Source organism: Rattus norvegicus, chromosome 15 (genome assembly GCF_021556685.1).
Source record: "Rattus norvegicus strain SHRSP/BbbUtx chromosome 15, alternate assembly SHRSP_T2T, whole genome shotgun sequence".
Lineage (NCBI taxonomy): Eukaryota > Metazoa > Chordata > Mammalia > Rodentia > Muridae > Rattus > Rattus norvegicus.
In genome coordinates this window covers 28098048-28238639 of record NC_141548.1, presented here as the reverse complement: position 1 = coordinate 28238639, position 140592 = coordinate 28098048, and the positions used below count along the sequence as shown (strand labels likewise).

General features: G+C 44.5%; 7 protein-coding genes, 2 long non-coding RNA genes, 1 other non-coding gene and 2 pseudogenes across 24 annotated transcripts; 5 read left to right on the top strand and 7 right to left on the bottom strand.

Annotated features, from left to right (window-relative positions):
* Positions 1–404: 404 nt before the first annotated feature.
* Rnase11 (ribonuclease A family member 11) lies at positions 405–4936 on the top strand. Of its 3 annotated transcripts, none has more exons than XM_087586383.1 (2): positions 405–597; positions 3512–4936. In XM_087586383.1, exon 2 carries the CDS (start codon positions 3534–3536, stop codon positions 4104–4106), a length of 573 nt encoding a protein of 190 aa, XP_087442509.1. In that variant the 5' UTR covers positions 405–597; positions 3512–3533; the 3' UTR covers positions 4107–4936. The 3 variants fall into 3 exon arrangements, with proteins under 3 accessions (XP_087442509.1, XP_087442510.1, NP_001012494.1); XM_087586384.1 differs by lacking the exon at positions 405–597 and adding an exon at positions 2925–3011; NM_001012476.2 differs by lacking the exon at positions 405–597 and adding an exon at positions 2950–2999.
* Positions 4937–10064: 5128 nt separating this feature from the next.
* On the top strand, positions 10065–13623 carry Rnase9 (ribonuclease A family member 9). The gene is made up of 2 exons (NM_001008561.2): positions 10065–10159; positions 12463–13623. Exon 2 carries the CDS (start codon positions 12488–12490, stop codon positions 13034–13036), a length of 549 nt encoding a protein of 182 aa, NP_001008561.1. The 5' UTR covers positions 10065–10159; positions 12463–12487; the 3' UTR covers positions 13037–13623.
* A 127-nt stretch (positions 13624–13750) lies between these two features.
* LOC148000920 (proteasome subunit alpha type-7 pseudogene) lies at positions 13751–17959 on the bottom strand (annotated as a pseudogene). The gene is made up of 2 exons (XR_015638189.1): positions 17956–17959; positions 13751–15859 (listed from the first exon to the last, which is right to left on the bottom strand). The product of XR_015638189.1 is annotated as a proteasome subunit alpha type-7 pseudogene (transcript).
* A 4841-nt stretch (positions 17960–22800) lies between these two features.
* On the top strand, positions 22801–24121 carry Ahcy-ps6 (adenosylhomocysteinase, pseudogene 6; annotated as a pseudogene).
* Positions 24122–41503: 17382 nt separating this feature from the next.
* Positions 41504–43995, bottom strand: LOC148000919 (uncharacterized). The gene is made up of 2 exons (XR_015638737.1): positions 43837–43995; positions 41504–41766 (listed from the first exon to the last, which is right to left on the bottom strand). It is a non-coding gene; the product is annotated as an uncharacterized LOC148000919 (long non-coding RNA).
* A 527-nt stretch (positions 43996–44522) lies between these two features.
* Rnase10 (ribonuclease A family member 10) lies at positions 44523–46984 on the bottom strand. The gene is given in 2 exon segments (NM_001012467.2): positions 44523–45753; positions 46875–46984. A coding segment is annotated over 1 exon segment (639 nt). The 5' UTR covers positions 45749–45753; positions 46875–46984; the 3' UTR covers positions 44523–45109.
* A 22780-nt stretch (positions 46985–69764) lies between these two features.
* Positions 69765–95515, bottom strand: LOC148000918 (uncharacterized). Of its 2 annotated transcripts, XR_015638736.1 has the most exons (4): positions 95434–95515; positions 87661–87711; positions 73949–74054; positions 69765–70186 (listed from the first exon to the last, which is right to left on the bottom strand). It is a non-coding gene; the product is annotated as an uncharacterized LOC148000918 (long non-coding RNA). The 2 variants fall into 2 exon arrangements; XR_015638735.1 differs by lacking the exon at positions 95434–95515 and having other exon boundaries at positions 87661–91644.
* A 26-nt stretch (positions 95516–95541) lies between these two features.
* On the bottom strand, positions 95542–103206 carry Pnp (purine nucleoside phosphorylase). The gene is made up of 6 exons (NM_001399678.1): positions 103119–103206; positions 99454–99623; positions 97199–97302; positions 96852–97027; positions 96552–96742; positions 95542–96170 (listed from the first exon to the last, which is right to left on the bottom strand). The coding sequence occupies exons 1-6, from the start codon at positions 103127–103129 to the stop codon at positions 95953–95955; spliced, it is 870 nt and encodes a 289-aa protein (NP_001386607.1). The 5' UTR covers positions 103130–103206; the 3' UTR covers positions 95542–95952.
* Positions 103207–123132: 19926 nt separating this feature from the next.
* Positions 123133–126981, top strand: Pip4p1 (phosphatidylinositol-4,5-bisphosphate 4-phosphatase 1). 4 transcript variants are annotated; one of them, NM_001014233.2, is given in 7 exon segments: positions 123133–123397; positions 123623–123813; positions 124288–124394; positions 124643–124748; positions 124909–124961; positions 125056–125146; positions 126161–126981. In NM_001014233.2, coding segments are annotated over 7 exon segments (855 nt in total). In that variant the 5' UTR covers positions 123133–123234; the 3' UTR covers positions 126305–126981.
* Positions 126982–127049: 68 nt separating this feature from the next.
* Positions 127050–129157, bottom strand: Apex1 (apurinic/apyrimidinic endodeoxyribonuclease 1). 4 transcript variants are annotated; one of them, XM_087586615.1, is made up of 5 exons: positions 129103–129157; positions 128774–128926; positions 128423–128610; positions 127814–128006; positions 127050–127723 (listed from the first exon to the last, which is right to left on the bottom strand). In XM_087586615.1, the coding sequence occupies exons 2-5, from the start codon at positions 128799–128801 to the stop codon at positions 127206–127208; spliced, it is 927 nt and encodes a 308-aa protein (XP_087442741.1). In that variant the 5' UTR covers positions 128802–128926; positions 129103–129157; the 3' UTR covers positions 127050–127205. The 4 variants fall into 4 exon arrangements, with proteins under 4 accessions (XP_087442741.1, XP_087442739.1, XP_087442740.1 ...); XM_087586613.1 differs by having other exon boundaries at positions 128815–128926; XM_087586614.1 differs by having other exon boundaries at positions 129108–129157.
* An 87-nt stretch (positions 129158–129244) lies between these two features.
* On the top strand, positions 129245–136689 carry Osgep (O-sialoglycoprotein endopeptidase). Of its 5 annotated transcripts, none has more exons than XM_087585176.1 (11): positions 129245–129473; positions 132682–132801; positions 132905–133108; positions 134480–134575; positions 134880–134929; positions 135071–135149; positions 135502–135567; positions 135666–135756; positions 135941–136016; positions 136111–136209; positions 136476–136689. In XM_087585176.1, exons 3-11 carry the CDS (start codon positions 132941–132943, stop codon positions 136513–136515), a joined length of 765 nt encoding a protein of 254 aa, XP_087441302.1. In that variant the 5' UTR covers positions 129245–129473; positions 132682–132801; positions 132905–132940; the 3' UTR covers positions 136516–136689. The 5 variants fall into 5 exon arrangements, 4 of the variants coding, with proteins under 4 accessions (XP_087441302.1, NP_001093980.1, XP_087441301.1 ...); NM_001100510.1 differs by having other exon boundaries at positions 129270–129473; positions 132933–133108; XM_087585175.1 differs by lacking the exon at positions 129245–129473 and adding an exon at positions 129967–130121 and having other exon boundaries at positions 132933–133108.
* LOC120097204 (U6 spliceosomal RNA) lies at positions 133877–133980 on the bottom strand. Its single transcript, XR_015639248.1, has one exon. It is a non-coding gene; the product is annotated as a U6 spliceosomal RNA (small nuclear RNA).
* Positions 136690–140592: the final 3903 nt, after the last annotated feature.

Below are 140592 nucleotides of genomic sequence, written 5' to 3'. Positions count from 1 at the left end.
CCCCACGTTCAGCTACGAATGTGATAACCTACAGCTGGAGGGGAGAGGACGACAGAGAGAGCCTCCTAATCCTGGAGATTTCATCAAGTCTTGATAGTTTTCTGTTAGCATGCTTCTAGTAATTAGTTTTTCCATCTATAAAACTATGATAATCTTTGTGGGTTTCTTTCCCCCAAATCTGTTATCCTATAGTTTTATCTCTTAAGTAGTGCAGAAAGCAGCTTTGCTTAAGAAAAGGTATACGTTGGAAAAATAATGAGAAATGCAGATTATGGACAAGTGGGGGCCAGTCTATGGGGTCATTAATTCTGAGTGATGTAGTCTCAGTCTTGTACGTGGGAAGCAGGACTCAGAAAGTGAGTGGGCCAGAGCAGGGCGAACAGTTAAAGAGTGTGTTCGTCCTGATCTTTCTTCTCAGTTGATAGACTTCAGTTGTTGCACCAGTCATTTGGTCTTAACTCAAGCTCATATCGAAAGAGGAGGGGCACCTCTGTGGGCTGCTCATTCTGTTTTTTTTCAAGACGTTAAATTATGACCGACCAAGTAGGTTTCCAGAGAGGAGAGCAAGTGTCCCAAGTGAACCACAATTCAAGGCTTGTAAGTCAGAACCTGTCTCACGGCTTTGTCCACACAGCACAGCTTCTCCAGATGAATGTTTGTTTGTTTGTTTGTTTGTTTGTTTGTTTTTTTCCAACGTCTCTGTTGGAATCCCACCGTCCTTGTTGCCCTGGGAAGTTTTGAGCGCTTGAAAGTGAGCAGAGTGCTCGGCATCTGAACAGAAAGGGAGCAGGGCAGGTGTGGTGGGAAGAGTGTTATGGGACAGCAGCCTCGGTCAGGAGCAGGCAAAGCAGCCCTTGCTGCTGCTTTCTTGCCCCACTCCTAGGAGTCACTGCTTTTCCCTTTGCCTTATTCCCTTTCTGTCCCTTCCTCCCTCTAACTTCTCTGTCCTCCTTAAAAAACAACTCTTGCAGATAAATGACATCGATCTAGGAATCCGTTTCATGGCATTTTCATTCAACAGAGATCAAAGCCCAATTCAGATATTTAGACATCTGTACTTTGGTGTGTGTGTGTGTGTGTGTGTGTGTGTGTGTGTGTGTGTGTGTGTGTAATGAACATCTAATAATTTGCAGTCAAACATAGTAGCTATAATTCTGTTTCTCAAGAACGGGGAGTTCAGCAATGTTCTTCTGCATTTCCTTCCTAGTTCCCTAATGTCATTTCTCCAAGAGGGGTCAATGGCAAAGGATGCAGAGGTTCCAGAAAAATAACTAAGTTGTTTACAGATTCTTCCTCTGTTCAACATCTCCCAAGTCAATGCCTAGGGCACACAAGTTTCAAGGAACACAAGTAGACAGAGTTCCCAATTATCCACCAATTGTCGGGTATTATAGTACACACCTGTCATTTAGTGTTCAGGACGCTGAGGCAGGAGGCTCAATGTTGTTTCAGACCAGCTTGGGCAATTTGGCAAGTCCTAGGCCAGTCTGTTTTAAATAGTGAGATCCTGTCTTTAAAGACAAGGGAGGGGCTGGAGTGTGGCTCAGGACTTAAGGTCATGTACTGAGGCTCTTCCAGAGGACGAGATCAGTTCCCAACACCCATGCCAGACAGCTTACAATCCTCTAACTCTAGGTCTAGGGAATCTGATGTTCTCTTCTGCCTCTCAGGGTTCCTGCATTCACAATTACACACACACACACACACACACACACACACACACACACTTAAAAACAATAAAAATAACATTTTAATAACGCAAGTTATAAGAGATTCACAGAAATGAGAAATTTAGTAGACTTAAGTGAGATGGATCAAAGAAAAAAGTGCAATCTGGATTTGGCTTTGGGGGCTTTCAAGAGGCAGAAAACACCAAAGTTGGGGAGATGTGGGTCTGAGAGATGGCTCTGAGGTGAAGGGCACTTGTTGCTCTTTCAGAGGACTTGAGTTTGGGACTCATGTAACTCTAGCACCAGGGGATCTGACATTCTTTTCTGGGCTCTTGGGCACCATGCACACATGACATATATAGGCACACAGCCATGAAGAGAAAATAAAATCAGGGAAACAAAGGGCGGATGGAGGCTTCTGGTGTGTTTAGACAAGAAAGGGTTACCCTGATTGATCAGGGCAGCTTTGTCTAGCAAGATCTCTGAGTCCTGGCTGGGATGAGAACAAGAAAGGGTTTGGATTGTGGTCTTCAGGGGCAGGCTTCCTCTGTTCCCAGGGGCAAGGAGAGAAGTGTCAAGAAGTCCAAGGAAGTGTCTTTCAGGTGATGCATTACAGGATGGGGTGGGGGCACAGGATGGGATTACAAAGGAGGTAATGCAGAACACACATGGATAGGAGAAACTTAAAGGGGAGAGGAAAAGAGGAGAAAAATCATTCTAGAGTGTGAAGAGAGACTTATCAACACAAATAACCATCTTTTCTGGGACTCGCACTATAGAATGACCAGCACTGGCAGCACTCAAGGTTCTTCACGCTGGTTAACCATGCTATGCTGTTGACAGATCGGACGTGATGTTCGTGCAGGTCGGTGCCTGGAGCTGTGTCTTCTGGCAGTAGTCAGAAAGGATGTTTCAGGATCAGGGAGTTGTCAGCCTTACACCAGTGTGGGCCATACCGGTCACCTAACCGAACAGTGAAAAGACCAGACACAGCGCAACATAAAGAAAGATGTGCTCTCAGAGAGCAAAACAATAAAACACTTTGGGATTAAGGAAATGGTGATGAAGACGTCACAGAAGGAAGAAGAAGCGGGGTGCTTCCTGGTCCCAGGTTTAGACTACCACACACACACTCTGTCCAGTTCCCCTTGAGTGTCTTGGCCTCTTGATTCCTCCTTAAGCCCACACAAGTCTCTCTACCACTTTCTTGCCCCTCCTTCCTCGGTTAGACCCAATAGCAGAAACTCTGAGTATGAGATACCGTCTCACTTCCAGCCCCGAAAGAAGCTGGAATCTTTCTCCGCAGCACCAACTTGGCCAAAGGAACCGGTAAAGAGAGAGGTTTGCGACTGCGAATGGATGGGTGGGGAAGTTGAGGAGAGGTAGAGAAAGGTCACTGTCTGTGCTTTGTTCTCATGGCACCAGGTGCCAGGTCCTGTGTGGGCAGAGACAGCACTGGTGAGCTGTTTTGCGTGAGATGACTTTGACCGACGTGGAGACCGTAAACCTCTTCAGCCAAGAGCAGAAAATAGAAAGACACTCGGTCCCGGCACATTAGACTTGGATCGTGGGTTTTTATGTTTTTTGTTTGTTTGTTTGTTGTTTTGTTTTTTTTTTCCTCCAGATTGGTAAACTGAGGTTAAATGAGATAGAATCAAGTGATTGTAAGTGGAGATTTTAACATTGCTGCCGAGGTTCCTCAATTGACTGTGATCTTGTTATCTCACATTTCAATTGCTCCTGTAGGGGTCTTATGTTTAGAGGTCGCTACTAAGAATAGCTACCATTGCAAGAAGGAAAGCATCTCGAGTGTATTCTCCTTCCTTTTATCTTTACTACAGACAAGACCACGGTGCTTATGAGATGGCAGCCTTTCTGCTGCTGCTTGTCCTTGGACTGCTTCTTGTAGAGCCTTCCGAAAGCAAAACGAAGGGGGCCAGGGAACAATTTTCCCAGGAAGAGACTCGATCTGCTGCAAAACAGACTCCTGAGGAATCAACAAACTCAACCCTGTCAGATGAAAACATCAGCCTCGGCATATCCAGGCACGTGATGTCTGCCCCACCCCGAACATCCAGAAGGCTGTCTTTTGTCATCCCCAAGAGAAATACTGTGAGGAATGGCAGGGACTGTGTAAATAGCCCGAGTGTGTGGAGAACAGATGTGGAGGTGAATGAGTCTTGCCAGTTGGGCAATAACTTTATACATAGCTCCATGGATGTGAGCCACGGAATTCCCAAGGCCACCAGCGGGAAGTGCGAACGAACACCTAACCTAAGATACTGTGATAGCTTAGGACTGGAGTGTACCATGTGCAAGGTCCTTGCAGGCCACCAGTGCCCCAGGTACCATGAGCACAGGATAACCTCATTAAAGAGAATCTTGACGGTGCTGACAAGCCATTCTCTGATGAGCTGGTTAGTTACTGGCTGCTAAGTTGGAAATCACAGGCTTTGGGACTAAAGAAGGACAGGTTCATGGTCATTGTTACTTCTACCCTTCTGCTTCATACATCTTTGCTCTGGTACCCGGTGAACACTTTGTACTAACCCGAGGAGTGAAACGAAATAGCCCAATACAATACAAGCTCATTAAGATTTGTAACTGATCCTAGAACACACACTCATATTCTCGCTCTGGCTCTGGCTCTCGCTCTCGCTCCCTCAAACTGAATTCCTTCCTAGTTTAGCTATAAAGCTGCCCCAAAGCTGAGGTTGTCCAAGCGGACAAAGGTAAGGAGAGTGAATGAGGGTGAGGTATGCATTCAGTCCTGCTCTTCCAAGGAGGGTGAGCATGTGTGTGCACCTGAGACTGCCTGCCTCCCACCCAGCTGGGGGTTGCCTGTCCTCCCGGAGATGTCTCAGCATCCACAGTTCCAGCATTGTACAACCTGCATTCACCCGCCACTGTTCCTATCTCAGGACTGCTGCAGAGAGGAAATGGAGCTCTTGTCACAGCCAGGCAACGTCTTGCTACTCTAGAGCTGTTCCCGAGGAGGGGGCAAACCATGGGAAATACGGAAAGTAGTGTTGGAGGTGTCAAGTTTACAACACTTTTCAAGCAGGGTTATCTTCAATCTCGATGCTCTCTGTACCAGTCGTAAGCCCTCAGAGTCAACAGTGCGTGAAGCACAGACTTTTACTGCGATGTTACTCATTGTTGTGCAAATGTATGCGCCCCGTTTGCCCTCTGATGTCTTTCCCTCACCGCAGAACAACTAACTCCCTTTTTAAACATCCTTATTTGAAATAAACGCGTGCAAATGAGTGCTATGTTGCTAAATGCCTTCTCTTGCAGCACGTGGTTCGTGGCGTGTTGATATTCCTGATATTTTTATACTGATACAGAATTCTCGTTCTATTGAAAATACGAGATGCTGGCAGTTAACCAATATAGATCATCATAACCACATTTGACGTTTGGGGTCTTTCGAGATGGATTCTCTGTCTTGTCAGCATAGTGGCTGCATAACCGGTGCTTGAGTTCACTGCTACTTTGGTTAAGCTGATAAGCAATCAGAGCTCAATTAGCACTTGGCAGGGAGAGGAAAGTGACGTAGGGAAATGCCTGGGTCCTGAAGGATAACTGAAGATACAGGTTGGATGTGTTGGTGAGTCCATTCTAGGGTCACTTTCATGTGGCAGGTCTGGTACTACACTACACTCACTCTCCAAACAGAAGAGTTGGTTTTCCATCAGCACACCGTTCAAAACGGTCCCTTCTTGGTTCATATTTAGCTCATATACGAGTAACTTCTCTTTTTCACCATTCATTTATAGCGAAGGGGCAAGTCAGCCCCAGAAATAACTATTTTTTGTGTCGTTTCGGTCCTAAATGCAAGAGGCATAGATTTGGCTACCAGAGAAGGCAATGAGAGTAACGGAAGTGAGCTAATGCTGGCTTTGAAAGTGTGTTAGTTCCTTTTCTCGATGTGTTAACGAAATGCCCTGACCAAAGCCGCTGAGGGGGAAAGGTTTTATTTTAACCCAAGTTAGATGAGTGGAGGTGTCTAAAGCTTGGAGCAGCCCCCAGGAGCAGGAAACAGAGAGCGATAATTGTACACCTTTTAGAGCTCAACTTGCTTTTCCCTCCTTGACTACTCAGGATTCTTTACCCAGTGGTGCCAGCAGTTAAGATGGCTTTTCCCTCATTGATCAATGTAATCAAGATCATTTCCACAGGCATGCACAGAGGCCATCGCCCAGGTGAGTCAGTGAACAGTTCCACATCTAGACATTTCTCCTTCCAGACAGAACGTGTGACCATGTGTGCTGCCTGAAGTACGATCCACTGTGAAGACTTTTCTTTGCTGGTGTCTTGCAGGGCTGTCCCTGGAAGGGGTTGTAATGCTGCAGCTGTCCACTCTGGGTGATGTCTGCACAACATGCAGATCAGGCCCTCAGGTTCTCTTTCTCTGTCCATTGTTGATAGTGCACACCCTATGAGGTGATCATGCTTCTACTGCCGTTACAATGCCTTCTGCTCAGAGAACCACTCTCTTTTTCTCCCCTCCGAACCATCTGACTTGCCCCAGTAACATTGATCCTAGACTCTGGTCCTCCAGAACTGTGGAAAAAAAATCAATGTGTTTTTTTGTTTGTTTGTTTTTAAGACAAAGTTTCTCTGTGTAGCCCTGGCTATCCTGGAGCTCACTCTGTAGACATGGTTGGCTTCAAAGTCAGAGATTTGCCTCCCTCTGCCTCCCAAGTGCTGGCATTAAAGGAATGTGCCACCACCACCACCTGGCCCAGTGTATGTTGTATGTTGTTTTAAGGCAACACATTGTGGAAATCTGTTACAGTAGTCATAGAAACAAATAGAAGGATCATGAAAAATAAAGATTTTACAGTGAATATGTGAAGAGGAGTAATGTTTGCACATTAATCTTATAGTATAGACATATTAGGTTCAAAGAAGGAAAGAAATATTGTGGGTTTGAGTGACTGTATAATCTGGGCAAGAAAACAAAAATAAAAACAGTGGTAAAATAATAATAATAGAGAAGAATTGGGCAAGATTAATATGGGAATAGTTAAAGAAAACCTGTGCGCAATTTTCTGACTGACGCAGTGTCGTTTCCCTCCACTATTAAGTTGGCTCTTAATTTCTGTGACTGTTTCGGTATGTACATTTAGAAGGAAGCACCCCAGGATGGGCAAAACTATATTTTATTTACTTGAAGGAATCATAACCGGTCATTTACTTATTAAAGAATTTGTTTGTATCATTGGGCACTCATGGATATTTAAAATCAGAGTGGGATCTATACTTATTTAAAACCTTCTGTAGTTTCAGTTTTAGCTTCTAGGGCTCCTTTCAGTCAATCCTAGTGACTTCTTATGACTCTACCTACACCCTTGCCTATGAGGTCATCCACATAGCTATCAAGTCGTTGTAGGCGTTCCTCTGCATCATGTTGTGGCCTTAACTCTAAGGATTCCTTGTAAGCTTCATGGGTGCTCAGGCTCATTTTGCTGAGTTCTGATGCACAGACGTTTTGCGTCCACACTGCAACAGCACACAGTAAGCAGATGTGCATTTCATCGAGTCACTCGGTCCAGCCCGTCCACAGCCTGTCAATTGCAGTCTCTTCTGTGGGAATATCTTTGATTGGTTCATGATTGAAGATGCGATTATGCAGTTGTAGACTCTTTAGACTGATTTCTTTCATTTAGCTACATTTAATATCCACTTGTGGACTGTAGCTCGTTATGCCTAGTCAGTTAATAGTATTCTGCCTAAGCATGAATTCTCTTCACTGCTGGTCAGTCTCTCAACCCTCCATCCCCCGGCTTTGGACACTGTTTTTCTTGTACCCAAATACTCTTAGTATTTAGGACATTATCAAACCTGGACACAAGAAGGAGCTAAACACTTCTGAAATAGAATATTTTCATAACCATAAGTATCTCTCGTGCTGTTTTTATGTAGACAAAACTTGTCTCCTTTATCTTATTGGTTGTAGTTTTATTTTCAAGTTACACACACACATACACACACATACACACACACACACACATACTTAAACATATAAACATGCATGCATGGGCACACAGATAAACATACCTATATGCACACATGCACACACAAGTGACACATATATACACACAAACACATATACATATATACACACATATAGTGTCTGCCTTTTCTCTAATTAAGAAGTAAGTAATACGCAGTATGCACGGTTGCAAGCTTATGCTGGTCTTGAGTTTCCCTCCTGCTATGCATTGGCTGTCAGAATATTTGTTGGTTTTGCCCTTTACTTTCGATGTGATGTTATGTATCCAGAGAGGTATGGTTCCTCCTTGAATGTGGAACACTGTCTACCATAAGTCTTATGTAGGAAGGGTATTTCTTACCTCAAATTATGAAAAAGGGGCTGGAGAGATGGCTCAGCGGTTAAGACTGACTGCTCTTCCAGAGGTCCTGAGTTCAACTCCCAGCAATCACATGGTGGCTCGCAACCATCTGTAAAGAGATCTGATGCCCTCTTCTGGTGTGTCTGAAGACAGCTACAGTGTACTTATGTAGAATAAATGAATAAATAAAAAAAAACTTTAAAAAATTATGAAAAAGATTTTGTTTTGTTCTCAAAAAAACAATTTTTATCTTTGAAAATTACTTGCTAAGCTATGTAAGTAGAGGCATTCATATGGCATCTTGTGTGTGTGGTGTGTGTGTGTGTGTGTGTGTGTGCATTAGTGTGTGTGTGTGCATGCATGCAGGTGCGCAGTTTATGTAAGTATATCTGTGTCTGTATGGGATATATATGTGTGTGAGGTGTGAAGATCTATAGCATTTTGTCTTCATCTACCCCGTATTTAACCAAAACCCAAATTTGTCAGAATTTTAACTTCACACATTATGTTTTTCATCTTTATTCCATCTCTGACTTCAGAGGGGAAATAAAATACAAAGCAAAACATAGCTAGGGTTGAGTAAGAAGTCCGCTGTGCCTGGGACCACAATGAGTCGCAGGAAAAATGGAGCCTGTTTCTACACATCGCAACCTTCTAAAGACTTTATAGAGCCTCCCTTAGACTTTAAATAGCCAGACAAAGCACTAGTGGAAACTAATTTGCAGAAAACATGACACATGGGAAGAGATTCTGCCGTCTTTGTGCTGGAGTGGCTTCATTGTTCCAAAGTGAGATATGAAAATACTCTGCCTTTGAATTTGGAAAGTTGACTTTCAATTAATGAGAATTTTTTAGCTTCTTGTAAGTTTATTCTGCCTGTCTCATAAGTTCGAGCACTTAAGCATTCACCTTAGAGGAAGAATTGAGTAACAACATTTACTAGCCACTCTGGATTCAGTTTGTTCAGATTTTCTTCATTCGGGGTGGTCCTCACTTAGGCTATAAGGTGCATATCTAAGACAAAAAAACATTGCCTCAAAATATTTGTGAAAAAATCCATTTGGTTCGATTACAACCTGGAATTGCCTCAAGAAATGTAACCAAGAGTGCGTGGGATCTTAAAAGTGGATTGTAGTCTTAAAGTCTTTTTTGAGTTACAAAATTTATAGCTGTGAAACCAAGATTATGAAATTAGCAAGGGGGCTGGAGAGATGGCTCAGCGGTTAAGAGCACCGACTGCTCTTCCAGAGGTCCTGAGTTCAATTCCCAGCAACCACATGATGGCTCACAGCCATCTGTAAAGAGATCTGATGCCCACTGTCTGAAGACAGTGACAGTGTACTCACAAATATAAGATAAAACAAATAAATCTTAAAGAAATTAGCAAGAAATAATTCATTCATAAATAACACTTTACTAAGATCTCTTTCTTTCCTCTTACGTAATCTACATGTTCACTGAATAAGATGGTGAGGTGAGGGAGACAGGGCTGGTAAGAGGACTCAGTGGGTCAGGATGCTCTTTGCCAAGCCTGAGGACCTCACTTCAGTTCCGGGAATCTACATGTTGGAAAGAGAGAGGCCAACTCCCACAAGTCATCCTCTGACCTTGACCCGTCACCATGGATCACATACACCCATACCTCCCGGCAGACACAATTAAAATGTAATAATAATTAAAGACTAGGAGGTTGACAGAGTTCAGTCTGATTTCTCCACCCACACAAATGCCCATGGTCCTCACTGGTTTGCTGCTCAGTTCGAGCAGCTCTTTTGTCAACAGTTAAAGTTCTGCTAGGGTTTTCCCCACAGTCTTGCTTTTGTTTCCTCAAGAAAGGCATGGCTGACTAGTCAGAAATCCCCACGTCACCAATTCACTCAGGTGACGGAGGCAAGGCCAATCAGGAGAGCAATTTTCCTTGATGAAAGAAGGTTGGGGAGGGCTGCACAGTGGGAACACTGGGACCCTAGAAGAGGGTACAAAAGTGACAATGCCTGGCCCTGGCATTCCACAGAGTGCCCACAGAGGAGCACATTTGGTCTACAAAGAAGTGGAGAGGAGGCGGCAGCAAGAGTCTGGTGAAGAGTTTTAACCTCCTTTTCCTGTGCCCCGGGACATCCCACTTCTGTGAGTCACTACAGGCTCTCTGGTGTTTAAGATAACTCGATAAGGATTTCTCTCCCTGTTATCTAGACACTCCCAGGTTTGCAACTTATAGAAATTGTAATGCGATATATTTGTGGAAGGCCATTTTGTTGCTGAGTTCCCACTAGGTAAACGGGACTGGACTCCATTGATCGTGTGTGTGTTGACTTTGCTCACTCTAGCCCAAAGGGCTGCAGAGGCTCTGTGTTTCCCCCTGCAGAGTTTTGAGTTCAGCTCTCTGGCTGTCACAGTGTGATATTGATGGAGGTATGACAAATTATGTGGGGGAGGGTATATGAACAAGTTCCCATGGAAGGACCAACCATTCAACACCACCAGTTGGAAATAAGACTTTTATTCCTCCCTCTGTACCTCAGACTTCAGCTTTCCTAGTCTCTCCATTCCCACTGTGTGTCCCCCATCTTCTGACCTTCTCTATACATTTCGATGGCCTTTCCTGTCTTCTTTTCTTTTCTTTCCTTTTCTTTTCTTTTCTTTTTTTTTTTCCAGAGCTGGGGACTGAACCCAGGGCCTTGCGCTTGCTAGGCAAGCGCTCTACCACTGAGCTAAATCCCCAACCCCCTTTCCTGTCTTCTTACCTTCTTTCACATGGGCTAGCGTTTCTTGGTTGCTAACAGCTGCCATTTCAGAGTGAGAAGATGCTAATAGTAAAAAGGTAAACAGAACCTCTACTCTTTGACCGTTCCGATGTTAGCAATATACATCTTTGTTGTAGCTTACGGTAAGAAGTGTACAACTTCTTAGGCTACTCTCTGGGTTACTGTTTTAAGACTTAAATTCACTTCAACAATGTACTTACGAGCTGCTCAGATTCACTCTCTCTTCCTAACTCAGAGCGATTTCTTCTCACTGGAGATGGATACCTCTGGTGTTGAGTTCTAAGTTCAGCAACCCAAACACCCTTTCTCTAAAGAATAGATAACCAAGGGTACAAATGACGTAGGAGACCGTAGGCAAATGCTGTCCCTGACGTGCACTCCAAGTAGAGAGAACATCCTTGCTTTCCACTGAGAGAAAGATCTCAACAGATTAATGGGAAATAGTCATATTTGGCATAGGAATACGCAAGACAAATGGCCTGGAAGTTCTATACAAAAGATGGTTCTCTAGACTAGCTCGTAGACTAGGCTTCATTTCTTATTTAGCACATTGGAAGAGTCTCTGGACAGATGAGGAGGAAACTCCTTGGTTTCTTATAGAAAGTGCGTCACAATTAGCCAGGCAGGTTTCATGATATGTGTCACTAAGATGCACACGATATTTCCCTTTAAAATGATCGGACCTTATGTCATTGGCTTAGCACTGAATTGATAAGCAAAAACATTGGCAGCAAAACTTGTAAAGGCACATACATAGAAACAGCAGACTGGGGTGTGTGTGTGTGTGAAGAGGTCCAAGTGATACGATAACCGGATTCTCTACTATGGAGATTCGCATAACTAGAGAGTGATGCGAACTGGTGTGAGTATAGGGAGGAAAAATGCAATCAAAACAGGAACGAAAAAGTTTACCTCAGGGGCAGGAGAAAGCACCAAGAAAACAGTAGACGGTACATGAAGGACTTTGGAGAAGAGTGGTATGATGTGGTGAAACATGGAGAGGGGGCTTAAGACAGACAGAGCAGGTGGCATCAAAGCAGAAATAGTCAGCAAAGGAGCCAGCTCAGTGTATGTCTACTGTGCCGCTGCTGGCCTTCCCTGGCCTCTTCTTCAAGACATTTGTGGCCAGATGTGAGTAGGAAGAGAGTGAAGGCCTGAGATGGACAGTACTACTCATCAGAGCAAGATCAACAAGGGGAGGCTGGATCATTTCTGGGCAAATTATTAATTTCTGGAACTGGGTGAAATGTGTTTGTTCTGGACAACCAGAGCAGGAGAAGATCCTCCAGGGGGCCACTCTCTTCTTTCATTGTGGGTGTGGTCAGCCTGCTCTACAACCCTCTCCCACCCTTTTACTGATTTCCATTCCACCTCTACTTCCTCCCACCTCTCTTCACTTCTTCCCACTCCCCTTCCCTAGTTCTGTCTCTCTCTTTCAGATTCCCCTCCTTTATCTGCTACTGAGTACTAACACACTTATTTTAGAGTCAACATTAGGGAGATCTTCAAATGAATTCTGAAATCTCAAGTCTAACAATTTTTCAATGGGCTCCATACTCAAGAGTGCCAAACGGTGAGAGTTAGTACACGTGGTCTGTGTGTGGAAATAGAAACATTTCCTCCCAATAGAATGTCTCAATTCTCATGCAACTTTTGTTTCTGCAGGCAAAAAAAAATTAATAATAAAAAAATGAAGTCTCTGGTCATCAAGTGCACATGGCCTTTGCCATTGCTGTTGTTGCTGCCACTGAAGCTGCAGGGGAACTACTGGGATGAAAAGGAATATGATCTAGAGCCAGGACTACGTGAATTCTTTAGGGAAATTGCGAGTACAGGGCCTACCAAACCACCTACCAAAGAAAGAATCATAGAAATGATCACTGTTGGCGAACGACCTTTGCAGGATTATGATTACTGCAACTCTGAACTCAGGGCCAAGCAGATTCACGATAAGGGGCGCTGCTACCCAGAGCGCTACATTGTAGGAATGTCTTACGAAGAGCTGTCAAAAGCCTGTTACGGTCAACGAGTGCAGTGTAAGAATGGCGTGAAATTTTGCAGAAGAAGCATGGATCTAACAGACGGAGTGCGGTGTGTTTTAGAAAGTGGAGAGCGGATGGTAGACTGCATGTACACAACCATCTACATGACCGGTTATCCAGTCGTCACGTGTCAATGGGACAAAGAATCCCAAGAGTTTATTCCTAACTATATACATAATATGTCACTGCCTGAGTAGCAGGAAAGCATTGTACACCAGAAATATGTCTCTCCCCACCCTCAACATTCTAGGTTTCTCTGAGCAGTTCTATGTGGGAGTAGCTCACCCTTTAGAGACTGATGCTGTTAATCAAAACTGAGAATGGCAGGTTTGTTCCATTCACTCTGATCATGCACCTGCCTCCTTCTCTGTCCCCAAAGCACCAAATGTCGGCCTGGGCTCTGATCACGACACTCTAACAGGTGTTTCTATATAGGTCACAGAATGAGCCATGACGATAAGTCTCCAGCAGACAGATGCCAAGCACGAAGAGAAGCAGGAGGCTGGGTGTGTGAGTTCAGGTTAATGCCTTCAGCACTTTGGAAGCTAAGCAGAAGTTCCTAAGTTTGAGGCTTGCATGTGCTACCAGACAAAACATAGGCATAATCAAGCAAGCAAACAAACACGCTTTGGAATAGCCATCTGGAGGTCATCTAAACCTTTTTTCATGTGATTTTTCTGGTTCAGTGTGAAAAGATAAAGTGCCTTTAATCTGTGACTGTCTCTGGGGTGCCTATGGGGGTTTCTAGGGCTGGATGGCTTTTTACATAAACAACTTCAACTTCTTTCAGACTTGAATGCCGTGCATCTTTCCAGTGTTTCGTTTATGTGTAGCTCACCTTTTCACGTTCTTTACGTTTAACACAACACATGGTTTCGCAAAGGAAATCCAGGCAATGAGCCTCTCGAGATAACAATCTTTATTAAGTACACAGGGAAAGCCAACTCCCCAGAGCTCTTTCTAGAAGCCCCACACCTTGCTGGAGCTCAGACATAAGTCTTCACAAAGACATTCCCATTTATTGGTAAATTAAAGCCTGGGTCTGGCTTCTTTTCATTTTCTAAAGAGAAAAGGTACAGGGGAGCCTTGCTTCCAAAAGCCTTAACCTGGAGGCTTTTGACTGTGGTGTTGAACAAGGAAAGATCCTCATGAGTTCTTTTGAACCTTTGTGACACGGCTACACGACGACACAGCCTTGACAGCGAGCTGCAAAAATTCTACATGTGTCTGGCTTGTTCTGTGCTGTGAATCATTTCATCTGGACCATGATGATGTCATGGATTCTTTGAAATGTTCAATGTTTACACAATCGTATTTATAGGAGTATAGCGTAAGCACTACTGAGGCATAGAAAGAGTCATGTAGCTCCCACTCCAGAATTGCCAATCTTAGCCAAATACCTTAAAAACACCTATAAAAATGGCACCAGGAATGGCGGTGCATGCCTTTAACCCCAGCACTCAGGAGGCAGAGGGCGGATTGATCTCAGCAAGTCAGATGCCAGCCTCATCTACATAGAAAACTCCAGAATACCTAGGACTTCATAGACTGTTCAGTTTCAAAACACAAATTAGAAAAAGAAATATAGTTATGGTTACATGGATTTTTCTTTCTTTCTTTTTTTTTTTTTTTTTTCAGAGCTGAGGACTGAACCTAGGGCCTTGTGCTTGCTAGGCAAGCGCTCTACCACTGAGCTAAATCCCCAACCCCCTGGATTTTTCTTATTAATTTATACAATATGAGAAATTCAGAAGCTGGCCTCAACTCACTGGATGCTAATGTGTTCTACAGCTGTTGCCAATGTGATAGTATCAGAGAATTGGGCTTTAAATATAATTGTGTAATGCCGGATCATTTCTCCTAGATAGCATTAAGACCACTATAAGGATACTTCATGTAGTTCTAGGTTTCTTCTTTTACACATTTATTATACGTCAGGCATCCTGCGTGCATACTTAGAAAAGCCAATCCTTTTCCTTACCCACAAAGTAGAGGAATCAGGCAATGTGATCCCTTTGACCGACAACCATTTCATTCACAATTTTACCAGGTCCCAGTCCACTGAAGGATATGACAAGTCGGTAGCACCAATAATTTTGCAGTTGCTACACAGTGAGGACTGACTTGTCTATAAATCTTCTTGGTGCTATTTTAATTATAATTTCTTTTTTCTTAAGAGTTAAAAAATGTAGTAGTTTATTAGACTCAGACAAATAGCCACAAGGGCCACAGCACCCGCTTCCCGGGATGGAAGTTCAAAGCTGCTCTGACCGGTGCCTTCTTCTTTAAGACGCTTTCTTTGGGTCTTCTTCTCATTTTCTTCTTTCTCCTTCTCAATTTCGGCAACATACTTCTCAATTTCTTCAGGATTTAGAATCTTGAGGGATTGATCCCATCTCACAACAGCAAGTTCAATGTTTTGCCACCTGACTGGACCACTTCCCGATGCACGTTGATCACTCACTAGTTTGATGGTCAGATCATCTGTTTCAATGGCATCATCGGTGTAGTTCTCCAGAAATTCGCACACTGACTTGGAGCCCTGGCCTATGTATGGCATTGGCCTTCCAAGCATAGTATCTGCCCGATGGGTCAGTCTGATGGAGTCTGGGGTTGCTATCAAAATCAGAACCACAATTAGGGCAGAGATATGAAATGGTCTGTGCCCATTGCTCTGTATAATGCTGCTTCACTCTGGCGATGTAGCGGATGATGTACTCCACAATCACTGGATCCTCCACGGTCAGCCGGTGGCTCTGACACTCTACCCTGGCTCTGTTGGTGACTATCCTTGCATTAGCAGTGAGACCTGCAAAGGTCATACAGACATTATTGTCCAAAGTGCAGATTTTTCGGACCATTCTTTCATCTTGTAGCTTGGTCACTGATTTCTTTTTCCCATACCGAGAACAACAATGCCCCTTCCTCAACCACCAATCACGGTGGAGCCCTTCTTGACCACTTCCTGCGCACACTCCCCTTGGAAGAGAAGACGGTGATGGCGCAGTCGTAGCTCACCACTGCAGATGCGCAAGCTCAGGCCGCCCGCTCGAAAGCGCACCCTTAATTTAATTGTAATTTCTTATGAAGTCACGATAAATAGTAAGCCTCACTACAGCATTATCTCTATCACAATCATTTTTCCATTATTATGTAAGCGACAGAGTATTTTCATGTACTCTCATCATTTCGTTTAAGACTAGGTTACAAAAAAAAAAAGTCAGGGATAAGATTTGTCTCATTAGGGGTTGGGGATTTAGCTTAGCGGTAGAGCGCTTGCCTAGCAAGCACAAGGCCCTGGGTTCGATCCCCAGCTCCGAAAAAAAGAAAAGGAAAAAAAAAAAAGATTTGTCTCAGTGGGAAAACATTTTCGGGGCAAGTATGGTGTTCCAGATTTGATATTCAAAGCACAAAAAAATTTACAACAACAAAGCCTGGGTGTGGCGGTGCTTGCCTTTAGTCAAAGTACTCAGGAGGGAGCGGCAGGTGGATCTGCGAGTGTTGAGCTGGTCTACTTAGTGGGTTGCATGCCGATGGCTCTACAAGGTGAGACCATCAAACAAAAAAGCTACAAAACCTCAAGTGGAAGCTTCCTTCCTCTGTTTTTGTTTAAAGATATTCACAGTCACTTCCCAATCAAACAACTCGCGATCAACAAAAGGACAGACAGTACAGTTTGTTGTAATACGATTTTTTTTTTTTTTTTTTTTTTTTTTAGGATATATCTCTTAAGGACTAAGAATGTAGATAGCTTGGTAGAGTACTAGAGGGAGGAGCTTGCACAAAACTCCGGGTTACATTCCCAGCACTGCATAAAACTGGGCATGGTGACATGTGCCTGTCATCCTAGCACACAACAGGTAGGAATAAGAGGATCATAAATTGATGGGTATTTTTAATTATATTATTACTTTGAGGCCTGCATGGGGTACATGAAACTAAAGCCCAATATATTAATTAATTTAAATAATAAAAATTAAAAACATCTTTCTGGTGGGTTAAGTTTATAATCTCAGGTCTACTTGGGAGGCTAAGGAGGATTGTGGTTAAGTCTGAGGCCAACCTGTCCAGTTTCAGGCTAGTCTTAGCTGCGTAGTTAGATCCCGTCTCACAATCAAAAAAAAAAAAACAAGAGATACAAACATTTCTCATCGATTTGAGATATACAAAACTTGACATTTAAGCGCAGTCAGTAAAGAAACATCACTCACTTGACAGTCATCCTTTGATGTGCGCTGACTTTGAGAGTACCTGTCGCCTCCCGATTTTACAGCTGGAAGATGACAGAAGCTGACAAACACTGTGAAGTTCCTCTTAATAGATCAAAGCCGGTATCTCTATCAGCATGGAGTCCTCCGGGAGGGCCTCCTGTCACATCCAAAGAATAAGTGGTGCCCAATATGAGGTTTGCAACTTGAGAATATCTGCCTCTTAATGCCAGGTTTCCAAAAGACTTACATGTTTTCTAAGAATTCTTTTATACGTCTAAGAGAACAAGGATGCTCACGATGTCAACACAGGGGCATGCTTATCTCCTCCTATTTTAATAACAGCAAACATTCAGACCACCAATGTCTCAGAGTCTCTCTTCCTGTTTTACTGAAACACACTGGTTTTAAATAGGTTCAGTTAAGCTGCCATTTAAATGTTTTGGTATTGCAGGCCGGGCGTTTATCAATTGAAACCAAGCTATTTTAGGTTTTTCTGCTATTTCCCATTCTGTTCTCAATCATTACCACTTAGTGGTATTCTAAGTATTCAGATGAATGAACGATAAATCTTTAAATCTTTATATGCATATTCTGATAAGTCAGGTGTTTTGTTTTGTTTTTTTCCACACATGCTCAGCAGGTTCACTTCAGTCTTAATAGGTTGTTGAAGATTTTTACGAGGGATACATTTGTCAAAATCTATTCTAAACTAATATGTGGGAGGAACATCTATGATTTAATTTTAGATAAATGGACACTGAACATATCTTCTATTCATACCTCACTTGTAGAATGCCTGTTCCTCACAGTTTAGAGGAGAGTGCAATAATAAAATGAGCTAGATGTAGATCTTAGACTGTGAACATAGTAGCTTTCCTTGGTGGCTAAGGTGTGAGCTTCAGTACCCATCTAAGCTACGCTTAGCCCATTAAACAGACAGTGCTAGTGAAAGCAGAAAAAAATAGATTAATTCATTGTCACTACATTGAGAAGATGAACAAATAAAGAGACAGGGTAGCCTACCATGTCCATCTTCAGAATTGTGACATGAGATTAGGGGTAAACAGAAAACAAAAGATTTGCATAACCAAGCAGTCCTGGTCATAATATGCCCCAATCACCGTCATTACATTGGCTCTAGTCTCTCTTGCAGTGTGGTATAAATCATCAGAACAGGGGGAAATCTTTGGCACCAGACTCCAGACTTTTTCTTCTTCTAGCATGAGACTTCCAAGGAAATTCCGATTTCCTGGGGCCTATCGACTCAGAAGTCTGATAGCTGAAGGCAGGGACACATGGTTCTCTTTAGAATCTCTTCTTTTGTTCCAGCACAGCTGCTTCAACAGTATACGTTTCCACACACAACATAGAGATTGTGGTGATCTCTCACAACAATATACTAGCAAACGTTTAAACTACAATGCTGAATTGTCAAAGAAATGGACGCCAAGACTGTTAATAACTTACCCGTTGGAAGTCTTTTCCTAGGACTTTTGAGACGATTTAGAGTGATAAAAAAAATTCAAGACGCGCATGAAGACCTTAGACAGGTAACTCTGTAGGTAGCTTCCGCTAAACTATAGTGAATCTAACAGGGGCTCTGCCAAAAAAAGAAAAAAAAAGTGTCTCAAATATCTAAAGAATTCAAAGCATCCTATTTGCAGAGATAAGAGACTCTAAAGTCTGAATCAGAAAACTCTTAGAAATGATCAACACTTTTAAGAAAGTATTAGGACACAAAACGAAATACAAAAACTGATAGCTTCCCCCAAACACTAGTAATGAACGTGCTAAGGAAAAATCAGAGGGCGAAATTCCACTTAAAACACCTTCAAAAACTATATAAGATAAACCTAACCTAGGAAGAGAAGACCTCTATAATACATTTAAAAATACTAAAGAACAAAATTGAAAGAAGACACTAGTAGATAGGAAGGCCTATTATGCTCATGGATTGTAGAATTAACATCATGAATATTCGTGTATTGCTAAAAAAATGTATAGATTCTTTGCAATCCTGTCCAAAGTTCCAATATTCCTCACAAAACTGGGAAAAGGAATCTTAAAACTCAGATGGAAATAAAAAAAGACCTTGATTAGCAAAACAGTCCTGAGCAGAAAGTAATGCTGGAATTATCAAAATACCTGTCTTCAACTTACATTACAGATCCTCCGTAGCAAAAACTGAATGAAATAGTCTAAGCCAAGACACACAAGTGCTGCATTCTCTGTCTCATATATTCATCCAACTTTGAATTCCTAGATTAGTATGTGTAACTTGGAGTTTCAGGAAAGACCAGGAGGCTAGAAAGAACTATTACAAGGAGAAGAGAAGACAGAGTGCTTCAGGGACTGGGGATGTTGGAACTCACGTGGTGTGAAAGTAGAGTGGGACTACTAGAGCTGAGACTAGGGCTGAGAAAGCTTATGTGACAGTAGGGATATGAGGTAGGAGGAGGGCAAAGGTGGGAGGGAAAGTTATCAACACTAAAGATGTAGGGAAAGTCCCCTGGAAAATTACTATATTTTAAATCAATTTAAAACCATAATTTTTAAGCTGGGCAGTGGTGGCACACACCATTAACTCCAGGGCTCAGGAGGCAGAGGTAGGTGGCTCTCTTAGATTGAGGTCAGCCTGGTCTACAGTGTGAGTTGCAGGACCATCAAGACTACACAGAGATACCATGTCACAAAACAAAAAGAAACAAAACAAACACAAAACCAAGATGCAGAAAAACCAAAACCAACCAAACAAAAACATAATTTTAAAGAGTTTGAAGACTAGAGAAATAGCACAGCGGTTAAGAGCACTGATTGCTCTTCAAGAGGACCCAAGTTCAAGTCCCAGAGCCCACATGATAGCTCACAGCTATCTGTAGCTGCAGTTCCAAGGGATACAACATCCTTTTCTAGTTTCCCTGGGTACCAGGCATGCATGTGGTGCATAGCCATATATTGAGGCTTACTTGGCTATGTGTAAGGGACAACATGCCATGGTTCTTGACCCTGGAACAGAGCTGGAAGGACATAGGTCTCCACAAGTGTCAGTGGTTGCTGTGGGCAAAAAGCTTGTTTGTATAATAACGAACATATTTTCATATTCCTCCTTGGAATTGAACATTAGCAACCATGATAATGAGAAACAGCAGGAGTCTAGGATTTGATGGTGTGTCTTGGTCTTTAGCAAAATTATAAACACTGTGACCTTCAGGACAAGCCTTAAAGCTGTGGGAAAGAACACTAAAAACTGGAGTTCAAAAATATGTAATTTCAGAACTGTATAAAATATAAGGATGCAATATGAATTGTATAAGGAGCATCACAGATCTAAGGGAACAGAGGCAGCTGCACTATGAGCCAACTTGTCAGAAAGATGCTAAGGAAGGAGATAAAGAGACTCAGGGAGGGGCAATCACAGGAGGGTAAGCATATTCTTGAGCAAGTTAGGTCTAACAGTGGTAGAAGTGCTAATTTCACCCAGCTAGCTTACTGTTTGTGCTTAGCAGAGGCAGGCAGAGCTTTGAATTTCTTGGCAATGTTTATAAAAAGTGTTTGCTGTTCCTCCTAAGAATCAAGGAGTTTGGGGTCAAGGGGTGATGGTTGATGGGATAATTAAAAGGGAACCCGGGGTCAAAACTGCATTGATATGTAAATTAAAGCTGGTCTTTTGGTGTGCAAGAAATGAACTTTTGAGAGAATTTTTAGAATAGCAAGGGACAACTGCTTGGAGAAATGTCTCGAGCGGAACATAGAGAAATGTGGAAAGCTGTCTCAAGCAGAATGTAGGGAGGCAGCTTGCAACCCCCAATTTTGAATTTGGGTCATCTGTTTCACCTCTCTCAGACACTCCTTCTCTCAGAACCCCTTTCCAAGCTGATGCATATGTGCAGGCAAAACACCCATACCCATAAAATAAAAATGTATAAGAAAACAATGAATGAATGAGAAAAGGGTGAATGAAAGTATCCTGCCTCTGTGTAGCCTAAGGTTATTAAATGATAATCCCTGTACCAGATGAGGAGTACCTCCCTGTGAGCTGCTAGCCACAGAGGCCCAGAAACACCCCAAATATCCCACGGTATTGCCAATGTCCTTGGTTGCTTATCAGACATAGATCTTAAGACCTTATTGACAAGGCACCCGATGTTTGGAATGCTGAAGACTGAAATCAATGGCTGTTTCTTCCCACTTGCTAAACTTTCATAATTTTAGAAGGTTCTATGCAAGCTGTTGGGAATGAAGAGCCATCAACTGATGTAGAACCCACCATCCACAATAGTGACCTGACTGGATAGCTCTGCCCATTGATACAGTAGTGGCATGACTATTTGTCTGATAACCAGCCTCTTTCTAATTGGATTTGAGGCCAGCAGTCTAGAAGGGAATTCAGGTCTGGCACTGTAAGCTTGGTCAAGAACATGATTGGGGAATCATAGGCTCTTGGGAAGAATTTATTACTGTTTTCATAAAGGGATATAGTGTCCAGCTGCCTTCTAAATTCTTATGTGTACACTACAGATTAGTACTGATCTCATCTCTCCTCAGGGAGGCAATTTTTTACAGTTGGACAGTGGGCAGATGTCTACTAAAGGAATGAACTGAATATAAAGTCTGTGAATTCAGAGCCACCAAGTGAGATCTTACCAACAAAATAAGCAACAATTTAAAAACCTCCCTTGGCTGGTCAAAGTGGTACCTGTCTTTAATTCTAGTACTTGGGAAGCAGAGGTAGGCAGATCTCTGCATTTCAGACCACCACAGTGAGGCCCTGTCTCGGAAAAAAATGAGTTAAATTTAGAAGACAACACTGTTTTGCTCTAACCAATCAATTTCCCATCTTTAAAATTAAAGTAAACTTGTGAGATTTTGCAGAAAATAATCTTAAATGAAAGAAAAGACCCTCAGCCTCCTGTTGTGCATACCTTTTACAGTGGCTCATTGCCACCAGCACATCTTCAATATTGTTCCATGTTTAGTATATAGAAAAATATTGACAGTAAACTGGTCTGAAGTTGTCCCTGGGCCTTCTGTCTCCAGCTGAGGGTCCAGAAGTGTCGATTAATGGTCCTTGCCTCCCTGGTAGAACCTGGAGTACCCTGAGGGATTAACACAAGTATGACCAAAGGATGGAATTGATGGTTCTAAGAAAAATACTGCAGGAGGCATAGCATACTCCGATCAGCACCGTTCATGCACACGCGGATCCTTTCCTCCTGACTATCTACAAGAAAAGAGAGACCTGCTTAGTTACTTCAAACAGTAGTCCAGAGACCATCAAAGGTATATGTCAACTTCAATATCCCCTAAGTATCAAAAGGAGGTGTGCCACCCTAAAATTGTTTTTGACTGCATGTGTGAGGTACACTTCGTGATCTCAGTATTCTGAAGATGGTGACGGGACCGTTAAAATTCAGGGTGTGTGCTGAAGCTATAGGGCTGTGGTAGAGCAGATTTTTTTTTTTTTACAGTATGAAGAAGACTCAGCACCAGAAACCCGGGCTACACAGCAAGAACTTACATCAAAAATTGCAAGTCAGGAGAACTGGAAGATGACAAACGGCACTCAGGTACTGCTGGACATAGTCTCAAGAAAACAACTTATGGGGGCACCAGCAATCAGAAATTCAACAAATAATCTAAACAGCTATGGTGAGGTGTGAGCACGCTGGTTAAGAGAGAAAGAGGCTGAGAAAAGCACTCTGGTAGGTTCTGACCACTGACAGAGCAGGACAGCCTCTATGAATCACGCTCCTAAGAAACGCAGAGCAGGCCCTGCGCTGCCCGGCCTCCTTCACTGAGTTCATCACTCCTAGCAGAAGTGCCACCAGCATGGCTGATAAACTGCCCTACAAACTTGTGGACATTGGACTGGCTGCCTGGGGACGGAAGGCCCTGGACATAGCCGAGAAGGAGATGCCAGTTTGATGCGCATGCGGGAGATGTACTCAGCCTCCAAGCCACGGAAGGGCGCTCGCATTGCTGGCTGCCTGCACATGACTGTGGAGACTGGTGTCCTCATTGAAACTGGTGTCTCGTGGCCCTGGATGCTGAGGTGCGGTAGTCCAGCTGCTATATTTCCACTCAGGACCATGTAGTGGCTGCCATTGCCAAGGCTGGCATTCCAGTGTTTGCCTAGCAAGGCGAGACAGATGAAGAGTATCTGTGGTGCATTGAGCAGACGTTGCACTTCAAGAATGGACTGCTCAACATGATTCTGGATGATGGCAGTGACCTTACTAACCTCATCCACACCAAATACCCACAGCTTCTGTCAGTCACCTGAAGTATCTCTGAGGAGACCACAACTGGAGTCCACAACCTCTACAAGAGGACGGCCAATGGAATACTGAAGGTGCCTGCCATTAATGTCAACAATTATGTCACCAAGGACAAGTTTGACAACCTCTATGGCTGCCAGGAATTCCTCAGAGACGGCATCCAACGGGCCACAGATATGATGATTGCAGGCAAAGTGGCAGTGGTTGTGGGCTGTGGTGATGTGGGCAAGGGTTGTGCCCAGGTCCTGAGGGGTTTCTGGATCTGAGTCATCATCACTGAGATTGACCCCATCAATCCACTGAAAGCTGCCATGGAGGGCTATGAGGTAACCAGCATGGACGAGGCCTGTAAGAAGGGAGCATCCTTGTCACCACCACAGGCTGTGTTGATATCATCCTTGGCTGGCGCTTTGAACAGATGAAGGAGTATGCCATTGTTTATAACGCTGGACGCTTCAATGTGGAGATTGATGTGAAGTGGCTCAATGAGAACGCTGTGGAGAAGGTGAATATCCAGCCCCAGATGGACCACTAGTGGATAAAGAATGGGTACCACATCATCTTGCTGGCTGAAGGCCATCTGGTCAACCTGGGCCGCCCCAGCTTCATGATGAGCAACTTCACGAACCAGGTGATGGCACAGATTGAGCTGTGGACACACCCAGATAAATACCCTGTGGGGGTTCACTTCCTGCCTAAGAAGCTGGATGAGGCAGCGGCTGAAACCCACCTGGGCAAGCAGAATGTGAAGTTGACCAGGCTGACTGAGAAGCAGGCTCAGTACCTGGACTGAGAAGCAGGCCCACTACCTGGGCATGTCCATTAACAGCCCCTTCAAGCCTGATCATTGCTGCTGCTGAGGGCTGGGACTGCCTTTCACCTTCCAGCTGCCATCCTTGTTCCGGGCCCTACCTCTCCTTCCCAAGAGCAAATGTCACCAACTTTGCAGTTGCTTTGCCAGTGTTTCACCCCCTCCTCTGCCCACCCTCATCTCCACTGTGGTTGGTCTTCCTGTCTTTGGCTTCTGTTGTATTCCTCATACTGTTCCCTGTGTGGCAGGGAGAACAGAGAGGTACCTGGGAGGCATCCACAGGAGACATGAGCTTAGAAGTCTTGGAAGTCCTAAGACTGGATGTTACTGGTGGTCACAAGTCCATGCACCTTACTATCCAGACTCTCACTTGGTCTTTAGATCTGTGTGCTTGGTTTACAGATCTGCTGGTTTTTCAGTCTAGGATCTGAGAAGGAGCTCTACCACAGGGTAGGAACCACTGGAGTTGGAAGGCTCCTGAGAGCTTGGCCTTTTTACTGTTGGGCCGTCTCTTAAACCTCCTAATACTGAGTTGATATACTATTTGGAATGTTCACAAAGGAAGATTAAAATACAGTTTCTAGTGAAAAAAATAAAGAAAAAAGAAACTCAGAGCAAGTTCCAAGGGGCAATATGTTGAAACCCTACAACCGAATGCTGCGAGATCACAGAAAATGAACTTTGGATCAGTGACCAGAGAACCTGTGAGAGCTGAAGTCTGCCTGGGAACTCTCACAGGGCATCGTAAGGGCTGCACAGGAATGGATGGGCCCAGCATTGACGGCTGCACCCTTGAATGATCCCAGTGTGTGCTGAGCGTCTCAGACTCTGCTGGTGCAGTGCTGCCCACACACCGAGACCTCAGTGATCGTCTGATCATCCTGAGGAAGACTCAGCATTAGAATGGACCTATTTCTATCTCCACTGACATCTCGTCATTCCTTAATAATCAAAGTAGCATTTGCAGCCCAGCTGCTCTCCTCTCTACTCTTCCCATGTCTGTTTTCCTCCACGCTTACTGTCTTCAATGCATTATAGTTAAAGCACTAAATGTACCGAATAATAACAACAGCAGCAACAACAACAACAACAACAACAACAACAACAACAACAACAACAGCAACAACAAACACTACACTAAGAGACAAAAGAGACAAACGGCAAGCCAGCGGCCCTTCCAAATAATCACTGATTTCTTATCAGAAACTTCAAAGGACACAGTGACTTTGAAGGGTGGATCTTAAGTTCAGAAAGTTCTTAAATGCCAATTAGACTATTGTACTGAAAAAAAATTTTCAAAATTGGGGGGGGGGTGGAGAAATGGCTCATCCATTAAGAGCACTCTCGGCTCTTGCAAAGGATTTAGGTTTGGTCCTAGGACAAGCATGGCGCCTCACAAGTCTGACTCCAGCTCCAAGGGACCTAACACAGCTCTACTGGCCTCCACAGGCATGCTGTACACATGCTACGCTTAGCATCATTCAGGAAAGACATGTGTGCACATCAAATGAAAACAAACGATATCTTTAAGAAAATATATAGACAGAAGAGGGAATTTCTTTTGCAATAGTCAAAATTGAAAAAGAAAGGAAAATAGTCCGTGACTGAAAAGGACAGACAAGATGGATTTGTGAGCACTAATACAGGTCTATAAAGTATACTTTAAGGAATTCTTTGATCTGAAGGGAGGGATTGTTGGAGAACCCTGCTATTAAGGTCACAGTCCCCCTGACTGGATGGGTTTCTGAGCTTGGTGCAAAATGTAAGAGTCTCTTTCTCAGCCAGGTTTCCCCGCCTCTGCCTGACTTTGTCTGCAGAGTGTCCCTAAACAGAGTTGGGTGGTCTTGTCTGGCCTTGTCTGAAAACAACATTTCTGTAGTTGCTCCTGGAAAATAAAAAGTTAGATGAGAAAACCGCTAAGCTGTATCCATATCATTTTAATTCCCTATTAAAACAGGAAGATCTGGGGCTGGGGATTTAGCTCAGTGGTAGAGCGCTTACCTAGGAAGCGCAAGGCCCTGGGTTTGGTCCCCAGCTCCGAAAAAAAGAACAAAAAACAAAACAAAACAAAACAAAACAAAAAACAAAAAACAAAAAAAAAAAAACAAAACAAAACAGGAAGATCTGAACCAGGTTTGGCAAGGTGTCCCAGCAGGTAAAGGTACTGTTTGTTTGTTTGTTCATTCATTTCTCTTCTAGTCCCAGGCGCTTCAGGGACTGCACCTTACCACACAGACGTGGTCAAGTTCAAGAACCGCACCACACACAACCAATCCTGAAAATGGCACAGAAACGGCATGTGGCGCTTAAATAGGTATGCCCCCCATAGACTCAAGTGTTTGAAATATTAGCCGTAGGGAGTGGCACTGCTAAGAGGAAGTGTGTCACTGTGGAGGCCGGCTCTGAGATCATATATACTGTCGAGTTCTACCCAGTGTGAACAGTCTCCTCCTTGCTGCCTGTAGACAAAGATGCAGAAGTCTCAACTGCTTCTCCAGTACCATGTCTGTCTGCCATGTTTCCCACCATAATGATATTGAACTAAACTGAAAGCCAGCCTCAGTTAAAAGTTTTCCTTTATAAGAGTTGCCTTGATCATGGTGTCTCTTCACAGCTCTGAAGCCCTACCTAACACACGGCGTCATGAAACCCCAGTCATTAAGGTATGAAATTTTTTAGAGGGTCAAGCCTGAGTTCCTGAGGAGCATGCACTTTGCCAAGAGGTGCAAGAAAGGCCTGAAGAAGAGCAGACAATTTATACTTGTGCAAAGGCCATTGCAGCCCTTGTGAAACCTAAGGTGGTTAAGTCTAAGATACCAAAGAACCAGAACACAGCCAAGAGTTGAAAACTCTGTAACCCAATTTTAATTGCAACCAAGCCCAAGGTTCAAACCAACACAGAGGTACAGCTCCATTTCAGGCCCAGGTCCAAAGGTGCCCAGCCCCTGTGAAGGCCCCATAGACAAGACTTCTGTCCGTATGAAGACAGAAGGACTGGTATGACACAGTTACATGCTATGTTCAGGTGATCAGGGCCCTAAGCTGTTTTTACAAATAAACTCAAGGGAAGATTTGTTATAAACAAACAAACAAACAAAGTGAGCTAGCTATGTCCAGAAATTGAGATTTATAGAATATCGGTGGGAAATGTGATACATTTTTATATTTGTGATTTTATATTTTATATTTTAGATTTTAGATTTTAGATTTGTGTCCTAGCCTTCCTCCTGTTCCTGTGATAAACCCCAAGCAAAACCAGCTCAGGAAGAAACGGTTTATCCAGTTTACAGCCTATCACCTAGGGAAGCAGAGAGGAAATTCAAGGTAGGAACTGGACAGAGGCCACGGAGGGGGTACTGGTTACTGGTTTGCTTCCCATGGCTTGTTCAGCTTGGTTTCTTGTATAACCCAGGACCACTTGTCAGGAATGGAACTGCCCATGGTGGGCTGGGCCTTCCTGCACCAACCATCAATCAAGAAAATTTCCCACACACATGCCCACAGGCCACCTGAGGGAGGCAATTTCTTAACTGAGATTCTGCTTTCTCAGATAACCCCAGACAATTACTAACCAGAATAATCTGAATTATCAGCTTTTAAAGGCAATCCAAAGGTCCTAGGTCTTGAAATGTGAAGAAAGGAGATGGAGAAAGTGTATCTAATTTTTAGTGTGATGGAATTCTGATTGCAATATTGACCTTGGAAAAATAATGTGAAATAACAGCAGAGAAATAAATATTGTGCTTCACTGTTCTCATTTCTTTTTCTTTCAAGTATTAAGGCAATGAATTTGAATTCAACTGTTTTATAAAACCATTTTCATCATTTAAATACTAGTTTTCACTTTAAAGAATAAAAGAATTGATATATAAAAGGTAATCCTATTCCATCATCCAGGAAGTTATATTGGTATTGGTCTTTCCAGCACAATTTCAGTCAATGAGTACCAGCATAAGAAATCATGACGCACACGGATACTGTTGCTGTCGGCGGGCTCACAGTTCCGGTTATGGGGCCGATGCACTGGCGCCACCTGCTGCTGAATATCAGAAACAGTTCAGCACCTGTTACCTTAGCGTTTCAAATGGACAGATGCATGCATGCACATACATCATATCAGCAACATTTTATTATTTGTATTTTAAAGAAAAACTTAAGCTAGGTGTGCCGGCTCATCCTTGCAATCCCATCAAGGTTCTGGGAAGATAAGAATGTTTGATTTTTCTCTCTCCTGTTTTTATTTGCAAAGCCCATACTATTTACTTACTGAATTGCCCGTATAATTTGAAATATGAAGTTCGAGTAAGGTATGGTGACTCACAGAACGCTGGAGGCAGAGGTAGGAAGTGATCACTCTACAAGTTATATGCCAACCTGGGCTACAAGGTGAGTTCCAGGCCACTTGGAACTATATAATGAGATTCTGTGTCAGAGAGAGGGAGGGAGAGGGGGGAGAGAAAATATACATATGATGAGAACTAGAATCAAGTTCAGTAGAGTATTTGCCTAGCAGGGTGAGGCCCTGTGTTTGATTTCCCAGCACCACAAAGTAATCAATAAATGAGATGTCAGAGGGACCAGAAAATAAACTTAATAACTTTTTATTTAAATATCCTGCATTACTTAGAGAGCTATTGTTTCGTGAGTCTAAAGTTTTTTTTTAAAAAAAATGCAGTGCACAGTTTTTGGCTAGAGCAACTGTCTTCCATAATCGGCCAACATGACAAGCAAGGAGGGAAAGAGGAGAATTTCTCAAAGCATGTTCCTTATGAGTTTGTAAAAACATGGAGTTATTCCTTTGGATATATATCCTCGAGAAGGGTGGTGGTTTTGACAGCAATAGAATGCCAGCCTGGGCTAGAAGGTGAGTTCACACTGTTCAGGGAGAAAAGCCCCATGAATTTAACTAGAGAAGTCCACGATCTCACTCGGTGAGCTGCTGGCATTTGTTGTAGACAAACGAGTGAAGGGGAAGAGTCTTGCCAAGATGGGGTGTGTGTGTGTGTGTGTGTGTGTGTGCGCGCGCAGGCGTGTGTGTGTGTGTGTGTGTATGTGTGTGTGTCAAGCACGTTAAACACTCTAAGAGTTGATACAGCTTTCTGAAATAAATGAAGAGAAATGATGAGGAAAAGTGGGAGGAGGAGAAGGGTAGCAGGTTCACTCAGTGGAAATACCAGCCTGCTGCTCCCACAAGCCCTGTGAGGACCAACAGAAAGAACCAGAGCCACTGAAACCCCTTTCCATTAACACACGGCTTCATAGAGCTACAGACAGAAGAGGGAGACCTGGACTGTGAAAGGGTTTTTCTTAAATTGAAAAGTGGTGGGTTCTACCAAAAAAGAAATCTTTGTTTTATTTCATTTCACCTTCCCTTATTTAAATTTACTGGTTGGTTCTGGTTCACTAGAAGATGTGGCTTAGTGAAGAACAAATGCACTCTGCTGAGTATAAAATGGTCAAGTATTTATAAAATGTTTCTACTGACTTCAAGACAATTCTTCTAAAAAATTTATTTATTTTTATATAAATACACTACAGCTGTCTTCAGACACACCAGAAGAGGGCATCAGATCCCATTACAGATGGTTGTGAGCCACCATGTGGTTGCTGGGATTTGAACTCAGGACCTCTGGAAGAGTGGTCGGGTGCTCTTAACCACTGAGCCATCTCTCCAGCCCAAGGCAATTCCATGGGGAAAAGATGTAAAAAAAAAAAAAAAAAAAAAAAAAAAAAAAAAAAAAAAAAAATCAGTGGAAAATCAGGCATGGGGTGTACCTCTTACTTCACCACGTGGGAGGTTGATATAGGAAACTCTTGAGTTCAAGACCAACCTAGAATATAAAGCCAGCCCTTGTATCAATGCTGAAAATGTCAACTGCTGTATGACACTTGAACCCTGGACTCAACAGTGTTCTCTGTACTGCTCTTTAGACCCACACCCATGCCAGTGGTGACCACTGTATGACTTGTTGAGCCCCAGATCTTTATCTGTGGCGATCTCTGTATTATCGCTGAGATTCAGGCCTGTGTCAGTGGCAATTAGTGTATTATTGTTGAGCTCCAGAGAAGCTAATTACCCAGAACTTTATTATGAACGCCTAGACTAAGCCATTATTATGAATGACTAGACTAGATTAAGAATCAAGAATTGGTCAATGACGTACCTAACCCCTTATGAGTTAAGTACTAGGTGGGAAATGCTTTCACCAAGGAACAGGATAAAAATAGTGGTGTAGGGGTTGGGGATTTAGCTCAGTGGTGGAGCGCTTGTCTAGCAAGCGCAAGGCCCTGGGTTCGGTCCCCAGCTCTGAAAAAAAGAAAAGAAAAAAAAATAATGGTGAAAATATGTCTTTGATGTAATAAAAACAAATACTAAAAATCTCCAAATAAATTAACAAGTACTTGGAAAACAAACGTCAAGGATGGAATAGTTATTATTAGGGTCTAGAATAGACTCAAAAGATTAGTTTCAGCATGTAGAAGAACACATAAAAAGCAATCTAGACAACCCAATACTTCTTACAGTGTTCCAGAAAGAGGAGAGACAAACGTTTTCCCTATGAGCCTGAGCACCTGAGTTTCATCTAACTCACAAAAGTTATCCTCTGGGGGCTGGGGATTTAGCTCAGTGGTAGAGCCCTTACCTAGGAAGCGCAAGGCCCTGGGTTCAGTCCCCAGCTCCGGAAAAAAAGAACCAAAAAAAAAAGTTATCCTCTGACCTCCACGTGCACAACACGGCATACAAAACTTGAAAGTTTACCAACGAAATTTCCCAGACATGATATTTTTAAAATGTATATTATTATTGTGAGTGCAGGCATCTGCCAAAGTGCATATATGGAAGTCAGATTTTAACTTTTGAGCTAGTTCTTTTGTTCCACTGTGGGTTTCAGGACTGAACTCAGTGGGGTCAGGCTTGCACACAAACATTTTTATCCACTGCACCTCTTACTGGTCTCCATACCTGAAAATTTGAGTTTCTAGATTAAAATTTACTGCAATGACCTATGACCTATAACACTTAAATCCTTGAAGCTGAAAACTGATAACAGATCAGAAAAGCTTCCAAGACAAATGAAAGCAGCACACACAGCTGTCAACAGGCTGTAGACATCTGGGTAACAATGACTTTAAAACAATTCATTTTCACAGTTCTATGGCAGAAATGTGTTGCCAGTCTGCAATGCCATAAACAGATAAACCATCGCTCAAGTTGAACAGGATAAGTAATTTCACTATGCAATAAACACTTTCAGCTGTGTAGGAACTCCCAAATGTTCCTCTTAAGCACAAGTTCTCATAACTTTACTTAGGGATATGTGGTTAAAGGGGGGTGGGTAGAAGTGAAAAGAAATATAAAACAGATGGGTGGGTGGGATGAGAAGGAGGATTCAGAAAACACTGAAGACAGAGTAACTTCATGGATCAGACCTTTGGCAGAGGCCACTGGAAAGAAACCTATGGTGAAAGTTTTGCTGTCTAGGGGTCTGGATCTGGGTCATTTTCTCTGCCAGGCAAAGATTCATTTCCTCTGATATGCAAAGAATTAAAAGGTAGGGAGACATCATGAGAGGCACAGGCAGTGGTGGGGAAAGGGCCAGACCTGGAGCACAACAGACAGAATCAGCCTGTAAAGATGGCTTTAATTAGGGGTAAACACACACCCATGCACGCACACATACATGCATACATACCACACACACATGCACACACACCACACACACATGCACACACACCACACACACACATGCACACATGCACACATACATACACACACATGCACACACTCACACATACATGCACTCACATACACACATACCACACACGCATGCACACATACACCACATACACACCACACACACATGCACACCACACACACATGCACACACACCACACACACATACACACACACCACACACACACATGCACACATGCACACATACATACACACACATGCACACACTCACACATACATGCACTCACATATACACACACACCACACATGCATGCACACATACACCACATACACACCACACACACATGCATACCACACATACATGCACACACGCCACACACATACACACACATGCAAACACACCCACATACCATATACATACACCACACACACACACATGCACACACCACACATGACACACACACACATGCACACATGCACACACATACCACACACACACATGCATGCACACACACACACATGCAAACACACCCACATACCATACACATACACCGCACACACACATGCACATACCACACACACCACACATACCACACACACACATGCACACATGCACACACATACCACACACACACATGCATGCACACACACACACACACACCGGGTAGGGTGGAAGGAGCTTAGGAAAACTGAAGCCTGAAACTTCATTCTCTCTTAGAAGGTTTGGGGCTGGAGTGAAGTCCTTGAAAGATCTTTGTGGTTGCTGTATTTGAAAACACTTGGGATGGCTGATTGGTACACAGCTATTGGGTAAACAAGCCCTGATCCAGCCTTGAACTTGGAGAGCCAGTGAGCCAGTCCATCAGCAGGGAGCTGGGAAGAAGGACTGAGAGACCTTTGTTTGAAGCTGCTAGGCTTTTGTCTCAGGTCAGGAGAGTGTGGAAGTTAATCATCTTTGTTACTGTTATTACCATCCTTTACCTAGTCATAAATTCTTTCCCTATGTGCTTGCCAATCAGGGCATCTGTCTAACTCATAGTCCCTCAAAAGGGAAAGGACTTTTTAGGAAACTCTAAGAGCATCCATGAATTTGAAGATTACAGTGGAAGCAGAGGAGGAGGGAGAAGACTTACAGGCAATAAAGAAAGATATAATGACGATGTTACCAAATGTCAGGATCACAGCCTGTGCCCAAGCCAGGTTCATCCACACAGTAAGCCAAATAAAAGAGTCAAAATAATAGTGGAGAGGAGGAAAAGGAGATTTATTCAGTGTGACCACACTGGGGTGAGAGACAAAGAGAGCCAATGAAATCTTACACCTGGCTTAATTCCTGCAATAAAACTTAAATAAAGGGTAAAGATAAACATTCCGTGCTCAGGCAGGCAGATCTCTGAGCTCCGGGGCAGCCTGGTCTACAGAGCAAGTTCCTGGACAGCCAGGGCTACACAGAGAAACTTTGTCTTGAAAAACAAAACAAATACATGAAAAGATATGCAGTGCAGGTCAAAGTGTGGTCCCACCCACCGCTGACCCATCTCAGTATCTTTGCTTCAGTTTCATCCTGTAAGGTTGTCAGGACCTTGTGACTTCTCTTTCCAGGGGAGATAAGCCACATCTTTGACTGGAACCTTTTCCTTCTCTTAGCATGGAATTCCTGGGGGGATAACCATTTCTTTAGAGTCCATTGTTTTAATAGTCTGGTAGAGTAAGTGGGACACGAGTGTCTCTTTAGGATATTTCTGTCAGGTCTGTTGACATGCTTTGCAAAATTATAGAAAGGTATGATAAGGATCTTAAAAACAAAAAAACAAAACAAAACAAAACAAAACAAAACAAAACAAAAAACCAGGAACTCATAAGTCAAAGCTCAAATAGACACTGAAAATGCGTTCTTGGATTTTATGGGAGTATCACCTCCTAAGGTCCCTCCCCACCTGCAGTTTGCTGGGCTCACCCTTTGCCTGCCTCTGCTCTCTAGGATGTGTAGCTTTTATCTTGTTGTGGGGGTAGGGGTGGTTAAATTTTGCTTTTGTCTGTTGGCAGAAATTTTTTACTTTCCTTTTATTGGATTATTTTCTTTATTCACATTTCAAATGCTATCCCCTTTCCCCGTTTCCCCTCTGGCAACCCCCTATCCCCTCCCCCTCCCCCTGCTTCTGTGAGGGTCCCCCCCCACTCCCTCCCTCCTTTCTGCCCTGGCATTCCCCTACACTGGGGCATTGAGCCTTCACAGGGCCAAGGGTTTCTCCTCCCACTGATGCCTGACAATGCCATCCTCTGCTACATATGAGGCTAGAGCCATCAGTCGCTCCATGTGTATTCTTTTGTTGGTGGTTTAGTCCCTGGGAGCTCTGGGGTATCTGGTTGGTTGATATTGTTGTTCTTCCTATGGGGTTGCAAACGCCTTCAGCTCCTTCAGTCCTTTCTCTAACTCCTCCATTGGGGACCCATGCTCAGTCCAATGGTTGGCTGCAAGCATCTGCCTCTGTATTTTTCAGGCTCTGGCAGAGCCTCTCAGGAGACAGCTGTATCAGACTCCTGCCAGCAAGCACTTCTTGGCATCCACTATAGTGTCTGGGTTTGGTGACTGCATGTGGGATGGATCCCCAGGTAGGGCAGTCTCTGGATGGCCTTTCCTTCAGTCTCTGCTCCACAAATTGTCTCCATATTTCCTTTATCCTTGTCTGTGCAGTGCAATGTGGGCTTCAGAATCCCCAAGTTAAGCATCAAAGAGACAATGGAGATGGGGAATATGAGCCTGAGTCTGCATGATCCCTCCCCTCTATCCCTACCTGGCTTGGAACTCCCTTTCCCTCCTCTTTTGACTCCTTTTGGAGAAGCAGGCCCTGGGGAAGGGATGAGACAGAAAGGGCATAAGGAGGCTAAAACAGGCACAATAAAAACAGTAAAAAGGCACCATAAAAATACACACAATAAAAGCATGCTAAAACGTTCATGTATTACCATACTAGTAAACCATCAAAGGTGAGAGCTGAAATGCAGCTTTAAAAGGAAGGAAACTGAGGTGGAATAGTGAGTTGATCTGCCAATCTGTTTTAAAATGCAAAATTAACAGATAAGCTTTAAGTAATAAATAGAATAAAATAAATAGAAAAGGCCCCATTTCTGAAGCTACTGAGGGGAGAGGTGCTGATTCTTAGGGTTGAACTGGAGTTAGAAGGTAAAGGGTGTTAGTCCTCTGAGGCAGCATAAAGAGATAGAAGGCAGAAAAAGACCAGAGTCTGACCTTCAACAGATGGGACTGTTACCTTCAGGATAATTGTTCAAGAAAGTGTGTGTGTGTGTGTGTGTGTGTGTGTGTGGCCATCTAGAACATGATGACACCAATTTTTTTTTCCTATATTAACCATTGGTTTTCTCTAGTACAAGACCCACACCCCTGTCTTAAGACCTGTGCCTCTTGTTAGGACCCAACTCTTCTTGGCTTGGCCAGGTCATCAGAAAAAAAAAGCCACAAGAGGTGGGTTCTCTCAGTCCCACTCCCTATGCCCCAGGATGGACTCTTGTAGAGAAAATCTCTTGTGCAATGTATGGATGCAACATCTGTCAACTGAAGCTGATTAGCCTGTAGCTGAGGTAGAAAATAGAAGATGGGACATCCGGGAAGCAAAAAGGATTCTGGGATAGAGCCAAGTACAAAAGGAATTCCTTGGGAACATGAAGGAGGTCAAAAGCATAGAAGCTGAGCAGAGAGGTAAGCAGCCATATGGCAGAACTTAGGTTAGAATGTATGGGATTGAAGAGTCTTTTTAATTCCACTTAGTCTCCACTTAGAGACTAGGTCATGGACCATTTGCTATCTACTCTAGGTATAAGGTACTCTGCTTCTGTAGCTGTTCTGCCTATCTGAATTGCTCTGGGGCTATAAGCTATAGTCTCCAGTTTAACACCTTGATGTGAGAAAACCTTGACAGGGAATTGTGCTTCTCTAAGTCTCTGAAACAGAAGGGGAGGGAGGCTTGCCTCCGCCCTTTGTTCTCAACACTTTTATGACTTTCAGAGTGTACATTCACATGGTAAACAGCTCACTACAAGTTTATATATACATTCGAGTCATAAATTAAATAAGAGGTTTATAACAGAGAATGTCTACATACATATTCACTAAGCAATTATTTTGCTACAAGCATATAGGTTCATAGAAAGTTAAAGGCAATGACTAAGCTCTCCTTGAAGGTTTATATAGATAAACACAGTCAATATGTTAACTCTTGTTTTTACACCTGTGGTCCTGTGGTATATATCTTCTTTATGACTTTCAGCTAATGTTATTTTTAACCCCCTGGAATGTATTCTAAGTTTTAGAAGTCTGTTGTTATCTCAGAAACAATTAGACAGTTCTGTTATAAAAGGGGCTCAAATGTCTCTTTTGGCATTGCTGTTCAGAAATGATAGTGACCCTAGCATGCTAGTTGCAGAATAAATGCTCTTTGTTTTTATATACCATCTGAGTCTGGGGGTCTTCCTTTAGTGAATTTTGAACCCTTACAGGGATATTAAGTTATGTTCTAACCAGGTAACAGCCAAAGCTAGGTGTTTGTAAAAAATATTCGACCCTCAGAGTCATTATTCTGGGAGCCTGGGGCCAGGAGGAAAAACTTGGATTTTACAAACTCTGGTCATGCCCATGAAGTGGGAAATACTTCTGGGAGTGCTCAAGAGGAAGAGGTGTTCTCTTCCAATTCATGCTCCCTCTCTACACACTGGAGTGGTTCTGGCTGAATAGAGGCAGCACCTACCCCCATCCTCTCTCTAAGGGATGTATTCTCAGAAGGCTCAAGACCTGAAAATTCCTTCTCAATATCATTCATGGTTTATGTCTTCATTTCAACCAATGATCTGTATAACTGAAAAACTGAGAAAACCTCAGGCTTTCATTAGTCTCTTTGAGACTGTCTTTTCTACTCATAAACCACTGGGATAAACGCCAACAGCTCCTGGTCACTTACTTTATGGCTGAGGGTTGGGACAAGACCATGTTTGAAAACAGACAAAATGATCTCTGGTCAGGTGTTGGCAGTGCATACCTTTAATCCTAGCACTTGGGAGACAGAGGCGGACAATTTTCTGAGTTTTTGGTCTGTGGAGCAGGTTCCAGGATAACCAAGGCCACACAGAGAGACACTGTCTAGAAGAAGAAGGAGGAGGAAGAGGGGGAGGAAGAGGAGGGAAGGAAGGAAAGAAAGAAGGAGTTAAAGAATAACCTGAGGACAATGCATCCACCAAAGAACAAATTTTCCACTTTCTGACTAGGATCCCAACACCAACCAAGAAGGCTATGGTCAACTTCTGCCAGACCTTGTTAGAAGGATTGAAGGCAACTGTAAGGGGGCAGGGTTATACAAGAGCTCCAAGAATTTCCCGAGGATTCCTGGAGCACTCCCATTGACCCTGAAAACCAGCGAGCAAACAATATTGATTTTGTTATATAGTCAGTCCCAGTTATTAGAAAGAAACTTAAAAAGTTAAAACACTTGAGGGGATGAATTGAATTATTCAGTTATTGAAGATTAAGAGAACGGTTTGCAATAACCATGACTTTGTAGATGAAAAAAATAATTGACCTAAGCAGTAGTAACACTGTTCAGGGAGACCCATAAGAAGGATCCAGAGGGGTCAGCCAGAGACATCACAAAAGGAAGAGCTAGAAGGACCAATATGCTTATTGTAAGCAAAAGGACACTAGAAAAATAAATGCCCAAATCAGAAGATGGAAGAAGAACGCTCTTCTTCATTTGGATAAGGACTGACAAGGCCAGGGCTCCATTCCACCAAAGCCCTCAGGAGCCCAGGGTAACATTAAAGGTAGAGAGCAAGTTTGTTAAAATCCAAGTAGACACAGGAATAGCCCACTCAGTTCTGACAGAGCCACTGGGATCAATGTTGTCTCTGTGAACAGCATGCAAGGACAACTAGACTGCTCTTGTTCCCTGGATGACTCTCAGATGGTGGTCTTGGGACAAGGCATTATGACCCTCTCATTCTTAGTCATGCCAGATTGCCCTGTTCCCTAATTCAAAGATACTACAAAGACTGTGGGTCACCATATCCTTTAGGGAAGCCAAAGACCAGCTTACTTTGAAAACTACTTAGTTCCCAACCCATATTTTTATGATCTAACCCCCTATTAAAGGAATAACTCCTCCAACCAAGTATGTTATCCAAAAGTGCCACTCAAACTTAAAGATATCTGCAGATCTGCCAGTTGGTCAGCTTGTTTTCAGACAGTTGCTCCTGCAGCTGTATTAGTGAAAGATGCTGACAATCTGCCCTTGGGCCAAGAACTGTTCTTAACCAACTCACACTCTGTAGAGCTCCCACCCACTCAAACCCCAAACACACACATTCTGAAAAAGTAGGTTCTAACAGATATGCTGGCAAGTAAGTGCAATCAGGCAAAGAAAAATGAGCCCACTCTTTCCCCATTGTCCTTATGAAGAACTCCAACAGAAGGTGTGACCCAGATTAAAGGTGTCTACCATCACACATGGATCTAAGTTTTGCTTTACTTGGAACTTGCTCTGTCCTAGGGTGGCTTCGAACTCAGATCTGCTTGCCTCTGTCTCCTGAGTTTAAAGATATGTACCACCTTGCCTGGGCCTAAGTTTTTCATGACCACTATGCCTCAAGATCTGGATCAAAAGCTCGTATCTTTTATCCTCAAGATCTGGATCATATGTGTGCCCTCTATTTCTGAATTGTACTTCACTCCAGATATAGTCAGGTTGACAACTGGGGATAGCTGTCACAGATGCCAAGTAAGAGACTCTCTACTACTATTGGAAAACAAATGGTCTTTAAACTCCCACAAGCCACTCATTGGGGGCATCCAAAACTTCTTGGTTTCTCAGGCCCAGATATTACGTCCTGTGACTTTACAATGTTATCAAACACATTATGTTCAGATGTACCACTTGTGTACCAATGAACCACAAAGGAGGAAGAAAAGCTCTGTGCCTGAGGAAGCACCCCTGGAGAACATTGGGAAGTGGACTTTACAGAAATCAAACCCATGATTCTTGGGTATAAGTATTTATTAGTTTTCATAAATATCTTCTCTAAATGGATAGAAATCTATATTCTACGTGAATGGAGACAATTATAGTGATCACAAACAACAACAACAACAACAACAACCCCACAACCCCTACAAGAGTTGATTCCTAGATTTGGATTGCCCTTCCCTGGAGTCTAATAATGGCCCTGCCTTCAAGGCCATAGTTTCCCCAAATCAGACAAAAGTCCTAAATGTTGACTGGAAACTACATTGTGCCTATAGGTCTCAGAACTAAGGACAGGTAGAAAAGTAGAATGGGACTTAAAGGAAGCTTTAACTTCCCCAGCTCTGAAAAAAAGAATAGAAAAAAAAAAGGAAGCTTTAACTAAAACTGATCCAAATTTCTTTCATCTGCTCTAAGGGTCAGGTTCACCTCATATCAAAAGGGTTTCCCCCTACTTGAAAGTATATTTGGGAGGCCATCCCTTCTCTTCCCTAAGCTAAGAGACTGGGCCCTGAAACAGACCCAGAGGACTATTCACCAGATGGTGCAAGAGAGAATCCTGACCCAGAACCTGGAGTCAATGCAGAAATATCCATATCTTGTGGTCCTCAGCACCTCTACAGCAGTGAAGTTCACTGATGTTACCCTGTTGATCAACCACACTCAGCCAAAGGAGGCTATCTTTAGGATAATGACAAGAGTCACAACCAGGCCCTCTCACCTGCTAAAGATAATACTTATATGGGCCCTATGACAATAATTATCCTATTTTTCTTTCTTTGTATCCTCATGGGACAGACCCATAACATGGGGGAGGGGCATTATGTTGTGATTGGAATTAATCAAACAATAAACTCCACTTCCAATCCTGACAGCTGAGTGATCAACTCATGTTCACTCTTGGGGGAACCTCCAAAAAAAGGGTGCCAGCTTAATGTCACCAAGATACTCTTGAGCTTCCCCCCATCTTCATGAGGATGTCTGTTGGGGTTGTCCTTGTTTAAGTTTATAAGTGTGCCTGTTTTACAAATATAATCATATGCTTTCACCTGGGATTATAACAAGCACTAGAAACTTTTTTTTTTTTTTGGTTCTTTTTTTCGGAGCTGGGGACCGAACCCAGGGCCTTGAGCTTCCTAGGCAAGCACTCTACCGCTGAGCTAAATCCCCAGCCCCTAGAAACTTTTTTAAGAGAGAGAAAGAACATGAACTTGGGTGGATAGTGAGGTAGAGAAGGATCTGGGAGGAGCTGGAGGAGGGAAAATATTATGAACAAAATATATTTTTAATGTTGGTGCAATAGTGGTACTAACATTGTGGGAGTCACCACCCACTCCCTGATTGGATTTAAGGCTCAGACCATGACATGGAATCCAATCCTGACACTGCTTGGGTAGCCAAGTACCCGAGACAAGACAGACCATGAACTTAGGGGAAAATCAAACACTATCATTCTGCTAAAGGAATGTAGCAATAAAATGACTCCTCACAACATTTTGCTAGTGTCTCACTCAGCCATTATCATCGAATCTCCTCGTGCAGTAGTTGGGAGCTGATATAGAGACCCACACCTGGACACTGTGGAGCACTCAGTTCTAAACAGGTTATCGTCATCAATCCCACTCCCCCACCATGGCTGAAGAACTGTGTGCAAGAGGAGGAAAGAAGATTATAAGAGACAGAAGGGATGGATGGCTCCAAGAAAACAATGACCTCCAAGGACTGATCTACATATAAACTCAGAGACTGAGGCAGCATGCACAAGGCCAGCATAGGTCCAATCCAGACAGGAGCTCCCATCCCTAAACAAGAAGCTATCTCCAACTGATAACTGCTCACAAAAGAAAAATTCATTTTCTCCAATGGAGTCTAACTGGGAATTCAAACCACACTTAAAGGACGGTTCTCGTGCCTGGCACAAAAGGAACTTAATGGTATTTTGGGAGATTTTCTTTTTCTCATATTGATTTGTTCAGGCATCTTTTTAACCTACGTGTCTTTGTGTGTGTGTGTGTGTGTGTGTGTGTGTGTATGTGTGTGTATGTGTTTATGTTTTTTGTGTGTGCATATATATTTGTGTGTGCATATATATTTGCATGTGTACGTGTTTCTAACACTATTTCTTTTTATTTGTTCATTTGCTAATTTGTATTGTTTTATTCTTGACTGGATGTCTTTTTTATTTGCCTGTTTGCTTTCTCAAGAGAGAAAAAGAAAACAGAGTTGGAAGGGTGGATCTGGGAGGAAATGTGGGAGGAGAAACCATGATCGGAATATATTGCTTGAAAAACATTATTTTCAATAAAAATACATTGTGTACAAATTTCAAGACTAAATAATAGGTTTATTTAGAAATAAATAAGAGGTTTATTGAAAAAGTGTTTAGAGTGTATGAGTGTGTGTGTGTGTGTGTGTGTGTGTGTGTGTGTGTGTGTTAAGGAGACAGAGAATCTGTACGGTTGTTTTATTTTTTTTTTTAAGCAGATTTTTCTCTGCTGCTCAGTCTGTTCTGGAATTCTATGTGTATCCCAGGGCTATCCTTGAATTCAAGATCTTCCTCCCCACCCCCACCCCCCAGTGCTGAGATCTATAAGCATTCTGGCTTACAAATCTTGGTTGATACAAAAAGCATGCAATAAAGAATCTAAGACCTCGAACTTTATTTAGGCCTGGATCTTGTCCCTTTGAACACAAGAGAGCAAACTCAGTGAGTTTCAGACAAGAGCAGGATGCACAACGAGTCCTCACCAGGGTGCAGAGCCACCATCGGAGGTTGGGTGATCTTGGTGAGGATTGTTCCTGAGGTGTTCGTGTGGCAGAGGCTTGCTCTTCAGGGTAGCAGTGTTGAAGAGCCTTCAAGAGGTGAGGACTGGTGAGAAGCACTTAGGCCGTTGAAGGTGCTTTTCCTGAAAAGGTCAGGGCTGGTCATACAGAGAAGTTTGTTGTTGTGGATTTGGTTTAAGGTTTGCATTATGTTAATTGGGCCCCCAGAATTGCATAAGAATCCGCATGTAAGACACAGGGGGTCCCTGCCCCCAGTTGGTTTTGACTGGTAAATAAAGTTGCCAGCGGCCAATGGCTGGACAGGGAGACAGAGGTAGGACTTCAGGATTCACAGGCAAGGAGACCAAGAGAGGAAGGAGGATTTAAAATTGCCATGACAAGAAAGGAGAAAGACCAGGCGTGAGGGGTGCAGAAGAGAGAGCATACCAATCATGTAAGAGCTGGGGAACAGCAGCCTCTGGGGGGCCCCCAACTGGGTCTAGGGCAACGACGATGGAATATAAATTTTAGTAATAACTCAGGTTTATCAGAGGGGAGGTGTTAGCTACATCGATGTTTGAGCCATTGAGTTGATTAAAGCATATGATAATATAAAGGTGTGTGTGTGTGTGTGTGTGTGTGTGTGTGTGTGTGTGTGTGTGTCTTTCATTTGGGAGTCCAGAACATTGGGGTGGGTATCAAAGAACTTGCACCAATCACCAAGGCAATTTGACAACTTTAATTGACTACTGCAAGAGTTGTTCTCATGAGAATGGGTTGTTATAAAGGGACAAATCTTCCTCCTTCATAGTTTCTAGCTTCCTCCCTTTGACTGTGTTCCTCTCTTTTGTACTATGATGTCCCCTATCACGTTGTGACCCAACTGAAGGAGCCCTCACCCGAGGCCGAACTGAGGGAGTTTCCATTGTCTTAGCTACTTTCTGTTGCTATAATAAAACGCATGACCGGAAGAAACTTACATAACCAAGAGTTTACTGGGGTTTATAGTTCCAAAGGGGAACAAGTATGGAGGTAAACAGTAGATACGGTTGGAGGAGCAAGAACCTGAGAGCTCACATCCTCAACCATGAGCACGAAACAGAGAAAGCCAGCTGGGAAGTGGCATGAGCCGTTTACTCTCAAACCACAGTCCCAGTGACTTCCTCCAGCAAGGCTGCACCACCTAAACCTCTCTAAACAGTGTTACCAACTGGGGAACAAGTGCTCAAATGCCTGAAACTGTGGAGGCTCCTCACTCAGATAATGTGAAATAACACATCCAGATCAAATGCCACACCCAAACTGTCTCCCACACTGTGAACTAGATAAACTTCTTTTCTTTATAAATACAGCAATAGAAAAATTACCCATACAGCGGGCCTCTCAGAGCATGTTACTTTTCTTCTAAATGTAACTAAATAAAACCAAATGACCCTAGGACAGCTTGTAAGAGTGTGCCTGACATACAATGGTGGTTTTTTTTTCCCTGTGTCTTAGAAAGGAAAGACTCCACTTGAAGACCTTGTATATTGCTTATACAGTGCTTGACAGGAATGAGAACTTGTCACTTCTCTGAAGTGAGTTTATGTGTCACTGTAAATATTATGACTTCTGAGAAGGTGCTGGATGATAGATAACCACTAAATAGATTATCAGTGACCTGTAAATTTATTGATGAAGAGTATGGAAGAAACACCTTCTTGAGCTGCTCCCACAGAGATGCTTAAGGCCTAAATAGTATTGTACATAAACAAATTCTTCAAAGGCTAATTATATAACATGTATATGTTGACAGTCGCTTAACTGAAAATTTGAGGCCTGTGATCTTGGAACTTCTAATCTTTTGGAGTTTAAAACAGCAAAACTGTGGGAGCTGGAGAGATTGCTCTGTAGCCAAGAGCACTTTCTGTTCTTCCAGAAAACCCAGAATGAATGCTTCCTTCTTTTAAGTTAGGTCTCAGGTATCTCATGACAGTGACAGAAAGCTGACTGACATCTAGTTGAAAACAGAGACAAGATTAGGAAAAGTGCAGATCTGGCAATTCCCAAAATCATATATATACATATATATGTGTGTGTGTGTGTGTGTGTGTGTGTGTGTGTGTGTGTGTGTGTGTGTATGTGTGTGTGTGTGTGTGTGTGTATGATGTATGATTTATTATTATGGATATAGATATATAATTTACTAGACTTTTTAGAATGACTTGACTTACAGGCTTTGGTCCAGCTAGTCCAACAATGACTGTCTATCAGCAAAATGTCCAAGAATCCAGAAGTTATTCAGTCCCAAAGCTAGATATCTAAGATGGTCTTCAGCATACAACGGAATCTTGAAGAAGTAAGTTCCAATGCCAATGAAGATTCGAACTTGCCTGCAAGAGTGAGGGCAAGCAGGCAAAGAGAGAGAGTTCCTTCCTTCCATGTCCTTTGTATAGGCTGCCACCAAAAGATGTGGCCTAGATCAAAAGTGGCTCTTTCCATCTCAAAAGACAACCAAAAATAGCCCCCGCTCTCTCCCTCTCTTTCTCCCTCTTTCCCTCCCTCCCTCCCTCCCCCCTCCTTTCCCACCTAACTTCACATTCCCTATGCCAGACTGAGTCTCTGGGACCAACATCTGCTTGTCCAGTACAGCTGCAATACCACACACACACACATACACACACACACACACACACACACACACACACACACAGACACGCGCGCATTAGCTGACTGAGTGGCTAAAGAAATCTGGAGAAATGAAGACCCAAAAAGGAAAGGTAAAAGAGAAGAACACAGAAAAGTGTCAGAGAAGAAAGAAACAAAGGAGATGGGGGGTGGGGATAAAGAGAAAGGTTGTGAAAGTAGAAGGGGAGGAGAGGGGTGGGACTCTGGGAAAGATGGGTCCTTCTTCAAGCACTTGATCTTCTGGCCTATGCCCTATACCACCTTACAGCAGGCTCTGGAAAAGAAGCCTAACCACGTGGCTTTCCAGACACAGTCCTAGGTAGAATCCCTTGTGTTGCATCTGCTGCAGAGAAGCATGCTGTGTTGTGCAGGGCCCAGGAGTCTGGGATTAGCACATGTAGGTAGCACGCAGAGGCCTAAGGTAGGTAGCAGGGAAGCAGGTGGGTAAAGGAGGCATTAAATTCCTCTAGTCCACACCCAAGGTGTACTCAGTTCAGGAATCAGGCTGATGACCATGGCTAAGGTAGGGTCTAGAGCTAGGCCTTTGCAGGGCAGGGATTGAAGGTAAGAGACATCTAGGAGAAACTACACATTATTATTTTGCCATTTCTGACCCCCAGGACAAAATGCAAGTTGGATGACCCTCCCAACACAAAGAATAATTATATTCTCAGAAGACAAATATCAGCAATGTTCCATCGTCTCTTCCCAGGATCTTCCTTCTAGTTAGGGAACCCAAGGAGGGGACAGAAGCATCAGCAAGCAGAAACGCAAAAACAGAGGCAACGAGACGGAGAGGAGGGAAAGGCACGCGCTGCCTCATTTTATCTCCAGTTGTTTCGTGTTGTTGCATGTTATGATAATGACCTTTTCAGTTATGTAAGTCAGATAGTGGCAGTTGGGAGTGACTTGGCCTGGTTTGGCCAACTTGCACAATGTCAGGTCAAAAGGCCGGGGGCTTTTGTGACATTTGCCTCCCTTGAGATCACAGTCAACCAGGGGACTGTTACAGACGGCTCCGACTGTGCTTGGATCCTCATGGATGAATGTATAATCGTTTATGCAGCTCTGATTGTGCTCCTTTATCTTGTGGGCCATCATGACGTTACAGTCCCGGATGTTCAAGTCAAACTTAAGGTAGCCTTGCTTGCTCTGAAGGAGGGTCTTGGCTCTCAGCATCCTGCTTCCCCCCACTTCATCTTCACTGAGGACAGTATCTTCTGACCAGACAGGTACTGCCATTTCTTTGTTGTCAAGTACCAGGGCTTCTGTGGTCCTGGTGCCCTGTCCCTCTTCAGTGGCCTCAGCTGTGTCCTGGGAGTCACTGGGCCAAAACTCATCCAGTGGCTGATTCTCCAGGATGGCAGCAGCCATGTGAAGGCCCAGCCCCAGCCCCACCCCCAGTCCTAGCAACAGCAGTAACATCATGAACAACAGATGCACCAGTGTCACCTTCATTTTGCCTGGAGAAGAGGAAGAAAATGAAGGCACAATGTAGAGATAAATTCTGGCCACTGTCCTGGTCAGCCAAAGCCAGCAAAATAGGACTTGAGTACTCCATGTAATTCTCCCCGTTACTCCACCCTCCCCCTAAGGCAATGAATCTCTTTCTTGAACATTTCTTCTGCTCCTTCTCCTCACATTTCCCATTCCTATGCGATAAAATGTGGGTCTTGAGGATTGGAAAGTGACCAATGGGAGTCACTTTAAACTGACCCTTGCCTGAGTAATCAACAAGGAAACTTGATACCACTCCATCCTCTCTAGCCCCCGCCCACCGATTCTTAAACAGAAATTACTCTCAAATCACCAAAGAGATAGCGAAGCCAAAAGAGTACAGAGAAATTCTTACAGAAAACCTGGCTTTAGCAAGCAATGTGTCCATTTTTATCCCTGGTTTATTTTGCTTGTTATTATTACCCTTTTCCTGAAAAAGGGATAAAAATGAGTAGAAAAAAAAATTGGTTCATTCTCACTCCTAAAATAAAACTTCAGAAATGTGCGATCGTAGATCAGAAATTTGAATTTCTCTTTGTAGTTAGGGAAGAAATGCAATGTGGCCTTCTCATTCTCCAGCTATTTTGGCAGCTGCTCTTGGTTGGGGACCATCCCGCCGCTAAGAGGAAGATAGAGTCTTTGGAGTCAATAACCCTGGGCTCCAACTTGTTATGAAAAGTGGAAAGTACATGCTGTGTGTGAACCAAGGACTCAGGCAAGGGCACGATTGCTCATCCTGCTCAACAACCGCCCAGCTCTGAGGAAATCTGAAATAGAATTTTATGCTCTTGGCCCCAAACTAGCATCCATCATTGCAGGGGCAATAACATTACATGGCACAGCGTGTGGAAAATCCTGCAGAGCGCGCACACTGGCTGTCATTGACTCCGGTGACTCTGATGTCTATTAGAAGCTTCCCAGAGCAGACTGATGAGATAAGTCAGGAAAGGTTTTCTTTAGTAAAACTTGCCAGAGCTTGCTTTTTGTATTAAAGAAGAGGAGAGAAGGAGATGTCAAGAGAATGAAACCAAATGGGCTGTGGCTGTGTCGGAGATCTCCCTGACGTATCTACCCTGATGTGGCTTACCCACACTTGTAAGCAGCTTCAGGTACTCTTGTCTCTTCCTATGCCCCCAGTTCTGCTCTCCTGGAACTTCCTTCTCTGAGAGCCGAACCCAGAAGCTGCTCTCCATAAAAATAGCTATCTCCTTGTGTGCTGAGGGCTTTTAAACACAGCCGGATTTCCTGAACCCATCCCTCTCCCCTTCTTTCTTTCCCAGCACAGAATGAACACATTCAACTAATTTCTGCTCCCACAAATACTTTGAAGTAAAGCAATTTAGGCAAATGACAGGAAGTGCCCCCTAAGTGGGGAAACTACGGACAGTCTTATTCCATCAACACTTCTCTGAGTTCCGCCCACAGACCTGTGGTTTTGAACAGTCTCACCTCCTGCTAAGTTCCAAGCCCGATTGCCTTGTTTTCTACACGTACTGCCTTAAGCCCTTTCCTATGATCCTTTCTGGAATGGTATTTTCTGACGTCTTGTTTATTTTTATTCACGTCACCTTTCCAACACCACTTTTCACATTTTACAAGTGTATCATGACTTCATTTGACTATTTGCAGTGGGAGGGGAAAAAATCCAGATTTCGTAAATGTTGTTATTTGGCCTGTGAAAAGGAATATCGAAGCAGAACAATTGGTCAGCTCCCACATGGGGTGAATAAAACCAGTAAGGTTGCCATGTCCAGTAGATACTCCCTCCTCCAGCTGGATTTCAGATCAGCTGGGGACTGATAAGGCATTGCAACGATCTCTCCAGATCCGCCCTGAGATGCGTTGTTTTCTGTAGTCATTATGCAGGGGTGCCAAGCGGTGGTCTGAGCGTCTACAGGATTTCTGAGTATTTTCTTTTGTTTAGTGTTTTTTGTTTGTTTGTTTGTTTGTTTTATCTCTTGTTTCTTTTCTGCAAAAGTGTAAGTAGAGACTAAGACCTCGTCTGCTCTCTGCTAAACTAACTGCATAAGATTGGCGCAAAGTCTTCTTCAAGCAGAGGGAAAGGCCTTTTCTGTAATTCACATGACAGAGGTGTTGAGGTTTTAGGATTTTAGATAGATGGTTTTACAGTTTAGTTCATGTTCATGAAGTGACCTCATGTGGCCTTCCGGACCTCTTTACGAGAGAAGGTGAGAATTATTCCCCCAGTTTTATAATAAAATTGAGACCGTGAGATGTTCAGTGGGCTGTAAGCCACGTAAGCAGACTATAGAGGGCGGGGGAGGGCTCCTCTGCCAGCTGCCACCAGTTGCTTCTTGTCTGTGGAAGAAGCTGTGTCTGCAGAAGTTGACTGATTAGAAGTGTGGCACTGTGGAGAGACTAGATTGATGCAGCTCTAGAGGCAAATTACCTTATTACTTCATCTTGGGCTAGTTCAAACCTTCCAGAACTGCCATTCCTTGCCTTTATTTGTGTTGGAACGAACATCCTGTGACTAATAGAAACCTTTTGGAATCTATTAACTTAGCAGACCATTAGCTTCTACCAACCCCAAAGCTAAGAATATCATCAGATAGCATCTTCCGCCTGTAAAAAGCCCCCCCCCCCATCTCACTGCCCCTGCCTCCCCTAGGTACCTACCCATCAATGTATTTTAAATCTGCCTTCATTTTGGCTTTATTTGTTTTGGAAAACTATCAAGTGCATGAAATGGCTTCTACATTGGAACATGGAATTTGGGCTAACCCAAACCTGTGTTTCCTGGGCCATATTCACTCAAAATGGCTAATTTTTATTCCCTTCAAGAAGAGAGCTGTGTCAATGTCTTATACTACCTGCCTAAAGAGTGTGATGACTGCCTCTACTCTGTTATTTTTTCCCATGGCTCCAAGGAACAGTTGGTTAGCCCTGAGGACAGAAACGGTCTGAAATGCGTAATTTCACTCTTTCTTTTTTAAGTTATTTAATTACTTATTTGGTCTTTAGAGACAAGATCTCACTGTGTAGCATAGGTTGGCCATGAATTTGTGTCACTCCTCTGACCTCAGCCTCCCAGTACTGGGATTACAGGAAGGTACCATGAAGCCAGGCCACAGCCAGTAACAACACCCATCTGTAGAATGAACTCACATAGGCCTGATCACAATTCATAGACACAAGACCCCAACTTCGTCCTTGTAATTCTTTATCCCTTTCCAATCTCTGCAATTTTTCAGATCTAGGTTCTCACCTATTCAGGCCTAGGTCCCCTTGGCAGAGTATAGCTTTTTGAGGGGTCACTGGACTGTTTTGTTCTTTCTATGTGACTAATTTTGGAAGCTTCTGTACTGTCGGGGGAGTTTTGATAATAACATATAAACAACAAAACATACCACAGACACTTCACTCTGGTGCCAAGGAAACTGTAGAACCCATAAAATCTATGGGAGGAGTTCCCATGAACAGCGAATCCCTATGTCCCAAACATTTTATAACCTCTATCTCTCCTAGGGGAAAAAAAGTACATGAATGTTTGAAGGGTGACCAACCATCTTGCTACTGAAGTTGAGGCCCAACAAGAAAGTGGTTGGATTAACGGTGTGTTCTATGTACCATGATTCCTGGCTGTGAATAGCTTTTTTAAGGTGTTTAGTAGCCATTCATTCATTTATTTTTTAGACTCCTGCCAGGGAAGGAGGTAGGCTGTTTATAGATCTTTACCTCTTCTTTTGCTCCTCTAGATCCAATACCTTAGTCTTTTCCCCAGCTCTGTAACAGAACATCTGCTTTGATCTGCCTTTCCTCTCTCACCCCATACTTAATGTATCAGGAAGATCTTCTCTTCCAACCTTCCTTCCTCCAACTAATCCCATTATTCCAGCCTCAAACACTAGTAGGCATTCCCTCTGAACACATCAGCTGAGCTCCTAATACCCAGAAACACATTTACCTAGAACTGTCAGGAGCCACACCTACTAACTCCACAGAAAATTTCCTACCAGACCACTCACAGTTATCAGACTTTTCTAAAATCTAGAGAGGAAACAAAAACCAAGGAACAAAACACCCACCTGACAAAGACAAAACCAGATATCAGCACCCACAACTATAATCTTCCCAATTCCAGATGCATGGATACCAATATAAAAGCACGATCAATAACAGCCAGGGGAGTGTGTCCCCACTAGGACCTAGCAATACTACTACAGCAGGGCCTGAGTATTTCAGCATAGCTGGAACACACACCAAAAAAGACCTTAAAATAGCTATTAAGAAGATAGTAGAGGAAATGAAGAAATCCCTTAGTAAAGTCCAGAAAAATACAAACAAACAGTGGAAGGAAATGAATAAAAATGTTCAGGTTCTGAAAAAGCAAGGAGAATCAATAAAGAAAATTCAAGCTGAGGGAATTCTGGAAATAAAAAATTTAGATTTCAAGCAAGAACTATAGAGGCAAGCTTCACCAACAGAATACAAAAGATGGAAGAGAGAATCTCAGATGTTGAAGATGCAAAAGGAAAAATGGATACAGTAGTCAAAGAAAATGTTAAATCTGACACAAAACACCCAGGAAATCTGGGACACTGTGAACAGACCAAAACTGTCCATAAAATAGAAGAAGAGAGGAAGGAGAAGAAACCCCGGTCAAAGGTCCAGAAATATTTTAAGCAAAATAATAGAAGAAAAATTTTCTAATGTAAAGGAGATGCCCATAGAGTTATAAGAAACATATAAAAAACCAAATAGATTGAACTAGAAAAGAAAGTCCCCTCAATGCACAGTAATCTAAATACTGAATGTACAGAACAAAGAAAGAATATTAAAAAATAGAAGGAAAAAAGACCAAGTAACATATAAAGGCAGATCTATTAGAATTTTATCTGATTTCTCATAGAGATGATAAAAGCCAAAAGTATCTAGGAAGATGTGCTGAGGACTCTAAGAGACCACAGATGCCAGCTCAGACTACTATACCAAGCAAAACTTTCAAACAACACAGATGAATAAAATAAAATATTCCATGATAAAGCCAAATTTAAGCAATATTTATCTATAAATCTAACCCTCCAGAACATGCTAGAAGTAAAACTTCAACTACAGTCATGAAAACACAGAGAATAAATAATCTCAGACCAGCAAAATTACACACTCACACACACACACACACACACCACCACCACCACCACCACCACCACCAACAACAAAATAACAGAAATCAACAATCACTACTCCTTGATATTTCTCAATATCAATGGACTCAATTCCCCAATAGAAAGACACAGAATAACAGAATGAATGCAAAATCAGGATCTATCCTTTTGTTGCATCCAAGAAACACATCTCAATATCAAGGATAGACATTACCTCAGGGTAAAGGTTGGAAAAAAATTCCAAGAAATGGACTTAAGAAACAAGCTGGTATAGGCATTATAATATTTAACAAAAAAGACTACAAACCAAAACTAATCAGAAAAAATAGGGAAAGATACTATATACTCAACTGAGGGGAAATCTGCCAAGATAACATTTTAAGTCTTAACATGTATGCCCCAAACACAAGGGCACCCAAGTTTGTAAAAGAAACACTACTACTGTTTAAATCAATATTGACCCTCACATATTGTGGTGGTTTGGATATGCTTGGCCCACAGGAAGTGGCACTATTAGGAGGTGTGGCCTTAATGGAGGAAGAGCATCACTTTGGGGATGGGCTTTGAGACTCTCCTTAGCTCCCTCAAGGACAGTTTCCTGCTGCCCATCTTTAGATAAATGTAGGACTCTGAGCTCCTCCTATGCCATGCCTGCCTGGATGCTGCCATGTTCCTGCTTTGGTGATAATGGACTGAACCTCTGAACCTGTGAGCCAGCCCCTTTGTAAGAGTTACTTGGTCATAGTGTTTGTTTAGAGCAGTAAAACCCTAAAACATACACTGATAGTGGGAGACTTCCACATTCCATTCTCACCAAGAGACAGGTCATCCAGACAACAGTCAAACAGAGAAATGCTACACCTAACAGACATTATAAACCAAATGGACCTAACAGATATTTACAGAACATTTCACCCAAACACAAAAGAGTATACCTTCTCTAAACTTCATGGAACTTTCTCTAAAATTGATCACATACTTGGACGAAAGCAAATTTCTATAAATACAAAAACTTTGAAATAACACCCTGCATCCTACCTGCCCAGTTCATTTTATGAGACCACATTCACCTTGATATACAAACCACATATAGACCTAACAAAGAAGAAGAATTATAAACCAATTTCCCTTAACAAACATAGATGCAAAAATACTCAATACCTTTGGAGTTGAAGAGATGTCTCAGAGGTCAGGAGCACTGGCTGCTTCTTCCAAAGGACCTGGGTTTGGTTTCCAGCCCACATAGCAGTTTAGCCTGTAACTCCAGTTCCAGGGGATTTGACTCCTCTTTTGAAGTCCAAAGGCTCCTGCACAAACATGGTACACAGACATACACTCAGATAGATACACATAGTCAAGTTTAAAAGTAAATAAATAAATAAATAAAATAATTGTAAACCAAAATCAAGAACACATCAAAAAGATCATCCACTATGATCAAGTAGGCTTCATCCCAGAGACACAGGAATGGTTCAATATATGAAAATCAATAAATGTAATCCACCATATAAATAAACTGAAAGGAAAAAAACCCCACATGATCAGTTCAATAGGTGCAGAAAACGCCTTTGACAAAATCCAACACCCCTTCATGATAAAAGTCCTGGAGAGATTAGTGATTCAAGGGACATACCTCAACATAATAAAGGCAGTTTACAGCAAGCACATAAGCAGCATTAACTTAATGGAGAGAAACTAAAAGAACTCCACTAAAACCAGGAATAAGACAAGATTGTCCACTCTCTCCATACCTATTTAATATGGCACCTGAAGTCTTAGCTAGAGCAACAAGACAACTAAGGAGATCAAGGGGATGCAAATTAAAAAGAAGTCAAAGTATCCTTAGTTGCAGATGATCTGATATATGTCCATAACCCTAAAAAGTCCACTGGGAAACTCCTACAGCTGATAAACGCTTTCGACAACATAGCTGGGTATAAAATGAATTCACACACACACACAAAAATCCCTCCTACAGACAAATGACAAATGACAAAAGTATTGACAAAGAAATCACGGGAACAACATCTTTCACAATATTCTTGTGTAATAAAAATTATATATTGGGATAACTCTAATCAAGCAAGTGAGAAGCTTGTATGGTAATTGAAGAATGTTAGGAGATGGAAAGATCTCCCATGCTCATGGGTCTGTAGGAATGACATAGTAAATATGGCCATCCTACCAAAAGCAATCTACAGATTCAGTGCAATCCCCATCAAGACTGAAACAATTCTTCACAGATCTTCAAAGGACAATTTTCAGCTTCACATGGAAACATAAAAAACTCAGGATAGCTAAGACAATCCTGAACAATAAACAAACAAAAAACAAACAAACAAAACACTGCTGGAGGTCTTACCATTCCTGATCTCGAATTGTATTGTTGTATTACAAATCTACAGTAATAAAAACTCCATGGTACTGGCATAAAAGGAGACGTATTGATTCATTGACTCTAATTCAAGACCCAGACATAAATCCACACACCTATGGACACCTTCTCTATTAAAAATCAGACATTTTATTTTACTTATTTTATTTATTTATTCCCCTTTTCCAGTTTCCCCTCCAGAAACCCCCTATCCCATCCCCTTCTTCCTTCTTCTATGAGGATGCTCCCCCACCCACCCACCCACTCCCACCTCCCCTACACTGGGGCATTGAGCCTTCACAGGACCAAGGGCCTCCCCTCCCACTGATGCCCGACAAGACCATCCTCTGCTACATATGTGGCTGGAGACATGGGTCCCTCCATGTGTACTCTTTGGTTGGTGGTTTAGTCTCTGGAGCTCCCAGGGGGTCAGGTTGGTTGATATTGTTGTTCTTCCTAAGGGGTTGCAAACGCCTTCAGCTCCTTCAGTCCTTTCTCTAACTCCTCCACTGGGGACCACATGCTCAGTCTAATGGTTGGCTGCGAGCATCTGCCTCTGTATTTGTCAGGCTCTGGCAGAGCCTCTCAGAAGACAGCTGTATCAGGCTCCTGTCAGCAAGCACTTCTTGGCATCTGCAATACTGTCTGGGTTTGGTGTCTGTATATGGCATGGATGCCCAGGTGGGGCAGTCTCTTTTCCTTCAGTTTCTGCTTAACACATTGTCCCCACATTTCCTTTAGACAGAAGCCATTCTGGATTAAAAGTTTGGAGATGAGTGGATGGCCCCATCCCTCAACCGGGTTGTTTGTTTGTTTGTTTGTTTGTTTTTAAATTAAGGAGCCAGAAATATACCCTAGGGTTGGGGGGGGCAGCATTTTCAACAAATGTCGCTGGTCAAACTGAATGTGCATGTAGAAGAATGTAAATAGATTCATACCTATCACCCTGAACAAAACTCAACCCCAAACAGATCAAAGATCTCAATATAAAACTAGATACATGGAACCTGGTCAAAAAGAAGGTCGGCGGCTAGCCTGGATTCATTCTCACCTTTGCTGGCTACCCCTCAGGCAGACCTGAATGGTGAGGGATTGGTGGGCAAGGGTTCCAAGTTGGTTGTTCCTGTCCCCTCCCCTCCACGCAGGACATCAGGGGTAAGCCTAGAGTCAGACAATGGAGGTCAGGGACTTAGCAACTAACCTCTGCTGGCTGTGTCTTTTAAAAGAAAAAAAATAATTAATTTTTATTTATTCTCTCTCTCTCTCTCTCTCTCTCTCTCTCTCTCTCTCTCATGTGTGTGTGTGTGTGTGTGTGTGTGTGTATGTGTGTACATGCACATGTGCATGTGTGGGTTGTTTCCACACCATGGCACGTGTGTGGAGGTCAGAACAACTTTCAGAACCAGTCCTTTCTCCCATCTGGGTCCCTGACCCATCTCATTTGCTGTTCTTTTGTCTTGGCTTGGCTAAGTGTTCTCTGAGGCTCAGTCTTAGCGACACTCAGCGACGATCTATAGGTGTGTTAGTTGAGATATTCTCCAATTGTAGGTAGAGTTTGGCCTTCGACCTCACAGAGTGGTCTACAGTATGTTGGGGTTCACCTCTGACCTCAGGAGCCAGAGTGCCTGTTGTGTGGGCTCCAGTGGTGGTGTTTCATACAATCTCTGCTCTCAGAAGCTTGGGAGCATATGGAATATGGGCATGAGGTATGTTTCCTGGGTAGGTCTGACTACAGAGACCAAGGTCTCCAAGGTATGTGTGCTGGGAGTACACAGGACCCGAGAGTCGCGGGTCAGCGTTCTCTGAACTCACACAGGCTGGTTAGAGTTGATCCAGGTCCTGAGTGAGCCTAGGACGTGGGATGGCCGCAGAGGTGAAGAGTCTCTGTAATCTCAGCTACTCCACAGATAGAAGTTGAAGGATAAGGACTTCAAGTTTATCCTTGGTCCTAAACAGCTCAAGGCCCACCGAGGAAACACTGAAGTCTGTCTCAAAACAACAGCATAAAACTTGGATTGTTTCTTTTTCTTCCTGTGGATTCAGCTGCTTGATGCCAAATCTTAACAACCTGAATTTGGTAACCGGGACCCCCTTAGTAGAAGAAAAGAACCAACCTGTGCAAGTTGTCCTCTGACTTTTTTTTTTTTCCGGAGCTGAGGACCAAATCCAGGGCCTTGCGTTTTCTAGGCAAGCGCTCCACCACTGAGTTAAATCCCCAACCCCATCCTCTGACTTCTGTACGCACTCCACGGCACATGTATACTGACACACTTACTAAATGAATAAATGTGGTTAAAATATTAAATCGTGAATTAAGTAACTAATTATAGAATATATAAATGTAATATATAATTAAATATTAATTATAAAAATAATTACACAATGCAGCAAACGTAGCACTCTTCATGGTAACTAGATTGTGGAACCAACAACAGAAGAATGAATGAGGAAGTGTAGTGCACATACACAGTGAATGCTTTTCAGCCATAAAGAAGAGCGAAGTCATGTCATTGCAGGGAAATGGGTACAACTGGAGATGCTCATACTAAGCAAATTATCAGAAGGAAAAAAGTTGTTTGTTTTCTCTTATTTGTGGTTTCTATGTTTTATAGAGATATAAAATTATTTATGAATACATGACATAAAGGAATTAAGACTGTCTAGGGGAACACAGGGAATGAATATGAATTAGGGAGGAGAGGGAAGGGTATGCGGGATATGACCAACATACAATAGATAGTAAATGGAAAGTTAAAATTAAGATAACAAAATGGGGAGGAAAACATGGGGCGGGAAGAGGACGTGATGGGCAGAACGCTGCTTGCTATGGAAACTGCACGTGATGGGCACTCGGAGAGCAGTTACAGTCTTCTCTGTATTTCAACATGATTGAAACTTCTATTAAAAAACCAAAAGTCTTCGGATGCCAAGGACATTTTTTAAAGTATGTTGACAAAAAGAGGAAGGAGGTTAGGGACTGTTAGAGCAGTTTTGATTTATGCTGGGTGTTCAAATTGAGGAATTCAAACCACTTCCTGCCTTACATCCCTTTCCTGTTCTAGCTGAGGACAAATACTAAAGGATACTGGGAAGTGTCACCAAGGGCGGTGCCAGGGCTCAGATGTGCAAGTCAGAGGGCATCTTTCCAGGGTTAATTCTCTGCTTCTACTGCTAGTTTCAGGGACTAAACTCAGCTCACCGGGACCTGCTACCAGGCCAAAAGTCAACATTATTATAAGCACAAGATAAAAATTATCTGATTGCATAATTTTTCTTAGGGTTTTCCCCATAACACATCTCCTAAGTTGTTCACACTGAGTAAAGCTGAGTAATTTTAATTATGGTTCTTTAACACTGATCTTCTTCCCCTCAGGATTTTTTTCTCCTTCAAAAATGACATCACCAAGACTCGACACACTTAATGCATACAGTGAAGAGAAGCCTAGTATGACATCATGTAACGTAACCGTTGTCTCTGGGAGATAAAAATAGGTAATATTGTTCAGGTGAGGACTAGAGTGTGGGGAGGTACTTGCCGGGATGTCCAGGTTCTTGGACATGGAGGGACACATGGACAGTGACAGAGCAACAGAGATAATCTGTTAAGAAAGAGAGCGCTTTCAAGGAAGTAGACCAGAGACCTGATTGAAAGCTCAGGCACTCAGTGGTTCCTGTACCGGCAGAGTGGACTTTCACGGGTCATTTGTGTAAAGTGCACTTTTCCTGCACCTGCCTCTTTCATAGCCGCCTTGGTGGGAAACGGTTGCTCGTCATATACTTTGTGTGCTAATGTTGACCCTACTCTCAACCCTTCTGCCACAATGTCATGTAAGTGGCGGGGAACTGCGTTAAGCATTTTATCCACACATCATCTTGCCTAGCCTGAACTCCAAGTGACTGGTGTCATGCCTTCATTTTATAAATTTAGAGATATACTGTTAGAAAACTTTTTTTTAAAAAATGACAAAGACTATATGGCTAGCAAGTGGTTCCATTCAGCTGTTGAACTCAGATCTGTCTGGTTCCGAATCTCTATTCATAGAAGTTCCTGTATAGACAGAAAAAATACGGAAGTACGGAAATACACCATCCTGTAAACCCCACAGTGAGGAAGCCCAGGAAATCACAGAAGCATGTGAGAGTGTGCTAGTGTGCTTGGCACTAACAGTACTAGGTGAGAAGGAAGAACAGTAATGAGACTGCGGAGGGTAGGAGAGTGGGGGACTCAAGTTGAATATCTTTTCTCAAAGCCAAAGGGCTGAAGGTTCTCTGATATTGAGCTTAAAGGATATAAGCCTCCACTAGTCAAACAACCTCACCACCTTGCTAGAAATTTGGTAGAACAATGAACAACCCCAAGTTTAGACCTTAACTGAGGTGACAGTGAGTTTCTAAGCTGCTAAAATCTACCTGTGCGTTCCACGGCTTCTTGGTACAGGGAGCAATGGGGAAAAATTATATTTGAATGGGAATCCCTGTCTTCCTAATAAAACTATATATAAATAGTATAAATATATAAAAATATAAAATCCAGGAGCTGGGTTTGACTGTCATGTTGTACTATGGTTCTGTTGTGAAGAGAGATTCTGGATTGCTTGAATTCAGCTAGATAGCATGTGTTGAATTAATAGAACATTCGAATCTCTCAGAGTGGTATTAGGATATGTGCCACTCGCCATGTTTGTTTTGAGCATTCCAAACTGAATTCAATGCTCTGTTCCTCACAGTAACTCTCAGGTCATGCAGATGAGTGGAGTAGAACGGGGACCTCAGCCTTGTGAACGGCTAACACGATAATTACTGTGTGCAGTTTGCTAGGGTGGAAAAGCCATCTGCAGGCAATGAGGATGTCGAATCCTATACCCAAATGGGCACCCGAAGAAAAGCAGTGGCAGAGGATGAGGACTCTTTGTTCTACTGCACAATGACTAACCGATTTATAAAACTGTTCTTATAGCTGTGAAGCCAAGTTTATATCACAAAAGGATGCTCAAATTAGAATTGATTAGTGTCGTAGTTTGAATGAAAATGGACCCCACAGGCTCATAAGTTTGAATGCTTGGTTCCCAGTTGGTAGAACTGTTTGAGAAGTATTCGGAGGTGTGACCTTGTTGTTGAGGTAGACTTTGAGGTTGCAAAAGCCTATGCCACTCTCAGTGTGTGTGAGTGTGTGTGTGTGTGTGTGTGTGTGTGTGTGTGTGTGTGTGCGTGCGTGCGCAGATAGATGGATGAATGGATGGATCAATATGTGCCTTATTCTTGGGGCTCAGACATAAGCTCTCAGCTACTGCTCCAGCACCAGGCCAGCTTGCCTAATGCCATGATGATTATGGACCCTAACACTCTGAACTGTAAGCCCCCAATAAGGTTTTTCTTCTATAAGTTACCTTGGTCATGGCATCTCTTAACAGCAATAGAAGAGTAACTAAGACAGTTGGAGAAGTGAGTATGAGCAGAAAGCTTGAGATGGAGATGTATATTACTAAACAAACAGATGATCAAATTGGACAGTAAGACAAGCAATGCTGACTCCTGCCTAAACACTCACCCTGCAACAAACACACTTACTATAAGAAGCAGAATTCAGAGACTATAAAGCCAGAAGAGAGAAAACCCACAAACCTTTCTATGAGAGAAATTTAGGTTTTTCATAATCTTCCAAAGACATGTTGATTATTCTAAATTGCTTATGTGAATTAAAATTCCCAGAAAGTTATCACACCTTCTACTGTATTGAACTTTCTACAAGGCTACTTAACTGCTTAGATCTTTTTGAATTCCTCCTAAATGCTGGGAATTCAAGGCATGAGCCACCATGAATAGCTTGATTAGCTTTTTAGTGATTGTAGAGAGGCTGGAAAGTTGCTGGTCTGGAAGCTTCCCTAGCAGAGATTTCCCTGCTGTGCTATACAATCTGTCTGATGTTCCCCATTAGTGGATTTGAAAAGAAGTGTCTTGAATTATAGCTTTCTTCTGTCCCCAGCTCTGAAAAAAAAAAAAAAGAAAAAAAAGAAAAGAAAAGAAATGAATTATAGCTTTCTTTGTTCTATGTCTGTGGAACTGTTAGCACATTGAAGCGTAGTATTTGGTGACATCCGACATTCATAATTGGCTTCAGAATAAATTATCTTTATTTTGGAGAATTTGGATTCCCTCTTTCTGGTTTTGTAAAGGTTTAAAAGATAACTGTCTCCGTAGTCTCGAGTATCCAAACACTTGGTCTCTGGCTGGTGACTGGGGAGGTAATGCATCCTTGCAAGAAGGGCTGGGCTTTGAGCGTTTATAACCTTGCCCCATTTACAGTTCACCTCTCTCGGCTTTGTGCCGGTTGAAAATGTGAGCTCTTAGCTTCCTGTATCAGGAAGCCGCCAGGCCTACTGCTGACTGCCATGGCTTTACCCACTATGATAGACAATGCCTTTGGGACCATAAGCCAAAATAAACTCTTCCACAAGATGCCTTTTTGTCATGGTGATGAGGAGGTTAGAAAGAGTTAAATTTTAATTGTACTTTTGACTAAAACTCACACTGCAATTCTGCAATCTCACCTCCTGCCTCAGATAACACCCCTCCCCTCTCCTTATCTTGAGAATAGACACTTGCAAAATAGCAGTTCTAACCTTACAAGTTCCTCTGTAAACATGCTGTATGGAAGTCTTACTTATGACCACCCCCCACACCCAGTTAAGTAGGCTAAAATTCTAACCCACCCATAATAGAAAAGGTCAAAAATGATTCTGGATCATCCATTAGTGATGTTAGAAACTATGGATTGGACCCAGTCCTCAGAGCATTGGCTCAACTAGATCCATAGTCATAAGAAGCTTGAGTTCTCCAAAGGTCTGATTTCAATGACAGTGGCATTTTATCACAGCAAGAGGAAAAACAAGTACTACACATTCTTAGTCACATTAATTAAAGAATTCAGAAGGAATTCAGAAAGAAGACAATTTATTAGTCGGAGAGGAAAACTGCAGAGCAGGCAAGCTGATGATCAGAGCACTTGTTTGGAAGAGAGAAGAGGGATAACCACACACCCTTGATATCAGGATCTGAGGTGGTTTGAATGAGAAAACCTCCCATAGGCTGTCATATATGAACACTTGGTTCCTGCTGGGAAGGTTACAAAACCTTTAGGAGATGAAGTCTTACTGGAAAAACTACATCACTGAGGGTGGACTCTGAAGGCTCATGGTCTTACCCTACTTCCTGTTTGGTCTCTCTGCTGTTTATGGAAAACTATGCAGTCAGCCATGCCTTCCCTGCCATGGATGGTACAAGCCTTCTAGAACCATGAGCTAAAATAAACTCTTCTGTAAGTTGTTTTTAGCTATAGTATTTCATGACACCCTTGAAAGTAGCTAATGCAGGGACCCAAAAGACAGGCAGCTTCAGCAATGAAGGAGAGCAAGAGCCACGTGAGGCAGGTACTTGCATGAGAGAAGTAGGAGGGGATACCAGGGATAAATGAGAAATCCCAGGATGCCTGGAAAGCATTCTTAGGATTCAGGCCAGAAAAAGAGATGAGAGAAAAAGGAAAAGTCAGAGAATGATAAGTACATTGCGTGTAAGGGAATAATAATTCTTCCCTCCTCCTTAGCATGTCCTGGGTTGAACCATCTTTCTTGAGGAGTGGTCTCCTAGCTAGATGATTGACAAGCCTAGCAGAATTAACTCTTATAAAAGAAGATAAGAATGTATTTTTGTTGTACTCTTCGGGGCAGATCAAAATATCCTGCCTCCACTCAGGACCAGTGATATTCCATTCTTTCGACCAGCAGGCCTAAGAAGTTATGGTAAGGTTGACAATTTCCTTTCTAGTGTTACCCTGGGAATGGGGAGTAGAGTTCAAAGCTGATGGTGGTGCAGGGCTCAATCCTCAGTCTTTGCTCCCTAACACTATCTCGTGTTGCATTCTAGATGAGAGTGGTGTTTTTTACATCCATAGTTGTATGCTGAGGAAAGGAGCCAATGAGGCTTCCCTCTTGCTGAACCGGCATGTTTGAGCAGCAACGAATCATCTGTTGGGGGTTACCCTGCACAAAATTCTTGGGATTATCAGCCCGAAGATAACTGAGCCATCATTATTTTATGAAGTCAGGTTCTCTGTGGTAGTTGGGGTTCACAGAATTTAAACTTGGTATAGACCTGGTTTAAGACACACTTTGAAGTTGTAACGTAAGTCAGGGGTCCTTACCTGATTGTTGGGTAAGACAGATGCTTAACACACAGCCAGACTGTTATCTCTGAGAAATAACAAAATGGGTTTTGAAAACTGGAATACTTGCTTCTAAGATGGAAATTTTTTCTCTGTTGTTTCCTCAAGCAAAAAGAAACCGAAAATGTGTCTACTTTGAGCTTTCCTGTATTTTGGTTTTGGAACCAATACCAGGAATGGCAGGAATGAAACTGCTCTACAGAGACACCTGTTTTCCTTCTTTGGCTATCAGATTATTAAAAAGATGTACCCCCAATAAATTGGCCCCCCAAGAATTTTATACTTTGTAAAGAAGAAAAACTGAAGCCCTGTGCCAAACAGAGGAGCAAGGTGCCAGGGAGATTTCCCAACTGATAGGGCCACATTGGAGCTCCTCTTCACTGCTTTGTACCATTATTTTTTCTCTTTAATGTATTTATTTACTTTCACATGTATGAGTACTTTGCCTGCATGTATGTCTGTGCACCATGTGCTCATGGAGACCAAAAGAGGGTGTTGGAGCCCCTGGGACTGGAGTTAGAGACATTTGTGAATTGCCATGCAGGTGCTGGGACCTGAACCTGGGTCTTCTGGATAAGCAGCCAGTGCTCTTAACCACTGGGCTATCTCTCTAGTCTTATTTATTTATTTTTTATTTGCTTACTAACTTATTTATTTATTTACTTACTTACTTGAGATAGAGTCTCACTGTGTGGCTCTGACTGGCTTGGAACTTGATATCTGGACCAGGTTGGCCTTGAACTAACAGCAATCCACCTACATCTGGTTAAGTTGACATACTGAGGACGTGTGGTTGAGTCTCCCTGTGCAGACTCTAACCCTAACTCCAATGACAGTATTAGAGCCATATGTTAAATGGGACATTAAAATATTTGGCTTGGGATGGAGATTGGTTCTGTTGTAGAGCTCTTTCCCAACCTGCAGAAAGTCTCAGTGAACTTAACAACATTGCAGAGGAAAGTAAGAAAGAGTTAAGTGTGGGGTGTGAATAAGTATACCACGTATAAAATGGCCATTTGAATAGACTACGCGGTCGCCAGGCAAATGAAGCACTCGTAGTGGCTCACTCCATACTCTTAGCAATAGTAATACTGAGGCAGGAGGATGGTGAGTCCAAAGCCAATCAGAGAGAGATCAAGCAAACAAGCAAGCAAGCAAGCAAAAACAGTGGAGGGATGGAAAGAAAAGATGAGAAGAAACAAAATGGCCTTTCTCCTGCACCCTGTCTGCCTTGAAGATGGTCCTCTTCATAGACTTTTGCACTGACAATGTGCTTCACAACAGACTCAGAACATATGTGATCATGACCTGTTTCAATTATTTCTTCTGTTTAATCTACAAGGAGATAACAAAGGCATTCAAGGTCAGGTGACTCAGACGGGATCTCAGGTAGGAGAAGCCCCACAATTACCCCACCACACCGGCTCCTTAACCATAACTCAGGAAAAACCTCTCAGTCTTGTGATTGGCTCACACCAAACAATTCTAGTTAAGAAAGTGTAGCAGGAGCTACACTGGAAACAAGAATCGAAAACGAAACAAACAAAAAGGCTGACTGTGCTACAGGGGAATTGAAGTTCCCTTTTGTAGCTTCTCAGTCTGGGAATCCCTCACAAACCACTCAGACACCAATCTCTGTCAAACAGAGCTGGTTATTGAACACCACATCCTAGGGACATAGGCTAGACTTGGAAGCTTGACTGTGACATTAAGATACTGTAGGGATTCTAAGCCCGAGACCTACAAACATCTGTGCCAAGTTATTCCACCAATCAGGATTTAGGGATAGTGGACTTCCTTAGGAGCGCGTCTGTCGTACACTTATCCTGCTCCCATTGGTTCGGGCATTCAACTGTGGCAGGGCTAACATTCCCGTTTTAACTTGCCAACCAGGATGTCAGTTACCCATATACTTGCCAAGTAAGATGTCAGTTCCCAGGGAGGTTCTTAAACTTTACTTGGCCCCTACTTAAAACAGAAGTCTTATTCAGGATAGTTTCTTTTATTTTTTTCTTTTCTTTTCTTTTTCTTTTTTTAATGGCGAAAACAGTGTGCATTTAGAATTAGCCCTCTGGACTGTTTAGATGATCCCAATCTTGTTGGCAGCATCTAGCATCACGGTCAGGAGCCAAGGCGACATACACCGTCTTCTCTCTGCCAGGCCTTATTAGGGTATTGACTTGGGCCAAATCATGTCATAGAGTTTCTTCACCGCCTGTTTGATCCGGTGCTTGTTGGCCTTGGCATCCACAGTGAACACAAGCATGTTGTTGTCCTCTATTTTCTTCATGGCCGACTCAGTGGTCAGTGGGAATTTGATGATACCGTAGTGGTCAAGCTTGTTTCTCCTGGGTGCAGTCTTTCGGGGATATTTTGGCTGCCTCTGGAGCCGCAGGGTTTCGGGCCGCCGGAAAGTGGATGACTTTCGGATCTTCTTTTTGTGGCTGTGGACACCTTTCAGCACTGCTTCCTTAGCTTTCAAGGCCTTTTTCTTTGCCTTTGGCTCTGGGAGGGGCAGGAGCTTCCTTTGCTTTTGGCGCCATCTTGGCCCAGACAGTCCCCCCCACACCCCACACCCCACACCCCCATACCCCACCCCCCACCCTCCCACCCCTCTACCCCCCACCCCCCATCCCCCACCCCGAGCTGGGGACTGGACCCAGGGCCTTGCGCTTGCTAGGCAAGCGCTCTGCCACTGAGCTAAATCCCCAACCCCAACAGTTTCTTATATTGGCACAGGTGTCTCTTTTATGTTGGGGTCCATCCCAGGGGCAGCTTATAAAAGCAAATACTATAAAAGCTTATACACAGATGCAGGAAGTGCTGCTGGGTGGTTAGCTCAGGTCCAAGCTTATTGTGGCTAACTATATACAAAGCAGTTCTGACTTACAACTGACTTCTGTGGTTATTGGTTTCTAAGACCACAGAACAGAACAAAATATGCAATCAACTTGGGCAGGAGAAAGTTTCTTCCTATCAGCAGAAACAATGTATGAGAAAGTGTCCTTATAATATTAGTAACAGCACAACATGGCAAATTAACCAGGTAACAGTTACCTAGGCCTTAACATTAGCGTTGTCGATAAAGAACTTTAAAACTGACTCAGAAGAAAGCGTGAGAACCATTGAATTAGAGTTTGAGAGAAAAATAAAGAATAGGCAAAAAACAAGTCCCGGCAGCTTAGTTAGGATGAACAACAGAGGTCTGCAAGCTCTTATAGAAAAATCAGAACAATAGGGAGTTTCAGAGAAACAGTGAGAAAGCCCAGAGTGTCAAGCAAGCAGGCTTTGAACTTGGGATGGTATTCAGTGAAGAGATAAAATGGGAAATTCACTTTTAAAGTTAGAACGTTAGAACTCAGGGGGGAAAAGTACCCAGCCTTAGCAGTAAAAAATGATCAGCAAATAGCTGCCTTGAGAGAAGAGATTCTGGGATGTATAGGCATTTCTTTTTCTTTTTTTTTTTTTCTTTTTTTCGGAGCTGGGGACCAAACCCAGGGCCTTGTGCTTGCTAGGCAAGCGCTCTACCACTGAGCTAAATCCCCAACCCCGGCATATTTTTTCAATAAGGGTATAATTCACCTTGAGGGATAAAAGAAAAGATATCCTTCCTTTTATTCCTCTGACTGCTGTGGGGTGTCTAACAGAGAAGACTACTTGGACATGGGTTTAAGCCAATAGAAACTACTTATTAGCCAACTGGCAACTACACTGGTTGTTTGAAATTCCAGTGTAGCACTAAGCCTTTCTCAGGGTGAGCTTTTAAACACAAAAATATATCCGGGGTTGACGTAGTTTAGTTAATAAAAAGGTTATCCAGAAATGGAACTACAGACGCCAAAAAAAAAATTAAGGGGGACTGCCCCAGAGCTATGGACTTTGAAGGATTAGGTTTTGCTTTTATTTTGGGTGGTGGTGCTGTCTGCGTGCTGAGTTTTAAGGTCTAGACAGTACTTGCAAAGTGAGGTCAGTTTGCTAAGGTCTGGGGGTCTGTTCCGTGACCACGTTAGTATAGCTTTCAAGAATGGTTATTGAACACCGAGGAGGTCAGTTACACCAGTCTGGCACTTCTAACTACTAAAAACTGAACACTTAAAATTGTCCTTGTAATTGTTATGGAGAATAGATCAATAACTATTGATTTAAGCAGAAATTTGATATCAATGAACTTTGCCCTTTGGTATATCTTACGCAACTTACTCAGACCTTTTTTAGCTTCCTTTTTTTTTTTTTTTTTGGTTCTTTTTTTCGGAGCTGGGGACCGAACCCAGGGCCTTGTGCTTCCTAGGTAAGCGCTCTACCACTGAGCTAAATCCCCAGCCCCCTTTTTTAGCTTCCTTAAGCTTCCAGTTTTCCTTTTCATTCTGGAAAAACATCCAGTCATCTTATGAAATATAGCAGCATTAATAAACCACCAGTCAATAACTCTAGCCATGATGATCTTTCCCGAGCAGGCCCAGCTGATGTCACAGCGTCACTTGGATTGGAGGGTTGTGCTGTTACCACAGTTTTTATAAAAGGAGATTGAATCCAAACTACACACACAATAAATTAATATTGCTTGTGTAGATACTGTTGTACTATGATATTTGATAAATTCCAAGGTTAACTGTAGGTTTAGATTTTTCCCAATCTACTTTAATAAATGTTCAAACTCCCCTCTAGCCCATCAGAGGTCGGTGAAGAGAACAGCTATTAAGGACACGGGGGAAGTGGACCTGTTTAGAAACAGTTCTTAGGAGGTAAGACCAATCTTCATTGTTCTCAGTCCAGTCCACTAGCAAACACCAAACATGAATCAGCAGCTTCAGATGAGACCGCTCAGTGACACCACACATGAACCAGTTCAATCCAGAAGAAGCTGTGAGGCTCACCAACCGGCCCAAAGCCAAAGAAGCAGCAAGAAGCCACAAAAACTTCCTGGGAAGTTCTTTGGTGAGTTTCCTTTTATGACGTCACCCCAAGCAAAGCTCAGCAACTCAATGTAAGGTGAACCCATGTGTGAGTGCTATTAGTGAAGACTAGTGAGGCAGAGCAAAGCAAACCAATGCTCGATGGGCCGGAGGGGAAGTTTGAACCTTTATTTTGAAACCAGACAGCTCGACCTTCTACTGTCTGTGGGGTCATATTTATATTCCTTCCAAACACCATGCATCCTTTCCTGTGTTTGCTATAGCAAAACATCCTTTCACTTGTGTGTCCCAAACAAAGCATCACTTGACATCATGGACTTTAACTAAGACACTCTGCAACTTGGTCTTCTGTCTTCCCAGACGTTTTGACTCTTTGTGCCAAGGAACATGCTTGCAACCCCCTAAGTGACTTTCCAAAGAAACCAGAAGTTTCCACTGCACTTTACCTCACAGAAAACACAGGACAGGGCAGCAATCTACCGTGTCTGTGAATTGGTTTCAAATGAGTGTAAGTAGAAAATTGAGGAAGAGCTTTATACCGTGAGATCAATAATACCCACAATGCATATGCTCTTTGGCTGTTTTGTTCTCCTTTCTCCCTGCCGAGTCAGGAAGACTGGCCTCACTCAGGAATGGAGGCCCAGAGCAAGCTGAATATCACTTTCCTATACAGCTCAATATGTAAGGCTTCTTGTTTTGCCTGAATTCAAGAATGATTTGAGAGACAGAGAGAATGTTAATCAAGTCTTCCTTTTCCCTACACCGCTTGCCCCAAGTATGTACACTTAGCTATTCACAGTGGGATGAGGAGTGTCGAGCAGAGGGGAACCTACCCCATGGACCTTTCCCAGGGGTGCTGAGAGGGGAGCCTGCATTCTCTCACCTTCCTGCCTAGCAACATGACCACATCCTTGGGGTCCCATCTGACCCATCTCTTGACTTAGAAGTGGTGCCCTGGTTTTCTCAGGAGAAATCTCTGTGCTTCATTCCTTTGTAGTGCTATTCCCTTACCCTCCTTACCCCTGGTGAGGGTAAGAGCTAATTAGTGATTTATACCATGCTAGTCCTGATGAGGGGTCCCCTCACTTTAAAGGGTCCCTTGGAGCACTGGAAGATTATGGCTATTGGTAAGTCCTTCTCCTTGACATTCAGTCTAATGAACAACCTTAAGAAGTCTTCTCAAATCCCCGATGAGAGACCCCAAGAATTTAACAGGAGTGCTGGTAGTTACTTAGGGGATTACAAGCATGCTCCTTGGCACAAAGAATCAAACCATCTGGGAAGACAGAAGACCAAGTCGAAGAGTGTCATAGTTAAAATTTCTATGGCCATGATGAAACACCATGACCAAAAAGTAAGTTGAGGAGGAAAGAGTTTATTCAGCTTACACTTCCATATTGCTGTTCCTCACTGAAGGAAGTCATGACAGGAACTCAAACAGGGCAGAAACCTGGAAGTAGGAGCTGATGCAGAGGCCATGGAAGGGTGCTGCTTACTGGCTGGTTCCTCCTGGCTTCCTCAACCATTTTTCCTATAGAACCTAGGACTACCAGCCCAGGGATGGCATCACCTACAATGGGCTGGGCTTTCCCCCAGTGATCAGTAATTGAGAAAATGCCTTACAGCTGGATCTCATGGAGCTATTTCCTCAAGTGAGTCTCCTTCCTCTCTGATGATTCTAGCTTATGTCAAATTGACATAAAACCTGCCAGTACACAGAGAAAACATAAGTTACAGCTCTATCCCTTGAGGGCAGAAGGGGCTAAAGCCTTAAAAGGCTGGAAGTCTGCTAACGGGACCCTAGCTCGGATGTTTCACAGGGCCTCTGGCTTCTCCTCTATGACTTATTGGTCCTGTTTAGAAGCCCAACCCCAAGTCTTCCTACCATTTCTCCTCTCAATGTCATCCAAAAGCAAGAAGCCATCATTTCTAGCACCTTCTTGTCTACCCCGTCCCTCTAACTCTCCTTTAATGTTCAGGTCTTCAGTCCTGGAAGCAAAAGCCTTTACCCATGTGTCAATCTTGCTGGTCCCACAACTTATTTAAGACTCAAGTAAACTTGGTTGTAGCTAGCATGCTGCAGCCTTGTTCCCAGTGTGTGTGTTTGTGTGTGTGTGTGTGTACACATGTGTGTATTTCAGTGAATATTTCTGAAATATTAAAATAAGTTCACAGTCTTCCTTCTTTCTTATGCTTTTGACACCCAGAAAGCAGAAGTACTCTTGAAATATCTTTCAACATTATTAAGAACAAAACTAGCTGGGTGTGTGGGCACATACCAGCAATCCCAGAACTTGGAGGTAGGAGTTAAGAGGGGTGTAGGGTAAAAGGGCCAAGAAAAGAACACCATGACTCTGACTTGACCCCAAAACTAGGACCAAGAAAAGAATACCCTGACCCTGACTTGATCAGGACCAAAGAAAAGAACATCCTGACCTTGGCTTGACCCTGAGACTAGAGCCAAGAAAAGAACACCCTGATCCTGGCTTGACCAGATGTCTGAGACCAAGCAAGGAAAAGAGTCCTACCAATCCCTGAGCTTGCCCCAGGATCAGTCCACAGAATCCCAGCAATCTCAGGCCACCCTGGAAAGCTTCACCCTTTCCCCCAAGAAACCCTACATAAAGCCTGCCTTCTGCTCAGTTCCCTGCTACTTCTTGCCTGAGCAGAGGCAGCCACCTTCTTGTGTCTCTCCCTATTAGTCTCTTGTGTGGTGTGACTTTGTGGTATTCCTTGGCTCCTGACTACTAAGACGCCTTTCTTCTCAGTGTTGTAACACAATGATGCTGTGACTCAGATAGGCTCTCCTGGTGCCTGTTCTCCCAATTAGGGTCTGATTTGAACTGGGAACCTATCCCTCATCTCCAGTCCACCCACAAAAGAACCCCCAACCATGGTCTTTTTTTAAATTTATACCCAAACATTGCTTCCTCTCCTAATCCTCCCTTCACAGAGTCCCTCTCTCTCAGCCTCCCTCTTCTTCTCCTAAGAAACGATGCTCCCCCAGGCCCTCAGTATCCCTCCACTTGGCACATGAAGTCTCTGCCAGATTAGGTGCATCCTTTCCCACTGAGGCCAGACAAACTCTCTGTCTGCTACACATGTGCCAGGGGCCTATTCCAGCCTTTGTATGTTCTTTGGTTGGTGGCTCAGACTCCCAGGGGTTCAGGTTTGTTGACTCTGTTGGTCTTCCTGCGAGGTCCACATATACTTCAGGGCTTTCAATCCTTCCCCCAACTCTTCCATAAGTGTCCCCATCTTGCATCTAAAGTTTGGCCGTAAATATCTGTTAACTTAGTCAGGGTTTCTATTCCTGCACAAAACATCATGAACAAGAAGCAAGTTCGAGAGGAAAGGGTTTATTCAGCTTACACTTCCACATTGCTGTTCATCACCAAAGGGAGTCAGGCCTGGAACCCAAGCAGGTCAGGAAGCAGGAGCTGATGCAGAGGCCATGGAGGGATGCTTCTTACTGGCTTGCTTCCCCTGACTTGCTCAGCTTGCTTTCTTATGGAACCCAGGATCACCAGCTCAGGGACTGCACCACCCACAGTGGGCTGGGCTCTGCCCCATTGATCACTAGTTGAGAAAATGCCTTACAGCTGGATCTCATGGAGGCATTTCCTCAACTGAGGCTTCTTTTCTTTGTGATAATTCCAGCTTGTGTCAAGTTGACACACAAAACCAGCCAGTATATCTGCTTCTGTTTCTGTTCACTGCTGGGTAGAGACTCTCAGAGGATAGATAGTTATGCTAGGCTTCTGTCTGAAAGTAGAACAGAGTGTCATTAATAATGTCATGGATTGATGCTTGCCCATAGGCCGCTTATCCAACCATGGTCTTCAGGGTTGTGGCTGGCTCTCTTCATCTGACCCTGTCTTCCACCCTTAGAGCTACAACCCTGCAGTTTCTTTAGGCCCAGTCAGGCTATTGTGTTCCCTTGGTCTCTTCTCCTGACATCCCTTTAGAACTGCCCACGATCCCACTGTTCCTCTGGGTACTCAAGGCTTTTGTGACCCCATTTCCAACCCTTTCCTGTGAATGAGACACATTTCCTCATCCCTTCTAGAGCTCAGTTTCATCCTCACCTTCTAGCCTGCTTGCCTTCTCATCCTCACAAAGTCCTTGGTACCAGTCATGGAGTCTCTCCTCAGGCCCAGCTAGGCTAAGCTGCTGACCGTGGTTGATAGGCAATGAAGCACAGAACAGTTTGTGGTTACTCTGATCTTCCTTGAGTCCTGGAGAAGCCTTCAACTCCAGACCACAGTGACATTTTTTTTTCTCCCGGTCCCTTCTCTCATTCATGGGAACAGTATCTTCCATACCCTCCCATCCCCTTTGGGATGCCTTTCTGAAGACCTCTAGCCTCTACACCAGGCAATTAATCTGAAGGTCCCTAAACTTCTTCATCTTTGCATTCAAATTAGGCCTCAATATCCCCCAAGATAGTCAGACCAAATGGCTGCCTAATGGCACCCTAGACCGCAATATCATTCAGGGCGTTTACAAATACTGTGAGCCCTGTTTTATATGTTCAACTTTCCCCTTTTCTCTGCTCTAAGCTGTGTCTTGTTTAGAGGTTTTCTCTAAAATCTAGGTCCCATATCAGGCAAGCCACCTGACTATGTGACAGGGAAAGGAAAGCAAAACCAATAAAGGTACAGACTACCCTCAGGGGGACTATTGCTTCTCGGCTCATTCTCGTGGTTTTGGTTTAACTCTAATATGTTTGCTAAGGTATAAATCTTATCTCAAGATTTGTAAGACTATTAGGTAAGCTTTCTGTACTTCGAGATTTGTAAGCAAATGGGGTTTAAAGTTCTGTGAAATCTGTAACAAATGGTTAACTTAAAACCCGAAATACCAGGATTGATGGTTAAAAATCTATACGTAGGTAATTTTACAGGAAACATGGCTTGTTGCCGTATTAGCTGCTGTCCTCCCATTGGGATGGAGGTAGCCATGAGGCTGGCAGCCATTCTTGCTAGGGAAGGGTGAACTATGTCATGGGACTTCACTCCCGTTTAATTGATTAAGAGTGACTATGTGGCATAAGCCAGCCAAGGAGCAAACATCTAGCTATGAAGCCCAAACCAGATGATTCCTCTTCTCTTCTTCAGTCACACTAATGAGCCTCTCGTTCCTTTAGTGGCCTCATCCCACAGCTCCTCTCTCTCTCTCTCTCTCTCTCTCTCTCTCTCTCTCTCTCTCTCTCTCTCTCCCTGGCTCCCGGAGCCTGCTACATTCTGGGATCCCATCATGTGGACATCTCTCTAGTCATTAAGACACTTGGTCCTCTCCCTCTATTGTAATGCTCCCCTTTCCATCCCCCTTCCCCCTTCGAGCTGCCTGCAAAGCCCTTTGTCTTCCTTAGCTCTGTCCTGGAAGTCTCACCATTCCTCTGTGCCCTCCTAGTCTTTTTTCTTTTCTCTCAGCTTCTACTTGAGGCTTATAGAAACTCCCTCTGGCAGAGTTTTTGGGACCCTTTCTCTCCAGGGGCTCAGATTTTATTAAAGCCTCTCACTGTTACTACAAACAGCTTAGCCTCAAATGGCTAAAATTAGCATGCTCAGTTTTCAATAATGGGCCAATTCTGCCACTGTACAAACAAATGATCTAAAAATCTTATATTTCTAAACTTGCTCTCTCCTTCTTTCTCTCTATTTTTTCTATCTATAACTATCCAGGGTAACTCTTACATACAGATGACTATCATCCAAGAGACCCCACCCCTAACCAACAGCCCATCCTAAGAAGGTCAGGAAGTTGCTCTCTCTATTCTGCTGTCCAAGGCTGGTTCAGTTTCCTGTAACTCTGCATCTGTCTCTCCTTTCTGGGGCTTACCCTGTATGCCCATTTTCTCTATTTTTGTTGATAATTCTTGTCCTGAAAACAACAATCATAAAAAAACAGGTTTTATGAAAGATAGGACTAAAAGTTTGTACAATCAAGTATTAAAGCTGCACCTCCATGCAGTCATAAACAAGAACGTACCTTGTACTGGTGGCTGGACTCCATGATCTAAGAGTCACGTAAGTGGTGTTACTAATTTGTTTTGTTGTTGCTGTTGTTTTTTAAAGACATGAAGGAGTGGGTCATGGGAAGCAACTGAACTTGGCAATGTGTGACAAGACTGAAGGTCCTAAAGACAGCCCGTGAGAGGCTCTTGGTGAGAACACAGCCCAATTGTAATGAGAGTCTATGAAAATGTATCAAGGTCTAAGGGTGTGAAACTTGTAATGTCTAAAAGCATAAGAAGGTGTTTTTTTTAAGGCATGTAAATAGAGGTTCTGAAGGAAGTGGCTTGAGGTAATGAAGATGTTTAACATTCCTTTCCCTTTCCATGCTATTGTTAAGATTTCAAAGGTTCAAGTCCTACCCCTAACCCTAACATTAACCCTAACCCTAACCCTAACCCTAACCCTAACCCTAACCCTAACCTAACCCTAACCCTAACCCTAACCCTAACCTAACCCTAACCTAACCCTAACCCTAACCCTAACCCTAACCTAACCCTAACCCTAACCCTAACCTAACCCTAACCCTAACCCTAACCCTAACCCTAACCCTAACCCTAACCTTAACCCTAACCCTAACTACCCTTTCTTGCACTCCTCAGTATGATCACTAATGTTGCCACAGGAACTGTGAGACTGACTAGTTCCCTAACTACCTATTGTCAGTCTTCCTCTCAGTTTATCCAGGATCTCCAGCAGCTGGCTCAGGCCATCCTCACCCTCCAGGGCCAAATAGACTCACTGGCTGCCATAATGCTGAATGCAGTGAGGGGATATTTACTAATAGTGACAAGGTCTCTGCCTCTTCTTCAGGGAGGAATCAACCAGTCAGGTAATAATAAAAGATAAACTCTATCCCGTGGTAGTGGTGGGTGTCTTTAATCTCAGCACTCAGGAGGATCTCTGTGAGTTCTTGGCCACCCTGATCTACACAGTGAGTTCCAGGACAGCCAGGGCTACACAGGGAAACCCTGTCTCAACCTTCCTCTCATCTCCCAAAGCAAGCTGGGTATCCTGGTGCACACCTTTAGTGTCTCAGCACTCAGGAGGCAGAGGCAGGCTGTTTAACATGGGTGAAGCCAGCCTTGTCTACACAGTGGGGATTACATAGTGAGATCTCACAGCAAAAACAAAAAAACAAAACACACAAAAAAAATGACAAATAAACAAAAAACTCACAACCTCCACTCAGGTCAAGATAAAGATACTCCTCAATTTACAAATTATATCCCCACCCCACCCCCACACGAAGAATCATCATAGGAGCAATTTCAGGCTGGAGTGACATGTGTTCTCTTCACTAAACTGCCAGGTGTTCCACTCAGGCAAGAATGATTGTCGAGGCCTCTGATAAAAATCTGAAAACCTAGCCCTTTCCTTGAGAAGTCCGTGAGCTTCCAGGTAGGGCTCCTGGCCAATGAGCCACTCAGTCCTATTAGCTTGATAATCAGATACAAAACCTAGGATAAGAACGGCATAGCAATAAAAATATATATCAATGAAAAATCACCTTTTCAGAACTTTTGTGTGACCAATGGTCACGTTGACTTGATTGGCAGATACTGAGACAGGAGCTAGAGTAGCCGAGAAGGGAGCCATGGGGCTCGGGGCAATGCCTGAGAAGGAGAGCGGAGATGAAGTCTGAGGGAGGGCAAGATATCAGACTTCCTTGTCTAAGCAATAGACGGCTTTCTGTTCTTCTCCCTAGGTTTTTAGGTCAGAGGCACGCCTTTTCAGTCTCGTTCTCATCCCCCAGTATTGCACAGAAAGCTGTTTTGCCATGGCTGCCTAGATAAACAACTGGGGTTCTGCCTTCAAAGGACAAAAGCTGGAGGAGAAAAAAGGGAAGCATTTAGAACTGTAAGACAGATTGATAAGACACAAAAATCCTACAGAGTGGACTCAGCAGTGATGATATTATCTAAGAGAATAGCCTTATTCTTGCTAGGGCATGCCAAAGTATTCAAACACGAACTGACAGGAGGATATCTGCAGAGACATAGTTTCAAATGGCCCGAGGTGAGGTAGTCGGTGAGTAGCCAATGGTTAAGTGGTGATGTGTTAGGTGGAAGACACGATGGTGTTCTTTGCACATTCTTCTCTAAGCTTAAAGATTTCTGGGTAAAAAGTCAATGACGCATATGTCTGAAGCATTGTTCTCCAAATACACAGCATCCACCGTAAGCCCACCTGTAGTAAGAATGTGTATTTGGCTGGGAGAATGGGTTCTTTCTGTTGTTATACCTTAAATGGTTCTACATTCACATATGTTGCCTTTGTATCCATATAATATTTTTATATAAAATCTAAGTGAGACCAAAGATCTATTCTTCTGTCTCTCTGGTGCTTCTCACTATGCCCCTGCTTCTGGGCCTCAATAAAATAGGCCACTTACAAACTACACTTCTCAATGGGAATCACTTGTTCCTCGAACCTCCCCCAGACACTTCCTTCAGGAACTACTGCCCAGGTGAAACAGCCCTTAAAACTGCTCTACCAGAACAAATGGCTTCTGTCACCCCTGAGTGCACTTCTCGGTACAAGGATTCTACCCACAAACCTCTCTTGGTCCTGTGAGGTTCCTGCCCCATCCTGTCCTCTGAGTCACTCACTGCCTCTGTCTCCTGACATCAGCCTTACTGCTGAGAATCTCTCAGTTAGTAAACTACAAGGTTGTTCTTGCAGGTTTCTCTGGAACCTGCCACAGTCTTTACTCCTACAGACCCAGCTCTTGGATCTCACCCTGACACAGGTCAAAAGAAACGGAAGTCTATGAATATGTGCTTACTCTAACAAGCCAGCATTCTTGACATCCTGCTGTGTGTATCAACCTAACCCCAGCGTTTTGGATGGCATGATTTTAAAAAGTATTTTATACGTCACAGGTAAAATGTTTCTCCATAAAGCCTAATGAGGAATTCTCTAGTCCCTGACTCAACACTTCAGAATGTTATCCAATAACTTCTTTTTTTTTTCTTTTTTCTTTTTTTCGGAGCTGGGGACCGAACCCAGGGCCATGCGCTTGCTAGGCAAGTGCTCTACCACTGAGCTAAATCCCCAACCCCTTCCTTTTTTATTATTATTTTTAAAAAATGTTTGTAGGCATAGGAGTTTTACCTATGGCCAAAAGAGACCATCAGATCCCCTGGGACTGGAAACTGAGCTGCCATGGATGCTGGGAACTGAGACTAGGTCCTCTGGAGAGCAGCCGGCTCTTCCTCAGCCCCTTCAAGCTCTTTTGTAGAGTGCACCTGCTCTTCAGTAGATCCCCTTCCACTCTTAATGCACCTCTCCAGAGTTTGCAGAAAATAAATATGGGCCAGGCGTGATGGCATTTATGAACCAGCTTATCTCCATCTTAGGCTAGTAAAAAAACAAAGTTGGTTCAATCCTGTTTGTGATTAAACCTGTTTCCCAAGGACTGGGCTCTGCCTCACCTGTAACCTCACCTACAAGTGGTTCTGTGCTGCCTGTTCCAGGAATCAGCAACCATATGTCTGTTTCAAAAAGTTGTCATGACCATCTTGCAATCCTACCTTTGATTCGAAAGGTTCTCTCTCTCTCTCTCTCTCTCTCTCTCTCTCTCTCTCTCTCTCTCTCTCACACACACACACACACACACACACACACACACACACACACACACACACACACGAGCGGTTTGGAAACCCCCTACCACTGAGCTATAAAACCCTTATCTTGCCCTTATTGAGAGGCAGTCCATGCTCATGAATTAAGAAGCTTGTTTTAACTAATTTGGCCACGATGATTTGGGAGGGTGATTTTCCTCCTTGAATCTTTGGGATTAACATCACATACCTCAATGGGGTAGAGACAAATGGATCTGTTTGAGTTCCAGGCCATCCAGGGCTACATAACGGGACTAGGGACAGTAACTTAGGGTAGGGGTGAAAACAATGAGGGGGTTGTTGAAATTTAAAAAGTCTAAGGTGCTCCCTTTCTTGAAGGACATCCAGGAAGATCAAATGGGAGTGGAGGGTTGAGGGGGATGCTTAGAGAGCAAGGGCAGGACTGCCAAGTAGCTAGTGAGCGGTTGAGGGGTTGGGTGAGACTGGAGGCCAGATAGCCAGGCATCCAGGCAGCAGTGGAGTTTGATTACATGAGCTGGAAGGAAGGGAGTCTGGGTTTCTTTGCATGCCTTGGTGAGGTTTGACCTGGTCCTAACTCAAAAAGATCCAACTTTTCCTTTTCACTGGTTTTTGTTGTGTTGTGTTGTTGTGTTGTGTTTTTACCAAATATGCTTCCCCTCCGGCCATTTTGGTTTCCCTGCTCAGTCTACAAAGCTGCGTGCTGCTGTGTGGCTAACCTCCAAACCAGCTGAACTCCAATGACCTTTTCTCTTTTCTTCTCTCTTTTCCTCTAGGCAGCTACTGCGATTTACAGCTTGGGATGTTTTTCTTTTAAACTCTAAAAAGTCTGCCAGCTCTGAACAAACTTCGTCTCTGGTTGACTTTCAAACTTGGTCTGCCTTTTAATTTCATTGGTAGAGAAAGGAAACCTGTTCCTGCACCTCCACACAGTAAATGCTGGCAGTGGCTCTTAAGTATCGGGATGTGGGCCCTGGGCGACCTTCTCCTCCTCTAAATTCCTGTTGCTCACTGACTTCTCCTGGGCCCTAGCCATAGTGGAAAGGAGGCAGGGAGAAGGGTAAACCCCACAAATCTCATCTTAAAAGGAACAGCAGATAGTTACTGTGCAGCTATTTTAAGTGACCATGGCCTGGGCACATGGATTTAAGTCACCCCAAATCCCATGTTCCAATGTGGAAACAGTTTCATGGAGTTTTATGGTTTCACGGATCAAAGAAAGCCTTAAATCAAAGCAAGTTTAAAACACATTGGTGGGAAAGCAGAGAGACAGGCACAGAGAGATGGAAGAAACTTTCCTATAAGCCCAAGACGCATCCGATGGCATTCTTAGCATTTGGGTTGGTCGAAGCTAGTGGTCTGCTAAGTTAATAGATTCTAAAATGTTTTTTAATCTGCTAGTTGCAACGTGTTACTACTTCAGACACAGAGCTGGTCAAGAAATGCTCTTCAGCGGGCTGGGGCGGTGGCTAGAACTTAACCCAGAATAAGGTAATAGTTCCCTGGACCAGCAACATTCCAATCTCTCTGCGGTTCTGAAGTTCTAATCTGTCCATCAGTTTGCAGGCACCCCATCTTTTCAGGAGTTTTTAGTGGAGTCCTGGGAGAAGTGAAAGGGGCATGTGTTGGAGAGATGGAGAATAAGAGCCCATCAGAGGCAGAGAGAGAGGTGATCTCTGTGAGTTTGAGGCCAGCTTGGTAGATGTAGTTAGACCTTGTCTGAGAGAGAGAGAGAGAGAGAGAGAGAGAGAGAGCAAAAGAAAAATGTTGGTTCATATAAAATGGGGGAAGTGGGTATCTCTGAGACTGGCAGAGGCTTTTCATTGACAGCATTAAAGGAACCCAGTGGCTTCTCCCTGTCTCACCAGCTCCCAGAGTGAAATTCACTGTTAATCTGGGCGGCAAGTTTAGAAAGGAATTTTATCTTAAGATTTTACAGACAAGAGCTCAAGAGAAGTAAAGGTGTCACAGCGCCTATGCAAGAGAAGCGGGTTCTGTGAAGTGGCACCATCGAGCCACTAATAGGGCTGATTTACCCGAGTGATGGCAGAAACGGGGTGAGGTACAGAGGTAGTGCATCAGGCCAGCTGGCACAGCAACGAGGCGTCCAGGTGCCTCTCCGTTTCAGTCAAATCTTCACATATAGTTTCTGGGCTGGGGAGGTGGGGGCTGGGGTAGGAGTCGGATGGGCAGGGTTGTGCTTATTTAGTTGTGTAAAAGGGAAAGAGAAGGATAACAAGAAACCAGACATGGAATTAGGGCGCTCTCTTCTGGAATGCTTTGCTTCTAGTTAAGTCCTAACCAGGAACATTTTCCGATCTCTGGCCAAGTTTAAGAATTTGAGCTACTTGATTTCCGAGTTCCTTCCCTAAAACTGCCTGGCCAATTCGTACCTCACCTTGGGCTGGTTTGCATAGCACAGGCTTTCCTTGCATGCTCTGTTGCACACGGTTCTACTTATAACTTTGTGCATCGCACATCTCAAACGAGCAGTATAGGGACAGAGGTACAGCTCCACGTTGTCACTTACAGCAGCCTGAGAAGTTTCCTTAATCTTTTAGGGGCCTTGGGTAAAACTGGATCCTTGGCTTCAAACAGATGGTGAGGCAGAATTCAGGATGAGACACTATGAAAGGAGCTGTTATTTAAATTGGGGGGATAGGGAGGAGGACAGTCAGAGGAAGATTAAGGCATGATGAGAGCATGGTCATGAGCTTCTCAAAGAAATCGCAGTCTACTAAAAGTTTTTTAATTTATCTGAGTACATTGTAGCTGTTTTCAGACACACCAGAAGAGGGCATCGGATCCCATTACAGATGGTCATGAGCCACCATGTGGTTGCTGGGAATTGAACTCAGGACCTCTGGAAAAGCAGTCAGTGCTCTAAACCGCAGAGCCATCTCTCCAGCCCATAGAAGATGCTTTTAACATGGATTCTAAACATGGATCTTGAGAGAAAGCAAGATGCTTAGGGAAACAATAAGGTATATTCAAGTGTGGGCGTGGGCGTCTCAAGGGAGAGTTGCCATAAATGTCTTAGCAGTGACTACTATTGAAAGGAAAAAGTTTAAAATTGCCCCCTAGACAAAAGTTGAAGCCAAAAGAAAGAAAAATAGTCGTGTCCTGGAACTACCTGTCCCAGGAACTAGCTGATCACAGAAAGAGTAACTGTACCAGCTGGTTCAGCCATTTTGTTCCAGAAACTAGCTAACCATAACAGCAGCTGACTATAATAGCAGCTGACCATAGTAGCAGGAACTGGTTAACCATAAAGTTAGATTAAAATCTTAAAGAAGAATCATGAGAAACAGAAGGTTCTTCCTTGTGATTCGGTATGGTTTTTCCTTTAAATACCCTTCTTCCAACCATTCGAGGTCGAACTCCTCTACCCCTGTGTGGGATACGAGTCTCGACCCCAGTGCACTGGTTTCTGTTGTCCCTATCAATAAACCTCTTGTTGATTGCATCAAGGTCGGTCTCTCGTGAGTTATTGGGGGGTCGAGTCATCCCAAGACTTGAGTGAGGGTCTCCCCACTTCGGGGGTCTTTTACTATATGTGCCATTTTGATGGCTTTCAAATGATATCTGAAAAGACTGCTAAGATTTTTCTCCTTTTTCACTTTGGTGCAGATTATACAGATGTGTAATTTTGTTTTATGTGTATGGGTGTTTTGTACGTTTGTGTAACAAGTACTCGCCTAGTGCCTCCAGAAGCCAGGAAAAGGCGCTGATTGAATCCGCTAGAACTGGACTGTTGTGAACCACCATGTAGGAGCTGGGACCTAAACTCTTATTCTTTGGAGGAGCAACCAGTACTCTTGTACTTTGTTTGGATGTTTGGGTTTGGTTTGTTGGGTTTTGTTTTTTTTTTTTTTTTTTTTTTTTTTTTTGGTTTTTGAGACAGGGTTTCTCTGTATAACCCTGGATGTCCTGGAACTTGCTCTGTAGACCAGCAGACGGAGCTTCAAACTCAAAGATCTGCCTGCCTCTGCCTCCCGAGAGCTGGGAGAAAAGGCGTTCACTACCATTATCACCAATACTTTTAATCACTAAGCCATTTCTCTTCTAGCCCTTAGTTTTGGTTGTTGTTGTTGTTGTTGTTTGTGTTTTCAGTAAGTGGCTCCAGAGGTGTCACTAAGGAAATAATAATCTGATAAAGCAAAGCCATGAACCACTGCAGGTGTGTGTGCACGCCATGGCACACATGTGGAGATCAGAGGAAAACTTTCTCCAGTTGTTTCTCTCCTTCTAACATGGGGTGCAGAGATTGAACTTGGGTCTTTGTCTCAGTTAAGGCTGCCATTGCTTACAGTTTTAAAGGGTTAATCTGTGAAGGCCATGGTGGAGAGCACAGCTGCAGGTAGGCACAGCTGAGGTAGGCACAGCTGCAGGTAAGCACAGCTGCAGGTAGGCACAGCTGAGGTAGGCACAGCTGCAGGTAGGCACAGCTGCAGGTAGGCACAGCTGCAGGTAGGCACAGCTGCAGGTAAGCACAGCTGCAGGTAGGCACAGCTGAAGGGAGGCACAGCTGCAGGGAGGCACAGCTGCAGGTAGGCACAGCTGCAGGTAGGCACAGCTGCAGGTAGGCACAGCTGCAGGGAGGCACAGCTGCAGGTAGGCACAGCTGCAGGGAGGCACAGCTGCAGGGAGGCACAGCTGCAGGGAGGCACAGCTGCAGGGAGGCACAGCTGCAGGTAGGCACAGCTGCAGGGAGGCACAGCTGCAGGGAGGCACAGCTGCAGGTAAGCACAGCTGCAGGTAGGCACAGCTGCAGGTAGGCACAGCTGCAGGGAGGCACAGCTGCAGGGAGGCACAGCTGCAGGGAGGCACAGCTGCAGGTAGGCACAGCTGCAGGTAGGCACAGCTGAAGGGAGGCACAGCTGCAGGGAGGCACAGCTGCAGGGAGGCACAGCTGCAGGGAGGCACAGCTGCAGGTAGGCACAGCTGCAGGTAGGCACAGCTGAAGGGAGGCACAGCTGCAGGGAGGCACAGCTGCAGGGAGGCACAGCTGCAGGGAGGCACAGCTGCAGGTAGGCACAGCTGCAGGGAGGCAAGCACAGCCCTGGGACAGTAGCTGAGCATTTATATCTAATCTGCAAGATGGAGACAGAGAGAAAGTGAGCCTGGAGCTGGCAATGACTTGTAAAACCTCAAAGCCCAACCCACCAGCTCCTCCAGCAAGCCACACCTCCTAATCCTTCCTAAATACTCCAACAACTGGGAACCAAACATTCGAGTATATGAACCTTAGAAATAGAAAAATCTTAGAGACAAAGAAAACATTAAAATACACAGGCAAGTTTTTGCTTCAGAAGCTTCTAATCTCTCATTTCTTCATTTGACCCCAGGATGAAATACAGCACCCTCAATAGCATAATAGGCATGGGGAAATTTTCCTAAAGATGCCATCGAACCTATTAAAACCCAGTATATCGCCGTGACCAGAGCAAGCTTCTGGAATTCCTTTCTATCAGGTTTGCTGCATCTTTTAACCAGTTGACTTTGTTCAGCTCAGCACATCGACCAATGGTTACCTGCCCAAGAAACTAAAAAGAGGTAGCTAAGAGTAGACCTTGTGCTGAACTTTATTTTATTTTATTTTTTTGGTTCTTTTTTTCGGAGCTGGGGACCGAACCCAGGGCCTTGCGCTTCCTAGGTAAGCGCTCTACCACTGAGCTAAATCCCCAGCCCCAACTTTATTTTTATTTTACTTTATATCTATGGGTTTTGGCAGAGGCCAGAATAGATTCAAGGTATAGTTAAAGACGGCTATGAAACATTGTTTCTGTGCTGGGATTTGAACCTAGGTCCTCTAGACGAGCAGCCAATAACTTAGCCACTGCGTCATCTCTCCTGCACCTTGTGCTAAACATTTCTCAAATGGCCAAATCATTTTTCAGTCCTACTGGCACCAAGGAATACACTGTTTCTTGACATCTGTGTCAGCACTTGCTAAAATTGGTCTTTTTTATCCTAGCCATTCTAGCAAGTAGAAGCCATCTTTCAGAGCTAAGGATGGATTTCAGGGTCTGGGCAAAGGCAACACAGAGCCACATCCCTAGTGAAGTGCTATCTCACTGTAACTTTTTATTTTAAAAAACATTAATTAAAAATATGTGTACCTGGGGGCTGGAGAGATGGCTCAATGGTTAAGAGCACTGACTGCTCTTCCAGAGGTCCTGAGTTCAATTCCCAGCAACCACATGGTGGCTGACAACCATCTGTAATGGGATCTGATGCCCTCTTCTGGTGTGTCTGAAGATAACTACAGTGTACTCATATATAATAAATAAATCTTTATTTTAAAAAAGTGTACATGTATGTGTGCCTGTAAGTGCAGGTTGCCAAGGAAACCAGAGGCGTCAGAACCCATGGAGTGGAAAGTGCATGCATGTGTAAGCTATCTGATGTGCATGCTTGAAGTAAAGTCCAGTTCACTGCAAGAGCAGCGGGTACTCTACTGAGCCAGCTCCCCGGTCCCTATGATTCTTCTTTCTAAGGTAGGCGTGCACACAGATCATCGTCATAGAAACCCACCGACTAGGCTGGCTGCAGTAGCTCCTCAGGCCACAGATAATAAACCCTGAAGCCCGAGGTTGGTTCTGAGTCTTGGAAAGTCTCCTTCACCGTTCTGGAGAAGGGGTGTAGTGTGTGGAAGACACTGGAAGCTTCTCACACACACTAGATAGGCAGACAGGGTTCCTTGGTGACAGCTTCATTGTCCAGCTGCAGACAGCAGGAAGTGGTTGGTGGGCCTCCCTCATGCAGTTTTCTCAGCCTGAACGATCAACCCTGCTTCCCAGTGAAAACCCACAATAGCTCAGCAAGAAGATGCTTCTCCAGAAAGTAGCCAAGCAGTCTGTGCTCACTGCATTTTACTTGTCTTTCCTTCCATTGTTGAATTTTTAAAATTCTCTTTTCTTCCTTCTCTGTAGTGGCTTGAACAAGATGTCCCCATAGTCTCAAACATTCAAATATTTTGGCCCAGCTGGTGGCACTGTTTGGGCAAATTCAGTCTGGCCTGGCTCTAGGAAGTATGTCACTGGAGACAGGTTTTGAGGTTTCAAAAGTCAAAGCATTTCCAGTGTGCTGTCTCCTTCCTCTCCCTCTCCTTCTCCCTCTCCCTCTCCCTCTCCCTCTCCCTCTCCTTCTCCCTCTCCCTTTTCCCGGCCTCTCCAAAGGCCTCCTGTGGCCTTTGCTCTGCCAACATGAATTCTAGTCCTCTGGAACTGTAAGCCCCAATAAAACTCTTGGTCGTGGTGTTTTATCACAGCATTGACTTTGAACAGCCACGAACTCCTGATGCTCCTCTCTCTACCTCTCAGATAGCTGAATTACAAGTGTGTGCCATATCTGGCTTCTGTGGGAAACTTGTGATAATCAGGGACAAAGTCTACCATTAACCAGATAGCCTTCTAGGGCTAGGTGCATAGTGGAGAACTCTCTCCTTTGCAGAGTTTCTCCTTCTCCGACCCAGGGAATTCTAAGCTCCCATACTCACCTCTGCATGAGGAATGTCACGTAGCCTCAATTAGTCTATAGGAGCAATTTCCTTTCTCCTGACAAAACCTGTTCAGCCAGCACCTGAGAGGCCTGAAAAGTTTCCCCATGCTAACGAGACAGTCCATGTACCCTAAGCCCCCAGCCCATCCTGGATGTCCCTACTCTCAGTTCCCCAAAACTTTATAAGCCTTCATTTACTCTAAGTAAAGTTGATCTGTCTTCTGACTGAGGGTCCTTTATGTACCCACAGGGCTTCTGAGCCTCCTGTGCTAAATCTATGCTCCCACTGCCTTCACAGACTGTATCAGCCAATGATCCATGAGACCCGACAGTGGGAGATCCTCAGCTTCATTATTGTTTCCTTGTTCCATTTATGTTTTTATTTATTTTATTTTGTGTGTGTGTGCATGTTCGATTGTATAGATGTGTACCTCATGAGTGCTTGAGCCTGCAGACGTCAAATCAGAGCACCGAATCCTCTGCAGCTAACGTTATAGGTGGCTTTGAGCCACCATGTGGATTCTGGAGCCAATCCTGGGTCTTCTGCAAGAGCATTAGTTGAACTTAATTATAGAGCCATCCCTTCAGCCCTCTTTACTGTTCGTTAACCTAAAGGGACTTTAACATTGGTGTTTTTCTGTAGTCTGACTCCCTTAGTAGAAATGTGAACTGCCAGACAAAAAACAACACTGTCCAGTTGCTGACCTCTAGGCTCCTAATGCCTACGCCATTTAAGTAAAGGAATAGCATACTCTGTACCAATTACTTTAATGATACATTGTTATGATAAAACACCAGGACCAAACAAGACTTCTGCAAGGAAGAATTTATTTTGGCTCTGAGTTAAAGGAAGAGTTCATAATGGTGAGGCAGGCATAGCACCCAAAGCTGGCCAGAGGAGGAAGGTGAGAGACCCCACCACCTCCACCACACACAGAAAGCAGAGAAAAAGTAAGCAGGAAAAACACGCAACTTCCTCCGCCAGTGACGTACCTCCTCCCCCAGTGACGTACTTCCTCCCCAGTGACGTACTTCCTCCAGCAAGGCTGTACCTCCTGAAGATTCTGTAACCTCCACAAGCCTCCACCAACTTCAGACTAAGTGTTGAAAAATTCGAGTCTGTGAGGAACATGTTTCATTCTATCCTAGCGTGTTCTCCTACTCAGCAGCCTAAAAGGATACCAGTGGCTCTGACAAGAACGTTTGAATGCTTTCGACTTCCCTGGCTTTAATGAAAGACAGCATCAACTGACTTGAGTTGCAGCGCTGCATATAGGTGCTTGCGTGTATGTGTGCATGTGTACACATATGTATACGTTTTCTGGCATTTCTATCTCAGTACACCTCAGTACATCTGATGCCCCTCCCGGGCCCCGCCTTTTGCAACACATTTTATTATTGGAATGGTAAAGTTTCGGACTAAAATAGCTCTGTGATAGAGTACTTGGGTTACCAAGAGGGTGACTCTAGATTCAACCCCTTAGCCCACTAAATAAATAAATAAACAAACAAACAAACAAACAAACAAAGAAACAAACGGGATGGGTCAGCAAGACGGTTCAGTGGGTTAGGATACTTGCCACCAAGTGTGACAACCTGGTTTCAATACCCGAGCTCTAGATAAAGAAAGGAAAGAACCCTCCGAATGTGCACTGTGGCACGTGTTTTTGCCCTCCTACAAGTATATCAATAAATGTAATTTTTTAAAAAGCCAAAGCTCAAAGCCAATAGAAAAATGTGTAAGATAAATCCAATGCAGGATCTTAAGTTGATATTGTGGTTCTGCAAAGCCAGCCATGCATACAGTTGAAGCATCAGTAGTGTGTTGATGATGATGCCAGGGGGCTGGGTAGGAACAGATTTGCTTTCTCTGCCGGGTAAGTCAAAGGCAGGAAAGAAATGTGTCTTAGGGTTACTGTTACTGTGATAAAATACCATGACCAGAGCAAGTTAAGGGGAAAGGGTTTCTTTGGCTTACACTCTTATATTATACTCGATTACCGAAGGAAGTCAGGGCAGGAATGTGGAGGCAGAAGATGATTCAGAGGCCATGGAGGAGTGCTGCTTACTGACTTGCTCCTTGTGGCTTGCTCAGCCTGCTTTCTTATAGAACCCAAGACCAGCCCAGGTATGGCACCACCCATAATGGGCTGGGCCCTCCCCCGTCAATCACTAACTTAGAAAATGCTCTACAGGTTTGCCTGGAGCCCAATCTTATGGAGGCATTTTCTCAATAGAGTTTTTCTCCCCTTCGATGACTTTCGCTTGTGTCAAGTTGACATAAACTAGTCAGCACAAAGCATTACTAGAAATCTTGGTGTGTCTTAGCAGAATAATCATATGGTACCTGGGAAATAGGGATTTCCTCCTGGGGTTTTAGTTTCATTAATAAAAGAATTTAAGAAGGGATACTAACAGAAGCTCAGGCACAAAGAACAGAGTGAAAAAGAAACTTGAGGATTTGTTAAGAGCTTGGAAGAAAAACCCCAGGCCAGGTGTTCTGTGAAATCTCACAGTTGCCAGGAAGGGAAGAGAAGAATGGAAAGAGAAAGGATCCAAAGCCTTGAGATAAGGCCAACCGCAGCCACCTGGCAGCCACACAGTGTGGGTGTGTGTGGAGGTGTGGGGCTATAGTAATCCCAGATCATGTATATGGCATTTTGAAAGCATGCTTAGGCAATGGCCACCATCCAAAAGAAGGGCCTGGGGCAATGGCTCAGCAGTTATGAGTACTTGTTGCTCTTAAAGAGTTCTATTCCCAGCGCCCACATAGCAGGTTACAACCTGTTGTAAAAATATAAAAAATAAAAAGGTATCTTTTACCTCGCTAGGTCCCGCACGGCAGTGCCCCAAGCTATCTGCTGGATATCTTAATTCTCAGTCAGCAAAGCCTCTCACCCGCGCTGCTGCATCCCATACCACACTGCTGAAGGCCTCTCTCTGAGCCTGGCAGCAATCTCTCTACCTATCTAGTTCCCAAGGCAGGTTTCCATGCCAGGAGCACACATCCCAACTCCGCCGTGGTGGCCCCGACCAGCCACCGCACACTTTCTTACACTTAAATCGCTACATGAAAGAACACACAATAACCTTTGACTCAATTGGTAAGATATAATTGCCCACCTAAACATACAAAGCCCAGTACACAGCCATCTTTAAAAACATTCGTATCAACCTGTAAAGGTACAGCGTGGAATCTTAACGTCACCCGCCATATTGTCCTGTCTCCTGTCTCTTCTTCCTTTCCGTTCCAGTCTCCTCCTCTTACTTAGACTTAGTACTTAATGTCAGCTTCCATTTTCTCTCCGCCATGACTGCCCTCTCTGTCCTTCCTGTCTCTTCCTCTTCCTTCAAACTTTTCTCCTGCCCATCCTTTCTTCTCATCCTATGACAGGCCTCGTTCTATCTTTTACCTGCCTCACCTGTGACAGCATCCCACAAAAACCAGGTATAAGTCCAGTTTCACAGGATCCAACTCCCTCTTCGGGTCTCTACAAGTACCTGGTGTGCATGTGGTGCACAGACGTACACATAGGCAAAAGGCACATATACATTGAAAGGGTTTTGTGGCAAACGGACATCTTGGCAGTCAGGGGTAGGGGGTTGGGGGAGTGTTGGGCCAAGGAATACCACAAAATCACACCATGAAACAAACCTCACACAAGAGATCTATGGAGGGGAAGAGGTGACACAAAGTGGCTGCTCTGAGTGAGGATGGAGTTGGTGGCAGACAGCAGAGCAGGTTGTGATGGTGGGCTTGATGGGGGTGGGGAGGAATGGAGCAAGCGCATAGGGAAAATATAGCAAAGGTAGATGTGTGTCACAGTGACAGGTTGTTAGTGATGCCAGGGCTATTGTCACTGAGTCACTGAAGGTGGGGGAGGGGTGAGGAAGCTCTTGATTCCATGATGAGGATGGTTCTGTTAACACACACGGAATAAAAATACATAAATATTTGGAGAGGGAGAGGAGGGAGGGGGGAAGGAAGATGAGGGAGGAGGAAAGGGTAAGGGAGAGGAGAGGAAAGGAAGAGAAAAAGAAGAGTGAAGGGAGGAAGGGAAGGGAAGGAGAAGGAAGGGAAGGAAAGGGAAAGGAAAGGAAATAGTTATACCTTGGGGAACTTCTTGATGACTCCTAGACACTGCTCCAGGGGCTAGGGATTCTGGGAAGGGAAAGCACATTATCTCAAAGTGAACTTGTAATTTCCAGGTGTGATCCCCTAGCCAGGCACCCAAACTTATTCCATGGAATTGAACCTTAATGGAAAAGACATGTTTCCTTTTAGAGATAGATTTCATTCTCTGCAATAGATACAAACTGGAGATGGGTCACAACATTCTTAAAAAATTAATCAGGTCAAACTAAGTTATTTATCCAAAAGTCAGGGAACAAAATCATTAGAAAAAAATGAGTACAATTCCAGCTCTGCTCTATAGGGCTGGGCTGGAACCCAAGTCTTCATTCATGCTAAGTAGCCACTGTCATAGTGAGTTACATCCCTAACTTATCCCTGTCTCTTTTGATTAGACAAACTGTCCTGGGGTTGGGGATTTGGCTCAGTGGTAGAGCCCTTGCCTAGGAAGCACAAGGTCCTGGGTTCGGTCCCCAGCCCCCCCCCCCCAAAAAAAAAGAAAAAGAAAAAAAAAAGTTTGAAAGCAACTGTCCTGTAAGCAAGGGGGAAGCTGCCAGAGACCTCTTTAGGGCTGTTACTCCCAAAAGTGGGAGGAGAAAAAACAAAAACCAACCCAAATCTTCATGGTCAACTTAATAAAAACAAACAATTAATTAGAGCAAGCTTTTTATTCATGTACATGGGCTGCCTCTCCTAAGGTTGGGGAGGCGGGGTTTGAAAGATTAGCATTGTATATGAGGAAGATGTGGTTTTTATAGTTCAGTGGTAGGAGGTTTCCAAATGGGGGATTTGGCAGGTAAAATAGGTGGGAGCTAAAGAAGGTCCAGAGACAGGCCCAAAGTGGGATCCAGCTCAAGGGGAGGCTCCAAGATCTGACTTCATTATTATTGAAGCTATGGGGCATTCACAGAAAGGGACCTACAGTGACTGCCCTCCAAAAGACCAAACAAGCAGCTGAAAGAGTCAGATGCAGATATTTGCACCCAACCAATGACCAGAAGTTGCTGAGCTCTGTGGTTGGATTTGGGAAAAGGTGGAGGAAGCTGAAGAGGAGGGCAACCCTGTAGGAGGACTAGCAGTCTCAACTAACCTGGACCCCCAAGATCGCTCAGACACTGGATCACCAACCAGGCAGCATACACCAGCTGAGATGAGGCCTCCAACACATATACAGCAGAGGACTCCTAGGTCTGGGTTCAGTCAGAGAAGATTCACCTAACCCTCAAGAGACTGGAGGCCTCAAGAGACAGGAGATCTAGTGGGTGGGGAGGGGTGGGTGGGGTGGGGGACATCCTTCTGGAGGTGTGTGGGGGGGGGGGGGGAATGGCAGCTATGGGTTGCCGAACTGTTTCGGGGGAGGGTGGACCGAGAGGGGAATAAAATCTGGAGTGTAAAATAAATAGATAGACAGATAAATAAAGGAGGGAACTACAGAATCAGCACCTAAGTGTAGCAAGTTAGTCATAATGACTTCCTGAAACAAAGACATGATTGCAAGGTGGTTGTAACAGTGTAGTTGTGACAACAGGTGGTCATAACAATTGAAACAAAAGTTGAGTTGCAAGATGATTTGAAACAAAGACTTGGTTGCTGTCTCCTGAAACAGGCAGTACAGAACCATTTGAGTCAAAGTTACAGGTGGGGTCTAGCTCGATCCTTGAGCAGTTTAATCATGGACAAAAATGAGCTTAGTTTGTCATCTTTTCTAAAAGATGGCTTTCAAGCCTAACATGGAGTTACGTTAGTTCATCAGGGTAAAGGTACTTTGTAAGCCTGCGGTGCGTACTGGTGGTTCCAGTTCATTTGTAAGGGAAGAAGAGCAACCAGCAGCATCCTAGGAAACCTAATGGCCCCTGTATTGGTCCGTTTTATGTCGACTTGACACCAACTAAGGTCATCAGAGAGGAAGGATCCTCAGTTGAGGAAATGCCTCCATGAAATCCAGCTGTAAGGCATTTATTTTTTCAGTTAGTGATCGATGGGGGAAGATCCAGCTCATGGTGGGCTGTGGTCCTCCCTTCTCCCCAGGGGCTGTTGGCTATTGGGCCACATGGACAAAGGGAGCAGAGCTGATGAACAGGGTTCAGCCGACCTGTGAGTACTACAGAAATGACTGACTTCCAGGATCAGCTTTAGAGAGCAGCTCAACTTTATTCGGGCTGAGTCAAGGGATATATAGTTTTTGGGAAGTGGGTAGGAATTTCCAGGGTGGTTATGTACTATTGGCTGAAGCTTGGAGTGCTAGGAGTGTCTCATTTGCATGGAATTCTAGGTGCTTGCCGAACAGGTTCTTTTTTAGGAGAAAGGAAATTGAACAGAGTCAAGGACTATGTGCCATTCCTCAGGTAGAAGATGTGGGGGTTGAGCTCCCCGGATCAGGAAGAGAAGAGGGAGCCCTGCTAAGAAAAGGGAGTTCTCCATCTTGTGCAGAACTCAAGAGAGCTGTCTAGATGTGGTAGACTACAACCTTTGGTAACAGGGCCCTGAAGCAATGGGTAGTGCTGTCCCTGGTCCTGGGTTCTATAAGAAAGCAGGCTGGGCAAGCCAGGAGCAGCAAGCCAGTGAGAAGCACCCTTCCATGGCCTCTGCTTCAGCTCCTGCCTCTAGGGTCCTGCCCTGTATGAATTCCTATCCTGACTTCCTTTGGTGATGAACTATGATGTGGAGGTCTAAACTGAATAAACCCTTTCTTCAACTTGCTTTTGGGTGTGGTGTCTTGTCACAGCAATGGAAACTCTAAGGCAGCCACATACCTAAAATTTCAGACACAACTCTTACTTGACTTTGCATCTCAGGGGCTTCGGGGCTCTCTAACACTTCATTATGTTCAGAGTGAGGATATTTAAAACTAAATATACTAAAAATGACAACGGAAGGCAGGCATGATGGCATAGACTTGTGATCTAAGCACTCGGGAGGTAGAGACAGAAGGATCAGGAGTTCTAGGCCATCCTTAGCTACCTAAACACTTTAAGGCCAGTCTGGACTACGTGAAGCCTGACTCAGAAAAACAGAAGCAAGAGGCAAAATGCTGCCCCTCCCCCAACACACAGCTAAAGAAGAGAACAGGGCCACAGGAGTGGGAAAGGAAGAAGTTGGCAAGTGAAAAACCCAGGAGACTCACATGGAAAGAGAGTACAGGTTCCGTGGGTAAAGTTGCTCGCTGCCAAGCCTGACAACCTCAGTTTGACTCCTGGGAGCCACTGGGTGGAAATCGAACATCCGGATTCCCCAAGCTGTCTGTTATTGTACGCCTTTGTACTTATCTAAATACACACACACACACACACACACACACACACACACACACACACACACTAGACAGACAGACCGACGACAGATAAATGTAATTTAAAAACAATGGACAAAGATAACGTCATCTTCCTTCCCTGGTTGGAATTAAACTTGGTTCATGCTTTGTTGGAACTGGGAGACAGTGACAGTGGCAGTGACTGTGTGCTGTGGGGAGATGAGGATTCATACTCTGAGCTGGAAATCGCCTTAGGCAATCCTTGGTGAGTGAGGAGCATTTGGAGGAACCAGAACTCGTCAGGCCACAGTGCCTTGCAGCACACCATTCGCCCTTTGTTTCCTGGCACAGCAGGAGCTCACAACAGTGATGAAAGGAAGGAAGTGGAAACCGAAGCCCAAAGCCAAAGCTCAAGGTGCCCCTCCCTCAACAACAGCTAGAGAAAAGAGCCAGAGAATAGAGCTGGGAAAGGAAGACGTTGGCAAGTGAAATACAGCAGGCAAGAACCCAGCAAAGGGACAAAGGGAATGGAAGTGGAGGCTGAATGGAGACGGGGTTCTTTCATCTGAGGGGAGAGAATGAAGGCGAATGAGTGTGGGAAAGTATTCAGTCTAATTTAGGCCAAGCCTAAAAATGAGGTAGAAAGATTATAGAAAAGGAAACTTTCATTTTTATTGAAATACAAATTAATAACGGCAGAAAAAAAATAAAAACAGGCACACAGCCAGTGTTAGCTCGAAAGATGTTCTTTGGAAATAAAACATTATTACAAAAAGCACACACAACTTACCAGGGAAAAGACCATGCAGATCTTGGGCAAATGAGTCAGGCAGAAGGTACGGCACAGAGTTAAGAGCTCTCTGGCTGTGCCAGGGAGAGGGTGGCACTGGCTGTGCTGACTTTGCTCTTTTGTCTCCATAGATAATCAAGCTATGTGTTGGGAAACAGCTTAAAAGAAGAAGGGGGGGGGGAGGAAGAGGAGGTGGAGGAAGAAGAAGGGAGGCAAGGAAAGGAAAGAAAGGAAAAAAAGAAAGGAAAAAAAACCCCAATATCGTAATCCTCTGTTGTTGCAGAACTGTAGCCCTGAACTTACAGTGGGTGAGAAAAAAATTTATCCTGGAACCAAATATGAGTGACTGTAACCCGGGAGGACAGATTTAGGTTACTCCAAATTTCATGTTCCAACAGGGAAGAGTTTCTATAGTAATGGAACAAAGAAAGTCGTAAGTCAGGACACATTTTTTTGGGCATTGTGATGGCTCAGCAAATTAAGACACTTGCTACCAAGCCTGATAATCTGAATTTGACCCCTGTGACTCCTATGGGGAAAGAGAACTAACTTCTACAAGCTATGGTCTGACCTCCTGGGGCATAATGGCAGGCTCATACGCAAGTGCACATAGCAAGTAAATGAATGAATGAATGAATGATTAAATAAATGTTTTCCCCCAAAGACACTTTTCAAATACATTGGTAGAGACCTCGAAGAAGCAGACTGCAGGAAAGTGAAGAAAGCTTTGCTACAGGTCTTGGATGTTATCTGATACAGTCTTGATTTGGGGTTGGTGGAAGATGCTGGTCTCCTAAATTAAGACATTCCGAAGAGAAGCCAGGCTCTGTCTGTACATTCCCAGCGATTTACCCAGTGGCACAAAGCTGTCAGTCAGTGACAGAGGAAGGCAGTGAGTGGCTGTTTGGTACTGGACTTGTAACATTCCATATTCTTCACAATCCTAAAAGCTCTAAACCAGTGGCTCTCAACCCCTGAGGTCGAAGCCCTTTGGGGGTTGCAAGACCCTTTCACAGGGTCAAATATCAGATATCCTGCATATCAGATGTTTACACTACAATTCACAACTGTAATTTTGTGAGTAGCAACAAAAATAATTTTGTGGGTGGAGGTCACCACACCTCGAGGAACTGTGTTAGGTCGGCCTTGCAGAAAGTTCAGCTTGAGGAACAGCTTCTTTCTGGGAGTTTTGTTTACACGTCCTTTGCTTCCCCAAAACATTAAAGTTGTAAAATCTATCCTTAGCTGTACTGACTCAAGTTATGAAGGAAACACCTAATGAACTGGTATCAAACATCTCTAAACTATGTTGATTAGAAGTAGCACGATCTAGAACAATGCATCTAGCACACCCACTGGCGTGCATAAGAGAAAAATGTATGCATCTTATCTGTACAGATCTTGAATGAATGCAAACAAAACTAGAACATTGGTAGCCATGGTGAGAATTTTCCACCATCACATATTTTGCAATGCTTGGGTGTTTTTGCTTTGTCCTTTGAAAAAGGGTCTCTCTATATCCCTAGGTTTCCTATAAATCAGTATGTAGGCCAACCAGGCTGGCCTTGAACTCAGAGGTCATCCTGTCTCTCCTCCCAAGTGCTAGAATTAAAAATGTGCCCAGCGAGTGCTTAGCTTTTTGTCTATGTGATTGCATTACCCATGGTAAGTTTGTAAAATTACATTGTGTGTGTGTGTGTGTGTGTGTGTGTGTGTGTGTGTGTGTGTGTATGTGTGTGTCTGTGTGTGTGTGTGAAAGTTGGGGACAACTTGCAACAATCTGTCCTTCCCTTCCACCACTCAGGTTTTAGGACTCACACTCTGGTCCTTGGGCTCAGCAGCAGGACCCTTACCCACTGAGCCATCTCATTGACTTTGCCCTTTTGTTTGTTCTTTGAAATATGGTGTCACTGAACCTATGATGATCCTCCTGCTCTGCTTTGTCATGTGCTGGGATGACACACGTCCTGTGCAGTTTCCTTGTTTCTTTCCTCAGGTTTCGCAGCTCTCATCTTTACTCAGTGAGCCATCTCGATGCCCACCCCTCCTACACTGAAAATGTTAAACTAAAAAGAAAACTAAATTGATCGAATTGTTTACTCTTGTTTCAGAAAGGTTTCATGTGGCCCAGGCTGAGCTCAAACTTACTATGTAATGCAAATTGGCCTCAAATTCTTGACACTTCTGCCTCAGCCTCCAGAGTCCTGAAATTCCAGGTGAGTACAACTACATTCAGCTAGACATTGAATATTTTTGTTGGCTTTGGTGTTTGATTCTTCAGTAGAATCGAGGGCCTTGAATATGCTAAGCAAATGTTTTACTAGTGAGCTGTATCTAAAGCCATTGGCATTATCTGTATGTGTTTGTGCATGTGTGTTTAGACATGTTCACATGTGTAAAGGTGTGTATGTGTGTGTGTGTGTGTGTGTGCGTGTGTGTGTGCGTGTTTCCCTATCATTCCTCAGACAGGATCCTCCTGTCTTCACCTCCTGAGCACTGGAACTATGAATGGAAAACACTACCTCCTGGCTTTTTATGTGTCCCAGGTCCCTAATGTTTGTAAGATAAGCATTTTACTGACTAAACTATTCCCATCTCCTTAAACAAATATTTAAGATGCTGGAAAGCAGAAATAGGTAAATGTTATCAATTTGTGCAAAAGTTAAGGACTGAAACATGAACATCACAAAGTGGGATTGGTATAAAAGTCTGTTAGCTGAGTATCCCCCTTTCCTCTCACCCACTCTCTTTTCCTTAAACTTTGGGTCCCTGCAAGAAGTCAGAAATATCTGTAGCCACAGAATCACCCTGGAGACAGGCCAGATAGCAAAGCTTTATCTTCCATAGACTAGATGGGGCAAACCTTGCTGGCGTACATGACCCACACTTGTTGAATACATTGCTTAACTAGCTGCAGTTTTGTTCAAGCATTATCTCTCATCTTAGTATATGATGGTGGTGTTTTATTTTTGGATGAGGCTGGAAGGCAGTCTGATAGCTATTGTACCACAGAAGCCACTAATTTCCATGTTGTCTCCTAGAGTGTATTTTCACTTTTAAATCGTTTGAACTTTTAGTCCATGACGTTGGATGTCTCAACTGAACCTTGTTCGGTATATGCTAGAATCCTGAAGCAGGCTCTAATGCCAGTGAAGGAACAGACTTGCTAACAGCACAAGAGTAAGCAGGCAAAAAGCAAAAGTTTCCTTCTTCCGTGTTTTTCCTTATATAAAACAGCAGAAGGCATGAGCCAGATTAGAGCTGGATTAAAGGTGAATATTTCCAACTCAAGATCAAGGTTAAAGATATGTCTCCCCATCTCAAAGATCCAGATTAAAAGTAGATCCTCACGGTTGTGCTCTCTATTTTGGACTTTTACTCCAGATACAGTCAAATTGACAACCAAGAATAGCCACCCCGTGGCATTTAAACAGAAGCAGTGTGAACCGACGTTACAGGCTTGACTGGAGTTGGAATGAATGGGGCCAGCAGTGTGACAAATGGCAGCAGACCAAGGGTATTTGCTGCTGCACTGTCAGTGTGGACTGGGAAAGGGCACGACTGAGAAATCAAGAGCAGAAGAAAAAAAAAAGACAGGCGTGAGACCCACGGCACGCAGACACTCAGTGGAGTACAAGTCTGAGGGAAGTGAAGCACGCCCTCCACACACACACACACTACCATTCTTTCCTCTTCATGCCTTGCTACTCACCCACCAACGCATCTCTGCTCTTAGCTGCTTCTGTGACATGTGGTCCCCAAAGCTTTAAGTCTTTTCTTGGCCGATGCCCCATCTTCATACCAAATCACACATAAAAAGAAAAGTATCCGATCTCTTTATTCTCAAAACATTATAATACTACATAAAATCCAAGAGGTATGGGGTTGGTCTTTGGTCTTTGTGGCTTTAGGGAAAGCAGAGGAGCCCAGAACGTGTCTGTCATCCTCGGGATGTAGAAAGATACTGATTGAAGGCATACATAGATCCCAAGTGTGCTGGGAAATGGGCTCCAGCTCTTCCAGAGGAATGAAAGTTAATTTGAGAAGGCAACTAAGTAAGAGGACCAGGCATCGGAGCAGTAGAAGGATATCTATCGGGAAGGTGAAGGGTAGGCACCTCCTCTTTCCTTTCTGCTAGACTCTAAGAACAGGGACTAGCGACCCAGCAAGTGACCAAAGTAGACAGCTACTTGGACCCCCCTGGGGGAGCACCAGATCACTCCGCGGCCAGTCAGTTGGCACGCTCACGGGGTGGAATGCTCTCCATAAGAATGGAGACAAACTGCTCCAATTTCTGTGCAGCTGCTTTCCCGGCCTCCAGAACTTCCTGGTGACTGGCCTTCTCCAAGTTGTTGTAATCCATGACAACCTTGTTAGTAATGAGTGAGAAACCAAAGACACGGAGCCCACAGTGTCTCGCAACGATAACTTCTGGGACTGTGCTCATGCCTGAGGGGGAGAGAAAAAATGGCTCTCCCGTGGCTCTCCTCGCCCTCGCTCTCATAAGCTCACTGGATTTCAAAGAGCATCCAAAGCAGCTAGTGTTGCACATACGCTGCCCCACATCTCTTCAGGCAGCCTTACTAGCCTTATACACTTTGCCAAACACAATCTGTTTCTGTGCTTTGTGGCAACTAATGGGTCTACCTTCCAGCCACAGGTAGAGGAGGTGGCTGTCCTGATATTCTATGATGGTGCCGAAGCTCCCGCCTGTGGTCTCTGCTTTCCTAGTATCCTAATTCGTCCTTCCCCAAATCCATAAGCTCTCCTTCCCCTTTGCTTCTTCCCCAGATCCTTTCCTCAAGCCACCACCCAAATCCCCCTTCTCACCAACAGCATCTGCTCCCAGCATCCTTAGCAGACAGCTCTCCGCCACAGTCTCAAAGGTGGGACCTGCTGACATTATGTAGGTGCCTTCTTGTAGTTCTCGTTGCTCCCCCATTTGTTTCCAGGCATTGAAAGCCTTCTGCCTCATATCCCGGTCATAAGCATCAGACATGGCAGGAAAACGAACTCCAAACCTAGAACGGGGGTAGGATTACCTCAGATAAATGGCGCCAAGTGAACTTCCATTCCCAACTCCTGGACAAGCAAGGCCAGACTCCAGAGCAAGGGGTGGAAGATGCATACCTTTCATCGTTGGGGCCTCGGAGAGGGTTCTGGCCACAGAACCCAGGCAGGTTGATGTGGTCACGGATCAGCATGATATCTCCAACTTCAAATTTGGGGTTGAGTCCTCCAGCAGCATTGGTGACCACCAAAGTGTCCACACCCAGAAGATGGAAAACTCTCACTGGGAACGTCACCTTAGATGCAGAAGGTCAGAAACGAGTTTTCAAACCAACTCAAAGGTAAGCATAATATGAGCCGTGAAACAAGAGGTCAGAAACTTGACCCAGCCCAAGTCGTTTGACAAGAAAATAGGACAGTTCTCCCGTCTTCCTCCTGATCCAACCAAGCTTGTGCCCCTGATTTACCTTTGACAGCGAGTACCCTTCATACATGTGGAACCGGCCCTGCATCATCACACAGGATCTGCCATTCAGGAATCCAAACACCAGGCGACCCGCATGGCCTTGCACTTCGTACAGAAAGGGGAAAAAAAGCAAAGTGATTGGTACATGCTTTTTCTCACAGTACTCAGGAGGCAGAAGCAGGCGGGTCTGTCAGTTCAAGGCCAGCCTAGATTACATAGCAAGTTCCAGGCCAGCCAGGGACACACGGTGAGACTGCTTTAAGAAGAAAATCGATCATACATACACTAGCACTTACTAGATGTCACTCGTGTGTTTAACAGATGGTGATATTACAGACGAGTATGCTGGTCATCATGGTCATCCAAATATACCTTGAGGTTAGAGTCGTGGGATAAGAACATTGAATGTGAACACATAACAAAAGGAATTTCAAAAGACTTCTCCAAACAGAGACTCATACTGCAAGGGAGCGAAGGGGAGTACAAACCAGGAGTAGTGGATTCAGTAATCATAGGCCTCTTCTAAGACTTTCTAAATTCTTCTAACTAAACTGGGTGCCTCCTGATTGCAGCTAGGGAGCTCCTGGCATATGCTGGCATCCGAAAGACAAACGAGGAGGCTGGGCCCCATTGAGACCCATACAACTCTTTTGACCCATGTGACAGTCCTGTGAAACAACACCCATACTGGGTACGTGGGTCATGGGAACACACAGATTAACCATTACTGTCACCCCCATTGTCTGACAGTGTCCTCCAACCTACAGTCCTTTAAGGAATGGCTCTGTCAGGGAGAGGGACTAGAATCAAGAAGAATCATATTTAAAAAAAACAAAAACAAAAACAAAAACCCAGAACCAATAGAACAAAGTAGACATAAAGTAAAGTAAGAAGTAATTTGATAAACTTCGTTAACTTGCTTATCACTTGTGCAGGACTCTCGTCCCCAAGGCAGGAGTGGCAGACGGCCCACATCGCTACTGTCTGCCTTCTCCCTGCTCTCTTCAATGCTACCTTTCCTCCCCTCACTCCACCCCTCCCTGCTCAGGTCTTCCACTCTTATCCCAAAGGGCTTTTAAAATTTATTAAAAGTTTCAACTCCCTTAGGAAAGATAGACAAGAAGAAAGACAGAGGTAAGAAGATATGTTAATAATAATAGCAAAGTAAGTTAGTTGTTCAAAATTAAGAGAAATGAATAAGCCTGTTCTTGTCCTTTTCTAAACCTGAGTCTGAGTTTTCATGCGTGTGGTCACAGTGCTACACGGACAACAGAGCTCAACGGTACACTTCCAAAGGCCGCTGTGAACCAAGTGTCCTATATTAATCCCTGTGTGCGCCCATCACCACATGTGCTTACTGCTGCTGTGTATGCCTAGGCTGCAGATGAAGGTAGAAATGAAGGGTGACAGGAAGGAAGGATGAACATGTCTCTGTCTTGGGCTACAGGTGCTGCTTCTGTTGAAGGTGAGTGTGTGTGTGTTGTAGTGTGAAGAGGACTAGTGGGAGTCAGTCCTTCCCTTGGGTCTCCGAGACTGAACATGTTTATTCAGTACCTTTCCCCAACCTTCCCCACCCTAACACACACACACACACACACACACACACACACACACTCACACACACTCACACACACTCACACACTCACACACACTCACACACACTCACACACACGTGCACACACACTCACACACACACTCACACACTCACACACGCACACACACACACACACACACACACACACACACACACACACACACACACGCTAGGGATTTCCTTCTAAAGTATTCTGATTCTGTGGTGTCTCTTTCCCTCTGACATTTGTCTTTGGTCGTTACGACTAGTGTAGAAACACCTCCTTGATTAGATTCCACACAAGCCCAGTGTGGTGGTTTGAATAAGAATGGCCGCTGTATTTGAATACTTAGTCACCAGGAAGCGGCACTATTTGAAAGTATTAGAAGAATTAGTGTGACTTTCGTTGAAGATGTGTCACACTAGGGGTGGACTTTGAGGTCCATGCCAGGCCCTGTGTTTGTTTCAGCCTTCAGCTCAAGAGGTGGCTCTCAGCACTGCTCTAGTGTCCTGCACAATGCCACACTGCCAACAAGGATGATAACGGACTAAACCTGATAATGGACTAAACCTGAGAGAAAGCTTCTACCTTCATTAAATGCTTTCTTTCAGAAGAGTTGCCTTAGTCGGTGTCTCTCCATATCAACAGAACGGTGACTAACGCCCCACAGTCCAGCCAGTACCTGTGCTTTGGGGAAAGTTGGGTATCTCATTGTAGTCAAAGGCCTGAGGCTGAGTTAATTTAGCGGTCAGCCCTCCTAAGCCGGAACCACAGATCACTGCCACTTGAGGTCGATGTTTCGTGTGAGACCGAAGCCACTCGGCGGTGCGCTGATAATCTTCGTATGTGAACCTAGGGATGGAAGGACAAGTACATGGGCTGTTAGCACAGAAAACCTAACATGTATTCTAAGGCAGAGGACAGAGATGAAAGCCCGGCCCGTTAATTCAACGACTCACCCACCTCTCTGCTGAATCAGGCCCACTAAAAGCCTGACATAAAACACCCTTCATTCCAGAGTGTGACAAGAGTTAATGACGCCTGCTTCGGTTGATGCCTCACCTCAGGTGCTCTGCCGCTAAGTTGCACCCCAGCACTAGGAAGCTCATACCTCTCCTTGTGACGGAAATAGAACCAGGTTTATGATGCAGAGAGCAAATCAATGAGAGGACTTTGAATGAGAACTGGGGCCTTCCCAAAGGCAAGTCTCCTGCCTTTTTTTTTTTTCTTTATTTGTTTGAGACAGGGTCTCCCTATGTTGCCTACTAATTGCCACCACCACACCCCCGTGCCCTCATTCTCTGCTCCAGCAGCTCATAGACAGGGTAGATGTAAGGGTGGCCAAACTCAAAGCTCTGGAGCTGAGCCTGGGTGGGAGCTGAGTCTACAGCTCTTCCACTCACACCGCATCCCCTGGGTCAGCTCTCCCTCCAGTACTGCTGCCCGGATGAGGGTTGGGGCCAGCTCTCCCCAGTGCTTCAGCCAAGGAGGAGCGGAGCCAGCTCTGCACAGCCCTCAGACGTTAACGAGTCCCTAGCTGGCAGCCCTGGACTGTGGATATCCACTTGGCCTTTGGTGGTAACACACCCCACTGCTGCAGGGACAAAGACCCCTGATGTAGTTCTCAGTGGTAGCCCAGGCCAGGACCTCACTATGACCTCAGGTAGCACCACAGGCTTCTCACACCAGGCTCCTCCTCACTACCCTGAGTCTCCAGTTCAGCCTTCCTCAGTGCACACACACCATTCGGCTTCTCTTCCTCTCCCATCTCTCCACCACTCACTCGCTCCTCTGTTAGCGCCCGAGCTTCTGGGTGGCTGCGGCTGCCTTGGGTTTGCTCTGCTCAACCCGCCCAAATTTAATTAATTTTTAATTTAAAAATTTAATTAAACTTAATTTAGTTGGTATGTATGTGTGTGTGATGTGTTCAAAGCATGCAGGCCACAGCATGTGTGGTGGTCAAAGGATAACGTGTGAGTCACTTATCTCCTTCTACCGCATGGGGCACAGGAGTGGAAGTCAGTTCAGCTTGGTATCAAGAACCTTTACCTGTGGAGTCATGTCACCAGTCCTCGAGTTTTTAAATTTTTATTAATAAGTAATTAGAATACTCCTAGAAGTCTACAGGAGAGCCTTAGTTTCTCTGAACATGCGTCTTTGATTTCCAGATACAGACCTCTGTCATATGAATTAACAAACACCTTTAATCCCAGAGTTCAGGTGGCAGGGACAAGTTGATCTCTGTGAGTTCAAGGCCAGCCTGGTCTACAAAGTGAATTCCAGGCCACTCAGAGATCTGTCTCAAAAATAAAGAAAATACATACACACACACACACACAAACACACACACACACACACACATACAGACACATGTATGTATATGTAAGTATGTATATGTATGTATAAACATATTCAAGACCAGAAACTAAGTTTTCTTTCCTTCTCTCTTCTCTCTCTCTCTCTCTTTCTCTCTCTCTCTCTCTCTCTCTCTCTGAGTTTTGGAGTTTGTTGTTGTTTTCAGACAGAGCCTCATGTAACTTAGGCCAGACTCAAATTCAATATATAGCCAAGGCTGACTGTGAGTCCCTGATCCTCCTCTCTCTACCTTGGAGTAAGTACTGAGAGGACAATGTGAGTCATAGCTAAGAAACGAAATGACTGCAAAACACAGAAACCAGACTTATTTCACAACATTGGTTATAAAATGACCTGCCAGTACTGGCTGCAGAGGCTAGTTGAAAATAGAAGTTTGTGGGCCCATCCCTTCAAATGAAAAACTTGTTAAAGTTAGGAAGGGTGCGCCGCCATTAATCCCAGCACTCAGGAGGCAAAGGCAGACGGATCTCTGAGTTCCAGGCCAGCCTGGTCTACAGTGAGAGTTTCAGGAAGAGCCAGGGCTATGTACAAAGACTGTCTCAAAACAACAGAACAACCAAATTTGCTAGGAAGCTCTACTGTGTAACAGTTAATCTTTCCGTCTCCTGCTGTTCCCCCGCCCCTCTCTACCTTTTTGCATTTTTGCTTCTCCCCACGCTAAGGTATTTTCTCCTTCAGAGAGCAAAGAATAACGTACATGTCTCATAACCAAGTACTAGTTAGCATCCACTGGGAGCTGGGTGTGGAGGGGAGCCCTTTAATCCCAGCACTGGGGTGGGGTGGGGGGGCAAAGCAGGAGGATCTCTGCAAGTTCCAGGGTTCCAAAACAAGCATTTAGATACTCTCTGTCTAATAAACCTGGACCTTCTCACAGTCCCAAGTCCAATTCTATTACATCCAACGGCAAAGATCAAAGATTGCTCTCAGGAACGGAAGGACAGAGGTGTACAAGCATTGAACGCAACCAAAAAAAGCCTCCACAAGCATTTGTCTTCCAGACGGAGAGCCTTAAGTCTCAGCTACGTCACAGACCCAGACATTAGGATAACTTGAGCCTAGCCTGGAAATATAGCAAGACCTTGTCACACACTGCCACAGGAGTATATTATAGGAAACAAAACAGGACTGCAACACAACAGGTTATCCTTAATGAAACAGCTAGTGGGGCAGATAGAGCCACGGGTGACAAACAGAAGCAATTAAATAGGCAAGAATTAACAGCATCCTAAAGGGCCGGAAGTTTGAGGCTTGCTCTTCCCCCCACCTCTACCCCCCCCCCCCCGGCCCTGTCCAGCCTTAGCTCACAGTCCCCGAGGACGCGTCGGACCTGAGATCACCCTAAAGCTGTGATCCCTACAGCTCTGCTGGTGAGTCAATCTAGGAGTTCCCGACGCAAAACGAAGGGAGATTCTTTTTTTTTTTTTTTTTTAAGTGAGGAGGAAGGAGTGGAAAAGTGTCTTCTGAGCAGGTCAATGAATACAGATTTTCCAGCCTTAAAGAGACTCCATTCCTAATTTGTTAATACGACCTCCAGTTTGGAGGAAAGGGAGGGGCTGTCATGAAAAGTGAGCAATTTTCCTTCTCAAGGAACTGCGGGACAGCACAACAGAATTATCTCCTGGGTTACCTAGACCCCCAGAATGGAAACTTGTGTTTCGAAGTCGTCTGGGCTTGTACCTTCTTTTCCACATACACCACAGAGGCACAACGTTCCTGGTGACAGTGCCAACACTGTGCTAACCTGTTCCTTCCTGCTCCGGGGCGCCCCTACCGCTGGTTCCCGCGCCGGCCGGACGCGGCAGCCGCCCCACCATGCCGGAGCCCCGAGTCTGCCACTGGGCTCTGTGCCAGGCCTCTCTGCATCCCCAGCAGACTCGCTCCTTCTCTGGGCCCAGGCTGCTAAGTTCGCAGTTCTCAGCGACAGCCCGTCCCCCTCGGCAAAACGCCCAAGTCGCCGGGCCCCGCACTTACTCGTTCTCCATGGTGTCACCGACGGCTGCGCCGAAATCCTGCCCTTTCCGCTCCACGGCGACACAGCCAGAGTCCGGTCAAGACTGTTAATGCACTGTTTGCTGGGCCGGCTTTTATATCCAGCCCCAGGCGCCAGCCAATGACAGCAGCCGTGTCTCCATGGTGACACACCCTCATCCAGAGGTGTGGCAGGAAACCTCTCCAGAGTTCGTTTCAAAGAGACCCTCTCCTAGTCTAGGGCAATTAGCTTGTGGTCCCTACACACATCCATGAGTCTCCCAGCCTGAAAAGGAGGCCTGTGTGGGAAGAGAACTAGAAGCAGGGCAGAGAGGCCCGGAACTGCCTATCTGCAACTCCATTCTCCGCTGTGTTACTGTGTCAGAATTTGAAAAGCGAAAAAATTCAAACCATAGATTGTGCAATCTTGAAATAAAATGAAAGGAAACAGTGTCTGAGTTGCTTTCGGGAATAGGGAAGTGGTGCCGGGCGGGTAACAGTGCTGACTTGGAGCCTTCAGGATTTGGGGAAACACTTCGAGGCCCAGATGGAGTGAGTTCTAGATGGCTTGGAATCTGGGTAGGCACAGACAGGATGGCACAGTACTGAGTCCAAACAATTCTACTAACTTTGAGAACTCTTACATATTTACATAACAGAAGTACACGTTGCCCCACCCCCACCCCCAGAAGTAAACAGAGCAACTCTGTGGAAAGCATTTGGTATTCCTTTTCCTTAACCAAACTTTATGTAACCACCCATGCTTAGTTCTTCAAATTCTTTAACTGTTTCTTTCCTGGAAACTTTCTCTCCTGCTTGCCGGGTTATATCACAACTCAAGCCACTGTTTTCCAAACCTGCTTTTCTCATTCGCTTAAAAAATATTTATTGAGCATTAACTGTGCACCAGTTTTAGTGGAGTGAGCATAAGAGTTAAAAGTTAATTGTTGGAAAGTTCAGTGTGGTGGTACCTGTAGTCCAGGCTGTCCTTGAACTTTAATCCCAACACTCAGGGCCAAAGCAGGGGGTCTCTGAGTTGCAGTCCAGCCTGGGCTACTTGTAGTGAGATCCTGTTGCAGTAAAATAACAGTAGTAGCAGTACCTGAGTGTGGCTCCTTTCTGTAATCCCAGTACTGGGAAAGGCTGATACAGGAGGATTGTATAAATTAAGGCCGGCCTGAGCCAGTCTGTGCTGTCTCAAAGCGAAAGAAAAAAAAAAAAAAGTCCATCTATCTATGTTTGTTTTTTAAAACCCTTTTTATTCTATTTACTTATTTTTTTTTTTTACTATGTGCACTGGTGCTTTGCCTGCTTGTGTATATCTGTGTGAAAGTGTCAGAATTCATCAAGATGGAGTCACACACAGGCGTGAGCCACCATGTGGTCGCTGGGAATTGAACTCAGGACTTCTGGAAGAGCAGCCAGTTCTCTTAACCACTGAGAGATGTCTTCAGCCCTTAATTTTAATTTTTTGTGGTTTTTTTTTTTTTTTTGGTTTTTATTTGTTTGTGGGGTTTCGTTGTTTTGTTTTTTTGTTTTGTTTTTTTTTTTTTTTTTTGGTTCTTTTTTTCGGAGCTGGGGACCGAACCCAGGGCCTTGCGCTTCCTAGGTAAGCGCTCTACCACTGAGCTAAATCCCCAGCCCCTTCGTTGTTTTGTTTTAAAGACAGGGTTTCTCTGTGTAACTCTGACTGGTTTAAATTATTATCATTGCTATTAGGCTTGTTTGAAACATTTGGGCCATTTGTGGTAGCACATGTCTTTAATCCCAGGATTTGGGAGTAGAGTCTCTGATTTGTGGCTAACCTGTCTAGAAAGAGTTCCAGTACAGTCAGACTACTTAGAAAGATCCTGTCTTGAAGAAGATGAAGGAGGAGGAGGAGGAGGAAGAGGAGGAAGAAGAGGAGGAGGAGGAAAAAGAGGAAGAGGGGGGAGGGGGAGGGGGAGGAAGATACAAAGAAACAAAGGAAAGAGAACGGGAAGATTAGGTTTTCCCTGTAGTCCAGGCTGTCCTTGCACTGTTGATCTTGCTGAACCTCCAAAGTGTAGGGATTAAAGGTACGTACCACTGTGCTCAGCTTGAACAGTTCTGCTGTTCCTTTTAAGACAATGTCTCACTGTATAGCCCTGGCTGGCCTTGAGCTCACTAAGTAGACCAGGCTAGTCTCAAACTCACAGAGATCCTCCTGCCTCTGTGTTGGAACTAGTCTAAGTCTGAGCTTTGTGATTAAAGGCATACGTTACCACACCTGGCTTCACTTTCTTTGTAAATAATTACGAGTAGTCAGCTTATGGGTGTGTATGTGAACTCTTTGGGACCACACAGTTGCTCAAACATTAAAACCCTGAGCAACTATTTCTTGCTCCGTGCTGAGTTTGAACAGTACTTACCTTTCATCAGCAGGCTCTTCTAAGAGCAGCCTTGTAAAAGTATGTTGTCATTAGAAAGACTGTTATACGTTCTAGTGTTCAAACTATGGTTGTTCTCAAGTTAATAATTGATATAGCATGAAGAACTGTCAATATTGCTGGGCCTTTTTTTGATATTTAAAAGTGTTCCGGGGGCTGGGGATTTAGCTCAGTGGTAGAGTGCTTGCCTAGGAAGCGCAAGGCCCTGGGTTCGGTCCCCAGCTCCGAAAAAAAAACAAAAAAACAAACAAAAAAAAACTTTTAAGGGCTGGGGATTTAGCTCAGTGGTAGAGCGCTTGCCTAGGAAGTGCAAGGCCCTGGGTTCGGTCCCCAGCTCCGAAAAAAAGAACCAAAAAAAAAAAAAAAAAAAAAGTGTTCCGGATCTGAGGGTATGTCCAAAGATTAGAGCACTTTCCTAGCATGCATGGCACCCTAGATTCCATCTTCAACACTGCTGTATGAGTATGACTGTGAGTGTGTGTGTGTGTGTGTGGTGTGTGTGTGTGTGTGTGTGTGGTGTGGTGTGGTGTGTGTGTGTGTGTGTGTGTGCGCCTGTGTGTATGCATACGTAGAAGTTGGCACTGCCTTGAATTCTAGCTACTGGGAAGGTTGAGGCAAAAGAATTGTTGGAACCCAGAAATTTGAGGACAGCTTAGGCCACACAGAGAGATTATGGGATTGATAACTGTTTCTATTACAAAAAGTGAAACTATGTACAAATTTTAGCTTAGATGAAAAGGGGGAAGTGTTACAGGATATTCGATCACACTGTGATCAAACTGAAAAAAGCTGTTTCTAGTTGTGGTGTGGTTCTGCCTTAGTACAATCTTTAACCCCTCTGATACAGTGAGCACCTTTAATCTCAAGCAATGAAGGTAAAGTTAGTTTGTAGAAGGAAGCACCCATGTTTGCAAGTGACTTCTAATTGAATAGACAAAGTGATGAATCAGAGAAAGATTTGACACAATAGGATATGCCCACCTCTCTTGAGAAGAGAGAGGAAATGGAATCTACTTGAGGAGCAGTGCAGAGAGAGAGAGAGAGAGAGAGAGAGAGAGAGAGAGAGAGAGAGAGAGAGAGAGAGGCAGTTTTACACAGAGACAGGTTGCAGAGAGAGAACAAACGAGACACAGGTGAAGACAGAATGAGTCAGAGAATGAAAAGGAGCCAGACGATTAGAACAGATTGACAGAGATAATTTGAGGTCAGCAGAGCAATTCAGGAGTAGCCCAGAGGAGCCAGGTTGAGCTAGCTATCATGGTTAGGAGTTTGAGCCAGAGCAGCTGAGCTGACCATCCAGCCAGAGCTCTGAAAGAAGAAGGAAGGGTGAACGTATTCAGCAGCAAGCAGAGGCTCAGAGGCCAAAAGCTAGGTTAAATCGTACTGAGGCTAGAAGCTGCCAGGACTAGGCCTAGGTGAGCAGACAGAGGCAGTTAAACTCTAAGACAACAATTCCCACTAGAGAATAAAAGTGACATTTACATGATGGTACCTGTGGGATTCTCCTTTTTGACACAGAATTTGAGGATCATGGTCCCAGTCACTTTGATGTAACCTTATTCCTGAGTTCATACAATACAAATGAACAGTGGTACTAATTCAAACTACCGATGTATGAGTTCTTTCTCTACCCTTTGCCTACCAACGATGTCATCCATCCCCAGCAAAATTTTTATGCCTAAATTCTTCTCATCTGGAAAATGATTAGAGGTTTTTGGCTTTGCTACTTCTTACAAGGATCATATAATACGGTGAAGTGTTTTGTTAAGGACCTGGCGCTATAATTATAACAAACACACAGTAAATATTGACTGTTACTATTTCCTGTTGTCTCTTTTTTTTGTCTTTTGATATCCACCTAACCTTAAATCAGATGCAAAGGAAAATTAGTGGCTCATTTAGTTAATCAGCATCATCTAGAATCCCACAGTACTCAGAACAGCCATGTGGCTCTTCCCATTTAATAAAATTATGACAACATAATTGTAAGTGGTTGTGCACACCTTTAATCCCAGCACTTGGGAGGCAGAGGCAAGAGGAGCTCTGAATTTGAGGCCAGTCTGATATACAGGGTGAGTTCCAGGACAGCCAGGGCTATACAGAGAAACCCTGTCTCAAAAAACCCAAACAGAATTCTCACAAAGCCCAAACAGAAGAATCTCGAGGGCTGAGATCTAACTCAACGACAGAGTGTCTGTCTAGTTGCATAAAGCCATGGGCTCAATCCTCAACACAACATAAAACTAGGTATGGTGATGCATGTCTGCAAGTCCAGAACTTGGAACATAAAGATAGAAGGTTCGGAAATTCAAGGTCATTCTCATCGACAAATAGGCTGGAGGCCAGCCTGAACTATATGAGACCCCATTTCAAAAGAAAAGAGTCCCCAGATTCTTCTTGTGAGAAACTTGTTTAATACTTCTCTCAAGTGTTATCCTCATCCTTTATAGACCATAGTTTTCTCCACTTGAAATATTTATGCTCACTACCACCAATATTTCTCCAATTACTGAAACTAAGATATTTTATTTTGTTGTTAAAAGTATCACCTTTGTTCTTTTATCTCATTTCTCCATTTTTGCCTCAGTTAATGCTTGGAATAACTGTACAGACATTAAGAAATAATCTAACATCTTTGACCCCAAAGAATGGGTCCAGGGAGGGAGGCTGACCACTCCTTAAAGAAAAAGGGAAGAACTAGTGTTCATAAAAGACATGAAGCACAAAGGAGTTCAGGCTCAGAAAAATTTCCCCTCTATCCCATCTGAACTAATTCATTCTGCATATTATGAAAATCATGTCTTAAATATTTATTTTATACCTGACTTGGTGGCACATGTCCCAATCCAAATATTCCATGGGCAGATGTGTCAATGTGAGGTCAGCCTTATCTTCATAGAGTTTGCAGGACAGCCAGGGTATGGGGGGCGGGTGTTGGGGGGGTGGGGAAGTGGGCATTAGCCAGAAGAGGAGAATCCAAGAGACACCATGAGAAAGCCCATCTATATCCCAGAAAGCCAGATCAGTACTAAAATGCAAGTTATCAACTGGGATTTTAACTGGGAGCTAGCCAGATTGGTTTACAAGATCAAAATTGAGCAATACTGTTCAGTTGTTGTGCCCTTAAAGCTTGTTAAATAAATATAATAGTCCAGACTCAATTACTTGGGAGCTAGTTGGATTAAGAGGAAACCTGCCACGAACACTTTACAAACTACCATTAACAAAATAACATCACAAAGAGAGAGTTGAATTAGATCATTAAAGCTGCCCTTTTTTATGGAATCAAGCACACCCAATGCAGCAGTTTGAATAAGAATGGCCCATGTATGCTCCTGTATTGAATGGAGGCGTGGACTGTTTGAAAGGATCAGAAGAATTAGGAGGTGTGGTCTTGCTATAGGGAGTATATCCCTGGGGTGTGGGTTTGAGGTTCCAAAAGCCCATGTTAAGCCCTCGATCTCTCTCTGAGGCCCCCACCCCCTCTGCCCGAGGATCCTGAGGTAGCTCTCCAACACCACACCTGAATACTGCCAGGTTTTCTGCCTTGATGATAATGAACTAAGCTTCTGAAACTGTAAGCAAGCTTCCAATTAAAAGCTTTCTTTTATAAGATATGCCTTGGTCATGGTGTCTGTTCACAGCAATAGAACCCTAACTAAGACAGAGGTTGGTACCAGACGTGGTACATTACTGTCACAGGTCTATCTAACCATACTGTGGTTGGTGGAATGTGGACTTTGAGATCTTGGATTAGGAAAGCGGTTGGATGTGGTTTTGAGTTCCACTCCGGTAGACAAAATGCAGAGCTCTACACTGCGTCTCGCCCTTTGCCGCCATCAGGGGCTGGGCTTGCAGGAAGCTCTGGTGCACTACTCAGGGGGTTGGGAGAAAACAGCCTTAGTGTGGGCCTCAGCCTGGGTAAGGAACAAAACAGGCTGAGGCCGAAGCTGGGGTTCCCTAACTCCCAGATATCATCGTAGTTGGAAACCACATGGAGTCAGGAATGGAGGGGGGATGCATGGCCTTCCAATGAGCTGGGGGCTGGAGGGTGGGGGAACTCTGGCTTAGCTTAGGGGCGAGTGTCTGGGAGCATGGAGGGGCCTTCTGCAGGAGAGTTAAGTGGCGTGGCTCTGTATGGCAAAGGTTCCCCACTACAGCGGTCTTGAAGAGAAAGACAGTCCTTGCTTGTCCATACTATTTACTGGTAGTAGTAGATGAATACATATCACTTCCTCGGGTGGACCAGAGATTTAATACAGGAAGGAATGTCCCGGAAGGTGAAGAAATAAGTTTATAGATGCAGGAAACAAAGCTGTAAGACAAAGCTGGGACTACAGGAGCAAGGTCTTGGTGGTCAGAGTGACCAGACTAAATGGAAACTAGACAAAACAAAAACAACTGTTCTCGGAAAGACCCTCCCCCGATCCCTCCCTGTGGTAAATCCTGAGAACAACCGCAAGATGTCATCCTGACTCTGCCAACCCACCCAGTTCACCCCACCTCTAAGGGACGTGCCAACTTAGTCCCTTTCCCAGTGATTCTCCAAGGCCAGGTGTAGGGCTGGATGAGGAAAGTCACTAACTAAGCCAAGAGCGACCCCTTGAGCAGGCAGCCAATACCTGAGCAGATCCTTTGTCCTGTGTACCACCAATGAGAATGGACCAGCTAACCCTATTGGCGAAGTCTGCCCTCTGTTGTAAGGAATAAAAGTTGTGTGCTTTTTGGGTTCGGGGTTACCTCTCCCTGCATGGATGAGCAACTCCATGTATATGGATTAAAAATCTTATACTCGGGGTTGGGGATTTAGCTCAGTGGTAGAGCACTTGCCTAGCAAGTGCAAGGCCCTGGGTTCCGTCCCCAACTCCGGAAAAAAAAAAAAAAAAAAAAAAAAAAAAAAAAAAAAACAGAAAAAAAAACTTATACCCTCATGCAGCGGTCACTTTGTCAATCTGTGTTCTGTGGGTGGCGTTCCTGATGTAGGGCCACTTTGGGGTCTTACAACAAAGGGAAGCTTATTGGCTAAACCCTCAGGGCCCATCCACATACCCCATTAGCATGTAGAACTATGTGTTCTGTGTTATGCGACTAGTGGTCACGTTCTTTGTGGAGGAATTGTGGTCAAGTGTTCCAGGCCAGGAATCTTGTCAGGATTAGATGAAATACCTACCACCATCAGGTATGAGGCTCCAGGGTTTCTGAACCCCCTCAGCTATACCAAGATTCCTGGCACGGGGGCTGGGGATTTAGCTCAGTGGTAGAGCGCTTACCTTGGAAGTGCAAGGCCCTGGGTTCGGTCCCCAGCTCCGAAAAAGAGAACCAAAAAAAAAAGATTCCTGGCACGGTCATCCCACAGCTGGATGCTTTAAACAGCTTAATGGGAATGGAAGAGAGTGGTGCTAAGAGCAATGCAAACTATGATGGCCCAGGTTAGTGAGTTTCATAGGGGAAGGATATTAGTAAGTGACCTAAAGGTCATTCTTTTGATATTTTGGGAAGAATGTGATTGCTTTTTTACCTCATCCTAAAAAATCTGTCTGAGGCTAAATTAAAGAGTTTGGATTAATGCTGCAGGCAGAAGGGACTTCAAGACTCCATAGGACTCTGTCATGCGGTTATTGGTGATCACTCCTTTGCCGATCTACAATGAAAAGGGACAAGCTGGACAAAGAGAAATACAAAGTGTACAGCTTAAGGAAAAAAGGGGCACCAGGAAGTGGAATGGAGCCAAGCCCAGTGCTCAAGGAGATAAAAAGTTAAAAGTTAAATGGAAAAAAAAAATGGAACTGTGACTTCAAGGAAGACCCACCAAGACAAGCTTTCAACCTGTGGGAAAAACGTAAATGGCAATGGAAACCAGCAGCTGATGCAAATATAATTAAACGAGGAGGGCACGTTCCAGCCCCATCCAGCAACAGAACTCAGCAGCTTCAGTCACATGGACCTGGCTTCAGAGTCAGGCATACAAGAAAGGGACTGCGTAATCTCCCTCTGAAGCTAAGGAAGCTGTTAAGGTCAGGCATACATTAGGGATGTCCCTGCATGCATGCCCAGAGAGTAAAGCTATGAATGTGAAGACTAGATTGTGTTGGAGAGCCTAAGATGCTGCAGACACTAGAGTCATTGGACAAGTATGCTGTAGTCAACAAAGCTGGAAGGAGTTGGAGATCTGAAGAGCCCGACGTTGTCAGACATGGAGGTGCGGAGTTTGGAATTCTCCCTGCTGGTTCTTGGTTTTGCTCTAGTTCGGTGTTTCTTCATTATGCTCCTTTTCCTCCCTTTTGGAATGGTTATGTATATTTTGTGCCGGTGTATGTTGGACGTATGCCATGTGCTTTTTGGTTTTGATTTTATAGGGGTTACTGTTAAGAGATTGCCTCGAGTCTCAGAAGGGACTTTAAGACAGTGTTGAGACTGTGACAGACTATGGGGACTTTTGAAGTTGTACTAAATGCATTTTTGCATTGTGATATGGCTACAAGCCTGTGGAGGCCAGGGAGTAGAATATGGTGTCTTGAATATGAATGGCCCATACAGGCTCATATGTTTGAGTGCTTAGTTGTGAGGGAGTAGTACTACTTGAGAAGGATTAAGAAATGTGGTATTGGGGGTTGGGGATTTAGCTTAGTGGTAGAGCGCACACAAGGCCCTGAGTTCGGTCCCCAGCTCTGAAAAAAAGAAAAAAGAAAAAAAGAAAAAAGAAAAAAGAAATGTGGTATTGAAACAACCAGAGCTTCCAGGACTAAGCCACTACCCAAAGACTGTACATGGACTGACCCTGGGCTCCAACCTCATAGGTAGCAATGAATAGCCTAGTAAGAGCACCAGTGGAAGGGGAAGCCCTTTGTCCTGCCAAGACTGAACCCCCAGTGAACGTGATTGTTCGGGGGAGGGCGGTAATGGGGGGAGGATGGGGAGGGGAACACCGATATAGAAGGGGACGGGGAGGGGCTGGGGATTTAGCTCTGTGGTAGAGCGCTTACCTAGGAAGCACAAGGCCCTGGGTTCGGTCCCCAGCTCCGGAAAAAAAAAAAAAAAAAAAAGAAGGGGACGGGGAGGAGTTAGGGGGATGTTAGCCGGGAAACCAGGAAAGGGAATAACAATCAAAATGTAAATAAGAAATACCCAAGTTAATAAAGATGGAAAAATTTTAAAAAAATAAATGAAATAAAAAGAAATGTGGTATTGTTGGGATAGGAGTGGCCTTGTTGGAGGAAGTGTGTAATTAGATATGGGCTTTGAGGTTTCAAAAGATCATGTCAAGCCCTTCCCCTCCCTCCCTCTCTCCTTCTCCCTCTCCTCCCTCTCCCTCTCCCTCTCCTACTTCCCTCTCCCTCTCTTCTCTCTGTTTGCATGTCTCAGCTATTTCTCCAGCATCACACTTGCCTGTCACCATGCTCCCTGCTGCCATGTTTCCTGTCACGATGATAACTAAGCCTCTGAAACCATACACATGCCCACAAGTAAATGTTTTCTAAGAGTTGCCGGGCTGGAGAGATGGCTCAGCAGTTAAGAGCACTGACTGCTTTTCCAGAGGCCCTGTGTTCAATTCCCAGCAACCACATTGGTGGCTCACAACCATCTGTAATGAGATCTGATGCCCTCTTCTGTATGTCTGAAGCAGCTATAGTGTACTTAAATAAATAAATAAATAAATAAATAAATAAATAAATAAATAAATCTTTAAATTAAAAAAAAAAAAGAGTTGCCTTCATCATGGTGTCTCTTCAGAGCAACAGAGCAGTGACTAAGTGACCCCATATCCTACCTTGTACCTCCTGTACGGTGCTAAACTCTTAGCATGTAGCAGTCCCAAGGTAAGGTGGGACAATAGAATCAGCTTCCTAAATTACTGCTCTATATTCAAGTCTTGTACAGTGGTTCTCAACCTGTGGGTTGTGGCCCCGTTGGGAGACTGAGTATTCCTTCACAAGGATCGCCTAAGATATTTACATTATGACTCATAGCAGTAGTAAAATTAGTTGAAAAATAGCAACAAAAATAATTTTATGGTTGGGGTTCAATTCAACATGAGGAGCTGTGTTAAAGGATTGCAGCATTGAGAAGGTTGAAAACCACTCATCTAGTACCTTCTCAAATCTGCTAAACTCAGAAACCTTTCTCATCTACAATCAGATAACTCTTTCCTCCTAAGACTATAAATATAAGGAATTTCCTTTGTTATTCAGGTTGCTATTGCACTTCCTATCCCAGCCTCCTCCCCCACCATTTCTGAGTGCCTGACATATTAAAGGACCATAATTCCTGAAATCGGGCTTAGTTAATCTCTACTGAACCTGGAAAGAATCTTCATTTCTCATTTTTTTTTTGTTTTTTATTTTTTATTTTTTGGTTTTTCAAGACAGGGTTTCTCTGTGTAGCCCTAGCTGTCCTGGAATGAATCTTCATTATTTAAAACAGGGCTTTAATAAAATAAAAGCCATGCTCTTACAAGAAGAGAAAGAGAAGCCAGGGCTACCTGAAGACTTCAAGTCTAGGAGAAGTAACTTCACTAACTGTGAACAACTTACAAATATCATTAATTTTTTTTCATTTCTCTGCCTACTGACTTAGTGAAGGTAACTCAATTTCCAGTTACTCATACATAGTAATAAAAAAAAAAAGCCTGGGGCTGGAGAGATGGCTCAGTGGTGAAGAGCACTGGATGCTTTTCTAGAAGACGTGAGTTTGGTCCCTGCATCCATGTATGTTGGCTTCACAACCTCCTATAACTGTAGCTCCAGGGGATTCCATACCCTCCTCTGGCCTCCGAGGGCACCTGCACACAGGTGGCATAGACTCACACATACATGGATACATACACACAAATAAAATAAATCTAAAGAAAACAAGGAAACTAAACCCTTTAACCCTTGACCTTGGATTTTCAGTCTTCAAGACAATAAGAAAAATGAGTAAATTGAAGGTCTGGTGTATTTTGTTATTTGGGGAGTTTCTTGTTTTGAGACAATGTTTCTGGAGCTGGCCTTGAATCTGCTGTATATAGCAGAGGATGACCTAGAACTCCTGATGTTCCTGCCAGTCCTCCAAATGCTGGGGTTACAGGCCTGGCCCACCAAATCCAGTTCAGTTTATGACATTTTAAAGCAACTCTAGGACAGTAACCTACCTCCATCAATTCCCCACCCCCTTGCTGCTCCCCTTCCCACTTCCTTTTGAGATAGCGTCTCACTGTGTAGTCCAGGCTCAATCCTCCTGATTGGAACCCCAAACGTATCTCTGACTAGTGGTGTGTGCCCCTACTATTTTCAACCTGGCTACCATATTACAAGTATAAAACATTAAGCTTGGATTTTTATTCCCACTTCAGTCTCAGTTCTGATGACTATACTATGTAGAGTTTGGATTTCCACATCAGTACTCCCACTCTTGGGTTGGGAGTACAGCTCAGTAAAGTGCTTGCTACTCAAGCGTGTGGACCTACATTTGATCCCCAGAACTCATATAAAAAGCCAAGCATGGTGGTCCTTGATTATAATCCAGTATCTAATAGGCAAGCCCAAGCCAGAGAGAGAGAGAGCCTGTCTCAAAACCCAAGGTTGGGACTGGAGAGGTGGCTTATGATTAAAAGCTGAGCCAGGTATAGTGATGCACACCTTTAATTTCAGCACTCCGGAGGCAGAAGCAGGTAGACCCCTGTTAGTTAGAGGAAAACCTGGTCAAGCTGCAGGACAGCCAGGGTCACATATAAAAACCCTGCCTCATAAAACAAAGCAAACAAAGCAAAACAAGCAAAACCCCAGAAGCACTGGCTGTTCTGCAGGGATCTAAGTTTGATTCCCAGCATCCACATGGTAGCTCCAGTACCAGGATATTTGGTGCCCTCTTCTGACTTCCTCTGGTACTGCATGCACACGGTGCACAGACATACATGTAGGCAAAACACCCAACCACATTAAAAAAAAAAATACATTTTTAAAAAAGTGCACACTCAAAAAGGAGGAGGAAGAGGAAGAGGAGGGAGAAGAGGAAGAGGAGGAGCCAGGCAGTGGTAGCACAGGACTCTTTAATCCCAGCACATGGGAGGCAAAAGCAGGTAGATCTCAATGAGTTCAAGGTCAGCCTGATCTACAAAAACAAAGCCCTGCATACTGTTCATATAGTGGATCCAAATTTGGTTCTCAACACCCATCTAGGGTCTCTCAGAACTGCTTGTCACTCCAACTCCAGGGGATCTAAAAGTCTTTTGGATTCTATGGATGTGTGCATAAACACGAGATTTTTTTTTTTTAATGTAAGAATAATTATTAAAGAGGGCTGGAGAGGTGGCTAAGAGCACTGACTGCTCTTCCAGAGGTCCTGAGTTCAATTCCCAGCAACCACATGGTGGCTCACAACCATCTGTAATGGAATCTGATGCCCTCTTCTGGTGTCTAAAGACAGCTACAGTGTACTGATATAAATAAAATAAATAACTTAAAAAAAAAGAAAAATTATTAAAGAAGGAAAGACAAAAAGAACTAAAGAGAGGACAGAAGAAAGGAGTTCTTATTAATGGTTGAGAGAAGGCTAGAATTATTTTTGCATTTCTCTGCCTATTGACTTATTGAAGATAAGTCAATTTAAAGTTACTCAAGCATGATAATATAACTTACTTGTTTTCATTTATTCACTGAGACAGTGCCTTCTGATGTACATCAGGCTGGGCTGGAACTCAGAGATCTACCTGCCTCTGCTTGCTAAATGCAGGATTAAAGGTGTGTGGCACCACTATGCCTCACTCAATTATTTTTACGTTTTTAATGACTTCTGGGACTGGGGAGATAGTTCAGCAGTTAAAAGCACTTATTTTTGTTACAGAGGACCTGCGTTCTATCTGCAGCACTCACAGGGTACCTCACCCCCTTCCTTAACTCCAATTCCAGATGATCCAATGCCCTCTTCCTACCACCTTGGCACCAGGCATGCACGGGATGCACATACATGTAAACAAAATACTTACATATATGAAAATAAAATAAATATATCTAAGAATAAAATTTAAAAACTTAAAAAAACCTTTGGCTATCCTGATTAGATATAGGTGAACTCATTTTTTTAAAGATTTATTTTATTTATATGAGTACACTGTAGCTGTCTTCAGACATACCGGAGAACAGCATTGAATCCCATTACAGGTGGTTGTTGGGAATTGAACTTGGGACCTCTTGGAAGGGTAGTCAGTGCTCTTAACCTCTGAGCCATCTCTCCAGCCCAATGAAATTTTTTTTTTGTTGTTGTTGTTGTAATCATTTGACTCCCGTATAGATGGGCTTTCTATGTCGGTGAAAATGAGCTTGAAGCTCTGTTCCTCCTCATCGTACAACCTGAATGCTGGAACTACTGTCATAAACCACCATGCCCAATGTATGTAGTCCTGGGGTTTGAACCCATAACTTTGTTCATAATACCAACTGAAATAGATCTCCAGCCCTCTCCTCTTATACTTGTCTCACATTGTTACTTATTAGGAAGCATATATGCTGTATCGTGACTTTATCATTGACTTTTTTCACACAATAAGATTGCTAGTGATGACATTTTGTCTGCCAATGTTTACATTATTTTGTTCCCCTATCCTGCGTGTAAGTTTCTCAAGGTGTCTCCTTCATAAAGAGTACATGTACGGGCTGGAGAGATGGCTCAGTGGTTAAGAGCACCTGACTGCTCTTCCAGAGGTCATGAGTTCAATTCCCAGCAACCATATGGTGGCTCACAACCATCTGTAAGGAGATGTGATGCCCTCTTCTGGTGTATCTGAAGACAGCTACAGTGTACATATATATATATATATATATATACATATACATATATATATATATATATAATAAATAAAATAAATAAAAAAAAAGAGTACATGTACATTAAGTTCATTGTAGGGGTATTGATTGGTGAACATAGCTACCGGGTATGGTTGAGGTAGTGGTGAGGGTATAGCACTAGAGTGGTTGCCTAGCATGCATAATGCCATAAAGTTGGTCTCCAAGGAGACAGAAAAGGTGAGGAGATGGGCAAGGAGGATTAAAAAAAAAGGAGAAGAAAGAAAGGGAAGAGAGGAAAGGAGAAATAAGAACAGAGGTAGAAAAATGGGTGCACTGGCTGGTTTTATGTGTCAACTTGACACAAGCCAGAGTTATCACAAAGAAAGGAGTCTCAGCTGAGGAAATGCCTTCATGAGACCCAGCTGTAAGGCATTTTCTCAACTAGTGATCAAGTGGGGAGGACCTAGCCCATTGTGGGTGGTGCAGTCCCTGGACTGTGGTCTTGGGTTCTATAAGAGAGCAAGTTGAGCAAGTCAGGGGAAGCAAGCCAGTAAGAAGCATCCCTCCATGGTCTCTGTATCAGCTCCTGCTTCCTGCCCTGCTTGGGTTCCAGTCCTGACTTCCTTTGGTGATGAACAGCAATGCAGAAGTGTAAGCTGAATAAACCCTTTCCTTCCCAACTAGATATTTGTTCGTCATGTTTGTGCCGGAATAGAAGCCCTGACTGAGACAATGGGTAAAAGTAAAGAATTATAGTAGCTCTCATCAAGTAAAGTCTATCTAGATATGTTGGTGCGCACCTATGATCCTGGCACTGAAGACGCTGAGACAGGAAGATCACGAAGAGTTTAAGATCAATCTGAACTACAAGTAAGACCCTGTCTCAAAAACACCAAGGGGGGCTGGGTTGGGGAGTCTAATTTACTACACTGGCTATTACAGGCACCATGGATTACTCAACACTAGAATACAGTGAAGATGAGGTTGTGCTAGTGCTGTAGCCTCGAGATGCTTGATAACTTCTTTATCCACAACCCTTCCACTATCATCTGCGCACCACCATGCTCCAAAGAAGCCAGGGCAATCTGACACTCAAAATGGCCGCCTGTGTGAGCGAAGCCACCTCTGGCCAATGAGCTGTTTCCAGTAATCTTCTGTGTGTTCATGAGGAAGCCCAAGTGAGATGGTCAAAGACCCAGTCAGAGAACATCACAGAGTCAAGAGACTATGTCACCATTTGGGGAATTGTCTGTTACCTTCCAGGTGACTAAGGACCCAAAAAGCAGAGTTGGATAGATGGCTCGGCAGTTAGAACACTTGGTACTCTTCCAGAGAAGCTGGACTCAACAACCATCTGTAATCCAGTTACAGGGGAGCCGATGACCTCTTCTGGCCTCTCCAGGCAATCTGCAGGAAAGTAGTACACAGACAGACATGCAAGCAAATTAAATGTGTATGTATATGATATCTATCTATCTATCTATCTATCTATCTATCTATCTATCTATCTATCTACCAGAAGAGCTATTCCTTTATGTTAATATGTTTTCTATCATCTTTATGGCCTTTCTCACAAATTACCTTGTTTTCTGGACATGTCATATCTGACCACTACCAAACCATATTGTCACTTGAGGGAATGACATACTTCATTAAACTGAATTTTCCTAGGGTGCTCTCTGCCCAGAACTGTAGGCAACATTAGATCACAGACACCTCTCTAGAGAGGATCTGCCACACTTTATGTCCTTCTAATATCTCTCCTAAACTGCTAGTCTGCTGTGGTAGCAGCCCCAAAGGTATGGTGGGAGAACAGGATTAACTTTCTAAATGGTGACCTTCTGTCTAGTCTGGTCTCACTACCACTCTGCTAAACGCAGAACTCCTCTCCCATCTCAGAGACCCCCTCCCTTCTAATGTCCCTCAAAGTAAGGGATTGCCTTTGCTCCATGAGTTGCTGTCAGATATCCCATCAGAGCTTCTCCCTCTGGGAGTAGTGGCAACAATAAAAGACCTGAGCACTACGAATCCCTCCCAGTGCACTTGTTATTTAAGACAGGTCGTGAGGGATTGCGCTGCCTTCAGACTAAGTACTGGGTCCTTCCAAGAAAGTCCTTCAGGGAGTTTAGAAAAGGCTGAAGAGATGGTCCAGCAGTAAAGAATGCTTGTCCTTACAGAGGACCTTAGTTCGACTCCCAGTGCTACTTGAGGCTGCCTGTATCACCAGTTTAAGGTACTCTAACACCCTTCTCTGGCCTCAGCAGAATCCTGTGTACATTTGGTGCACATAAACTCATGCATAACAATAAATACACAGGGGGCTGGTGTGATGGCTCAGAGAGTAAAAGCGCTTGTTGTCAAACTTGACAATGTGTGTTCAATCACCAGAACCCACATGGTAGAAGAGAACCAATTCTCAAAAGTTGTGCACTGACCTCCACACAAGTGAGTACACACACACACACACACACACACACACACACACACACACACGTAGGCTAAGTGTAGTGGTATAAACCTTTGACCCCACCAACTGGGAGGCAGAGGCAGGTTGATTATCTGTGAGCTTGAGGCCAGCCTGGTATACATAGTGAGGTTTAGGGCAGCCAGGGTCACAAAGGTCCTGTGTCCAAAACTAACAAACAAATAAATGAATGCAATTTTTAAAATGTTTTTTTAAAGAAAACATTTCCAAGACTTTTTTTTTAACAACACTGCATTGTCCTAAGAGTAATAATAGAGCAGTTGTCTCCTCTGACCCCTTTCCCGCATCTGGCAAGGCAGAGGTTAGCTAAGCCTGAAAGAGGTTTAGAGAGGGGGGTGTCTGTGTCTAAACTGGGTACGGTGTCTCAAGCCTGTAATCACAGCATTTGGAGGCTTGCAGTGGCAAAATCATTAGTCCTAGTAGAGCCTGGCTCACATAGAGGGATCCTGTTTCGAGACACAGCAGAGAAGGATGTGAGAATGTGTACTGGGGAACTCATCCATCGTGTACTTCCTTCACGTACTTGTCAGAAAATACCCAACTTGTGCCGAACAGTGACCTCGTTTAGCTTCTAGTCCACATCCCTATATTTGACCTGTAATAAAAACATCACCTTGAGGCCAAATGAAAAACGAATAAATGAATGAATAGTAGATAAATACATAAACCATTCTACACATTTATTGTACTTTGACCCTTCAGAGTACGAAATGGGTTCTTTTCTCCCTACATTGTTTTGAGGGATGGGAGGGAGGGATGCATGCTAGAATGGAAATCCAGGGCATAATGTGTGCTAGGCAAATGCTCTACCACTGAGATACGACCCCAGTTCTACTTTTAACTCTTTTGTACAGCTAGAACCAGACGTAAGTTATCGTAAAACACAACTTTAGTGAGGACGGAGGTATCACAAAAGGATAGGCTTGGGGGGTTATATATAATGAAAACTATCTAATTAAGCTGAGAATCTGTGTAGCAAGATCAGTGAGAGCAGCAAACTGGCCTGTTGCCTGCAGAGCTGTGACTCTTTTCTAACTTTGTGTCTTGAGACTCCTGATTGTTTCAAGTGTGTGTTGGGGAATCACGAGGTGCCTATGAGAAGACCTACCTGATAGCAGAAATTAATTTGGAAAAACTGTGTCTAAAAGTATCAGAACCTAGAGTCAGGCAATGGTAGCTCAGGCTTTTAGGGAGAGGTGGGGCTTGACATGAATTTAAGACCAGCCTACAGCCTACTTTCTAGATGAGACCCTATTTAAAAAACAAAGACCAAAACATAATAATAGTAATAATAATAATAATAATAATAATAATAATAATAACCTCCATTTACAATTTCTTGGCTGAAGACAAAAATTAAGCAAAGTCTAAAGACTTTCATCTACACATATGACTAAATTATCTTTGGATTTGATTCACTAGCTGTATGTATCTGATGGGTCAGTATACATCAACTGAGTGAAATGATGAGCTCTCCTTCCATCAGTAGAGACACTAATTTGTGTTTCAGTAATGGAGATATTTGGATCAGTTGTAGATCACTGTAGTGGCCTCCGTGTGAGGTGGGAGGGAGGGAGAGAGGGACAGAGATTGACTAGCGGATATACGCATAGGTATTTGGAATGCTGTTCTGAAGTTTACTGTTTTAGGATGGCAGCAGCAGGGGGTTTTCCTCTGGGGTTCACGACATCACCAGCCACAGTAGCTGACAAGGTTACAGAACCACACCATCCCAGGCCTAAAGTCCAGTAGGTAGCTGTTGACCACCCTTGAGATGAAATGCCACAACACTGAAGCCAACTTTACTGGGCTGGTCACTGTGGTCTGTAGGGTTTTTCATTGCTTTTCTCCCTTGGCAGCTTCCATAGACAGCACTTTCACATGCTTTGAGAGCTAGTCCTCGGGGACGGGGCTTTCGGGTTGGTTCCAACTTGAACCCTGGTACAGACATTTGTAGAACTAATTCACAGCCACGCATAGCGGCAGATGCCTGTAATCTCAATTACCCAAGAGGCTTTGGCATAATCGCCAAGTACCAAACCAGGACCTTGTATCAAAACTGAAGGACTGTGGATGTTGCAGTGGTTGTACAGCACATTTTCAGAAAAAAACAAAACAAAACAAAACAAACGGTTATTATTGTTACTACTACTACTACTACTACTACTACTACTACTACTACTACTACTACTACTACTACTACTACTACTGCTATTACTACTACCTTTTTTAGGTGCTGGAAGGGAACCTAGGGCTTCCAGCACGGTCACCGCTAAGCTCACCAGATAGCATCATCATCCTTCAGGATCGCTCACTCATTTCTGTCTGTGAGCCAAATTGGTCTCAAACGCATGATCCTCTTGCATCAGTCAGCCTCAGGCTCGAGTACTGATGTTGCGTTAAGCAGTATGTGCATTAGGTTCTTAGACAGTCTCCCTGTCGCTCAGGCTGGTCTGAAACTCCTAGCAAACTCGGATATCAGGCCCTCCTGTCTCCATCTTCCATATTCTGGGGATTACAGCCCTACACTGTGACCTTCTGTTTTTTTAACTTTGGGAGGCGTTATTTTTATATGTGTATGTGCGCGCACACACATAAGCCACGTGTGTGTGGCTGCCGTGTGCATGATCCCCTGGAGTTAGTTACAGGTAGCAACCGCCTTAGGACTCAAACTAGGCTTCTTTAAAAGGGCAGAAAGTTCTCTCAACCACTAATGCATCTTTCCAGCGCCCCGCCCTCTTTGATTCTGTTTCTCCCTGTGTTGTTCGGTGTATCTCTCCTAACTCATCTTCCCAAGTGTTGCGTTTGCAGGCATACGCAGCCACATCACCACTATTCGGCGAAGCTGCGGGCTGAATTCGGGGGCTTTGTGCCATGCCAGACAAGCGTGCTAAGCCCTCAAGCTCCCCTTGGCTTTCCAATCCTCCTCCAGGTCTTAGGGCGGCTCCCGCAGCTCACTGCAGGTCAGGATATCAGCCTTGCCAGTCAGAAGGTGCTGCAGCCGCCCTCACGTTCTGGCGCTAAATTTGGGCCAATAGAGTTGCACCCCACGGGAGACTTGGGACCAATGAGGAGCGACTCACGCGACAGGCTGGGCACGTGACACGTGCAGGGCAGCCGCCCACCTGGGCCGGAGGTAGCGCGATGGCCGCACTTCCAATGGCTCGCACAACTTCTAGTCACGTGCAGTGTTTACGGACTCAGCAGCTACGGGAAGGTCATGTGACGGTGACGTGACCCGCCTCTCTCCAATGGAGAAAGAACGCTCCCTTAACAAACCGGGAACTGTTTCAGGTCCACAAATGACAGTGCAGAGGGGCGGGGTCAGTCTGTCACGTGAGCGGGGCGGCACTGGCTGCAGGCGAACGCGGCGCGCAGGCGTCTTAGGGACCCGGTAGCGACGGCGGCGGCGGCGGCGGTCACAGCGGCGGCGGGAGCTGGTCGCTGACCAAGCGGGAGTCGCCATGGCGGCAGACGGAGAGCGCTCCCCGCTGCTCTCCGAGGCCGGCGATGGCGGCGCTGGTGGCAACGGCTTAGCGGGTCCGGGCGGGAGCGCGACTGGGCCCGGTGGAGGCCTGACGCCCTCCGCACCTCCGTACGGAGCCGGTAAACATGCCCCGCCCCAGGGTAAGCCGGAGGTCTGAAATGCACCTAGGCCTAGGGGCGGATCGGGTCAGGGGGCGGAGCCTGCTTCCGCGGCAGGTGTGGCACCTGTCACGGAGCGAGGTATCCTTGGTCCGCAATCACTGTCTAAGCCTGCCGCGAGAGCTTCCTCAGAGGGTTCGCCACCTCCGTGGAGCATCCGTGGTTAGTGTCCGAGTGATGATTTGGGTTTATCTGCTTCCTCTTCAGCATTTCCCCCGTTCCCTGAGGGGCATCCAGCTGTGTTGCCTGGAGAGGACCCACCCCCCTACTCACCCCTGACTAGCCCGGATAGTGGGAGTGCCCCCATGATTACCTGTCGAGTCTGTCAGTCTCCGATCAACGTGGAAGGCAAGATGCATCAGCATGTAGTCAAATGTGGTGTCTGCAACGAAGCCACCGTGAGTTATAACTATCTGCAAAATGGGCCTTGTTTCCTGGATCCTCTTTCTGGTTCTAGATCCTGTTTAAGAACTATTCATGAAACCTACTTTCAGTTCCTGGATCTTGCAGCAGCCGTTTTGTTTTTTTTTTTTTGTTTTTTTTTTTTTTTTTTTTAAGAAGCCATTCACCAAAACTAATGTTCACCAACTTTCGCTGTTTGATTTTTCCTGGATCCTGAAGTGTAGTTCTCACTGGCAGTTGTAGTTGGCTTTTGCTTTTTGTTGGCTCTCTGCGTTTTTGAGACAGTCTCACAGTGACCCGGGTTCTCCTCAGACTCTGCAATCTTCCTCAGCCTCACAGACATGCTCTGCTGGCAACATTTGTATATCTCAAATGTCTGATTCTTTCTTTCTCAGTAATGTTCTTGCAGAGGATTGGGACCGTGGGCTTTCTGCTGATATACCCATTGTTCTTTATTCGTTGTTCTCTAGCCGATCAAGAATGCACCTCCAGGAAAGAAGTATGTCCGATGTCCCTGTAACTGTCTCCTTATCTGCAAAGTGACTTCTCAGCGGATTGCCTGCCCTCGGCCCTACTGGTAAGAGACCTAAGATGAGAAGGCCATACTTAGGGAAAGTCGTAAAGCCAAAACAAAAACTGGAGCTGGGCAAGGTGGTGCATGCCTGTATTCAGTCCCAGCACCTGAGGCGGAGGCAGGACGACCTGTGTAGTAGCACCTTGAATTCCCAGTCATCCTGCCTACACCTCCTAAGTGCTGGGATTCAGTGTGTCATCAGATCCAATTAGAATTAAGAATTTTTAAAACATACTTTTCCCCCTGTATAGCAAAAGAATCATCAACCTAGGGCCTGTACATCCAGGACCTCTGAGTCCAGAACCACAGCCAATGGGTGTCAGGGTCATCTGTGGACATTGCAAGAATACGTTTCTGGTGAGGAGGGATATTGGGAAACCCTGGAGGAGGCAAGTACTAGGAATAGTAATAAATTCTGAAAAAGACTGTCCTATTTTGCATTGTCCATCCTCCCCCTTGTTTTGGGGTTCTCATTGAAGAGAACCTTCCTTCTATGGTTGTTTTTCTTTTTCCATAGTGGACAGAATTCACAGACCGAACCTTGGCACGATGCCCTCACTGCAGAAAAGTGTAAGTGGTTAGGGGTTGTACTGGTAACTGGGTGATGTGTGGTATAAAATCAACAGGGCTCTTCCAAATATCAATTTCTGTTGGCTCCCCACAGGTCATCTATTGGGCGCAGATATCCTAGGAAGAGATGCATTTGCTGCTTCTTACTTGGTTTACTCTTGGCAGTCACTGCCACTGGCCTTGCTGTGAGTAGCCTCGGTGCAAACCTCTTATCAGCTTCCTCACAGGCTAAGATTTGAAAAGGTGGTACCTTAAAGAATGGCGAAAGAGAAAAAAAAAAAAAAAGAATGGCGAAAGAGTTTGGCGTTGGGTTATGTCCCTATAATCAAAGAATAGAGGCAGGTCTCATATCCCAGACTACATAGCAAAACCCCGTCTATAAAAAAAAGGGGGGGGGGGGCCTGGAGAGATGGCTCAGCGGTTAAGAGCACTGACTGCTCTTCCAGAGGTCCTGAATTCAATTCCCAGCAACCACATGGTGGCTCACAACCATCTGTAATGAGATCTGATGCCCTCTTCTGGTGTCTGAAGAGAGTGAGGGTGTACTCACATACATAAAATAAATAAACCTTTAAAAAAAGGGGGGGGGGGGAATAGATTGTTGTCAGCTCCAGATGTGGTTTAGCTAGTAAAAGTATTTGCATAGCCTACATGAAGCCCTGGGTATGATCTCCAGCACCACATAAACTGAGCAGAACTGGGCATAGCCCTGAAAGCTATGGTCCCAGTACTAGGAGGTGGAGGCAGGAGGATAGGATTTCAAGACCATTAACTATAGGATTTGAGGCTGCTCAGGGTGCTGACATGAGACACTAGCCTTAAAAAAACAAAAAAACAAAAAACTGAAGTGAATGAATGAGTCTGGTGATGGGGTCGGGGGTTTGTATTTAGGTAGAGGTGAACTCAAGTCAGAGGTCACTAATAAACTAAGTAAAACAGTGTTCCCACTCTGGAGAGAGAAATGAGTTATCGGCAATCCTGGTTCACTTGGTAGGTGTAAGAAATGCTGGCTGATGCCTGGGATGGCAGAGTACTTTCCTGCTTAAGGGAAGAAAGCTAAAACACCTGATCTTGGTCCCTGAGGGTGTTACAAGTGATTGGGCTGCAGAGACAGAAGTTTGCATTGCATTACTGTTTCTAAGACTTTGAAACAGTGGATACCAAAAGTAACCTTATCTTTTTTTTCTTCCTCCTGTCAGTTTGGCACATGGAAGCCTGCACAGCAATATGGAGGTATCTACGCAGCCTGGGCGTTTGTCATTTTGTTGGCCGTTCTATGTTTGGGCCGGGCCCTTTACTGGGGCTGTATGAAGGTCAGCCATCCTGTCCAGAACTTCTCCTGAGCCCCTTGATGCAGTGTGTGCCTGGCGGCTGCCTGGTACCACAGTAACACTACAAAAGGCTCTCTGGACTTCTAAAGGAAGCCAAACAGCTGGCTCCCTTTTCCCTGGGGAGAGGTAGGAAGGAACCAGCCCCTGACTTAGGTTTGGAGGGGTAGGGAAGACCATTGCTGACTGGCTGCTTTCTTCCAAGGACTGCTGTTTAGGGTAAATAGACAACATTGCCCCTAAGCCTGGATCCTAAAGATGGTTCTAGCCATGTCCTTCCTGTATGTGCTCTTTGAGAACCATTCCTGTCCCTCAGTACATTCCAGGGCAGGGTGGGGGTGGAAAGTGGGAGGGGGTGTTCCCCTCCCTCTTGTGTACCGTTAGGACCTTGCTGCTGCTATTGCACTTCACCAGGGGCTGGCTCCGGCCTCAACACCCTCAGTCTCTTCTCCCCACATTTCGGGTCCCGTGGGGTGGGGTCAGCCACTGCTCTGTACAGAACTACAGGAACTGTTGTGTATATATATAACTATTTAATATGGGATATGTTCCCCTAACCCTGTGCATCCCTGAATTCCTCCTTCCGGCTTTACTTCCAGTTGAAGTATTGAACTGGGCTGAGGTAGGGTCACTGTCTTGGGAGAGGTCAGGGATTCATCTGTGCTTGTAAATAAATAATGTCATGACTGTAACCTTTCCCATTTAACAAGTTTTGTGTTTGAAAGGGGGAATATTTAGACTCAAAAAGGGACAGAGACCATGAAGTTGAAAAGTAGGACTTTTATTTCACTTGGATTGTTTAAAGGAAACCAGAAGTTTGGTTTAGAGGGGAGTAAACACCTGAAGAAGAGATAACGCACTGGTCTCCTGGAGGAGAGGAGGCTATTTCCCAGCATGAAGCTACTTGAGGGGAGTGTCACAGTGCTAGGTAAAGGGTGATGGGACAGTGGTCACTGCCAAGAGCCTTGGACCGGATCTTGCTGTCGCACAAAGCAGGTAAAAGAGAGTGAGACAGCAAAAAGTAATCAAGGCGCCAACCAACATTCTTAGAGCGGGCATTCATCATGTAAGTCCAGAAAGTATAAGCGTAGGCAGTGTTGGGGTAGAGATGCCGGAAGCTGTCAGCCAGTGGTACAGCCTGTAGCATTTCCCCAAAGCCTTGGCGCTCCTGGGGAGTAAAACCAGCATTCTTTTTGTTTCCTTTGGGGTTACGAAGGTCTATTTCTTCATGAGCCACATTGAGATCCCCACACAGCACAAGAGGTTTCCGGGAAGCCAAGTCCTTTAGAAACTTTCTGAAGGCTTCATCCCATCGCTGTCGGTACTCCAGTCTTACCAGACCCCTTCCTGCGTTCGGAACATAGGCTGTTACCAAGATAAAGGACTCAAATTCAGCCACAATCACCCGGCCTTCTTGATCATGTTCTTCCTCACCTATATAAAAATGAAAAGCAGCACAAAATGTTAAAGAAATAGTACAGTAAAATGAAGAACATTCAGACATGAATGCCATTGAGGTCTCACCAATGCCATAAGAGACTTTGAGCGGGCATTGGCGGGAAAGTAGGCCCACACCACTATATCCTTCTTTGTCTGATGGAGCTGACCAGTACTGATGGGTGAGTCCAGGCAGCTCTTGCAGTTCAGCCGGGAGTTTGTTCTCTGAGCATTTGGTCTCTTGGAGGCACAAGATGTCTGGTGCTTCTTCCTTTACCCACTGAATGACAATGTGGAAAATTAAAAATTGCTACATACAATATGCCGAAGGAATCCAAGCAGCAGGATATATAAACAAACTGTGTGTGGGAGTGAATGCCCATTAGTCACCTGAGTGGAGTGCGGGAAACCTAATTGGAGCCTCTGCAAGCTCAGCAATGTCTGTTAACTGCTGAGCAACTCCAGCCCTCAGCCCACTTGGATCTTAAATGACTGGGATTGAGGATATGGTAGAAACACAAGGGCATATCCCCCCCCCCCCCCGACATTATAGACTAGTTTAAAAAAGAAAGAAATGAGGGGGTTGGGGTTTAAAGAACAGACTTTTTGGAACCAATCTCCAGGAAAAAAAGCCTACAAGATGACTGATCCTTAAGAGTCTATCAAGTAAAGTTTACGTCCCTCAATTGTACTCACATCCAAGCCTTTCTTTTTAATCCAGGCTCGAAGCCCATCCACATTCCAGGAGCATATCTTGAGTGTGGCAGATTTGCCACTGGCTGACGTTTTCTGATCTGGAGGGTCCTCATACAGGACAGGGCCCTCTCCTGCGGCCTCCTTCTCAGTTTTCTTTGCTGCCCCCTTACTCTTCTTGGTCTCTGGCTCTATAAAATAAGTCAAGTAGTAAGAGCTGGCAGTTTCCAACCTCAGAGTTAACTATGATCTCGTTAGGCGCTCTAGTTACCCAAACATCTCGGAATCCTGCAACGTAACTTGGTCCATATTAAGCAAGTAGTTAATGGCGGTCTAGTAAAGCCCCAAACTTGCCTGGGGGGAGGGGAGCGATCCGGTTCATTTCACCACCTTACCGGACTTGGGTTCTTCCCCGTCTTCCGCTGCCGCTCTCTTCCCCCGCTTCGGCATCGCTGTAACGAAAGCCCTTAGGCGTCTGGAGCACCGAAGCAGTGTTTACTACGCTGCCTGCAGATAAGAAACGGTGAAATCAAAATACAAGGAGAGGAAGCGAGCCGCCTCCCGCAGGCGTTTGCACACCGGGACCGCGGTTCTCCCAGTCTTCCCCGCCTTGAGCCTCGCAGCCCCTCGCCCGCGTTAGGCCCTTCGGCAAACAAGGTCGCGAAACGGGGTAAGCCTGGTACCTGACCTCCCAACGAGGCAGGGAGCCCCTCACTGCACAAAGAATGGAGTCTGTCTGTTCCCACGTGGGCGATTGGTGTTGTCACGTGATTCGAGGGCTCCGCCCCCACGTGGTTCTAGAGCGCGGTGATTGGTTCGCCTGCCACTCGTGACATAACTTCTGGCGCCTGAAGGTCCCTTCGCTTGGTTCTGGGTCGTTCATCGCGGTGCCGGTTACAGCTAGTCCTTCAGTTCCACGATCCCGAATCACGGGGTATCATGCCCGCGGTGCTGGGGTTCGAAGGCAGCGCCAACAAGATTGGCGTGGGCGTGGTCCGCGACGGCACGGTGCTGGCGAACCCGCGGCGCACATACGTCACGGCCCCGGGCACCGGTGAGTGGCTGCTGCCGCGCTTGCAGACTCCTTGTCGCATTTATTTCTGTCAAGGGTTCTTTGCTGATTTCCCATACTGTTGCTTCGTCAGCGTTCCTGTTGGTATTACTGCCTTGTGACCCTACTCCAGACTCCCTTAAAAAAAAAAGGAAAGAAAAAAGACCCTGATTTCGCGTTTGGTTGGTAACTTTTTGACTAGAACAGTCAGACACGTGGGCTTAGGACACGTGTGTTTGTCAAGGATTTTTTGTTGTTTTTTTATTTTGTTTTGTTTTGTTTTGTTTTTTAAAATACATAATTTGAGACGGTCTCACTGACCTGGAACTTGCTTTGTAAAGACTATAGCTCTTGAGTGCTGGAATTAAAGACGTGAGCCACTCCTCCCTATTGCATTCGTTTTATTGAGCACCTTTTATGAGCTGAGCTTTTAAAAATAAGTGTACCGAGGCTGTACACTGTACATGCACATAGAGACTGTTTTACACTAGAGCGAGATAAATATAAAAGTAGTCTACAATGAGGAAAGGGGAGAGCCGGACAGATATCAGGAGTTACTGTATTTTCGATCTGTTTTAGGTGTCTGTCTTTCAGTCCTTTTAGAATGGAAATGAATATCCGTGGGTTTGGACAACTATGTGAATGCACCAGGTACTGCACAACTCCCAGTTAACATATTTACAAGTTACATGTTGCCTACCCTCTCCCAAAGCTTGCACACATACATACAAGCTGCATTTATATCTGAAGACTCCCTAAGCAAGTGAGATGTTTCAGGTTATGTAGTAGAAATGTATGTGTGTTCAGGACTCACTCTTCTAGGCTCTTAGGCACAGAGGCTGAGATACTTGAGGTGAAAGGGAAGCTACTGACAGTTGTAGTGCTGTCATTATGTTAAGTCCAACAGTCACTTTTCCTAGGGCTCTCTGTACAGGGGAAGTGACCAAAGAGTGGGAGGTCTGGATAACTTGGATTGCTCCTGAGTGTTGTGTGTGGATGTCCGCAGCGTCTCTGAAACCCCAGTAGCCTGTGTAGAAGTTGGAAAGCTAGCTGAGTGTGTGGTGACGTCTGTCATCCTAGCGCTTGGGAGGCTGTGACAGGGTCTGTGTTTTAAGGCGGTCCGGGGTTATGTGTAACCTTGTCTTAAAAGTAGAGGCTTGAAAAGAGGGTATCTTAAGACGTAGGCGAGAAAAGGATTTTTTTTCCCTACATCGTTAAAACATGTCCGTGTTGGTTTTTACTTCTAATTGGGCAGTGCAAAAATAATTGCAGGTTTTGCATTGTCAAAATTCATAGTTTGATACTAGAATGCATTTATAATCGTTCATTTTCTGCCTCGCCCTCCCTCCCTGCCTGCCTGCCTGCCTGCCTGCCTGCCGGCCTACCTGCCTACCTGCCTTTGCCTCCCAAATGCTGGGGCTACAGGCGTGTCTTAATGTGCACATATCACATTGGGGTTTGGATGAGCTTTATTTTTATTTATTTTTGGTCTATGACACTTCTTGCTGTTTATGTCTATCTATCTTATACTATGGAAATTATGTTAGACAGAAATAAAACTAAAGCCAGGTGTGGGAGCTTAAACCTGTAATTCGAGTACTCCAGGAGGCAGAGGCTGGCAAATCTCTTGAGTTTGGGGCCAGCCTGGTCTAGCAAATTCCAAGCCAGCCATGGGTACACCGTAAGACCCTGTCTCAAAATAAATAACAAAAATGGAATCAAGGAACGACTGAGTTTAGAATGGGAGGTAAAGCAGTGGAGATGACTTGGAATCCTAGCAATCCTAACATTCGGTCCCTGGAACTGCTTACTAACAGTGCCTTGGTGGTTTAGGACCTTGCAAGGAGACTAACAAGAGCACTGAAATGGTTGGCTATCAGAAGTTGGCTTTGACCTGTTTACTGAGAACAGCTGTGGAAGCTGATCTTACAGCTAAAGAAATATATACCAAAGCGCTCAACGTGGACCAATCAGTGATCATTTGAATATTTGAAAAGTTAAAACAACACAAAACAAAACCTTAGTAGGTTGATACCTCATAAACAGACTGAAAATCCAACAGCCGTTGTTTTCGGCTCTCATGTATGAACCATTTCTTGGGTTGTGATGACAAAAAGTGGATTGTAGGGGAAAACTAGTCATAGCCAGCTTAGTAGTTGAACTGAGAAGCCCCAAAGCCAAATTTTCACCAAAAATGGTCCGGGTCACTGGTGGTCTGCTGCTGGTCTGATCCACTACAGCTTTCTGAATCCCAGGGAAACCATTGCATCTGAGAAGGGTGCCCAGGGAAACCATTGCATCTGAGAAGGGTGCCCAGGGAAACCATTGCATCTGAGAAGGGTGCCCAGGGAAACCATTGCATCTGAGAAGGGTGCCCAGGGAAACCATTGCTTCTGAGAAGGGTGCCCAGGGAAACCATTGCTTCTGAGAAGGGTGCCCAGGGAAACCATTGCATCTGAGAAGGGTACCCAGGGAAACCATTGCATCTGAGAAGGGTGCCCAGGGAAACCATTGAATTTGAGAAGGGTGCCCAGGGAAACCATTGCTTCTGAGAAGGGTGCCCAGGGAAACCATTGCTTCTGAGAAGGGTGCCCAGGGAAACCATTGCTTCTGAGAAGGGCACTCAGCAGATCATTGAGATGCACCAAACTATAGCTCCAGCAGTCAGCATTGTTTAGCAGGAAGAGCCTGATTCAGAGCAATGCCTGACTGCCTGTGGCACAACCCATGCTTCAAAACCGAATGACCAAAGTGAAGCTTTGCTAAATCCACCACATTTACCCGACCTCTCATCAACTGACCACCGCTTTGTCACTACCCTGACAACTTTTCTTGGGGAAAACGTTTCCACAACTTGCAGTATGCAGAGAGTGCTTTCCAAGAGTTTGTTGAAACATGGGTTTGCTGCAGGAATAAATAAATTTTTTTTGTTTGAGACAGGGTCTTTGTACAAATCCCTGGCTGTCCTAGAACTCTGTAGACCAGCCTGGCCTTAGACTCATAGAGATCCACCTGCCTCTGCCTTGCTGGGATTAAAGGTTTGCACCACCACCGCCTAGCTGACTGGTTTGTTGCAAGATGTGTTAATAAAAATGGTTTGTGTTTTGATTAATAAAAATGTGTTGGAACCTAGTTACAGTGATTTAAAGTTCACAGCCCCATATCACACTTCCCTTTGCACCAACCTAATACCTGCCTTATGGTTCCGTAGGTTTCCTTCCAGGTGACACGGCCAGGCACCACCGAGCTGTCATCCTAGACCTACTGCAGGAGGCGCTAACAGAGGCAGGGTTAACCCCCAAGGACATCGATTGCATTGCTTACACCAAAGGTAAGGCTGGGGGAGTGGTCAGCAAGGGCGAATGTGGGTGGAGCTACCACCACCCCTGTTACACATTCTCAAATCTACTCTACACGTCTTTCCTAATTTCTAGGATTCTAACCACGTGTGTACCCTGTTAGGTCCTGGCATGGGAGCCCCACTGGCTTCCGTAGCTGTTGTTGCCCGCACTGTGGCCCAGTTGTGGAATAAGCCTTTGCTAGGCGTGAACCACTGCATAGGCCACATTGAAATGGGCCGCCTCATCACTGGAGCCGTCAACCCAACTGTCTTGTATGTCAGCGGAGGAAATACTCAGGTACTTAAGAGGACTCTTCATACTCCCTCTTAGTTCTAAGGTAGTCTACCTGAGTCACAGGAGCTGCAAGGACATTCCAGGCACGTTCGGACCTAAGACACTGTAGACAATACAATAATAGGTATGAAGTTGCAAGTTTTGGAGAAGAATTAGAATGTTAGAACTTTATACATACACCTAGAATCTTTCATTTAAAAAGAATGTGAATTTAACCCTTCAAGATAATATGCCTCTCTTTTTTTAATTTAAAAAAAAAACAAACTTTGTTTTACTTGTGTGGGTGTTTTGCCTGGATGTATGTAGGAGCACCAGGACGACAGAAGAGGGAATGAGATCCCTGGGAACTGGAGTTGTAGACAGTTGTGAGCCACCGTGTGGGTGCAGGGAATCGAACTCAGGTCCCTTGGAAGAGTAGCCAGTGCATTTAATTACTGGGCCCTCTCTCTAGCCTTATAAATATATTTTTCCCTTCGTTTATCCATCCCGCTCTCCTTTTCTAAAAGGCAGGGTCTCCAGATAACCCAGTCCCAAATTTGTGATTCTCCTTCCTCAGCCTAAGCAGCTGGGATCGAGAGCCTGCTGTGTGATGTGACTCAGTAGGGTAGGGTCTCAGTGCACTAGACAGCTTTCCCTGTACTGTTTTGATCTTCCAAACTCCTCCCAAGTGCTGGGATTACAGACCTGTACCACCGTGCCTGGCTCACCTTTTTCTACTTCTTACGGAATGTCTGTGTGCGTGCCTGCGTGCGTTCTGTTTCTTAGGCTGTATGTACTGCGGGACGCTTCAGGAATTTGAGTGCAGTCCTTGCCCAGGGGCCGTGCTCGTCCTCTGCATCATTACAGTTTTAGTGTGTGTGCTGCAAAGCAAGCACTGGTCTGTTGGTTCTTGGAAGAATTTTTTTTTAATTGTTTGGCAAGTCATACATGTATGTGATATCTTGATCATATCTGGGTTTATTTTGTGCATGTGAGATGTGGGTATGTGGGTACACACATGCCGTTGTGTATGTGCACATCAGGGGATAGACTTTCAGGGTCCACTTTATGGGTTGGGATCAAACTCAGGTCTCTAGGCTCATATGCAAGTGTTTTTGCCTACAGGGCCATTTTATCAGCTCCTGGTTTGGGGTTCTTGAGACAGGGTCTTGCTATGTGTGTAGGCTGCCCTTAGCCTTCACTGTGTAGCCCAACATGGCTGCCTGTCCAACCAGACCAGTGCTGGACTTACAGGTCTGAGCCACTAAAGACAGCTTCCCTTTCTTTCTTACTGCAATTCTAGTGGCCATGTTGGCTCTATGCTATTTTCTTCCACGGAGCTAAACACCCCTCTTCACAGGCTGAAAGTTTCATGGGCGGTCTCACTGTTCTTAGGTGATTTCCTACTCAGAACATCGTTACCGCATCTTTGGGGAAACTATTGATATTGCTGTGGGAAATTGTTTGGATCGTTTTGCCCGGGTGCTGAAGGTAGGCCATTAAGACTATAGAGTGTGTAAGATGTGGGTCTGGGAAGCAAAACGAAATGAAAGGCAAGAAGAAGTAAATATTGCATATCTAACGTTAGTCTTTGCCATTTATTTAACATAGGTAGAAATTAAGCGTTTATGTGTATGTGTCTATTACTTGTTACTAACATGTCTGTCCATGTGTGTGGTTTATAAAAATAGATACTGGTTGCTTGTCTTACATCGATTTGGGGAATAGATGTGAGAAGAGTGTGTTTTACATCGTACATTCATGGCTCTCTACCTAACTCTCCTCCCGCTGATAGATTTCCAATGACCCAAGTCCAGGCTACAACATTGAGCAGATGGCAAAGCGGTAAGAGGATGTGAAGTCGAGAGCACTGGCTGCCGAAGCTTTAGAGGCGTCTTTCCTTTATGCTAATGAGGTATGGGAGGGGTCCTGGGGGGTGAGCAGCCAGCCCACTCTGCGTTTAGTGCTTTACTCATTTCTGCACAGAGGCAAGAAGCTAGTGGAGCTGCCATACACCGTGAAGGGGATGGACGTCTCGTTCTCAGGGATCCTGTCCTTCATCGAGGTGAGTGGGAGCGTTAAGGAGACAGCACATCCCTGCTTTTGAAAATGCTGTGTCTGCCTTGCTCACCATTATTTCCTGCATAAGCATTCACTCATAGTAGGTGCTAAATAGATTCATTTAGCAGATACTGTATACCTTCTCTGTGTGCCGGGCACTATTCTAATAATGGGTTTGCAGTTCAGAATAAAACAGTCCCTCCCTAAACGGGAAAAAGGAGAAGCCAGTGTGGGAGGGCATCGCTCCTGTAATCTCGTTATAATGGACACAGCGATCCTTTCAAGGACAGGGAGTTTGTGTTTCTGAAAGCCTGATGTTGTCCTCACGTGTTGGATTGCTGCCCCTTCCATTGCAGGATGCAGCACAGCGAATGCTGGCCACGGGAGAGTGTACTCCTGAAGATCTGTGTTTCTCCTTACAGGTAGGAGAGTGAAAAGCTGGGGTGTAAAACTCATTCTAGTCTAGAGCTGAAGTCCCGTCGATGCTCCTCTGAGCTTCCCCCTTCCCTGTCCTCCACAGGAGACTGTGTTTGCAATGCTGGTGGAGATCACAGAGCGAGCCATGGCGCACTGTGGCTCCAAAGAAGCCCTCATCGTCGGGGGAGTTGGATGTACGTATCAGCGGGCAGGGCCTTCTTCCTGCTCCCGGTACTCCACATCACAGAGCTAATTTAGAGGACTGTCTGTTCATCTCTTTTCCTTTTCCCCACTCTGCTGGTAAACTGTCGTGGGAGCCCAGCTGGTGTGACAGCAAGATGGCTAAACCTACGTTCACTGTGTGTCCTCTCTTTGTAGGTAACGTACGGCTGCAGGAGATGATGGCAACAATGTGCCAGGAGCGGGGAGCCCAGCTCTTTGCAACAGATGAGAGGTGAGGTCAGCTTCTTTGTCTTGAGTTCTTTTCTTCCTGTTATTACCGCTTGTCTGTGTCTCAACCACAAGTTCTGTTCTCTCTTCTTTCCCAGGTTCTGCATTGACAATGGAGCCATGATAGCACAAGCTGGCTGGGAGATGTTTCAGGCTGGGCACAGGACCCCTCTCCAAGATTCTGGGATCACTCAGAGGTGAGCGGCATACTCTTTGAGAGAGTAGATAGTAGGTACAGGAGGTAGGCAGAAATCAACAGGTAAGAAAGCTGAAGAACAAGGGTAGAGGAGAACAGAAAGTATTGTGGGCGATGCTTATGGTGGTGTGCTCCTGTAATCCCAGCATGTGGGAGACCAAGGCAGAAGATCGTGATTTCGGTGTAAGCCTGGGCTACAGATGCTGTCTCAAAGAACAAATTGCTAAGGGACCGTCAGTCCTTCACAGAGTCTCCCCATTTCCACAGGTATAGGACAGATGAAGTAGAAGTGACGTGGAGGGACTAACACCATCTACAGGAAAAGAAGAGCTTTTCAGGAGAGTGTTGAACTTGGAGCGAGTCTTGGTGATGCCCTGGGCTCTCCTCTCCTCTGGCAAGGATACGGACTCCATATAAGGCTTAGGGTCCCTGTGGAAGCCCAACATGACTCAATAATAAAAATTGGTTTGTATGTTGATAATTGGGATGCTTTTCAGTCAGCGCTGGGTAACTGATGAGGGAGGGCAGTGGATAAGCCGGTGAGGTCGCAGTGGCACCGTGGGTGGTACTGCAGCTAGTTTTGATGGCTGCTCCTTAGAGAAAGACCTGGACGCTGTACTAACATTCCGTTAGCAATATATCCTAACTAATAGTATTTTAGTGTCATGCCCTGTGCTAACCACTATGCACTTAACAAACTGTTTACATTCATCGAGTGGACATCCAGGGCATTCCTCAGGAAGGACATTCCTGTAATTTATATAAGACTTCATTGATGTAATGCTGCACAGATACCTCGCTGGCCAATTTGGGGGAACCGAAAATTTACAGCGTCCCACAGTGCAAGCATCTGAACTACAGACAGTATGCCCTTTATCTTGTCTATGTTCACACACGTGTCCTAAACTACCAAGCTCCTCTTTTGCCCTCTGGTAGCCATGTGTCTTTTCCTTCTCTCTTTCTCTGTCGCGCTTGCTAGGCAAGCACTCTACCACTGAGCTAAATCCCCAACCCCAAGACTGCTTCTCTTAATACCTAGTGGTGAGCCTTTCACATTCCTCGTCCCCTGGGCCGGGAGGTGGTGCACGCGCCCTCTTTTCCTCATCTCTTTGTTTTTTCTTCCTTTTCCTCCCCTATCTCTTTTTTGCGACAGAGACTCTCTGTGTAGTCCTTCCTGGCTGGCCTGGAGTTTGCTGTGGAGACTTGGCTTGCCTCAGACTCAGAGAGATCCGCCTCTGCTTCTGCCTCCTGAGCGCGTACCACATACCCCGCCTTTTCCGTTTCTTAGTCACTAATGTCCTTTGCAGCACAGCGTTCTGTATCTCAGTGTCATCACATCCCTCTGCCAGGGCCTTGCTATTCAGGTTATTCAAGGTTATTCACTGTAGTGTGCCAGACTCCTGCACCAGGACCTGCTACCCTTAGAACCTCCCCTCCTTGCTACTGCTTTCCTTCCTCACTTAGATGCAAACAAGCGCTTTGTTGCAGATGCTTCGTCTCCCATGAATAATAATTAAAAACAAAACAGAAACCAGAATGTCCTCAAGTTCAGGCTGGCCTTGAACCAACTAGCAGAGGGCCTGACCGGCCTCCACTTGCCTTGGATTAGAGGTACACCTCACCAAACCCAGTTTACACTGTGTAAGAGACTGAACTCACAGGACCACCTGAGCTGCACCCCTAGCCCCCATTCTACTTCTGTCATACACACATACCACCTACTTTATACCTAGATCGGCAAGTTAGAGGGAGGGAGGGGGAGGGGGAGAGTGTGAGTGCTCAGGGGGAATAGCATGTCAAAGCCTACCCCCATTGACACACCTCCTCCCATATGGCCACACCTTCCAATCTTTCCCAAATAGTTTCCACCAACTAGATAGGAAGCACTCAAATATATAAGCTGGTGGAGCCATTCTCATTTAAATCACACCTTGGTTCTTTAAAATAAAAGCAAGGAGAACAAACACATTTATCAGGTTCCCAGCACCATACTGAATACCTCATATCCTTTCTACTCAGATGCTCTGATTTTGTCCTAGGAAGACAGAGTGAAGATGCTACCAAAGAGAGGCCAAGGAGGCCTGAGAGATGGCTGGGCGACTAAAGGTGCTGGCAGGGGACTCACTGATTCCCAGCACCCAGGCGGCAGCTCACAGTTGTCTGTAACTTCAGTTCCACGGGATCTGCCTTCTGGCCTTGGGCACCAGGCACATATGTGGTGCACACATGAGGCAAAACACCCATAAACATGAAATAAAACTACACCTTAAAAAGTGAAGCCAAGGATGCTAGAACATACCCTACAATTAATAAAGCCCCACAAATGACGTCTTTGGTATCACAGTGGAAAGCTGCTCCAGGTACGGCTCGTATTCCTCCCCACAGACGTGAAGTGGGCCTGGCCCTCTGGCAGGAAGTGTACGGTTTGCTCTGGTTTGATTTCTAGAACTCTGTGGAGCAGCCATACGCTGCTTGGCTTGGGCAGTTCTGAGCTACGCCCTCATCGCTAAGCAGCCACTGAGTGTAAGGTGAGAGGTTAGCTGCAGCTTAACAGCCCAGCTGAAGAGAGTTGCCTCCAGTTTCTGAATTCTCTGGTACTCTATCCTGTGGCTGAGAAGGGAGCTTAGGTTTGCTCGATACAAAGCCATACAGCAGTGATAGACACCTGGAATCCCGGTGCTCTGCAGGCGGAGACGGGAAGATGAGGATTTGAAGGTTTTCCTTAGGTATGTGGTGAGTTCAGGACTAGCCTGGGCTTCACGAGACCCTGTCTCAGAAAATGAAAATAACACTATCCCAGTAGGTTTGTTGTTACCATATCATTAATTACTTGGCCACAGATCTAATGGTGGGATTCTGGTTCTTTTTATAAGTCTGAAGCATTTGACACTGACTCCATTAGAATGTGTTGTCTGCTTTCTAGTTGACCTTGGCTCTGTCTCCTTTGCTGCTTCTCACTTCACAGGCTTAGCTTGGAATGAGTTGTCTCCTGCAGGCATGGGAGGTGATTGTGTCCTGTCTTAAACCGTGAAGTTCATTAGGATACAGGTGGCTCCAGTTTTATAACTTCCATCCCAAATGCCAGGCTGCCCCTTGGCATCTCTGTCTGGGTACTCACCCAGCACTTTGTCTTAGGGTTTTTACTGCTGTGATAAGACACCGTGACCAAAATCAGCTTGGGAAAGAAAAGGTTTATTTCATTTTATAGTCTGTGGGGCATTGTGTAAGACAGTCAGTGCAGGCAGACACTGGAGCTGGGCCCTCCCACACCAATCATCATTGGAGAAAATGCACTACAGACCTCTCACAGGCCAGTCTGGTGTGGACATTTTTCCCAGTTGAGGTTCCCCCCTTCCCACACTCAAACTTGAGTTAAGTTGATATAAAACTGGTCAGCACACACTTTAAATTTAAGGTATCCAAAAGTGAACTTACGTTCCCCAACTTTCTCCTTCAGTTATTTCTTAGCTAAGTGATGACTACCCGCTCTGGTTCATGTCAAAACACAGACCTTGACATTCTTTTGAGTTCTATGAATAGGTGTGTATATCTTTCACCTCCAGTAGATCAGATCCACTTGGAATTTACTTTCAACATTTAACCACAACCTTTCCTTTTAAGCTGAACAAGTTAGTGGCTTACCTTTAGAATGCCCTAGTTCCTCCCTCTCCCCCTGCCTTCTTTTGTACTGTAGGCCTCTGGCCATAACCTCAGAGTTCTATGTCTAGCTCACTTTCTGCAGCTCCTCCAGCTATTTGGGGCTGGGTACTCATAAACGTCATGAAGGTCATTGGGTCCATTTTTCCTGCTTGTCAATAGATGGGGGTTAGCATAGTCCAGTAATGGGAAAGGGGAGATGACAAGGAGTCATCTTGGGGGGCTGAGAAAAGAGTCCTGCCTGAAGGTTTCTCAACTGGGAGAAGGGCAGCGAATGTTTTGTAAAACTAAAGTGTCAATCCACCCCAACCACCGAGACCGAGTCTGCAGATCCAAGGAAATTCAGTCTCAGGATCAGAATGGGGGATCGAGAGGAGTCTGAGGGTTCAGGGCGTTTGAGCACAAGAGTAATGCAAGCAGATTACATCTCATTTTTATTACTAAGATGAGCCATAGGTGAGATGATTTTTTTTTTAGATTATTCTTTTCAAAGAGTCATTTATTTATTTTATTTATATGAGTGCATTGTTGGCTGTCTTCAGACACACCAGAAGAGGGCATCAGATCCCATTACAGATGGCTGTGAGCCACCATGTGGTTGCTGGGAATTGAACTCAGGACCTCTGGAAGAGCAGTCAGTGCCCTTAACCACTGAGCCATCTCTCCAGCCCATAGGGCAAGTGTTCTATTCATTAGCTATATCCTCAGCTTTTGTTGGTTTTCCAGG

Excerpts from the sequence above, each read along its gene's own strand:
- Rnase9 (NM_001008561.2), top strand. The coding sequence starts at position 12,488 with ATGAAGTCTCTGGTCATCAAGTGCACATGGCCTTTGCCATTGCTGTTG.
- Apex1 (XM_087586613.1), bottom strand. The coding sequence starts at position 128,869 with ATGCCGAAGCGGGGGAAGAGAGCGGCAGCGGAAGACGGGGAAGAACCC. Across the intron at positions 128,007-128,422 it reads TTAAAAAGAAAGGCTTGGAT|TGGGTAAAGGAAGAAGCACC; the intron begins GTGAGTACAATT and ends ATTGTCATTCAG. Across the intron at positions 127,724-127,813 it reads CAAAGTCTCTTATGGCATTG|GTGAGGAAGAACATGATCAA; the intron begins GTGAGACCTCAA and ends ATTTTTATATAG.
- Osgep (NM_001100510.1), top strand. The coding sequence starts at position 129,359 with ATGCCCGCGGTGCTGGGGTTCGAAGGCAGCGCCAACAAGATTGGCGTG. Across the intron at positions 134,930-135,070 it reads ATTGAGCAGATGGCAAAGCG|AGGCAAGAAGCTAGTGGAGC; the intron begins GTAAGAGGATGT and ends ATTTCTGCACAG. Across the intron at positions 136,210-136,475 it reads GATTCTGGGATCACTCAGAG|GTATAGGACAGATGAAGTAG; the intron begins GTGAGCGGCATA and ends CCATTTCCACAG.
- Pnp (NM_001399678.1), bottom strand. Across the intron at positions 96,743-96,851 it reads CGAGGCCCCAACGATGAAAG|GTTTGGAGTTCGTTTTCCTG; the intron begins GTATGCATCTTC and ends CCCCCGTTCTAG. Across the intron at positions 96,171-96,551 it reads GCTGGGAGCAGATGCTGTTG|GCATGAGCACAGTCCCAGAA; the intron begins GTGAGAAGGGGG and ends TCTCCCCCTCAG.
- Pip4p1 (XM_087586299.1), top strand. The coding sequence starts at position 123,235 with ATGGCGGCAGACGGAGAGCGCTCCCCGCTGCTCTCCGAGGCCGGCGAT. Across the intron at positions 124,749-124,908 it reads ATTGCAAGAATACGTTTCTG|TGGACAGAATTCACAGACCG; the intron begins GTGAGGAGGGAT and ends CTTTTTCCATAG. Across the intron at positions 124,962-125,055 it reads TGCCCTCACTGCAGAAAAGT|GTCATCTATTGGGCGCAGAT; the intron begins GTAAGTGGTTAG and ends GGCTCCCCACAG.
- Rnase11 (XM_087586383.1), top strand. The coding sequence starts at position 3,534 with ATGGCAGCCTTTCTGCTGCTGCTTGTCCTTGGACTGCTTCTTGTAGAG.